At 33.2% G+C, this 134,327-nt stretch overlaps 14 protein-coding genes across 18 annotated transcripts; 8 read left to right on the top strand and 6 right to left on the bottom strand.

Annotated features, from left to right (window-relative positions):
- The first annotated feature begins 10,833 nt into the window (after positions 1-10,833).
- LOC140873172 (uncharacterized) lies at positions 10,834-15,211 on the top strand. 2 transcript variants are annotated; one of them, XM_073276179.1, is made up of 10 exons: positions 10,834-10,945; positions 11,779-11,934; positions 12,043-12,102; positions 12,193-12,310; positions 12,533-12,637; positions 12,745-12,873; positions 13,388-13,437; positions 13,533-13,630; positions 13,769-14,053; positions 14,559-15,211. In XM_073276179.1, the coding sequence occupies exons 2-10, from the start codon at positions 11,832-11,834 to the stop codon at positions 15,045-15,047; spliced, it is 1,437 nt and encodes a 478-aa protein (XP_073132280.1). In that variant the 5' UTR covers positions 10,834-10,945; positions 11,779-11,831; the 3' UTR covers positions 15,048-15,211. The 2 variants fall into 2 exon arrangements, with proteins under 2 accessions (XP_073132280.1, XP_073132279.1); XM_073276178.1 differs by having other exon boundaries at positions 12,043-12,310; positions 14,559-15,210.
- A 2,022-nt stretch (positions 15,212-17,233) lies between these two features.
- LOC140873034 (DNA topoisomerase 1-like) lies at positions 17,234-25,142 on the top strand. 2 transcript variants are annotated; one of them, XM_073276001.1, is made up of 16 exons: positions 17,234-17,479; positions 19,077-20,254; positions 20,412-20,606; positions 20,833-20,913; positions 21,364-21,423; positions 21,549-21,643; positions 21,802-21,958; positions 22,060-22,185; positions 22,398-22,478; positions 22,726-22,816; positions 22,902-23,035; positions 23,809-23,877; positions 23,959-24,048; positions 24,298-24,401; positions 24,482-24,650; positions 24,772-25,142. In XM_073276001.1, exons 2-16 carry the CDS (start codon positions 19,097-19,099, stop codon positions 24,838-24,840), a joined length of 2,679 nt encoding a protein of 892 aa, XP_073132102.1. In that variant the 5' UTR covers positions 17,234-17,479; positions 19,077-19,096; the 3' UTR covers positions 24,841-25,142. The 2 variants fall into 2 exon arrangements, with proteins under 2 accessions (XP_073132102.1, XP_073132103.1); XM_073276002.1 differs by having other exon boundaries at positions 17,234-17,496.
- Positions 25,143-26,153: 1,011 nt separating this feature from the next.
- LOC140873035 (protein unc-13 homolog) lies at positions 26,154-30,958 on the top strand. The gene is made up of 5 exons (XM_073276003.1): positions 26,154-26,767; positions 27,301-28,164; positions 28,281-28,736; positions 29,357-29,546; positions 29,628-30,958. The coding sequence occupies exons 1-5, from the start codon at positions 26,372-26,374 to the stop codon at positions 30,548-30,550; spliced, it is 2,829 nt and encodes a 942-aa protein (XP_073132104.1). The 5' UTR covers positions 26,154-26,371; the 3' UTR covers positions 30,551-30,958.
- Positions 30,959-39,690: 8,732 nt separating this feature from the next.
- On the top strand, positions 39,691-40,490 carry LOC140873354 (uncharacterized). Its single transcript, XM_073276454.1, has one exon. The coding sequence runs from the start codon at positions 39,719-39,721 to the stop codon at positions 40,337-40,339; it is 621 nt and encodes a 206-aa protein (XP_073132555.1). The 5' UTR covers positions 39,691-39,718; the 3' UTR covers positions 40,340-40,490.
- Positions 40,491-45,484: 4,994 nt separating this feature from the next.
- Positions 45,485-50,216, top strand: LOC140873268 (NADP-dependent malic enzyme). Its single transcript, XM_073276350.1, has 19 exons — positions 45,485-45,790; positions 46,530-46,650; positions 46,747-46,821; positions 47,050-47,201; positions 47,282-47,387; positions 47,522-47,587; positions 47,705-47,800; positions 47,895-47,966; positions 48,177-48,260; positions 48,337-48,435; positions 48,541-48,588; positions 48,681-48,734; positions 48,823-48,921; positions 49,006-49,095; positions 49,174-49,251; positions 49,353-49,427; positions 49,519-49,609; positions 49,721-49,849; positions 49,934-50,216. Exons 1-19 carry the CDS (start codon positions 45,639-45,641, stop codon positions 50,020-50,022), a joined length of 1,776 nt encoding a protein of 591 aa, XP_073132451.1. The 5' UTR covers positions 45,485-45,638; the 3' UTR covers positions 50,023-50,216.
- A 2,263-nt stretch (positions 50,217-52,479) lies between these two features.
- Positions 52,480-54,751, top strand: LOC140873298 (cytochrome B5-like protein). The gene is made up of 6 exons (XM_073276384.1): positions 52,480-52,686; positions 52,831-52,930; positions 53,094-53,134; positions 53,938-54,015; positions 54,157-54,248; positions 54,429-54,751. The coding sequence occupies exons 2-6, from the start codon at positions 52,852-52,854 to the stop codon at positions 54,493-54,495; spliced, it is 357 nt and encodes a 118-aa protein (XP_073132485.1). The 5' UTR covers positions 52,480-52,686; positions 52,831-52,851; the 3' UTR covers positions 54,496-54,751.
- A 1,078-nt stretch (positions 54,752-55,829) lies between these two features.
- Positions 55,830-64,308, bottom strand: LOC140873249 (uncharacterized). Its single transcript, XM_073276312.1, has 14 exons — positions 63,939-64,308; positions 62,327-62,382; positions 62,023-62,197; positions 61,584-61,685; positions 60,645-60,716; positions 60,105-60,221; positions 59,909-59,986; positions 58,931-58,993; positions 58,759-58,855; positions 58,471-58,549; positions 58,131-58,342; positions 57,513-57,658; positions 56,932-57,054; positions 55,830-56,205 (listed from the first exon to the last, which is right to left on the bottom strand). The coding sequence occupies exons 1-14, from the start codon at positions 64,023-64,025 to the stop codon at positions 56,053-56,055; spliced, it is 1,560 nt and encodes a 519-aa protein (XP_073132413.1). The 5' UTR covers positions 64,026-64,308; the 3' UTR covers positions 55,830-56,052.
- Positions 64,309-67,573: 3,265 nt separating this feature from the next.
- Positions 67,574-69,615, bottom strand: LOC140873256 (uncharacterized). Its single transcript, XM_073276321.1, has 2 exons — positions 69,496-69,615; positions 67,574-69,359 (listed from the first exon to the last, which is right to left on the bottom strand). The coding sequence occupies exon 2, from the start codon at positions 69,332-69,334 to the stop codon at positions 67,808-67,810; it is 1,527 nt and encodes a 508-aa protein (XP_073132422.1). The 5' UTR covers positions 69,335-69,359; positions 69,496-69,615; the 3' UTR covers positions 67,574-67,807.
- A 1,718-nt stretch (positions 69,616-71,333) lies between these two features.
- On the bottom strand, positions 71,334-73,242 carry LOC140873304 (uncharacterized). Of its 2 annotated transcripts, XM_073276398.1 has the most exons (4): positions 73,105-73,242; positions 71,983-72,058; positions 71,712-71,892; positions 71,334-71,603 (listed from the first exon to the last, which is right to left on the bottom strand). In XM_073276398.1, the coding sequence occupies exons 1-3, from the start codon at positions 73,158-73,160 to the stop codon at positions 71,716-71,718; spliced, it is 309 nt and encodes a 102-aa protein (XP_073132499.1). In that variant the 5' UTR covers positions 73,161-73,242; the 3' UTR covers positions 71,334-71,603; positions 71,712-71,715. The 2 variants fall into 2 exon arrangements, with proteins under 2 accessions (XP_073132499.1, XP_073132498.1); XM_073276397.1 differs by having other exon boundaries at positions 71,334-71,892.
- Positions 73,243-76,784: 3,542 nt separating this feature from the next.
- Positions 76,785-82,639, bottom strand: LOC140873103 (mitogen-activated protein kinase kinase 6). Its single transcript, XM_073276084.1, has 9 exons — positions 82,497-82,639; positions 82,348-82,432; positions 80,732-80,866; positions 80,404-80,628; positions 80,138-80,320; positions 79,802-80,025; positions 79,631-79,676; positions 79,468-79,542; positions 76,785-77,199 (listed from the first exon to the last, which is right to left on the bottom strand). The coding sequence occupies exons 1-9, from the start codon at positions 82,568-82,570 to the stop codon at positions 76,927-76,929; spliced, it is 1,320 nt and encodes a 439-aa protein (XP_073132185.1). The 5' UTR covers positions 82,571-82,639; the 3' UTR covers positions 76,785-76,926.
- A 12,498-nt stretch (positions 82,640-95,137) lies between these two features.
- On the top strand, positions 95,138-98,032 carry LOC140873196 (glucan endo-1,3-beta-glucosidase 13). The gene is made up of 4 exons (XM_073276216.1): positions 95,138-95,525; positions 96,125-97,396; positions 97,493-97,523; positions 97,627-98,032. The coding sequence occupies exons 1-4, from the start codon at positions 95,471-95,473 to the stop codon at positions 97,760-97,762; spliced, it is 1,494 nt and encodes a 497-aa protein (XP_073132317.1). The 5' UTR covers positions 95,138-95,470; the 3' UTR covers positions 97,763-98,032.
- An 8,267-nt stretch (positions 98,033-106,299) lies between these two features.
- On the bottom strand, positions 106,300-108,847 carry LOC140873063 (profilin-1). The gene is made up of 4 exons (XM_073276047.1): positions 108,641-108,847; positions 107,878-108,015; positions 106,749-106,890; positions 106,300-106,635 (listed from the first exon to the last, which is right to left on the bottom strand). The coding sequence occupies exons 1-3, from the start codon at positions 108,761-108,763 to the stop codon at positions 106,756-106,758; spliced, it is 396 nt and encodes a 131-aa protein (XP_073132148.1). The 5' UTR covers positions 108,764-108,847; the 3' UTR covers positions 106,300-106,635; positions 106,749-106,755.
- A 3,677-nt stretch (positions 108,848-112,524) lies between these two features.
- Positions 112,525-114,990, bottom strand: LOC140873025 (profilin-2). Of its 2 annotated transcripts, none has more exons than XM_073275989.1 (4): positions 114,774-114,990; positions 113,648-113,785; positions 112,894-113,035; positions 112,525-112,772 (listed from the first exon to the last, which is right to left on the bottom strand). In XM_073275989.1, exons 1-3 carry the CDS (start codon positions 114,894-114,896, stop codon positions 112,901-112,903), a joined length of 396 nt encoding a protein of 131 aa, XP_073132090.1. In that variant the 5' UTR covers positions 114,897-114,990; the 3' UTR covers positions 112,525-112,772; positions 112,894-112,900. The 2 variants fall into 2 exon arrangements, with proteins under 2 accessions (XP_073132090.1, XP_073132091.1); XM_073275990.1 differs by having other exon boundaries at positions 112,525-112,777; positions 114,774-114,987.
- Positions 114,991-125,619: 10,629 nt separating this feature from the next.
- LOC140873244 (zinc finger CCCH domain-containing protein 20-like) lies at positions 125,620-127,024 on the top strand. The gene has a single exon (XM_073276301.1). The coding sequence runs from the start codon at positions 125,620-125,622 to the stop codon at positions 126,562-126,564; it is 945 nt and encodes a 314-aa protein (XP_073132402.1). The 3' UTR covers positions 126,565-127,024.
- Positions 127,025-134,327: the final 7,303 nt, after the last annotated feature.

Raw genomic sequence — 134,327 nt, 5'->3', positions numbered from 1 at the left:
CAATCGGTATTGAAATCGCATAACTTTATATATAGACTTGCTTTGAGATCCATGTCGAATTTGTTCATCCTAGCAAACCAAGAAATAAAAAATTCATCATCTCAAATTCATTATTCTAAAGATAATTTAAAGTTGCGTTTGGATTGATTAATTTCAAAGATATTCAAATGTATTTTTTATTGTTTAATAAACCATAAACTTAAAAGACACGTACTCTCATCCGTCTCAATTATCTAGGTCACGTTTTTTTTTTTTGTCTCAAATTTATAGTCATATATCATATTCAGTAATATTTTTTTAAAACTCTTTTACCCATATATCCCTATTAACTACACCTTAAATTTGTGCAATCATTTTTTAATGCATTAAATAAAAATAAATAAAAAGTTTGTACAAAATTTGTTTTCTTAATGATTTTTCTTAATCTATATGAAAAAAATTAGAACTATATAATCAGGCCGGAGAGAATATTATATGTTTATAAATAATTTTATGTTAATTATGATGAATTTTAATTTTTAAGTTAATATCATATTTACGTCATTTGAAATCTATTATTATTATTATTTTATTACTATGAATAAATAAATAAGACTTAAATGTAAAATTTAATTTAATCTCAACAATAAAATTATAATCAAAATTTATATATTTAAAATTTATTGGTGCAACACAACCATATTGATTTGTTTTCAATGGGACCATTCATTTGAAGTACAGGCTGTTGATTCCAAGACCCAGAATCTTCGTCATACTCAAGGAGTGTTTGATAGAACTTCTACATAGTGCTTTTTAGCTTCTAACTGCATAGAAGTGCTTTGAGTGTTTGTAAATGTTAAATTCTGCTTTAGCTTCTACAACTTTTACCAAAAAGCAAGAAGCTAAAATTTGATGTTTTTTTTGCTTCTGTTTTTTTTTAAGGTATAAAATACAAGTTGACATATATACCCTTAATAAACTTATCATATTACATATGCTTTTATTATTATTTTTAAATAGTTTTTAATTTTACATTATTATTACGAGTATTTTTTTATTTTACATCATTATTACAAGCATTTTTTTATTTTACATCATTATTACAAGCATTTATTTATATATATATATATATATATATTGCATTTTCATACATTTTTGTACATATCTTGTATATTTATACAAATTTTTTCATTTTTTATATTTTTATTTTTATTAATCTTATATATTTTTTAAAGTATTCATCTTATAAAAAATAATTTTTTTTTGATACAAAATTCATAATGTAAAATAATATATAAACTCATTTTTTTTATAGTGTGAGTATCAAAAATTAAATAATCAAATAAGAGTATGATTGTCATTTAGTTAAAAAATTAAGCTCGGAAGTAATTATTCTCCAAACACTAAACTTTAGCTTGTATTAGCTTTCAACTTCTATTTCCAAACACTTCATACTTTAACTTCTCAGCAATTTCAAAATAATCTCTACTAGAATCACTTTTAAATAAGTAAAACCTCTCCAAAACACTTCCTCAATCTATGAGTCAAGAACTCCAACAAATGTGACAAGGCGAGTATGTGTGGCTACGTTAATTCTATTATCTATTGATTTATGATTATAGATATTTTTTAAAAAATTCGATACTTCTCCTCCATTTTTCGTTTTCTACATCAGTAATTTATGTTAATGAATATGTGTATACATAACCATACTCCTAGGGTCCCTTTAATTATATTAATGATATGATGTGAATAAATAATATTTTTGATCATTAAAATGTTCGAGAATGGATAATATGTTTGATATGATTGATTAAATATTCAAATTTTATTATTTTTAATAATTAATAAATACACACACAAAGAATAATGCTGTAATTTTACGATTTCATCATATATACATATATATGATTAAATATAATAAAAAAATAATAGTTTCAACATAAAAAAATATATATATATAAAAATGTTATCTTGTGAGATGAACTAGTAAAACGTATCAAATGGTCAATTCCTCCTTTTTGGCAAGACCCTCCGATATTTTTTCATTCAAAACGGATAAATGCAATTGACCCCCACAATCCGGGTGTGGGGTCCTTTTCCGCCTCTCTGATGCTGACTATAGTAACCATTCATCACCATGCAAACACGTGTGCTCTAAATATATCAACCTCTGTTCTCCAATTTACTCAACACGATTACAGGTTTCTGGGCTTGCTTAATTGTCCATCGTTTTCTTTTTTTTTTTTAATGTTTAAATAAAAAACATTTACTTTACGGATACTGCGTCTTTACTCTATCGTACAGGTGGCGGTCAAAGATGGTGAATATAGGAACCCATTTAGCTTCGAACTCAAGATTCAATTTTTGGAGGGATTTCTTGCGCCGAGTTTTGAACTTGAAATCTGAATTGACTACAAGTGGGCCACTGTAGCAGTTGTTGGGAAATGATGTTCATTTCTTTTTTTCTCCATTAGCCGGTCACTTCCCATTCTTGAATTCAATTCGGTTGATAGTGGAGAAATAAATACGAGTTAATATTTCGTGGATACGTCTTTTCCTTTTGATTTTTTGACAATAAAATATAATTTCTTGGATAAAGTTGCATTCTTTATTGGTAGTGGGCGGGGACAATTCCTAAATATATCTTGTATTTTTTTCATTTTTCGTATATCTCTTTCACTTTTCATGTTCCAAATATATCCTGATTCATTAAATAGTTTTTTGAATTTGTCCTTAAAACTAAATAATGTTCATTCTATCCTTTATTTCCCTATTTAAAATTTAAAGGCTTAATCTCATCATGCTTCCGTCAGTAAATTAAAGCAGAATACCTCTTTGACCACACTGTTGCTGGGTTATGTCCACCGGGTTTTACAGGTTGTTCCTCACAACCAAACCACGCGATCGCAACCGATGGTTCCTGGCACAGACTCCTTCAGCAGCAGCTAACACAACCCTATTTCGTTTCCTGACTTAGGACGTATAGTAAAAGCTTAATTTTTTAAATAAAATAACATGATAGAGAAGAGTTTCGGAAATTTATTCAGACAACATATTATTACATAAATCAACCTCATTTGAAGAGAAGGAGATAACTTATTTAGCTACTTATAGTAGCCTTGTTCTTGAAATACATAAAAGTAAAACTTAATACAATAGAAAGAGAAATATTACAATGTTTTATTTGTAAGAAAACTGAAAAAAATGATCGATGTCTTCAGCTTCCTTAAAATCCTGTATTTATAGCCGAAGTTCCACTCGTTTCACCGAAAAACTTCAGGGAATCTTACAACTGTCTTGAATTCTTTATGTCATTATTGATGACATCTTTTGCTAATGGGAGTCACATGCCCGATGACATCTTTTACTAGTGGAGGAGTCACATTCTTGACTTTTTCTTTTGGATTTATTCTCCTCACATGTCTTTTTTATTGTTGTCGGGACATCTTTTGCTTTTGCAGTGGGCCCCTGGAAAAACGCGGTTTTGGTGGTCCCTGTCCACCTTTGCTTGTTTCGGAAAAATCTTTTCGATCCGTTCGGGGTTTGAAGGTTTTTCCGAATTCTGGCTCCTTCTGGTTTGGACATTCTGGGCAGATATTCTCTGACCATTTCCGATATGAGTCATGTTACAAAATTTTCGGCGAGTTTCTTTACTCCCCGGCAGCTTGTTGTTCCACAAAAAGTTCCTCTTCTTTTCGAAGAGTTCTTCCGCAAAAGCCGTAGTTTTTCCTATCATTGTGTTTAACAGGAATGATCCGTTCACATAATTTTGATAAAATTTGAACGGAAACTTGACCTTATCCATCTCGGTGAGACAAACCCAAATACCTCATGCCCTTCTGGTTAAAATTTCATTTTCTCCAAAGGTGGACACCAATAGTATTTTTTCAGATATAGGATCCTTGATAAATCTTTGATTATTCATGTCAGGTTTCCTTAGCTTGATGAAATGAAAGGTGTAACGTCCCACTGTATCAAGACGGGTCTTTTCAGCGTGCTTATGTCCTCACTCACACGCACCCTGAGAAACTTCCCAGGGGGTCACCCATCCTATAATTGCCCCAAGTCAAGCACGCTTAACTTTAGAGTTCTTATGTGATGAGCTCTCGAAAAGAAGATGCACCTTCTTGATATGAGCAGTACATATGAAATCTTTTAATCCCTCCTCAACTATGTAGTCCCATACCTACACAGTCTCAGAATCCCCTCTCATTCCGGCACGGGATCGGTTCATTCATGTCTCCCTCCGCCTAGAAGCCTACCAAGAGCCGCTCATTGTCCGTGCAACCTCTTGGCACCGGCGATCACTCCCTGCCTCTTCAGCCCCGGGCGTCACAAAAGGGCTCGTGTGATTCTTTTCCTGTTGGTTCTGGAGCAGCACTAAAGAAGTATAACTCGAGCACATCTCCTCTGGACAAATGATCATTATTTGTCCATGTTTCTTGGACTGCTTCCTGAATCCATTTTGGTAGTTGTGATATTTCTTGGAAGCCTGGTGAAGTTGTATAAACCGAGGCTAGAGCCCCAAATTCATACCATAGCTTTACATCCTTAGGATTGACATTGTTTTTTAGCCAAACCCTTGGATATATTCCTGCAACATCAACCCTGCAAGTGATCGGGTTGATTTCACTTCTTGTACTTAATTTCTCCCATCTTTGTTGATAAACATGAAATGGAGAAATTACAGCTGGGTTAGTATCAATCTTAGATTTGCCCTTGTCAGTGTGGGGCCTAAGATTGATCTCTTCCTCTTTTACCCCAGAGGCGGAGGGTTGACTTGATGAGTTATCCTCATCAATTGTTGCTTTATCTAGATCATCAAAAGCTGATGATAGATTAGTGCTTGTTTCTTGAGTATTAGAATCCTCAACATATAGTTTTACAACCGGTGGCTGTATTTCTTGTTTTTAAAAAACCAGTGGTTTTTCTATGGCACGCATAATAGGCCCTTGAATAGCAGCCCATAGTTGAGTTTGAGCTTGCATACATCCTGTTATTCGATTGGATACTTTGATCCGATCAGCTTGTTGTAACCTGCCCGCCATATCGGCACTTATGACAAGCTGGTTGAACTCGGTTTGAAGCAACCCAAGGTGTTCCCTGAGATGCCTCTGCATTTTTATGATGGAATCTACGTCACTACCTTCCATATTTTGTTAAGAAATCTGCAAGAATATTTTCATGAGATTTAATAATAACAATATCAAAAATATAATTTTGACATAAAGCTTGCCATCTTAATAACCTAGCCTTCTCAGGTTTAGATTCAATCTTATTCCTTAGGAAAGCTTTTACCTGAGTGTTATCAACCTTCAAAGTGAATTTTTTAGCAAGTAAAAATAATGGCTATTTTTCGAAAGCCCTTTTAATTGCATAAAATTCATTTTCGTTGATATGTCATCTGATAGCCTCAGATTCTGAAAAAAGACCGCTACAGTATCTGCATGGTATTTCTCCATCCGGAGTGATCTTAGTAAGAACTGCTGCCCACTTCGTCACTGGCGTCTGTAAATAATACCAGATCATCTTCATCCACGGGTATAGCCATTTTTGGGAGATTCTTACATATCTCCTTTAATTGGTTCACTCATTTAGTATGTTCATCGGTCCATATAAATCTTGCATCCTTTTTTAACAAAGGACTAAACACCTTTCTATACATTGCCAGATTGTTTATGAACATCCCTGCAAAATTAACTACTCCTAGAAAACTTTGGAGTTGTTTTACATCTTTGAGTTTATCTGGAAAATTCTTTACCTTTTCCACAATATGAGGTTGTAGAATTATTCCAGTTTCATCAATCTCAATTCCAAGGAATTCAGTTTTCCTTGTTGCTATGACTGCTTTCTTTTCAGATAAAACCAGTCCTTTTTGTGTACAAATCTTAGAGAAAATCTCTAAATGTTTAATATGTTCATCTATGTTTTTTGATGCTATAAGAATATCATCAATATAAAAAAACATGAAGTTGAAATAATCTTTAAAAAGATTATCCATATTTCTTTGAAATATTTGGGGTGCATTAGCCAATCCCATAGGCATAACTTCCCAGATATAATGTCCTTGTGGTGTAGAGAAGACTGTGAATTTCTTACTGCCTTCTTCCATTCGAATCTGGTAAAATCCAGACTTACAATCAAATTTTGAGAACACTCTAGCATTTCGTACATAGCTAATTAGATGTTCTCTACTGGGTATGAAGTACCCATCAAATTCCAGGATTTTATTAATATCTTGGTAGTTAATAACTAATCTGGGTTTTCCTCTTTTTATTTCACCATGATTTCTGACCAGAAAACCTGGGCTGCTATATGGTGAAACTCCTTCTTTGATTAGACCAAGGTCCAAATGTCCTTGATAATAATTCTCATATCCATTTGATCTGTTATGTTCATTGGGATAGACTTATATCTGACGAATTCATACTCTTTGCCTTCCTTTAGAGTAAGACTGATTTTGAGTTGATTTCTATCCCACCATGCCAAAGGATGCTCGTTGTAACTTTCTTTGAGCCTCTTTTTGACATCTTCAAGGGATACTTTATTTTCTAACTCTATATCTCTGTGATTTAGAGTTACTTTGAGAAGCTCCATATCCTCTTTTTGGAGTTCTTGTTCTGTTGTTATTTTCAACATGGTTTCTCCAAACCTTCTTGGATCTTTCATTTTTGGGTGAAAAAGTTGTCCTTTATCACCACGCTGGCTGCGAAATATTATCGGTATTTGTCGATAAAAAGCAACCTTGAGTCGTTGAACGATAATTTTATGATCACAAATTGTAGTGAACATAAGTCTTTTTGACTCATTGTCTTGTGTGTACTTCTTAAACATTTGTAAGAAGTTATTTCCTAACAGGATATCAGCTCCTGTATCATGAAAATAGATTGGTGGTGTCTTTATCTTATACCGAGGTGTTTGACCTGCTCCTCCTATAAGTATCTCTGCTTGTTTTATTCCTTTGCAAAGAATTAAAATTATTCGAGAGAAATCTCGTCCAGCAATTTTTGGCAATTCTTCTTCACATTCTTCAGGGAAGACTCCTCTTTTTGCTGTACAAATTCCCGCTCCCGAGTCAATATAAGCTGCAAAATATTCAGCCTTATATTGTTCATACAACATCCCTATTGGAATGTATATGGAGAAATGACTTGTTGTCATTTTTTAAAGGGATTACTAAATGGCCCCGCCATTTTTAACAGACTGTATCGTAACTCAGTAATCCGATTAAGACTATATACCTTTAGTTTTCCTAAGGCCTCAGAAGGTAGAGTATGATTACTCATTTCTACTTCTTCAATGTGTTCTAGTAAATCATGTTCATGACTTACTAATTTCAACAATTGCTTCTTCCTCTGTTTGTAAACAGAGTTTTCGAATCTGATTAAAGGATTGTTCCTTATCCAATTCTCTTAGTTTTCCATCTCGTAGAATTCTTATTGAACCCTCCAAGTCTTTTCTTTTGCCATAAACTCTATTCCTTTTTCAAGGCGTTTCCATGGTTTATGGTCCTCCAGAAACTCTAGGCCAAGAATGAGCTGATCCACTTTTTTTCCTGGAATTCCATAGATTTGAACTTCCAATTCTTCAATATTTATTAATCCTTGGTAAGTTCCTGTTACCTGTTGCTCTAAATAGTAAATCGAGTTACAAGGAAATTGGTTCATGTGACTTGTAATTTCGAATACTATTTTGACTTTTTTTCCATCCTTCTGGAGATCTAAGTTTTCCTATTATTGAAAACTCCTTTTCTTCTGGTGGAATTTTCTGAATAAGAGATTTTTCCCACCTTCGACTTGTCATTCGGTCACCTTGAAAAGATAACCTTTGGGGTTCTATTTTTAGATCTCTGTATAGAACCGGTTTATCTTGTATTTGAATGTCTGTTTCCTGAATTAAAGGAAACTCGATTCTTTCTGGGTATATTGCTTGAGCAACTTTTCCAAAGATTTCTGAAATTTCAATAAACTCATTTCTAATAAATAATTCAGAATGGTGCGTATTAGAAAGAGCATATGAAATTTGATAAGTAATAAAATATGATCTATTACCTTCCTCCATTAATCTTTTTTCCTTGAAGTTTTGATGCAACGTCAAGGCTCGACTAAAGTCTCTGTCAGCTAAATTGTAGGCTATTCTTGGATAAATAACTCCTACAATTTTTCCTGCACATAGATTTCCTGAGATCGTACCCAGAACAACATCTTGGATATTCCCCATTCTTTTATCACATACTACGATATCTATGGGTGAATCTATTCCTTCTTTAAAAGTTGCCTTGATCATTATTTGGATTGCTCCAATATGAATCCAATACATCGTTCTTGCTACCTCACTTTTCAGCTTTTGCAATTCCTCTCTTATTTCTTCAAAAAAAATTAACTGCATCTCTATTTGATTACTTGTTAACTCCATCGGGATTGCCATTTCCCTTCTGGATACTTTGTAAATCAAATGATGTCTTCTTTGTCTTAGCCCTAGGTTGCCTAAGACCCTCTCTACTTGTCTTGCCGAAAATCCTTGGTACTTCTGTAATGTTGGATTTTCTCTCATAATCCTTTGGACCATATTATGAGATATCATGGTTTGACTAAAAAATCCAGCCAAACTCTCTTGTGTTTCGTGTCGAAACACTTATTCTTTATTTTGATTCTGATTCTGATTCTGATTCTGATTCTGATTTTGATTCTGATTCATCTTCAGATTCATCTTGGCTAAACAATATCTCTTCTTCGTATATACTTTCATCTGAGGGGATATCTTCAAATTGATATACTTGGATTAGATCTTGAAAGAATACCGCATCATCCATATCTGGTGTTGCTTCAAAGAGTTTAACTCCCTTTTTCTCGTTTTCTGGACAGTTTGTAGATACATGTCCTCTTGCTCCACATGTCCAGCAGTTGCAATCCTTGAAACTTTCACTTGCTCTCGTATGAGTTCTTCTGAAAGTTCTTCTAGATGGTGTTCTTCCCCTGCCTTGTGATGAGTTTGTTGCCGGGAATGTTCTTGTAGGTCCACTTCTTCTATCTGATCTGTAAGATCTGGTCTTTTGTTTGGACCAAAATGTTCTTGGTTTCCAAGAACTTTTCATTCTTTTACTGTAGGGATTATTTATGAATTTCTTTCTTTTAAATCCTTGTAATTTATTCCCTATAACCGTAGGGAGATCATTTTCTCTACAACATAGAGGAGTATGCTTGTTAATACCCCTTATTTTCTTGTAGTTCTTCTGTAATGCTGCCATATGACACCATTCCGCCAATTTTACTTTCAAAAAAGAGGCGCGTCTTGCCAAATTATCAAAATTACCTGGAACGTATTCTTTTATCAGCATTTCTCTCTAGGGGCTTGACATTTTTGCGAAAAATAGCTGAATGGCTACATTTTCTTCAACTCCCGAATTCCATCTGTATTTGGTGAATAACATAATATATTCATCAACTAAACAGATATCATGTAATTCGAGGCTATACAGAGCTTGAGTATATATTCTCCTTTTCTCTGTATCTTGATTAGTGAAATAGTCTACTCCTATGAATTGTGCTTTAAAAAAGGTGGCCATTCTTCCTCCAATCTCGCTAAGTGATTCTCCTGCTAAGATTGATTCCTTGGTTTCTGGCATGGTCATTTCCCAAGCTATCTTGACAGATCCCATTAGACCCATTTCCAGAAGTTTGATAAATCCTTCTTTATTGAGATCTAAAGTTCCTGCTACTATTTTCATGGCTGATGTCCAATCATCTACGAGATCTTCTCTGTTTTTGAAGTCCAAAACATCCAGGTTTAACATAACCCCATAAGGATGTATCAGGTCTAAAATGATTTTTTCATAAGGAGTTTGATGTATTGGTATATTACTCCTTCTTGATCTGGTTTCTGCTGGATGTGAATTTTCTCCAACATGGAACTCACTATGTGGTTCTTCTGTTTTAACCACATATCTCGGGGAATTCCCTATGAGTTGTTCATCCTCAGAAGAATTCATTTTTAGATCTACTACTTTAAGATTCGAAAAAGAATCCGCAATATCTTGTAGATCCTCGAGATTTAATCTTTCTAAAGTAGTCATCAGATAATGTTTTTCTCTGATACTGTCTTTATAAGATTAATCATCAATTCATCATCAGTTAAAGGTTTTTGAACCATTTTGGTTTTACCTTTCTGATGTAACAGAGATTCGGTACCAAACGAGAGTGGTAACCTTCCTCCTGTATTTTCCTTTCTAGAACCAGAAGTATGTTCTAGATTTATAATTTTAGTTTGAAAATCCTTTAGAATTACAAGAATTTCTTCTTGTTTTTTAAGGATTTCTCCAATCTGCCGAGGTATTTCATACAGCTGATTACTGTAATATTGTACCGTCTTTTGAATTTCTTTAAGATCTACGGAGAGTTTAGAGGAATCTGGTGTGATCTCTAAAAATTGAGAATTAGAAATTATATTTCTCAATCTCTTCAGACATTATAAAAGACCTAAGTCTCTTTAAGTTCTGTTGTAAATAATCTATTTTAAATAGATTCACTTGGGATTTCATATAAATGAAATCTTTCTGGTTCAAACTCTCGTTTGAATACATGGTTTGTTGAAAATCTCTTCCTCAACAAAGAAAAATATGATTTAATGAATAATATAAAGTTTGAATAAAATTACCTAGGCTCTGATACCATTTTGTTATCCCAAAGAAAATATTAATTATAATTATTAGAATAAGGGTATTATAGGCAATTTTTAGTTTGAGGTACATATTAAAAAAAACTATTTTAATCTTAATATTTGATAAATAAGAAACATAATTAGAAATAGAATAAAATGTTATTATATTTTTGGTTGTAGGTTATCCATGCTGCTCTCGTATATATATATATCTGTCATTTGATTATGGTTCTTAGCAGAGAGCCGACAGAGACCCTCCTGATTTTGTGGCTGTAATTCATTGTCAGTACAGTTTCCGAGCTTCTTCGTAAGCACTCTCGCCGAGGACCCAATTTTGCCATTTTTTTTTTCTCTGCTGAGTCAATCTGGTTTATTTGCTTGTCGTTTATAGCAATTTTATCCGACATCTTGAACATTATAGTCTGATTTTTATTGTTTTTTTGAAAGCTGATTGTTGTTATTTTTAAGTCTTCGTTGTTGGAAGAATTTTTTATGGAATCATATGGCTTTATATATATACTGTTGTTGGACATTAATAGATAACTTATGCAGTGTTCATTGTCTTGTGTGCTTTTATCAAGTTGAATCAGAATTTTTCACTGCGTTGATGCTTCATCTACAAATCTTCCTATGTTCTTGTGGGAGTATTTTATAATTTGTTAGTTTGGTTCATTACACACGGTTACAAATTTGAGCGCTTCCGATTTTGTTCATAATTTTTTCTTTTAAAATATTGTTTCTTGTGATCTTTTTCGTGTGATGAATAAAATTGATACTTGATAAGATATAGTGAGAATTAAGCTCAAAGGGGCTGTTATGTAGTGATACATCATAATGTTTCATGTTGACGCATTTATCATATTACCCTTTGAATCTTGACGAGTTGCTGCTACTTGTAAGGAATCTCATCATCCTATTTTGAGACAAAAATCTTTACTTTTCTTGAGTTTTTAACTTAATCTCTATCATCTCAACTGTTACTCCATTTTCCATTTCAATCTGGAAGATTTTACAGCTCTCCTGGATTAATTTAACATCTTATTTAGCTGTAAAATGAACCAGTCTTTATATCCATGTATTTGATGTTTCAACTTTCAAGTCTGTGTTACAGAATGTGCTAATTTGGTACTTCGATCTCAGGTTGTACATAGTCCACTCGTTCGGCCTCTCGGTGGTGCTGTGACGAGCAATATATGTCGTCTTTTGATCTTTGTTCCATTCTGACAATGGAGGACATATTTTCCCGCCTCTTAAACTTAACCTCCTATATAAACCAAACATTTATTCGATTTATTGGTGAGGTTTTGCTGTTTGCATTCTCTCCCCTTGTATTTGTAAAATAATTGTTTCCTGCTGAGTATAAGTATTTAGTAGAATAGCGTCTTTCAAACTATGTCATTGCAGAAGATGTTATGTTTAGAGACGTGAGTAGATGGTTTGAAGATTCAGAGGTCATTTTTTGTGGTCAGCATCTGATATCTGCAGTTGCCAGTGATACCAAATGTTCTTTTCTGGATCGCGCCTCGTGTTCCATAGATTGTATCTCTACCACAGGAGTTGGATGCAATGAAAGGGGCGACTCGGTGCTGGAGGATCGACCATTCATAGATTCAAGATTGCAAATTGTAAATACCAGCAGCAATTATGGGGGTGTCCGCTTCATTTTTAAAGGGTAAACTTGTTTCCTTCCGCTTTCTTTCGAGGTTTGGCAGTATATATTGTTGCAGCTACTGTTAAATTAGTGAATCATGGACAAGTAGTTAGTCAGTAATCATAAGATACAACATAGAATTAATGCCAATGGCCCAAAGCTGTACACAAGAAGATTGTTCTTTATTTTGATAAGATAAAATTTTCATGGTCATTCTTCTTAAATTACAACTTGTTTATCTAGGTTGATTCTCCCCATGTATTTTTTTGAATGCGCTTGGAGGTTAGCAGTGGAATCTTGGAGATGTTTTTGCATCTATATGAGACAAATGCAAGCTCGTGCCAAGGGGTAAAAGATTATTTGCTTGTTTTTAAAAGCATTCTTATTTCTTACATAGATAGGTGCATCATTAACGGCATAATTTTGAGTTAACTAATGTTTATTGCATCTTCTAGCATTCTATTTCGAGTACTTAAAACTTTACGTGGATCATCTGATGATATCGGGTGGTTGCAACGTACTCCTGGCATGGCTCCAGTGGAGGATGGTTCAGTTAGATTCCAGGAGCTGCTACAAGGCATTAGGTAAGTTACTGTCACTATCTATCCCTTTTGGAGGCGACCCTGGTTATTTATATATGTACATGTTGCTTTTCGTGGAGTTCGTAATCAAGCAGACCAGAGAAGACAAAAGGTAGTTGCATAAATTGGCTTTTAAGGTTATTACTTATTATTTTGCATCTGGATTCATGTGAGTGAACTCCTAGCTGACTTATTTTTTTGGAGTAATTATGTGTTCGTTTGAACCTATGGTCAGTAGAAGTAATACTCAATATATCACTAGAAAACCTAAGGCTAAAATATTTCTGGATGAATCAAAGCATTTTCTTCGAGAATTTGGAGAATGAGGGTGAAGAAACGAAGTTCGAGATGTCCCAGGATATGTAATCCTAGAAGACCGATGAAAGCACATTATCCATTGAAGAGATCTAAAAATACTTTAGCTTATTAGCTTTAACAATCAAATTACATGTTTTAGCCATTTTTTGCTATTGACTTTCTATGTTCCTTTAACGTTCTTTCCTAATATCCTTTGTAGGAGTGGGCAGCACAAACTACCAGATTCTTTTGTTTACCTGCTGATTCCAGGTTCAACAAGTTCTTTGGCTTCACATGGTGATTTTTATTTTTATTTTTTAATATAAGCAATGCATGTTTTTATCATCTTCTGTGTATTTGTTTAGGTCTCTTCAGCAATCACGGTCCTTTATATTTTGTCAGCACCAAAAGGTTTTTCTCAAAGATGGGTCTGGCTTGTCACATTGCTAAGATTCACAGCGAAGTATGGATTACTATTATTTCATCATTTCCAAAACTAACCTGTTTTAGCAATAATTTTTTACTTTGCATACCTTGTCTTACTGTTGATGAAATAGATGGCTACGTTTCTTCTAAAATTTTGATGTCTTATGATCTGAAGGCATCGGTCGAGCATAACGCGTGGGAATTAAAGCAGTATATAGAAGAGCTATACTGGGGGTCTGGTAAACGGGTGTTATTGCTTGGCCACAGCAAGGGTGGAGTCGATGCTGCAGCTGCGTTATCTATATATTATCGAGAATTGAGAAATAAAGTTGCTGGTTTGGCGCTGGTGCAGAGTCCTTATGGTGGAACGCCTATAGCATCCGATATTCTTCGTGAAGGCCAGATCGCTGACGTGGAAACCCGGAGGATCATGGAGTTCTTGATATGCAAATTGATTAAGGTAACTCATCACCCGTTTCCAATTATTGCAAGTCAAAAAGTGGTGTATCCATCAAGAAAATGTGGGGGGGAATACTGTGAAATTGGAAATCAGATTATTATTTGAATATTTTAAAAAGATTAGTTATTACACCAGCCGCAGTATAAAATCTTTTTCACCTGCTTTTACAGTATTGATAGCATCTCTTGATTTTTTATACACCTTTCGAATCTTCGGAGACTGATAGTTGACCCGCTTTTCCATAATCTTTTGCTAATCCTGTAGATTTTATATTCATCAAGAAATGGTGTGATGAACAAGGCAGGCATCGTTTTGTATAATGTTAGAAATCAAAGAAAATACCATGCAATCAGACTTGATTCTGTTATAATTATCATTTTTTACATGATATTCTGGTGATTTAGCTCCAGAAAGTTTTTGTACCACTACGTTGTTACCACTTGAGAAATCAATATATGTTTCTTGAATCAATTATATGCCTGAAGTTGACATTTTCCATGTCAAGGGTGATATTCGGGCCTTGGAGGATCTTACGTACGAAAGGCGAAAAGAATTCATCAAAAACCATAAACTTCCCAACAACATTCCTATAATCTCCCTCCATTCCGAGGCAAGCGTAGCACCAGGCGTCATTGCGACCATGTCGCACATTGCCCACGCAGAACTCCCCTGGCTTCCTCGATTTGGGACGGAGGACGCAGAAGACGCAGCCAAGGCAGCACGACGAGTACCTGTAATAGTACCCGTCTCTGCTGCAATGGCTCTTTGCGCCCTCCACCTACAACTTAGATACGGGGAGAAGAGCGACGGACTTGTGACATGTCGAGATGCTGAAGTTCCCGGTTCGGTGGTTGTAAAACCAAGTCGGAAGTTCGACCATTCTTGGATGGTGTACTCTTCGTGGACAAAGGATCCCACCGAGCCCGATTCTTGTGAAATGTGTGAAGCTCTGTTGACCATGTTGGTTGAACTTGGATCGAAGATTCAGAAATGAAGGTTAACTAACTTAATACCTGATTAGATTTGTGATTTTCAAAGTTTTCTGGGATTCTTTTGTTCATTGAAATTTGTTTGAAAAACAAGAAGCTGAAATGAATGTCTTGGTTACGAAGTCCCTGTTGTTTTATTCTTTGGCTTTATCTTAATCTGAGGATAACGTTGGATATTTTTTGAGGATTAAATCTCGCCTTAACTCAAAACCATGCATGCAAGCTATGGATAAGATGGACCAACTGGATAATTTGTCTCGTCTTAGGTGTCGGCCATTTTTTGTCATCAAGGATCCATGTGTGCGTGTGGGTGTATATATGAGTAACACTCCCGTGAGACGGTTTCATCCATGAGACGGGTCAATCCTACCCATATTTATAATAATAAGTAATACTTTTTACATAAATTGTAATACTTTTTAATGGATAACCCATACAAGAGATCCGTCTCATAAAATGACCATTGAGACCGTCTCATAGGAGTTTTTGCCTATATAATATATCCGTTTGAATTTTGGATGAAATGATGTATAATATAAAAATGATAAATTAATATGTTTGTATCAGATAATGATGTATAAATTTAATTATTTTTTTAGAATTTTACTCGTTGGACGAAACAAGCACGTATCTCAATTTTGAGTTCAATTTATTTTAGTGTAATAGCTCAATTTTAAACAAATGTTCGAAATATGATTATGCACAAGGGCGAGCTTGTTTGTTTTTTGAAATATATATATATATATATATATATAGTTTCTTTCAAGTGCCCACCTACTATGCCCACCATTATGTCCATCAATGATGTGACAATATTCTATTGGATCTGATAAAAATGTGATAAACTGTAGGTCCAATAGAATAGTGCCACATCATTGGTGCGCATGGTGGTGGACATGGTAGATGGCCATTTGAAAGAAACTCTCTATATATATATATATATATATATATCAACATCTATAAGGTTTGTTTCGAATAAAATACTTTATACATTCTATATTGTCAAATAATTTACCGTATAGCTTAAATTCAATTCTTCTATTGACTATAATAAAGGTTCGAAAAAGTACCAAGCCTGAGATGTTCGTTAGTGTTAGGTAGATTTTTTACAAAGCGCTTTTCAATTTTTTTTTAATAAACTTTCACAAAATTTTAAAATTTTGTTAATGAAAAGCTGAGAAGTGCTTCTTAGAAACTCTCTCAAACATCAGTTAAGTGGCAAGGTTAAGCTATAAATTTTAGACAAGAATTCCTATGAGACGGTCTGAATGATCATTTTTTTGATACAGATATCTTATATAGGTTATTCATTAAAAAATATTACATTTTATGTCAAATATATTACTTATTATTTCAAATATGGGTAGGGTTGACCCGTCTCACGAATGAGACCGCCTCACAAGAGTGTTACTTTAACTTTTATAAGTTTAAGTATGAGAAACCTTTTTATTATATTTAATTATATTAAATCAATATAAAAGAAAATATAAACATATATTTTTAAGAATAACATATAAATTTTAGAATTTTTGTAGCATAACCATTAAAGGACATTCATATGTTTTTAAGATTTTTTGTTTTAAAAAAAATGCATAATACAAAATATTTAAAATTTATATATAAAAAATTAACTTATAGTGAGACATTAGATTGATAGTTTTTTTTAAAAAATTTCACGTTAGTCATAGTGATACATTTTCTTCGTGCTTAATCCACATTTTTTAACCTTTTTTTTTAACATTGAAAAAAGAAGCACTCACATGAGCTGCTAAATTACTCCTAAAGATGTTGAACACAATAGAGGTATGAAAAAGACTCTATCGCTATGAATCTTTGATCTTTAAATTCGTGTTATTCGTCTGAGTCTGAAAAATTACAAGACATATTTTGATATGAATATATATATATTTTTAAAAATTGCATAAGTGCCTCTATTAATTATCATAATCTACAAATTTAATTTCTGTCGTGAACAAATAATAAAAATTTCAAGATATTTGACTAAAAAATACGTGTATGTGCATCTTATTTATTATAGTGGAGGGTATGAAAAATTAGATAGTCTGACTGACCTGAGTCTGTTGACCCGTGAACACCATGTTATCAGAAAATCCGGGTCGGATCGTACAAAAACCCGACACATAACCCGAAACAAGAAAGCAATTAAATTAAATTAAAAAAAAAACGGAAATGTGACGAGGCTGCTCTCTCCCTTAAGAATTCACCTTACGCCGCATTCATCTCCTGCTCACACCCCCTTTATCTCTTCGACGGTCACCGTCCACTCCGGCGCCGCCGACTGGAGCTGCTAAAATCATTGTATTCCGGCAATTTTTTGTTGCTGCAGTACTATCACCTCAGTTCCCCTTTTTTATCGGATAAAATCTCAATCGGTGATAAAAGAATCTGAAAGCTCGATTTTCCGTCGAGGCGCGAGGTTGTATGCGAATTCATGTAATTTTTTTTGTTTATTTGTGTATTTAAATTAATTAATCTGGTGCAGATGTAGCAGATTTTTTTTAAAATGCGTTTGTGGTTTTTCTTAATTAATTTTTTTTAAAAAAATTATACCGTGTTTGTTTTCTCAATGCCGTGGAGAAAAAATTTGGATTTTTCGATTGCAGGACTGTAATTTGTTTTGAAATTTTTTACTTTTCATTTAATTATTTACTTGGAATGGCAAGGTTTCTGTACCTGTAAATCGGCTCTATTTGAGGTCGACGATGCTAATTTTATCCCTCTGTTCTCAACATTATTCGAAGGAGGTTTTTCGAGCTTTTGATTAAAAAGCTGTAACGATGTTTACTTTTCTGTTACCTTGAAAACAGCAAAATGTCGACTTTTTGTGGTCACGATACTAGAATGGCCCTTACGGTTGACCTATGGAGGTTGATGCCGAATCAATATTAGGAGAATTGTACTTAAATAAATCTGATCAAGTGCATGGGTTTGCTGGACATGGTTTGATTTCTGTCAATTTAGGGAAGTCTAAACCCTACTTGACGTTCTTTCTTATACTCCATAATTAGCTTATCAGAATTTGGATTTGCGTTCATTATCAAGCTGAAAAGAATCAAAATTATGCCCCCCCTGCTCTTTACTTCTTGAAATTTTTGGCTATGCAATTTACATGGTATATTTGCACCTCATCTGCATGTTTGTCTGGTTCTCCTTGTGGAGTGAGCTAGATCCAGCTCCACTATCTGAATATTGGTTAATTGTTAAGTGAATTATGATTTTGAGTAAGGGTTTGCAAGAGTATGCCCGTGATTAGAATTTCGTACACTAGTTTTCTTGTACATATGAATGTTCTAAACCTGTATGAAACTTCTTCAACTTCTTCCTGTTGTTCCCAATGCTTTATGCATGTCCAATTGAGTGTTTTATTTTATTTCTTTGTGCCTATTTAGCTGTTGGTGCATGCATGCAGAATTAGTTTCCCTTCAAGTTTCATCCACCATCATTCTGACATCATGATTAGTTTTCTTCAAGATTCACCATTATTGCAACTTTTGATGATGGTTATACCTTTTTTTGCTTACAACAAACCATGTAAATAATTTTCATGGAACTCAGGAATGACGTTAATGGATTTCAATGTTAGGAACGAAAAGAAAGGCTCATCGGAGCCCCTTGTACTGAATTACCTCATCTTTAAGCTCTTTTAGATGGGGAATGTGATATTCATTGTTTTCCCTGCAACAAGCACCACTTAGACAGACATATATCTTCTGTGTGATGGCCTATAGTCAGAGAAGCTTTAAGTAATTTATGAATAGAAAAAGGAAATTTTCTTTCAATAACTCAACTTGTTTATCATTAAATTTTCTTCTACCTTAGAGATTCCAACTTTCATGTATGATTTATGGAGTTCTTCGCAAGAACGGTGGTATTTTTTGCATCAATTGGTGGATCAGGATTTATGGATAAGTTTCCAAATATCTTCGAATCGTCATTTTCTCAAACTTTTCAAGGATGTGAAAAATCTTGGTTATTTAAAGAGACAAACTGACTCTTGTTGTTTTTGGATAAAGGTATAACTTATAAGCAACAAATGGCTGTTGATGCTTTTGATGAAAAAAAAGTGTTGGATGATGTGGATGATGATGATGAGCAGCCACTGGTATTTAAAAGGTCTAGCTCTTCTTCAAAGCAAAACCAGGTGAACTCAGAAACGAAGAAGTTATCATCTCAAAAGCATGATCAACGATTGGGAAGGCCAACACCTGGTCAACAATGTCCTAATGGTGAAAGTTCCACTATGCAAAAGGGTAATCTGATTCCTCCTTCTTCCAAGGCACCAACTATTATGTCTCCTCTGGCAAGCCCAAAATCTTCTAGTTCTTCTGCCAAGGAATCATCAGTTAAGTTTTATGCAGCGAATTCTAAAAGACCTACGTCAGTAACAGAAAAGGTAAACCCTGTTAAGCAACAAGTCAAAGAAGAGAAACCATTGGCCCAAGCTGCCGATGAAACCAATGATTCAGAGGATTCTGGAGATGATAAACCACTCAGTGCTAGGTTTCCTGCTAGCTCCTCAAAGGGCAACTCTAATCATGCCAAACAGGGGCCTAATACTTTAGCTTCGGTTCAAAAGAATAGTCTCCCAAAAAAGGAAGATTCAGATGATGAGAAGCCCTTGTGTGCTAAGTTTCAAGTAAAGTCTGATGTTAGGGTATCCACTAGTAGATCTAATAACTCTGATGAGAGAAAACCCATGTTGACCAAACCTGCACAAAATGGGTCTAGGTCAACAGTTCACTCTCAAAAGAAACCTTCTCCTATTCCAAAGAAAAGATCTCTGGATTTTGTGAAAGTTGAATCTGGTTCTTCTGAAAAAAAGCCTAAGCTTTCTGATGCATCCACTGCAGTTCCTAGAGCTAAACCAAAGGTAGAGGATGATGATGATGATCATGTCCCCATATCACAGAGAATGAAAAATCAGAATTCTTCAGAAAAGAAATCATTCTCTGTTAAAAAAGTCACTAAATCTGTATCTGCATTGGAAACAAAGACAAATAAGAAATCAAAGAAGATTGTGAAAAACACAAAATATTCCATTTCGTCAAAGGTTCTTCCCAGCTCTGGTGAAGGACAAAAGTGGACTACTTTGGTCCATAATGGTGTGATTTTTCCACCTCCATACAAGCCTCATGGAGTTAAGATGCTCTACAAGGGAAAACCTGTTGTATTAACCCCAGAACAGGAAGAGGTTCCTCTCTTCTCTCTTTATCTGTGTCACAGCACATATAAATTCTGCACTGTTTCTAAATTTCTCTTTCTAATTATTTAAGCTAGCAATATCTATCTCCTGCTTTATGTTAAATTATCGAAAATAGTGTCATTTCTAATCCTTCTCCTTTTGGCAGGTTGCAACAATGTTTGCGGTGATGCTGGATACTGAATACATGAACAAGCCTAAGTTCAAAGAGAACTTTATGACAGACTGGCGGAAGATACTGGGAAAGAATCACACTATTCAGAAGTTGGAAGATTGCGATTTTACTCCTATATATGAATGGCATCAAAAAGAAAAGGAGAAGAAGAAACAGATGAGCACTGAGGTTGGCAGTGTCCTTTTTGTATGATGAGCATGAACGCCATGACAGCAGAAAAAAAAACTTTTCTTGCTATACTTGATAAATGATTTGTACTGACAAAAGTAGGTTGTTTTTACTGAGACAGAAATCATTTCTGTTGCAGAATATGGTGCTTCTGTTAACAGCCAAGTATGTAGTCTATATTTTCATAAGTGGCACACTAATGTTCAAATGTTCTTTTCCTTCTCAGGAGAAGAAAACCTTAAAAGAGGAGAAATTGAAGCAAGAGGAGAAGTATATGTGGGCAATCGTTGATGGAGTCAAAGAGAAGGTGTGATTTTGTCCTTGATCTATGTGCTGTGATTCTTTCCCCACTTAACAAGTGGGAAAAAAAAACGAATTTACTTCTATTGATTGTCTGAACTGTTGAAATATTAAAATGAAATCACAATTTATGGAAGGCAAGTGAACTTTGAGGGTGTAGCGTTTTATTGTTTTAGTTGCATCTTGCTCTCATGCTGTGTTTATATTCCTAGAGAAGACAAATATTGATATGTCTAATTATCCTCATTCCTTGTACATGATGTGCAAAATTTTATTTTTGCATTTCATCTCTTTATCAGATGATGTGGATTCTACACTTTCGTTTACACTGTTTCTGTGTTTCTGTGGTGCTTTGCCGCGCTAGCATTTTTTGCTTTATGTTACGACGATGGAAAATTTTTATGTGCATTCCTTGCATATCTATGTCTCAAGAAGCTGACAGTAACACCATTTCCAGGTTGGAAACTTCAGGGTTGAACCACCTGGATTGTTTCGAGGCCGTGGCGAGCACCCTAAGGTGTATTAACATTTTCTCAGTAACAATAGAACATTCTGAAGATTTGCACGTATGCTTTGCATCTCTATTTGAGTATTTATTGGCACACAGGTTTTTAACAGTTGAATACTGTCAATTTTCAACAGATGGGGAAGCTAAAAAAACGAATACAGCCAAGTGAGATAATCATAAATATTGGGAAGGATGCTCCAATTCCTCCGTGTCCTATCCCTGGAGAAAGGTTCTGCTTTCTTAGTTGTTGTTTTCGTTTCTTTTCTTTTTTCTACCACAAGGATGAATCTTTTCCTCTGAAAACCTTCAGAAATGACTAGTATTTTCTGGTATCAATGTTATCTGGTCTTAAATAAAAGTTAACCTTGTCAATATGCAATGTGGCAGCTGGAAAGAAATAAGGCATGATAATACAGTGACCTGGTTAGCATATTGGAATGATCCAATAAATCAGAAAGAGTTCAAATATGTGTTCCTAGCAGCTAGCAGCGCCTTGAAAGGCCAGAGTGACAAAGAGAAATATGAGAAGGCTAGGCTTTTGAAGGTAATTGAAATGTATATGGCTTATCAAAGCTTTACTTTTTACTTGTGTTCGTGTGGAAAACTAACGGACTTGTTTTCAAAATCTTATGCTTTTAAATGAAGGACCATATTCTAGGTATTCGAGCAGCTTATACCAAAGATTTTTCTAGTAAGGATCTTACCAGGAAGCAGATAGCAGTTGCAACCTATCTTATCGACAAATTAGCTCTCAGGGCAGGCAATGAGAAGGTATGAGGTGCAAAGATTTATTAATTATGCTAACTTCTAGTTTGAAAATTCTCGAGAATGTTATTTTGATCATCATTGTAATCCAGGCTTGCTGATTTGAAGAAATTATTTCTTCTTAAAGTGCAATTGTTTTGTTCTTGCGTATTGGTTTGGTTGTAGCAATTCCATATGAGTTCTATGTCAAGCTTTATATTTCCCTCGTCATCTTGTAGGATGATGATGAAGCTGATACAGTTGGTTGCTGCACATTGAAAGTAGAAAATGTAGAACCTGTGCCTCCAAATATCCTGAAGGTAAAGGGTCCCTGTTTCTCAAATAATGTCTTGGTCCTCAGTTTGTTAAGACACTTACCTTAATAAAATTCACTGGTAAAATGGCTGCGGAGCCGGAGAGTGAACACCATCTCCTTTAGATATGCATCAAGAAACGGTTTCTTTCCTTCTCCCCCTCTTTAAGCTGGATATTTAACCTGCAGCATGCTGCCATATCAGCAGGATATTTGAAGTGATAACCTCGCGCATTTTCCTGTTTTATTCACAGTTTGATTTCCTTGGTAAAGACTCTATAAGGTATCAAAATGAAGTCCTCGTTGATACTGCCGTTTTCAAAGCGATCCAACAGTTTCGAAACGGTCAGTAAACAATCTTTTGCTTTGCATGTCATGTATGTCATAGTTTGTTATAAGCTGGTCTTACCCATTAAGGTGTTGTTCTCAGGGAAAAAGGGTGGTGACGATCTTTTCGACAAGCTTGACACTAGCAAACTGAATGCTCATCTGAAGGAACTCATGCCCGGACTCACAGCCAAAGTATTTCGGACATACAATGCATCTATTACGCTTGATCAGATGGTAAGAGGCAACATAGGATTTGTGACTTGAAACTCACGTTGTTATATATGCTAAACATTGTACAATACTGCTGTTATTTACTCTTTATGTAATGAATATAACCATGAAAAAAAGTGAAGCAACTTCTGCTCCCCTCTCATGCAGCTGGCCAGCTGGCGTAGGAGTGAGTTAGGTTGAAGCGAGGACTCACGTAGGCTGTGGAAATATCCCTAAATGAAACCCGTGGCCAATTTCTCGTATTGAAACCGTTATGATTATTAAGTCGTAAAGGAAAAATAATAACTCTGCAGCATTTTGTGAGTAACTTTATTTCATGAATCATGCAAAAAGTTAATCTCAGAGATACTCTGATGTTTTGTCAAACATCCAACCGTAGTTTTTTCGAAATGAAGTTGGCTTTGTCACAAGTGAATTTTTCTCTGTAATTCCTACACTATCATAGGCTACTTAATACTAGTTTGGGGTTGATCATGTACTTTTTGATCTAATAGTATAGTTTTGTGTTGCCATTACAATGGGGATGCAACATAATGGGATCTTCTCAAATTTTTGTGTTTTATAAACTTAACATCACACACTGAAATGTGCTAAAATAATAGGACCTTGCTCACTGTTAAAATATTAGACAGTTCCCTTCAAATTTCGTGCTGCTACTTTTCTTCTGAATGGATGCGTAAGAGAAATCGTAGACTGCCACTCCTTATTCTCGTATATAGTTATACAATTTTATCTGGCTATAATGTCTAAAATCTGCCGGTGCCTTTGAATGACAGTTGAACAGGGACAAAAATGGTGGAGAGGTTGCTGAAAAAGTTGTTGTTTATCAACATGCAAACAAGGAGGTAAAGGCTGTTGAATCTGATGATGGTATGCGGTTTCTATGTTTTTTTAGAACTGTTACTATTTGGCTTGTCATCCTGTAGGTTGCAATCATTTGTAATCATCAGCGTACCGTGTCAAAGTCCCACAGTGCCCAGATGTTGCGTTTGGATGATAAAATTGAAGAACTAAAGGTAATATCCTGGGTTTATATCTCACACTGATTGGTTATGGCAGACAGTTGGATGTTGAATTTATTATAGACTATTTTGATGGGAGAGAAGGGTATCCACATGCTTTTATCGCAGTATAATTTCTGAAGCCATGTGGTCTCATGCGTTTTACTTGTCTCAATGGTGTATTGTTCTACCTTTTCTGTAATAGCGTCTTCATGTCTTGTATCTGTATAAGTATCTGCATGTATTATTTCAAACTTCTTTTAGGGTGCTATGAAAGAACTAAAGGAGGATTTGACGAGGGCAAAGAAAGGGAAGCCCCCCCTGAAGAATGCTGATGGGAAAACTAAGCGGAATATGAACCCTGAAGCGTAATTATGATTCTTTTGTATAAATTTGAAGTTATGCACATTATTGAGAAACAAGTGGCTGATGATGGAATGTCTTGCAGATTAGAGAAAAAGATATCTCAAACCGCTGCAAAAATTGAGAAAATGGAACGGGACAAGGAGACCAAAGAAGATCTGAAAACTATAGCTCTGGGCACGTCAAGGATCAACTACCTTGATCCTAGAATTACAGTTGCATGGTGTAAGCGCCAGGAAGTTCCTATTGAGAAGGTAAGTCCGCAAAAGAGAATTTAATTTTAGCTTGCTTCTTAGATGGGCGTAAACTTTTGTTGATTTTCCCCTCCTTACCCCTTGGGTTACCTTACTCTCTCAAAATAATGCTTTACTGCAGATTTTCAACAAGTCCCTTCTAGCGAAATTTGCATGGGCAATGGATGTGGATCCAGAATTCAGATTTTGAGATTTTTGAGGCTGAATACATAATGTAAACAGATGAGAAGCAGAAGCAGAAACAGAAACATGGTCATGAGCAATTTGACAAATTTATTGGTTGGTGAATGACTGACTACATGCTGACAGTTCTATTTGTTTTGCAAAAAATGCTAACTGTATTAGATAATCTCAATGATATCGTGGGGTGATTTTTCCCCCATCTTTGAGTACCTGAATGTTGTCTTCTTTTCTGTGACTCGATTTACGTTCTTTTAATGATAATATAGGTAAATGAGTTTAAGTGGCTCATATATGTAACCTCTCAATTCAGTCAGCCGAGTGCTTCAGTTCATCTTGCATGGTTACTTTTGGAAAAAATAAGGGAAAATTACATTTTTATAGATAGATATGTGTATCAGTTTAAGTTTGAGTATCTATGAGTCGAGTGCGAGTGCTTGTCAACCTATTTGCCATTTTTTGGTTAATTTTAGTCTAGTGACTGACTGCTCAACCAGAGTCTACACGCTAGACTCGTCGAACTTGAGTCGCACAGTAGCTAGTCGAGTCAGACTCGGTTAACACGACTCGGATAATGTCCAATCTTAAGGTGTGTCCGAAATGTGCTCACTTCCACGAACATTAACATTATAAATGACCTCTACTAATGAGGTGGGTGTTCAAGAGATGTAAACATTTAGATAAGACAGAATTATACAAATTTGAAACTGATAATGAAATTTATCATATTTTCAAAAGTATTATTTAATATTATAAAAACTGGAACATGATTATATATTTATGTTCAGTTATTTAAATGGAGTATAATTTATTTCCAATTTAATTTCAATGTGTACTTTTTAAAATATATATATTGTTAATTTAACCTTTTTATAAATAACAAAATCGTTAAAGGACATGTTGATTAATTTTGCTGCAATTTTATAAATTTATTACTAAAAATCATCCCGAGCAATATCCCTTTTTCAAAGTTCTGAATCAAGATGTCGTAGCCCAAAGAGGAACACTTCCAACTGTATATCAGTATATGTATATGCCTTCACCCTTTTGCCTTTTACTTTTTCTTGCCAATGACGTCCATTTCATACGTGATAAACACTCCCATGAGACGGTTTTATGAGTTAATTATGTGAGACAGATCTTCTATTTGGATTATCAATTAAAAAGTACTACTTTTTATGCCAAAAGTATTACTTATTATTATAAATATGGATATGATTAACCCGTCTCAATTATTTACTTAGGTACCCACCTTGCAAAGAATTAAACTGCATTAACTTTTCGCAATTATTAATATATATGCTTAAAAGTCAAGCCAAGAACATTACTCGCCACCTTCCCCACGCTTTCTTTATTCACAATTCCATCATTTTTTTTTGAATTTCACACTCACTCTCATGCAATCAATATCATCCTATTATTTCCATGAATGGTTCTTAAACGTACAGCTATGTGTATGTGCAAATGACCCATGATCGATGTTTGCGTTCTTATGTTGATTATTAAGCAAAGCCCACATTTTTTTCGTTCTGCATCATAGTATGGACATGAATCCATTTGGCAATCTGGGTGTTGACCTGTCCCAGTCGGAGCTCCAGGAAACTGCCTACGAGATCCTCGTCGCTGTCTGCCGGAGCTCTGGCGGAGGAAGGCCTCTTACTTATGTTTCCAACTCCGAGAGATCGCGGTCTCTGCAGAGGACATCCAGTACCGACTCGATTTCGGCGGCGAGCAAGGTGAAGAAAGCTCTAGGTCTGAAGTCGAAGAAGAAGAATTGTAAGAAGGATTTGGACGGGTCGGAGAATCTGAATCGGGCCGAGTCGGTCACCAGGAGAAGTGTGAGTAGTGTTTCGGAACTGGTGAGGATTCAGATGAGGATTACGGAGCAGACCGATTCCAGAGTCCGGCGCGGATTGCTGAGGGTTGCCGCTGGTCAGGTCTGATATTTGATAGTTTTATCTTGTAACCTTTTTCTTCAATAATTTTGCTCAAGCTTAAAAGCTAAAGCCAGATTCAAGAAATTGTTTCATGCCGGGGTCGGAAATTTAATGCATTTTTGGTCTTGAAATTTTCAAATTCTTCCCTTCGAGCAAGATAAATTCCTTTTTGATCAAATGACTAATGAGGTTTGAGCGGGGGATGTTATTATTGGCAAGAAAAGATGTTTGGCGTAAAGCTTGATGTGATCTCAAACCAAGGGAGAACTTGTGTATGTAGTAGGAAATGTCAGACTCTAAAAGTAGGCTGTTAGAAGATAACAGTAGCTCAAGAACACTTTAGATTGCACACTTGCATTCTTCTTGCAGTTGCAGAGCTCGATCATTAATCCGTTTCTGTTGTGCTTGGGTTCATAATTTGTCAGTTGAATTGTCTGTGAGATAAGATAATTTGGTACGGATAATGGCTATTATGGCTGCATATCCTTGTGTTGGTAATTTGGTATGTTTTCCTGTCTTTTATTTCTGAGCAGCTTGGAAGACGAATAGAATCGATTGTGTTGCCATTGGAGTTACTACAACAATTAAAATCCTCGGATTTTACCAGTCAACAAGAATACGAAGCATGGCAAAGGAGGAGCTTGAAAGTACTTGAAGCCGGACTCATTATGCACCCACATCTGCCTCTCGATAAATCCCAAACGGCCCCTCAACGCCTTCGGCAGATCCTACATGCAGCTAGAGAGAAACCAATCGAAACAGGAAAGCATAGTGAATCCATGCAAGTCCTCCGTAATGTAGTGGCATCTCTTTCTTGCAGAGAATTTGATGGTTCCTTGTCTGATGTATGTCACTGGGCTGATGGAATTCCACTAAATTTCCACCTATACCAGAAACTTCTTGATGCTTGCTTTGACGTGAATGATGAAGCATCTGTTGTTGAGGAAGTTGATGAGGTCTTAGAACTTGTCAAGAAAACTTGGGTTGTCCTTGGCATAAACCAAATGGTCCATAATCTTTGTTTTCTGTGGCTCTTATTTCACCGATATGTCACTAATGGTCAAATTGAGGGTGACCTCCTTTTTGCTGCCGATCGTATGATGGTGGAAGTAGGAAAGGATGCAGAGGCCACACATGATTCCTTGTATTCAAAGATTGCAAGCTCGATAATGACTCTGATTTTAGAGTGGGCAGAAAAAATGCTACTTCACTACCACAACAATTTTTATAGGGGAAATAGTGATGCAATGCAAAGTGTTTTAAGCCTTGGGGTATCGGCAGCCAAAGTACTGGAGGTAGGCTTGTCTCAAGAGTATCAAAATAGAAAACACGTTGATGTAGGATGCACAAGGGTTGATGCTTATATCAGGTCATCAGTGCGCAGTGCTTTTTCTCAGGCAAGCATGATCTGAAGTTTCTTGAGAATATACATATATAACTTTGTTGTATGATTATCAATTTTGTTCTGCTCGTAAATATGACTCAGGCTGCTGTTTGCTCCATTTGAAGACAGGAAAAGGAGAAAGTAATCTCAAGCAGGCAGTCTTCTAAGTATCAACAAAGTCCTCTTCCCGTTCTTTCCATTCTTTCGCAAAATATATGCGATTTGGCATTCAATGAGAAGGAAATATATAGCCCTGTGCTGAAACGATGGCACCCTCTCGCCACAGGTGTAGCCGTTGCTACTCTTCATTCTTGCTTCGCGGGCGAGCTTAAGAAATTTATTTCGGGTATAAGTGAACTAAATCCGGAAGCTATACAAGTACTGCTAGCTGCTGACAAACTTGAGAAAGATCTTGTGGAAATGGCAGTTTCTGATTCAGTGGACAGTGAAGATGGTGGCAAGGCAATAATTCAGGAGATGGCTCCTTATGAAGCAGAGGCTGTGATTGCTAACCTGGTGAAATCTTGGATACAGACGAGAGTTGACAGACTCAAAGAATGGGTTGACAGAAATTTGCAACAAGAGGTATGCTTCCTTCAGTCTATTGTTCTGGCTATGTAAATAAATTGCATAGCAGGAGGGTGCCAGGGTGTGTGTGTTGGGGTGTGTGTGTGGGGTGTGTGGGGTGTGTGTGGGTGTGTGTGTGAATACTGCATGTAGAATGTCCATAAATGGTGTTGATTTTTTGGAATTCCGTCAGGTAATTTATATTTCGATGCTTTTATTTAGTTCATATTTCTTCCAGATTAAAGCTAATTCCCGTAGCTATTAGACTTTTACTTCTGGGAAATCCAAATGGGTACATTAAAGCAACATTATGTGGAATGAGGTGGTTCAGAAAGCTTTGAATACTTTGCTCTAAAGATTTTCATCAATAAGGGGCAGTAAAATATGAGATATCCAGGCTTTATGCATGCGAGTTTATTGTTTGAGATATGTTAGGGTGAAACTTGAAAACTCTTTCTTTTTTTTTTTGGCTTACAGTGTTATTGATTATGTTTCTATGTGTTATGAGACTCGTTTTCCTGTTTAGGTATCAATCCAATTTGATTCTACCCACTGTGTTCCTTTTTTTCTGTTCCTGTAATTTATCCTTTATCTATTAGCTAATGCCAAATCATTTTTCTCACCGACTTCTTTTATAGAACTGGAATCCTCAAGCAAATAAAGGGCGTTTTGCACCCTCTGCTGTGGAAGTTCTACGTACAATTGATGAGACTCTGGAGGCATTCTTTTTTCTGCCAATTCCAATGCATCCAGTTTTACTTCCTGAGTTGATGAGTGGTTTGGACCGCTGTCTCCAGAGTTATGTCATAATGGCAAAATCTGGCTGTGGTAAATATTGTACTTAGAAGATTTGTGTTATTGACGTCAACTTTTTACTCGGTAAACTTCTGATTCTCAGTTACTGAACAGGATCTCGAGTAACCTTTGTTCCCACACTGCCTGTGCTAACCAGATGCAACACAGGTTCAACATTCCGTGCATTTAAGAAGAAAGACCGTTCACTTATGGGTCCGGGTAGGAAATCCCCAGTCTTTGTTAAAAATAGTGATGATTCTTTCGGTATACCTCAACTATGTCTTCGCATAAACACATTATACAACACACGAAAGGAGTTGGAAGTTATAGAGAAGAGGATGATGTCCAATCTGAGGAATGGAGGATATGTACATGATGAAAATGTAGCAAACGGCTTATTTGGTCTCTCAGTATCTTCATGCATGGAGGGAATCCAGCAGCTCTCAGAGGCAGCCGCATACAAGGTTGTCTTTTGTGACCTAGGTCACCTTCTTTGGGATTACCTGTACACAGGAGAGGTATCGTCATCCAGGATCGAACCGTTCCTTCAAGAACTGGAGAAAAATTTAGAAATAATATCTGTGATGGTTCATGATCGGGTCCGGACACGTGTTATTACTGATGTAATGAGAGCTTCCTTTGAAGGGTTCTTGTTGGTTTTGCTCGGTGGAGGGCCGTCTCGTGTATTCACCGTGCAAGATTCGTTGATAATAGAGGAGGATTTCAAGTTTCTTGCTGATCTTTTCTGGTCCAATGGAGATGGCTTGCCAAGTGAACTAATCGATAAGTTTTCTGTTACCTTTAAATGTGTTCTCCCATTGTTTCAAACTACTACCGAGAATCTTATCGAGCAATTTAGACGTACTACTACCAATAGCCATGGAGATTCAGGAAAATCAAGGCTTCCATTGCCTCCTACAACAGGTCAGTGGGGTCCGACTGAACCGAATACAATACTACGGGTGTTGTGCAATAGGAATGATAAAATGGCATCAAAGTTTCTGAAGAAAATGTACGACTTACCCAAGAAAACTTGACCAAATTTCAGAACCAATTCATGGAACTTGCGACATAAAGCTGGTATCTGTTTCTACATCAGAGGTTCTTTGATGAAACGGGGACATGATTTGCGAAGATTTGATCAGATTATTGAGTGTTACAATATAGGGCGTGCCGCGTGCGATTTTGTCTTTAAATGAAAGGTGTGCAAATGCATCAGAAGCTGACTAATAGGTAGTGTTTGACATTAAGATGACTGGGGATTCTATACGAGGCAAGGATGCCTGGAAGCTTTGATAGACAGCTAAATTATATGTGAGATTTGATAGAATTTTCCTTTGGTTGCTGCTAATTTTTTGTTGTGCTGTGTTACCAATAAATGAAATCCTTTTTCATGTTGTGGAATGTAATGTGTATGGTTTATATACAGAGGAATTCTTGCTGCATATGTAAGGTAACTAGTTTATGTATCCATACTGTCATATTTATAACAAATCCTTTTTCCCAAAATATTCATGCCAGTAACTGTATAACACCACATCCTTACCATAAAACAAACAAAACATAACAAATTATATTTTATATAGAAATATGTTACGCATAATTTTATTTAATTTTTTTTTTTAGTATATTAGCACACAATATCCTTCCCCATCCCTTTTCTTAGTCCATCCCCATTGCGACTACTTTCCTTGGTTTATTTTCAGATTGTCTAGGGAAATTTCAATTCTGTCTTATTTCATAACTTGGACACATGCATTCATTCAATCAATCAATCAATCCCACAAAATCTTTGCAACATTATATGAACTCTCTTTCTCACAACAAAAAAAGAATCCACACCAACTTTTTCTGGGCAGTTGATTTTCCCAAGCAAGAAAAGGAAAATGGATAGCCTTCTCTTCTGCCAACAAAAATCTTAGCCTTGTTCCTAATTGTACTTTCATCCACTTTTGCAAAGAGTTCACAAAGAGAAATTTCAGTTTGTTGAAAATGCTTGTTTAAGGTTAATAAAAAAAAAAAGTTTAAGCCATGTCTTGAGAATTACACCTTTTGGTCCAAATCCTTTACATAATAACACTCAAGCACCCAAGATTTCTCCGTAGAAGGGATTCGGTGTCACAATACATTTGAATTTCGTTGTCGATTATTTCTTTATATGAAATTAGTGGAACTTATCTTTTACATTTGTGGATTTCTTTTTTTAAGCTATGGATTGAAATTAGATTTCTTTTTGGACTTGCGCTAGGGAAGATTTGTTACAAATTAATCTTGAATCCGGAGACTTCGTTCCAAAGGGTACCCAATATGCTATAAGTAGTAAATTGTTGGCTTTGGGTTTGACCATGAATTAGTGTTCGTGGCACACACTTTGCGTTGTGTGCGTAACATAATATATGAATATTCAATATATTTAAATACAAAAATTCTCTTGTATATTTTAATTATACTATTCTATATTATTAAAGTTGAGCCACACATAATAACTATTTTTGGTAGGTATGACATACCAATATTTATCTCCGAAATACCCTAATTCCATAACTACCATATAATTATTTTAAATAAAATAAATAATCAAAAAATAAAAAAAACTTAACATTAAATATAAATTACTCAAATATTATTATATTTTATATAAAAGTACTTTATGCACAAATATAAAAAAATATCTTAGATAAAAAATTTAATTATGTGCACACATCGTGTGTATATGTTTACTAGTTTTAATTATATTTAAATGAATGAGACATGTACTATAACTTTTGTGGGTAATTAATGTTTTTTTGTATAAATTATAATTAATTAAAAAATGAGGGTGATAAATGCAATTTTTAAGTGACCATACCAAAATAGTTACTCTAAATACGTCTCACTTTAAAATATAGTAATATATTGTTACTATTATTTGGTTTTGGTTAATCATTTTAGTTCGATTATATATATTCATATTGGCAAATTATCTTCAAACTTCGACTCAATTTTCCAAAAGCCAAGGGGGAAAAAGGGCCAACATGAAGACCGACGACTAACAAGGAAAGTGGGCCTAGGCCAGTCCGGCACTAGTAAACGGAAAAAAATTCATTTTAATAATCATGTTGTATATTCAATAAATGAACATAAGTTGGTGTTTTTATAGTTATCTGTAGTGGTTATCAATGATATCAAAACTCTATATTAATAATTGATTATTCATGTAAAAAATATATAATTGATTATTAGTAACTTATCACGCGATAATACCTAAATTCTACACTTATTTAATTAATTTTAAATTTTTTAAGTTATTAATTATTATTAAATAATTATTTAATTATTTTTAGAATTTAATAAATCTCATTAACATTTTTCATTGAATGAAAGTACAGGTATTTTTGTTTGTATGTTAAAATGATCGAATTAGTTACTCTAAGGACATGATTGATACGTTGTAATGAAATAAGATGAAATTAAATTTGATGTATTAATTATTATAAATTATCACTATATAGTTTAACTAATCTAAATTTATTTTTTATAATAATTATTATTTTATTATAATAATAAGATATAATTATAATAATTAAATATTATTACTATTTATTATTTTCAAAATAATAAAAAATAATAATAATATTTTTATAATACATAAATAATAATATATTTTTATTAATACTTTTATAAATAATAATAAATAAATAAATCATAATACTTATTAATATTTAAAAAATATTATTATTAATATAATAATATAATAATAATATAACTATTTATATATATATATATATATATATATATATATATATTATCATATAGGTTAATATTAGTTTAATAATCTAAAAATGAAAAAGATTTATGTGTAAACATGGAAATGAGAGGTGAGAATGACCATTGTCATCCAAAATGGATGGAATGACTATTCTCATATAGTCATTCTAATGAGAATAAACCATATTCTCATTCCGAAGCCAAATCAATCATGATTGTAGAGAATGAGACGAGAATGCTCATTATATTATCATTATAGAGTATTGGTAACCATTTAAGTTATTTAAAAAACTGTTATACTAATAAAAGCTCAACATGTGATAATTAATTGCTAATTTATCATGGAGTAACACAAGAACTGCTACAAGTGATTGTTCACATTGAAAAGACTTGACAAACATTTTTAAAAAGGAAAAGAACAGAGACTTGGTAAACGGGGACTATTAGGGAAGTCCCAGGTCAATAGTATGCATATATCAATTAAATATATATCTCATTTGTATATAAAGACATGAAATAAATTTTTCAATGAAGTTAATTAGTTCGATGATTTTTCATAAATTATTTTAAGATATTAAATAGTATTTAATCAATGGTATTGTTACCCCGGTAAAATATCCCGGGTTATCACCAAACCCAAATAGTTATCAAAATTCTGGACGCAGAATGGTTTCTAGATTTGTGGGTAGAAAAAGACAGGGAGGAAGTAGAGCCCAAACGAAATAAAGAGAAGGTCCCTTGCCTTGCCAGGATTGACCTCCCTTGCCTTGCTAGGAGGAGTCTTGCCTTGTCTTGCCATGAGGAGGTCCCTTGTCTTGCTAGGAGGAGTCTTGTCTTGCCTTGCCAGGAGGAGGTCCCTTGCCTTGCTAGGAGAAGTCTTGCCTTGCCTGGCAGAGAACCCCTTCCGGAGCACCCTGCCCTTCCAGGAGCACCCTGGCCGCTAGCACCCCGTCCTCCCGGAGCACCCTGGCCTCGAGCACCCCGTCATCCAGACTAGAGGACCTTTCCCAGGCCAAATCAAAACATGGGTCCCACAGCATGGGCAACATCAAGGATTGCCAGAAAACTAATAAACAGGCATGGACATTGTCCAAAAATTACAAAAAACATCTTGTCACCTTTAATGCTGTCAGGAGACCCATTTCATTCAATCATTACTCTTCCTCAAGAGTTCCCTATAAATATCAGGTCCCTGGGTCTGGTCAAGGTATGTTGATTTATGTTCTCTGACATTCATCTACATCTTCACATTCACTGCACTCAATTTCCCACAGACGGCGCCAATAATACGATTATCATAAAATAGACAACATAATTTGACGACGACAAATAGGTTAGCGGTTGTGCCACGTCACAATTGTAAAGAACTCAGGAATATTTGTTTTCACTCACGTAATTAGAGTGCGTTTGTTTTGAGAAGTTTTTTTTTAATTAAAAAAAAGTGTTTTTTAAGTTGTTTTTAAAAGTGTTTTTTTTATAAATAAAGATGTATGATTTTTGTGTTTGGATAAACAAATGAAAAACACTTATTTAATTTAATAAATAAAAATAGAAATTAGAGAAGCACTTAAAAGCCAAATTTTTGGGCTTTTGATAGAGCCTCAATAGTTTAATTAAGTGCTTTAGAAACCCATCCAAACACAAATAAAATTACAAATGTGTTTTTTTTTATTTTAAAAAAAAAAGTACTTTTCTTAATCTAGGTTTCATTCCCAAACGGGCTCTTAAAGGTTAAGACTTGCGTGTGGAGATATATATGCATGTGTGTGTGAAAATTTTATTAATCTCAAGTTGATCGAATTCAAAATATATATTAAATAAAGAAAATGACATGAAAATAACGTTGCCTGAGTTATGAAACGGAGCACCAATAATTTAGGACTAAAATATCTAATTTAATTTCAAAGGAGAAAAAGAAAACTCAAGGAAATATGTTAATTACTTATTTCTTGAATCATTTTTTTAAATGAATTATGAAGCCGAGTAGTTAGGGGTGTTCATCGGTCGGTTCGGTTTTAATTTGTTTAATTTCGGTTTATAAAAAATGTAATCCGAAGTTAAACCGTTCTACTTCGGTTCAGTTCGATTTTTCTACTATAATGGGCCGATTTATGCGGTTCGGTTTGATCGGTTTGATCATAAATAATATATAACACAATAAAAGAAACATAAATTTCATCCACCATATAATTTAAATACTCCAAATCACAACTTAAAGTTATAGTCATATAATGAATAAACAAAAAATAACAAACAATACAAGGATAAACATCCAACCACAGTCTTATAATATTTTCAAAAAAATAAAACAAATTTTGATATGGTTTTTCTATTTTGATACAATTATTAAAATTAATAATAAAAATACATTATAAAATAAAATATGTTTTTTTTAATGATTTCTTAGTAAAAACTTTAAAAATAAAGTCTAAATGACTTACATAAACAATAATCAACTAAAAATTACATAAAGAACAATCAATTAATCAATAATAAATTACATAAACAACAACAATGAATTAAATAAACAACAATCAACAAAACATTATTCAATCACTAAATATCATCTCATAATATATAATATAAATAAAATTATTAATTTAATTCAATTTCGATTTTTTCAGTCGATTCGGTTTTGACACAATAATCCAAAACCGAACCAAATAAACTTCGGATTTAATATTTATATTCGAATTACAAAATACGGTTTTCGGTTCGATTTGATCTTTGATTTTTTCGGTTTGAATTTCCAATTTTTTCAATTTTATCCAAAATATGAACATCCTTACGAGAAGCCGACAAAGTGCACACTTTCTATGACTTCCAGACTCCAGTCTACGATCGGGCCCATCACAAATGAAATTCATTTAGAAATAACTTGTATGTTTTGAAAATATTTATTAATTTATTTATTGATTTTGTTTTAAAATATATAATTATATATATGCCTAAAAATACTATCTATGACTTAATTGTTGGGATTTTTTGTGCACATTTTGTGACGGAGGTTCCGTATTGGTATTTTCGAATAAGGGAGTGTTTTGGAGAGTTTTTGCTTATTTAAAAGTGCTTCTTGTAGAGCTTATTTAAAAGTTGATGAGAAGCAAAAACATGTAGTGTTTGAAAATAGAAGTTTAAAGGTGCAACAAACTTAAATTTGGTGTTTGGTGAATAATTGCTTCTAAACTTAATTTTTTACTTAAATGACAATCATACCCTTTTTTAATTAATAATTTAATTTTTGATTCTCACATCATAAAAAATATGTTTATACATTATTATTACATTATTTTTGTATAAAAAATATTTTATTTTTTTTATAACATTAATGCTTTACAAAATATATAATATTAATAAAAATAAAAATATAAAAATTATAATATTTGTATAAATATACAAGATATCTAAGAAAATCCAAGGAAATGCAAATATACAAGATATCTACAAAAAAAATCCAAGGAAATGCAATATTTTTTGGAAAAAAAATAATTGTAATAACAATGCAAAATTTTGAAAAAACCTAAATTAGTTAAACGACATTTTATAATTAAAAAAACTGAATAATTAAAACTAGAAGAAACCAAATTTGATTTACATTATACAAATATTTCAATCATTAGAAATTACAAACCATCTCCGTACTTTTGTTAAGTTTGTTAAGGATATAAATGACAACTTATAATTTTAAACCTTAAACAAAAAATCAGAAGCTAAAAAAAACATCAAATTTGAGCTTATTGTTTTTGGCTAAAAATTGTAGAAGCTACAGCAAAATTTAATATTCTCAAACACTCAAAATCACTTTTATATATGTAGCTAAAAGCTGAGAATCACTTTGCAAAAGCCCTACCAAACACTCCCTAAATGTAGGATCCTCAATATAATTTGGTGATTAATGAAATTTAATTAGCTCAAATCAAAGTGATATATACGAGGCTTATAATCAATTTAAAGATATGTTGTCACGACGTTAGAAAGAATTTGGAACACAACCTTGGTTCTCAGTAATTAAAGCCTGGCCCCCCTCACCAATATTTATTAAATAAGCAGAGGACCCAACCACAATAATATTGATTTATACTTTTCCTTAAATGTGCACAAGAAATTACATTTTTTAAAATATTATGAATGAATATAAATATATTCTGAATAATACAACTCTCAATTATTGCAATCGACGCATACACAAGTTATGCGTGTGTGGGGAACCTTGGCTGCTTTCTCTAAATTAATTATTAAAATGTTATATGTACAGATTACAAACTCGATTATGGATATGTTACTTTTGAAGTTACAAAATTATTTTAATGAAAAGATATTTTTTATTAGTGCAAGTGAGATAATTTTGTAATTTCAAAGATAACATATAACTATCTAACTAAATGTGTAAATGCAACATATATAACTCAAATAACTAAGAAAAATGTTATACATACACACATATTTACAAGTTATTTTTAAAATTACAAAATTATCTCAATGGAGAGATAATATTCCCATATAATTTTTTAATTACATAAATAACGTATAACCGTACGTGTAATCGTGTATGCATGTACATATATATACGTGCTGTGGATGAAGAATTACGCCAATGTATTGTCGATTTCTCGTCATAAATTATGTTCAAGGAAAAACTAGCCCCAGAGCTTCCAGAGTCAGCCTTGGCCGCCCATAAACCATCAAACATTTCTCCGTGTGGGGTACCAACCCTTAACTTATATACTTTTATATATTTATATATATATATATATATAGCATCACATTACACGCGCGCGCGCACACATTAATTAGAGACTAGTATTAAACGTCTCATTTCAAGTAAACAAATGGTTAAACCAATTAACCAAATTGAGTTGAAACAAAAAGTATTAATTCAAATCTATTCGACGTTGGAGTACTTGACTAGCTCATTGTACGTTATACGGGCTACCAACCACCTTCCCTCATCTAAAATGGCGGGCCACAATCGATCGATCATTGATGATCCACCTGATATCAAAATTTTATGTTTGGGACGAGATCTCGGGTTAAAGATCCAATTATCCATTTAATCGAAAAATAATGGCCACGGACACATGCATGCAACGTTATGGTCAGATGCCCTTAAATTAATGTCTATGTGTAATTAATTGCAACAATATTATCCTCGATTAAGAATTGATTAATTATAGATAGTTCAATGACATTTTAAATAACATGAGTATGTGTGTGTGTGTGTGGTGTGAAGTAGATATCAAGACTCAAGAGCATGAGAAATAATATAATTGTTTATGTTTTCACATTGCTTTTACAAGGTTAATTCTCCTTTAAGGTATCCTAATAAAGCTTTCATGATATTATTTTCAAACACTATAATAAATCATATCACTACCATGCATGCCAGGCGTGGGACATAATTAATTATTTTTAAGGATGCTCTTCTAGATGATTAAAATTTGCGATCGCGAGTACTACATACACATATATATATATACACACACACACACACACACACACACACACACACATATATATATATATATATAATATAATATAAAGAAATTAATGTACATTCAGGCTCATATACATATATATAGCATCACCATGTCTTTTTCTTGATTTTTCATGGTTCCAGACTTCCAGTCTTTCACCACCATTCAAAAGCTGCTATGTGTTTTAAAGATTTTTCTATTTCTAATTAGGCTACATAAACATTCGAATGAAAATATTTATATTCAGGAGAAAAATTCCAAATAGCTCTTAATTAAGTTAAGAATATTTGGATCGAGTATATCAAATGCTAATTACAAAAATACATAATGGGAGAAAATTTTAAATTTTATGGAAATAAAAAAAAAATACTCAAACAAGCACAATAGGAAACATGTGATCATATTTTTTTAAAAGAAAGACTAGAAGTTTATAAAATCCTTTTTTTTATTTTTATAAATGAACTATTTTTTGAATTATTAAAAGTGGCTATCTTTAGTCTTTACTCATTGACGGCACTTTCAACTTGCTTAAGTTGAACTACTCCTTATTATTGTGTAACCGTTGCATATAATTAATATTGAACAAAAAGACTTTTACTTTTACTTTTTAACAACTTATTAATCATTACCAAGTCACATGAGACGATCTCGCAGATTTATATTAGTGAGATCGATTCAGCTCATATATATCTATAATAAAAGTAATATTTTTGAATAAAAAATAATATTTTTTCATGAATCAGATCAAATAGGATTTCTTTTTGTCTCATAAAATTGACGTGTAATTAGATCGTGTCAGTTTTTTGAGTTTTTTTTTTATTTTTATTAATCATGATTGATTGGTTGTGGGGTTATGATTAAGTACTATATATAATGAATCTAAATAATATTAATTATTTAATTTCCCCATATATATGGACCTGGCTCTATATAAACAAACCCTACCACGACTCATTTCCTGCCATCGATCTCCCACAAAACAGTATGGAAATCGAGAAAACCCCACCAAAAATGTCCAAGAAACTTTGGAATTTAGTGAGAATAGTTGTTTACATGATGAGGAAAAGCATATCAAAGAGCAAACTCATGCTAGACGACCTCGACTCTCTCACAAAACGAGCCAAAATAGCAAGCAAGGCCATAGGCAATTACCTCGTGATCCACCACCACCAGTACCGCCGCCACTCCGCTCTCTCGTGTCGATCCGACGACGTACTCTCTTCGTTCATCTCCCCCCGCGAGTACGAGTTCAGCTGCAGCAACAGTCCCGCTTACCATTCGACACGAAAGAATCGGCACCACCGGTATGATCATCGTTTTCATCGGCAAGCCGAGGAAATCCACGTGTTGCAGCGGGCGTTCGACGTCTCGGGTCTCCGTGATCATGATGCCGATCAGTATCCGGGGCTCGGGAACAGCCCGCTGGTGGTGAGCGTGAGACAACTCCGGGTCACCGACTCGCCGTTCGCGAATGATCAAGCCGAGGAGAATCATCAAGTCGACAGAGATGCGGAGAAGTTCATAAATAGGTTTTACAAGGATCTCAGGAATCAAAGGAGGATAGCTGCATTTCATGAATCACCACCATCTTATCATATCATGTAAAAAAATAATATACATTAATAATTTTCATAATCCTCCGATCCGTCTCAATTTTTATTTATTTTAGTTTGTTTGGGTTTTTATTGAGTGATTCATACAGTAACAGAAGTACATATATACTAATTGCATGTTCTGTGTAAGCTGTAATTCTACGTGTGACCTTCATTTACATATATATAGTAAATAACATTACATGTTATATTTAATTTACGTTGGTCGTTTTCTTCAAACAAAAAATAAAAATTACGTTGGTCATTTAATTCTCTTATTAATTGACGAGACTATGATAACATTGTAGAAAAGTCGATGACATGTTATATATATATCCTTCCCTGATCGTGTATTTAATGATCTCTATCTCATCTTATGGCTCATATTAATGTGAAAGCACACAATCTTGTGTTAAATTAAAAAAAAACTTTTAATGTGCAGCTATGGGTTTGAATGTTTTTGTTATATATTATTTATTTGAATGCTTTAATTTCAAATTGGGAAGATTTTTGTTAATATTGGCTTTTGTGCTAAAGAGGGATTATTTTTTTTCAAAAATAATAATAATAATAATAATAATAATAATAATAATAATAATTTAGCAAGAGGACGTTGTTGGTGCTCATGCCACTTGACGAAGTGGTCATGATTTGCGTGCTTGCGATTGTGTTAGACAGCGAAGGATCACTTGGTTTAATGGCTTGGAGGAAACTCCAATATTCCTACTTTTGGATTATATATTTTGAGCTCAAGTTTTATTTATGTGGGTTTTTTTTATTGGAAAATTGTATTCTTGATCTTCTAATTATTTTGTCATTGAAATTTTGGTTTTCATGTTACCAAATTTTAATTTGAATTTTATAATTTTTATTTTTGAATCAAAAGATAATTATACTCTTTTCTTCATCATAATTTGATCAAAATCCGGTGGAAGTGTATCAATTAAGCCATTAACAAAAGTTCGTGACATTTAACAAATAGTTAATATACCAAATTAATTTTTAATTATATATATATATATAACAGATTGCACTGAAAACGTAGAAAACCAAAATCTCAAAGATACTAATATATATCAATTTTTTTTTGTTTGTTTAGAGTACAATTATAATCAGGAATCAGACTACAACAATATAAGAAATTGTCCGCACAACCGACGGGACTTGAACATGAACTCGAGACTTGCTTATCTCGAGCAAAAAATCATAAATAAACTACTAAATCTACCTAAATAAATTAGAAAATCTACCCGCAAGTAGCAGAAATCGAACCTCAGACCAAATGGCTCAGGGCCTCAGCCTTAGCCAATTAGCCTACTGGCTAAGGCCACATCGGCAGTTGGTCGCAATCAATTGCAATAAGTTATATGATGCAATTTTGGTCTACATTGTTCAGAATGGATCGATGAAATATCTATTATCTCTACTATATTATAATAGTTGAGAGAGTTAGAAAAACAGTTTTTTGATAACACCAACTTTTTTTCTCATTTTACCCCTCTCTTAATATTTCTTTCACATGTAGATTAACTTCCACCACGTAAATATAACTTTTCTCATGTAAAATATCATTTATTTATACTACAATTATCATGTATATATATGTTACGATCCGTTAGAATTAATTATGAAATATGAACTTGGAATATTCCGATTATTTTCGAATGATTTGGTACTTTTAAATTAATTCATTTTTTAAAAAATAAAAAAATTTGCTTATCCTAACTGCAGCTTGATTGATACTTGATAGGCTCCACTCTTTGCTAGATATATCACATATGGATCGTCGTACTTATCCAGCGACTGAAGGTTATGTAGTGGATAGCCATTATTTAAATTTGACTCGAGGCAGATAAGAACTCAATTATATCAAATTTTAAATTAATTATGCATTAAAAATGAATTACGTAAAAATTTTAATTACAGTAAAATAATCGATTAATTATTGGACTTGGCAATTGATCCGATTCGATTCAGAACCGTTTCATTTTTATTTATTTATTTTTGTATAAAATTCATTGGGTTGTTTGATTTTTGGGTATAAATTAAGTGATTCGACTCATTAGAGAAAGTGACACTTTTGTTTGCTGAGTTAAGTTGGCCATGATTTATATTTTCCTTTTAATTTGAACAGCAATTTGATGCGCATGTACGTAATTCGAAAATCAAATATTTGATCACACTCAAATCTAGCTTGAATGTAATATTACTGCTTAATCTCGTATACATCTAGCTGTGTTTACTTAGTGAGATTAATTATATATAGATAAATAATACTAAAAATATTAAACTAATTTTATAGGATGTTGAATAATGATGCATAAACAATCACATGTTTACTTTGATGGATCAATTTTGTGATTGATATTATAATTAAGTGACGAGTTACAATTTTGTCCTTTGTTTATAATATATAATCTTATTTTAGTTTTTATTTGTAAAATTGAGATTGTGATTTTTATTGAAGAATGTAAAATATTATTAATTCACATGTAAATTATTTTAATTGACCAAAATTATTGAATATAAATATTATTTATGTTTTAAAACAAAAATTAATAAATTGTGTTAAAAAAAATTTCCATGAATAAGGATAAAATCTAATGAAATGTATTAATCATATATTAAATTATAAGAATTTTTATTCATGTTTTATAATTTTTAAATGGTTCTTTCGTATATTAAAATCAAATGAAATGTATTAATATATATTAAAGTATTTGAAATTTATATCCATGTTATATAATTTTTTAAAATGAAGTTTTCATATATTATTTTTTTTGGAAGTAAATTAAGGATATTAGTGTAATTTTTTTCAATTGGAAACATAATTAGTTAAAATGATTATATATCACACCATTTATTTGTGATAAATCATCAATGTTTAAAGTTTAAATTAGATAAATATGGATGAAATTTATGAGTTAATATAGGCCCTCAAAAAGCAAGTAAACATGTGATTGCATATGATTAAAAGTAAACATAACCATATTGTGTATAAAATATTGAGATGAATATAAAGAATCCCACCTCTTAATTGATGGAGGATAAATATATTAATATTATTTCTTTTATCTTATTTTGAAACAGTGAGAGATTAGAGGCCTACAATACTACTCGAACTTGATTCGATTTAAATTATATCTATCCAAATTCGAACTCGATCGAATAATTAATTTCAAATTTGAGCTCGAGTCATGATACTCGAACTCATGCTCATAAGTCAGAAAGTCGAAAGTCTTTCATGTTATAGTGTTTCGGAAGGATTTGGGCTCGACCCAAATTACCTTTCGAATGTTAAGCCTTAAATTAATGCAGCCCAACAACATTGTTCATAAAACAATGTGTAAACTGAAGCCCGAAGGATAGATAAGTTCTTCGTTATTCTCGTGGACTCCAACTCCGCAGCATTTATATATGTCATATATTCTTCGTGGCTCCTTCGACCCTTCACACTTTTTATTTATTATTATTATTATTATTATTTTTTTTTTATTTTTTTTTTACACCTTGGCCAATTTTTTTTTTTTTTTTTTTTTATCGAAAACAAATCGGTTCCATACATTTCTTTAATATTATATATATTTTTTGAAAATAATTTTTCACTCAATAAAAAAATATATTGATTATTAAAAACCATAAATTCTCGTCGGTTTCCACTACCACCAAAAACGAGTTCCTTTGTAGTCCATCTTTTAAAAAAAAGGTTGACTCCGAAGGGGACCCCATCCCACATGAGTTAGAGGGCTCATGCGAGGTTAAATCAAAAAATGTGCACGAGTAGGCAGGGACCTGAGGGAGGGAACAACATGATCCAACCCTCAGAGCATACCCCCCATGTGGACTCCTTTGTAGTCTATCTTGGTACCTAGTACAATGGTCTAAGTTTAAGACAAGATATCACGTTCACAACTGAATTGTAATAAATCATTTTTTTAATATTGTTTTCGATATAGAATTAAAGGTAACTTTTAATAACGTAAAAGATAAAAGGATTAAATTTCTCTGCCCGTGAGTCCGTGACTATCCTTACGTATTTTTATATTTTCTAAATAATTTTTGTTTTGAGTTGGAGAATTATTACAATTAAATCTCAATTGATATTGTCACAATCTTGATATCGGATAAATTTTCCTTCTAATAATGATGTAATCGTCTTTATATGTTTCAATTTAGTTACGTGCAACGTATCGGCGTCATTTCTAATGTGCAGCAATAATATCCAATTACCTCCCTAAAGTTACGCCAATTAATCAATCAATTAAAGTAATGAATAAAGTTCACCACCACTCATCTGCCATTAACTAATAATTAAAAATAATCATAATTCATAATAAAAATAAATGATATTTAAATATTACCCACTGAGGTTGGTCTGGGGGAGGACTTCTAGGCTTCTACTACCTGGTCCTTCCTCTGGCATTGAATTTTCTTGGTCGGAAAACGTTGGATTTATTTGTCAAGTGAATTCAATTTATTTTAATGGAATTTTCTTGGTCAAGAAAGTTCAATCAATTTTTTTTAAAAAATTTTTCGTAGAGAAAAGTAAAAAAGAGAACCAATCACTCGTCGGTTTTCAGTTTTCACTTATGAACTTGATCTTTGAGTTAGGTCCCGTTTGATATTAAAAACCAGACAAAAAAAATATTTTTTTTTAGTTTATAAGGTTTTGAATGCTCGTTTAAGTGCTTTAAAAAGTATTGAAATTTAGGCCCCGTTTGGTTTCAAAAATCTGGCCAAAAAGCATTTTTTTAAGTGCTTTTTAGTTAACAAGGTGTTTGGTTGATCAAAAAAGTGCTTAAATAAGCATTTTTAAAGTCAAAATTAGAGTTTTTTTAAAAGCAAAAAATTATAACTTTTAAAATCACTTATTTTATAAAATGTCTACAAAATCCAAACGAGATTTAATTTATAATGCAAACCTGTAACTGATCCAAGCTCACACCTGTTTCAGCACGTCAATGGTGGGTGATGTGACGTCCAAGATTACATTTTTCTTGATCCCATTTATCCGTTAATTTCAGTGAATAAAGAATAATTAACAGAAAATTCTACAATGGCACAGCACTTTCTAGCTAGGCATTATCCCTTCCGGGGGGCCCTTTTCATATATAATAATTCGCCAATAATACAATATTGTTCCCCTATGTGAATACGCGTCTCAATCTCTATTGACGGATTGACTTTCTCATCAAGAACATACATGTTACATATACACATACATACATATATATATAAATGTGCATGTATATGTGTGTGATATATTGATATTACATAATATTGAGAGCTAGGCAAGTAGAAGAAGAAGAAGAATGGAGAATATTTTCAAGGAGAAGAGGGGTGGGGAGTCGGTGCTGGACTTGAGTCCAAAGGCGACGGTGGGCGGAGGAGTTGAGGATGTGTACGGTGAGGATCGCGCCACCGAGGATCAGCTCGTTACTCCATGGACATTCTCTGTTGCCAGGTACCTAGCTACCACTCCATCTTCTTCCATCAAATTCCTTTTCTTTTTTTTTTTCCCCCAGTAATGAATGAGTATTCAGGGTGATCCTAGTAAAAGGAAAGGTGGGTTCAGTATATCTTAGTGGGAAGTTGGATTTTAGAAGAATCAAAAGCTAGGTTTTTTTTTTTGTGGTTTTGAAGGAAAAGGTTGGTGTTTTTAAAGTTGATATTGCGTTTCTGTTCTCTAAATTTTTTGTTTACCTATGATCTTGGCGAAGCCGAAGTTCGATTCGGCTTATTTTTCTTGTATTATCATCTGTTTATGTTGTTTGTTGAAGTGAAATATGATTGCAGTTGCGATCTTGATCCTTTGCTTTTGAGGAAATTGGTGGTTCATAAGGGGATCGAATATGTGTGCGTGGGACAATATTGATATTGGGCTATTTGTGAATCTCTTTTTGGCTAAAATCCCCTTTAGCTGGTTCCGTAACATATTTCTGTTTCCTTCAATATCTTTTGGACGGAAAAATTTCTGTTAGGATGTTTGGTGGTTTCTATGTCATATGAACAACTGAAAAAGTCTTTTGTTAACTGTATATCTACAAAATTACTTAGCATATGTATAAGGTATATATGTTATCACCATTTCTTACGAATCGAAGATATGCATATTCATTGAAAAACCAACCGACATTACGAAATCTTGGTTTGTCAATAATGAAATGTTGAATCTTGATTGTTTGCTTGATTATGTGCAATAGCGGATATAGTTTGCTGAGAGACCCTCATCACAATAAAGGTCTCGCGTTTACGGAGAAAGAAAGAGAGGCTCATTACTTGCGAGGTCTCCTTCCTCCTGCTGTTTCAACACAAGAACTTCAGGTTTAAATTGCCTAAGTAATGTCATTTGTACTATGTGTTTCTATTGTTTTTCATATTTTAATGTTTCTTTCTTTTTTTTAACTTGTGCACTATCAGGAGAAAAAGGCTATGCATGGCATTCGTCAGTACGATGTTCCTCTGCACAAGTACGTGGCCATGATGGAACTCGAGGTACCGTTAAATCTTATGGATTATCAGTTAACGAAAGTAAACCTTCTTGTTTCGCCTGTTTACTTATTTGAACTTTGAGCATTACTGCTTTGATTCTAGTAGTAATGTCGGTCATCCACTGGAAATTCGTAAAGTAATTGTAATTTGAGCTTAAGCAGAAATCCCCAAGTGTTTGCTATTACATCAATGATTTTTGCGTCTTTAATATTCAACTTTCTTGATTTACAGGAGAGAAACGAGAGGTTGTTTTACAAACTTCTCATTAATAATGTGGAGGAACTCCTCCCAATTGTCTACACACCGACTGTGGGTGAGGCTTGCCAGAAATATGGGAGTCTGTTTAAACGCCCTCAGGGTTTATATATCAGTTTAAAAGAGAAGTATGTTCTGATTTACGCGGTCACTAAACAAATTATGCGGCCTACTTTGGGCTAGAAATTTAAGTTCATGAAATGTGTAGGGGAAAAATTCTCGATGTTCTGAGGAACTGGCCGGAGAGGTCCATTCAAGTCATTGTTGTGACTGATGGTGAAAGGATTTTGGGACTCGGGGATTTAGGCTGCCAGGTAATGTCATGGACTCGTATGTGCTAACCATGAACTTATTGTAAAGATGTATTTTTCACATTAGTATGTTGGGTATGCTAGTGATAGTGTCAGTGTGTTATATTTTTAACGGGACTCTTGGTATCATGTTACAGGGAATGGGCATACCGGTGGGGAAACTAGCTTTGTACACTGCACTTGGGGGTGTAAGACCTTCAGCTGTAAGTATTACCATCAGGAAGCAGAATTTCGAAACCATTCTCTGTGCTCTATTACATTTGCTTGTGTCAGATTTTGGAAATGGTTTTTAATTGGAAAATTTTGGCCTTTTTGAGTAGTGTCTACCAGTAACAATCGACGTGGGGACGAACAATGAAGCGCTTTTAAAGGATGAATTCTACATTGGGCTCAGGCAAAAAAGGGCAACTGGACAGGTTACTCCTACATGTCTGTTGTACTTTGGATCTTGTTACTCGGCCAACCGCATGCCAAACTCCCTCGAAAGCTAAGTTTTTTACATCTTTTCAGGAATATTACGACCTGTTGCATGAGTTCATGTGTGCCGTGAAGCAGAACTATGGTGAAAAAGTTCTTGTTCAGGTTAATAATTAATTCCTACTACTTTTGCATTATAATGCATCTGACTTAGTAACAAAAACCATATCTGGAAGCTTTACGATAGCAAGGGCAACATTTACCAATTGTTGCATTAGCAATCACACGGGCGATAATTGTTGCTCCAAACTAGTCTGCACTCTGTCACTTGGCTTCTCATGTTCTAATGTTGTTGCATCTTTCACATCATTGCAGTTTGAAGATTTTGCCAACCACAATGCGTTCGAGCTGTTGGCGAGATACGGAACTACCCATTTGGTCTTTAATGATGATATACAGGTATGTCGCAAGGCATTGGTTGATATGACTTTTAAGTTTCTTTTGAATGTTAAATTTGTGATCCTTTGTATTGCAGGGGACAGCATCTGTGGTGCTTTCGGGGCTTGTTGCATCGCTTGAGCTGCTCGGTGGAACCTTAGCTGATCACACATTCTTGTTTCTTGGTGCTGGAGAAGTAATTATCTAAACTCAACTCCAATTTTCTTGCGCCTCTAAAATCTATAATCTTCAGAGAGAAAAAATCGCCCATCGCCACTTAAGGTTGATTTTGCAATTGCAGGCTGGAACCGGGATAGCAGAGCTTATAGCTCTTGAAATGTCAAAACAGGTGAGTATGTTATCTAAACAGTGAGGTGAAAATATTACCGTGACTGCAAGAACAGGAAATTATTGAACCGTGGTGTGTTTTGTGCTACTTAGGCTAATGTTTCCGTGGAAGAAACCCGCAAAAAGATCTGGCTCGTGGACTCGAAGGTGACAACCGGATACCTGAATCTACCATTATCTCCTTCTGGTAATTCTGTCATACATTGACATAATGTGTGTGTTTGCGATCGTGTAGGGCTTGATCGTTCATTCTCGTAAGGAATCTCTTCAAAGTTTCAAGAAACCTTGGGCTCATGAGCATGAACCGGTTAAAAATCTCTTAGATGCTGTCAAGGTTGGTAAATTCATTCTTTGATGCCATTTTTTGATGCAGAACTCATTTGTGCCTGTGATAATTTCCTCCTAAACTTCACTACAGGCTATCAAGCCAACAGCCTTGATTGGAACTTCTGGTGTGGGCAAAACATTTACGAAAGAGGTGGTCGAGGCTATGGCCGCCTTCAACAAGGTATATTATTTTCTTGTTTGTTCTCTTTTCCCAAAACATAATATTCAATAATACTTGCATATGATTTTAATGCTGCAGAAACCTCTTATAATGGCCCTTTCTAATCCAACTTCACAATCAGAGTGCACTGCCGAAGAAGCTTATACATGGAGCGAGGTTTGTCGAGTTCAAAGGCTTTCATGTTCATGGCAGTAAATCTCATTGATGTGGTATCTTGGCTAAAGCTCTATCTTTTGTTCCTTGTTTTTTTTCTCAAGGGTCGCGCTATTTTCGCCAGTGGAAGCCCATTTGACCCTGTGAAATATAATGGAAAGACCTATGTACCTGGCCAGGTTTATTTTCTTTTTGTTTTCTGTTACCATGTCCAGTTTGCTTCTTATAACGAATGGTTCTCAAACTTGCTTTTCTTCTCTGTGAAATCAGGCAAACAACGCTTACATATTCCCTGGTTTCGGGTTTGGGTTGGTCATTGCTGGAGCCATTCGTGTGCACGATGATATGCTTTTGGCAGCTTGTAAGTGACAAACCGTGAACTAAAACGCTGCATTTGAAGCACGATACTTGGAAATTGTCAGCATCAATAAGAAGGAAACAAACTAATCCCGTTTTGTTTGACTCGAAACAGCGGAGGCTTTGGCTGGTCAAGTGACACAAGAACATTACGACAAGGGACTGATTTACCCTCCATTTACCAGTATAAGGAAGATTTCAGCTCACATTGCTGCAAATGTTGCTGCTAAAGCATATGACCTTGGTTCGTACCTACCCGCCTTTTTACTTTGAATTCGAGCTTTTACAAACTTTGTTTTTTTACAAGTGCTTTTTTCCCTCCTCCCAGGACTGGCAACAAGACTCCCTCGGCCTGCCGACTTGGTCAAGTATGCCGAAAGCTGCATGTACACCCCAAATTACAGGAGCTACCGGTGAAATGCTCGGTTCGCTTGAACCGCTGCCTTGTGTTGCAACTGTTGTGCATTCTAGTTTTAAGGATTGGTTGTAGTATAATAAAAGAGATGAGTTTATGTGGAGTGGGAGTTATGTATTTTGATTTTGATGTAACGTGAATGTTTTCTTTTTCAAGTACAATCTGGATTTGAAGCAATTTGGCAGAAGTTTTGTTACTATACCAAATGAGACTTTGGCAAACAGGAAAATAAGAGGAAAATATTTACCAACGATATTGTTAAAAGTTTAAACAATCATAATATTTTGCGAAAATATGAGGAAAGAAATTTGACTTTTCGAAACGATATAGTTAAAACAATCATAATATAAAAAAACTCAAAATTATAATCTAAATAATGCAAATTAATAATTTATCTTAATCTAAACTAGATAAATTTATAATAAATGTAATGCCGGTGTTTAAAATGTTGTAAAATGTAAATCTCATCTTCTACAAATTCTATTTAGATATATGTTTTTTTTTTTGAAAGACTCTTTTTAGATATATGTTAGTATAGTAGGGTGCATCTGATCATTTCTATATACTAGCATATCATAATATATAATACGTGTGTTTTTTGTAAAAATAATAATAATATTATTATAATAATGTAATTGTTTTATCTTAAAATAAAATTTATTAAGTTTTGATATCGAAATGAAATTAGAAAAAAAATAAAATATAAAGAAAAAGAAAAATACACTTCTCCTTAGTTTGACAAGGTACATAATGTTTTAAGCAAACAAAAAATCATATCATGATTCCATATAGTTACAATAAAATGTTTTTTATTATATATATTATTAATTCATACCAGCGAGAATTCACGTGAATAATTAAGTAATGCAATATCTAAAAATAAATTAATATATTTTTATATTTTTTAACTAAAAAATATAATTAAAAGTGATAGTTGTAAATTTATTAAAATATTAAAAAATTAATATTTTTCTCCGTCCATTAAAAAGTGAACATGGCATGCTATTTATAAAGATTCATGCTTTATTATCTAGAAGAGATATTATGAATTTATCAGTAGTGTGTGTGTAACGACCCACTGTATCAAGACGGGTCTTTTCAGCGTGCTTATGTCCTCACTCACACGCACCCTGGAAAACTTCCCAGGGGGTCACCCATCCTATAATTGCCCCAAGTCAAGCACGCTTAACTTTGGAGTTCTTATGTGATGAGCTTCCGAAAAGAAGATGCACCTTCTTGATATGAGCAGTACATATGAAATCTTTTAAGCCCTCCTCAATTATGTAGTCCCATACCTACACAGTCTCAGAATCCCCTCTCATTCCGGCACAAGATCGGTTCATTCATGTCTCCCTCCACCTAGAAGCCTACCAGGAGCCGCTCATTGTCCGTGCAACCTCTTGGCACCGGCGATCACTCCCTGCCTCTTCAGCCCCGGGCGTCACATGCCCACCAGCTTCCGCTTGGTTCGTCCCCGAACCATACCGTACTAAGAGAGGTCGGCTTTGATACCATTTGTAACGACCCACTGTATCAAGACGGGTCTTTTCAGCGTGCTTATGTCCTCACTCACACGCACCCTGGAAAACTTCCCAGGGGGTCACCCATCCTATAATTGCCCCAAGTCAAGCACGCTTAACTTTGGAGTTCTTATGTGATGAGCTTCCGAAAAGAAGATGCACCTTCTTGATATGAGCAGTACATATGAAATCTTTTAAACTCTCCTCAACTATGTAGTCTATAGTACCTACACAGTCTCAGAATCCCCTCTCATTTCGGCATGGGATCGGTTCATTCATGTCTCCCTCCGCCTAGAAGCATACCAGGAGCCGCTCATTGTCCGTGCAACCTCTTGGCACCGGCGATCACTCCCTGCTTCCTCAGCCCCGGGCGTCACATGCCCACCAGCTTCCGCTTGGTTCGTCCCCGAACCATACCGTACTAAGAGAGGTCGGCTTTGATACCATTTGTAACGACCCACTGTATCAAGACGGGTCTTTTCAGCGTGCTTATGTCCTCACTCACACGCACCCTGGAAAACTTCCCAGGGGGTCACCCATCCTATAATTGCCCCAAGTCAAGCACGCTTAACTTTGGAGTTCTTATGTGATGAGCTTCCGAAAAGAAGATGCACCTTCTTGATTTGAGCAGTACATATGAAATCTTTTAAGCCCTCCTCAATTATGTAGTCTCATACCTACACAGTCTCAGAATCCCCTCTCATTCCGGCACAAGATCGGTTCATTCATGTCTCCCTCCGCCTAAAAGCCTACCAGGAGCCGCTCATTGTCCGTGCAACCTCTTGGCACCGGCGATCACTCCCTGCCTCTTCAGCCCCGGGCGTCACAGTGTGTATATATATATAGGTTTATTTATTTATTTATTTATTTATTGTATTATAATTATAATTATAATTTACTGTTTAATTAAAAAACCCTATTGTCCATAAAACGGTTTAGAGCAGCCCAAAGGTAGAAGCTCCAGAGAATTAAAACTCTCTTGCTATAACATCAAAAAGCGTCGCCCGATTTCAAGATTCAACCAATAATCCACGATTCATTTCAATCCCATTCATTCTTTTCTCCTTCTGTTAAAGCTCACGCTGTTTCCGGGGTGCATGTTTTATTCAGCTAAGTGACTAATTCGCATGCGGTGAATCAACTTATGTATGTATAATGCTGCCTGATCTCTGCATTTCTGTACTCATTTTGCTGTTTGGATTATGGGTTTTTCATTTTACTTCAGTTTCTGTTTTTTCCTTTTTCTGTTTCGTTCTGATGGGTTTATTATTTTTTTTTTTTCGTGAGCAGATAAGGTGATTAAGTTGGGACATGGACGTATTGTTGGTGACATTGTTTGTGGGCTTTGTATTGGCATCGCTAATTTTAATCCCTCTGCTACGTAAATCTGGTTAGATTGTTGTGTTATTTTGTAGTGAATTACATTTTGATTTGTTGAATTTTATTATCTATACAAACGTTTTGGTCTTTTTGTGGACAATCAGCCACAGGTAGGCCTTTTGTTCTTGGCTTCTTTACGATCTGATCCATTGTAATTTTTATGTGTAATTCAGATCCAGCCAGCTCGCGGCTATCAAATTCTGCAGGTGATAATGTAAGCTAAAGTTTTCATATTGAATTTGGCTATGCGTTATTGATAACACTTGAAAGGATTAGTATGTGTTTTTGGATTATTGATTGTGTGGATGTTCCACGGTTTGAGGTTTTTTAGGCTTTTGTTAATTTTATCAAGAAGGTTAATGTTGACTCTTTCAAAGTTTCTCTTTAGTGTGAGCTCTTTGAATGAATGTTTTCATAATAGTATGCGCCGTGTGGGTTTCGTTCCTTGTAAATGCACGATATTTTTCTTTCAATTTTTAGTTTTGATCAAAAAACTTCATATGGAAAGAGTACCACGTTGTAGTTCACTACCTAGTGAAAAATATGATAATCTAGGAGTTGGCTTCTTTTTGATTGGTTCATCATTGAGTTTTTAATAATCTGTGACGACAATTCTACTTGTTTTTATTCACAATGAAAACGAGGAACTCTAATGGAACTTACAGATGGATGGGGGTATTGCAAGTTTTATGGAGGTTATAGTCGACCAGTAACTCTTGGTATTTCCTTTTGCCTCATTGATGGTTGCTGGATTGCACATTTACCAGTCAAAGATCATGTACTAAATTCACAAATCAAAGATTTTATGTTGGCCTGTTCAGTCTTGCCCCTGCCCCCAATCATTTATACAATTATGTCTAATTATTGTTTGTCACGTCATGATCAATTTTGGTGGAGCTTTTTCACATGCATGCGTCGAGAATTAAATCGTTTCGATGCTGGCTAGTGTTACTGCTGCAGTTTCCATAAAAAATATGCTTGTTTTTTTTTTCTTTATAATGACTCATTTCTAATTAGGCATCCAAAGTGTACGCCAAAGCTGAAGTTTCGTTGCATAACAAGAGGACTGATTGTTGGATCATCATAAAAGAAAAGGTTTATTTTTTTGAAGTTTTTCATCTGCTACAGCTTCTCTTGAATTGTTTTCTTTCCAAAAAGCAAGGCTGTCCCGATTGGTCTTTGTGATTAAATTTCATCAACATGAACTCTTCGCGTTCTGTTTTCTGAAAAATATAGGTTTACGATGTTACCTCTTACGTAGAAGAGCACCCCGGAGGAGACGCCATACTAACACATGCTGGTGATGATTCAACCGAAGGTTTTTATGGGTAAGTATATCTTTTTAATACGACAAACTTTTCACGTTGCTCATTTACTTGTAGTTGGAGCAAGATTTACCTGCCTTGTGTAGTTTAGATTCCTCTTTGATGCTATCTTCGATCAGTCACCTGTGGTCTTGCAAAGTTTTCGGAACAGCAATTAATCAAACCCATTCCACATCTTGACAGGCCACAACATGCTACTCGAGTCTTTGACATGATTGAGGACTTTTATGTTGGAGATCTGAAAAAGTAACTAATGTAACTGTATTTTTCGATTATGGGCATGCTGTTTGGGTACATCTAACTGGATTGTTCCATTAGATCGTACGGTTCAGGTTTAAGTTATCAATTACTGATCGCAAACGTTCGCTTGAAAACTGATTAATTATGGCATGGAAGCGTGTGGCATTGTCGCCCTAATCGCAGTGTGATCGGTGAGGGGGAGTATGTCTGATTAGCTTTTTAATCTTGCGACGCAGACATAGTAAAATGGAACAGTCATTTGAGCACATGTTATGTTTTTTTATGGAAATTACTATATGATCTTTTTTTTATGTCGTGTTTGAGGAAACTATTCTTATTTTTTAGCATACAAGGTTGTTTGTTCGTAAATTCACCCACCCACAAGTCACAACCTCAATGTCATGGATTTTGGTAGAGGAAAACAGGACGAGGAGGCGAGATTACTTATTAGATAAATTTTGGAATAATTTTAGGAAGACCATAAAACAACATTTGGCTACAAAAAAGATTTTCTTGAGAGGAGGGCAATCTCGGGAAATTCTCTGTCTTCAACCGAAGTAACATTCTCATTTATTTGGTGTGTGACTCTATACACCATATACATCAATACACCAAATGAATGACTGATCCATCCGTTAATTATACCCGATGTGTGTTACATGGGTCATTCGACTTTATAGAAGGGTGGTCGATCGACCCGTATTACACATGGTGGATCACAAAACGTATAGGGTGATCCCGTATTACACATTGTGGATCACAAAATGTATAAGGTGATCCCCCGTCTGCTCAAGAATTTAGAAAAAGTGGATGCATTTTGCTCGGGTTGCTGTACTGGAAAAAGGAGATTTTACGCCTCAACAGTTTTATTTTAGTAACTTCATTTCAAATTTTAAAGTAATGTTGCAATCTTTAAAAATAGTGATTATGAATTTTTTTTTCGTAACAAATAATACTAAATAAATAAAAATGATAAGAATCCATATCAACTTCGACTGCCATTTTCTTAAGTATGCAAATAATGGAGAGAAATTAGTTGTAGTAGTGAAAACTCAAATCAACTAGTTACATTACTTTAAAAAACTATCTGTGTATTCTTACAATACCTTAAAAAAAAAAAATTTGTGTATTCTTAAAATTAAAATATTAGCTAAATTTCATAAACCACTCTCCAAATTCTTCCACGAGAAGATTGGCATAAGAATTTCCAAATTTTAACAAAATCAAATGTGGTTGTTTATAAACTCAAGCAGACGTAAAAGAAATAGAAAAATTATGTAATTGTTACATAAAAGTAAAAAACTTGAATTATCTAACACTTGAAATTTGAAATAATCACGAAGATCTCACATGTTACAGGCATGAGATACAATTACAAGAATCGGCTCAAACAAGAGCATCCAATCAATCAATTGATTAAAATTACTCAAAAAATATTTTTGAAAAAACACTAACACTTAAATTAAGGGAATCTGATCATTCCCAGAATTCTGTTCCTGGAATTCTTGAAATCAGATAGACCAAAGAATAACTACATCTACATGTAGTTGCTAAAGCATAAATATTTCTACAAATCGTACTTCTTCGGTTGCCTCCACTGAACAAAACTTTTGGACAAAGATAGAAGAAAAGAATAATTGTTTGGAACTCCTTTTTTCCCATACAATTGCTTGCCTCCTAAATCTGTGAATTTAGGTCCCTTACCCTTGCTTCTTTCAATCTGCATAATTAAATTCATCATCAAGATTTACACGTTACACGTAAGTTTCTTTCTTTTCTTCTTGAGTTGAAGTTCTAGGTTCAATGCATGTTTCTTCGGTTTGGAGTGAATCTGTCAGTGTTCATTCTTAACTAAATGCTAAATTTAGCATCAATCTTAGTTTACACTACTGAATTAAATTATATCTCAAGCTTTTGTCATCCCCATTCTACAGTGATCTCATTTTCTCTGATTGACCTAGATGTTCTGCATCTCCTTCACAACTCAAAAGCCAAGACCATTTGTTTTGACTTCCGGGTTTCGATTGGAGAAACTCTCTACCATCCATCCCTCCATCTTGGTAACCAAAAATTCACCTTTCAATTTTCAACCTTATTCAATAATTCATATTATGCTTTATAGACAGATCTACTAATAAACATCGTCTAAGTGATAGTTATGATCATATATATCACTAGCTTTAACCACAAATATCAAGTCAAAATAAATTTCGAAAACCATTGCTTTAACCTTGTTTTTTTATAGTTAGTAACATATAGTAACAAACCCCGGTTTAAAACTCTTCCAACCGATAGGTGTATTATAACTACAAACATTGTTTGTCAGAATTACATCACCCATACCAGCATCACCAATGATTATGTAAGTTACTCCATTGATCATATTTTGCCCATATTTCAAAATACTGACTTATGGACAGATGAAACAGACTCAAATAAATATTACCTTGTTTATCTTGCCATCCCTCAAATGATACCGGATGCCAGACCAGTCGATAGACTGGGAAAAATGAGAACGGATTGCAGATAACGGATACAAAAAATTGTCAACCAGCATTGCAATAAATACCTGCTCAATCAAAAACCAATAAGTGATATCAGTGGTATCCTACTAGAATGAGCAAATAACAACTTGGGCCTTTTTTATTTTCTGTGTAACTTCTCCGCCAAAATTTGATTCAAACTGACTCTTCTAAAACGTATCGAGCATGTTTAAATCAGATACCTCAATGAAATAGTATTTATCTCATGTGTTTCACATAGTATTAAATAATGTTAACTTTTTACAATTTCATTTGAGACATTATGTATTTTGCTCTCATATGCTTTCTCCAACGGTAACTTGAGAACGTCTGTATGTTTTCCTACGAGGAAGTAACAAGACTTCTCCATCTGCCTTTATAATCTGTCTTCTTTAGTCTTTACTTTACTACAAGCTACAATCTGAGTCAATTTTCAAGACTACCAGATCTGGGTTCTGGAACACAGAAAGGAATAAATGAACCAATGAAGAAGAAAAGGACTTACAAGACACCAGTTATAGGATGCAAGTGATAGTGGAGGAGCCTCCGGGGACAACGCATTGCAAAGTAGGACCTCTATCCGGGTCAGGTTCCACATTGAAAGAAGTTCAATTATTGTACACGTAGCATGGCAGACTACTAACGACAACCCTAAAACAAAAACAATAAATATTAAGCACTTTACACCTACAAACTCAATGCTCATGACTTTCAATCACCTGCAGAGGAACCACAATTGGTCATCCTTTATAAAAGAATAAAAAGGAAAATTGTTAAATCTCAGGCTTCGGATAGGAAAGCACAAACAATATTGAAAATAAATAAGTAGAAAATAAAATGTTTTAAAACAATCAATTGTTTGAGATATCCATAAACGCAGTGTCACTAGAACATTGGATAAGGGGAATAATACCTTGACCTGTGTTTGATTGAATGGATGCATGAATATACTCATATGTATTTGACAAAAATCGGTTAATCACAAAAGTTGATAATACAAATAATTCTAAATGTACAAAATCCAGGCACATGCAAAGAGCCTACTATGCTTCTCAACAAGAACCTCTTCACTAACCCCATTAACACAATATATGACCTGAATACACAGAAGTGAAATGCTCACCACTGCACGGAAAAGCTGCTTCACCAAGAGAATACCCTTTAGAATAGAATCTCAGTGCTGCTGCCAAGTGTATTGCTGACATGATATATGGCGTCACAAATCCCCATGATAAGTAGCAGTGGGTGGAGAATAACGCTCGGTTCATAATCCAATTGACTTTTGTGGTGTATGACTCTAAAACAAATGTTTGCTTCCTCAAATAATTCCAATACCTACAAACATATAACTAAAAAAGTTTGGAAAAGCCTACCAAATCAAGGACCCGACTAATGGAGAAAATTTTCTTTCTTGAAGCTAAATGACAATTTCAACTAAACCATTCCAGCTGAATTGTACACACCTAGCAAAATTAAGATCGCTAGCAAGCGGATGGGGGAAAACAGCAACCGGTGGTGACGTGATGAGCCTCTTATGAGCCCCTGATAGCAACAACATTGGTCAATACAATACTTCTCAAACCATTCAGCACAGAAATAAAACGCTTCAGTTGACATTGTAACTCATATCCGATCTATAGTAGGACAAGAAACACAGTTTACGACATAGCTCAATTAATTAGCTATTCTGCGTACTTAGGCCAATTGTCAAACTCGTAACTTAAATAAGATGAAAAAAGAGTAATATTTACCAGCAATAGCAGCAAGAGTCATGTCATCTGAATAGCCCCCATCTCGAAGTTGTGAAACCACGCCATGATTGTCATTTCTAAAATCATCTGCATGCATCTGCAATTAAATAATTCATAATCAGGTTTTCACACATTAAAAAAAAATTGATTTTGATATGCACAAAATGCTTACCATCATGCATCCTCCCCATAGAAAGAATGTCTTCCCACCAGTGGCAAACCCCATAGAACATGGCTGGAAATAAGATGGATATTAAGTTTACAGAAGATTCTGGAAGAAGAAACAGAAACTAAAGAGATGAAAGGACAAAAAAAAAAGTAAGTAGATCAGGGGTTAGCATTCGGTCCAACCAGTTTGTAATGATGTTCCTAAGTAGTGGATTTCTTAAGCCACTAGTAATTTTAGTGACAATGTGAAGCAGCCTAGTTATTTTAATGATATCAACATAACGAATGCACTTTAAATGTTTAGTGTATGACAATGGTTAAAGATAGAAAATTGCCAGAAAATTCCATGAATCATAATACCCGGACTAAAAACCTTGACAGACTTTAAAGACTTGCTGCAGCATTGCATTGTTTTTCTTCATATAGCATGCACATGTACGGATATCTTTAGCCAATATTCATACTTAATATAAATCTTGGACCTCTTCTCCTTGAGCAATATGTTTAAGTGAACTGACTGAGGTGTCATACAACAAACAAGCAGGGAACTGACGTAGGTAAAATTGCTCTGGTAACAGAAAAACGTATTTCTGCACTTGATCAGGAATTTCATCTCTGACCAGGCATTCAAATTGCATAAAAAAACATTCTCTTAAACTCTATGCCAAATACTCAGCACAAAGAAAGTTCAGTAGATGAATTCAACTTGGTCGTCAAATGAATTAACCACATTAATAAATAAAATAATCACCAGGCTATGTAAGTCAGACCCCTAGATGCCCTTATAAAACAAATGGATTCAAAATTTTAAAAAAAAATTGTGGTACTTCGTTTCCCACTCATTTCACTCAGTCCCCAGCCTTACCCTCAACTCTATTATAAAACTCCAATAAAAACCAACCCTCAATCCTCATACAAAACAGGGCAACAACTCAGAAATGAAGATGCAAGAAAGTGGTCGTGTAAGCATTATTAAACATACCATGTGGTATTCATATATGCAGTAACTCCCTAGACTTCCAGATGGCAAATCAAGAGGGTATCCAGTTTGAATAAAAATCTGCACATATTACAGGTATATAAGACATTTAAATAAAACAGTTATAAATATCACAAATCAGGACAATGACAAAATCATATTTGATTGATATAGAAAAGGTCTCTATACATCACCATACATCAGGGTTCTTCTCCATTTCGGCAGTGAGCGCTCCAATTGACCCAGGATGCAACCTAACATCATCATCTAGAAATAACACATACTTGCTATCTTTATGCATTTTTTCTACCCCGATCTGCAAAAAGTTATATATCATACGTGAAAGGCCTTACTAGATATGTTGCTTCTGTTCCAGAAGTTAGTGAAGATATTCTGCCAAAAATAGGGTTCAGCAGATGTAATTTAGCAATTCAACTCAATTACTTATTCAGCCTACTTTGCTCTTCACTGGAGGGAAATTTCTCAGTAAAGCAATCACAATAAGCTCAATCACAAAACACGCTCCACTTCAAGTATACCATTAAATTATGGAAAGAGGTCCAAGCTACTGAGTATCATGTATTAAGTGACATAAATTTATTATATCGCGTCATCAGACAAAAAAAACAAATACATTGAGATGTTTTTTCCACTGCGACTAGTTTTGCCGCTTCTAAAGCATGGTGTAAAGTGTAATTTAAACACAAAATGAAGAGTAATACAAGAAACCATTGTATACCAACTGATTATGAATCTTCTGGCTACAAGTTCTTGATAGACCAGCTACTATGATTTTTGCGTCAACATCATCCTGCACAAGTTCACAAGCTCACTTTAGGAGATAGATTTTGTTTCAAGGGGTAAATTTTTTCAATGAATAACAATATATATTTCTGCCAAAACTTGAAACTGAATCATACATAATAAAGCAAAATGCGATGCTACTTCTACTTTGAAGAGTGGGCAGAAAACAACAGCTAAAAACCGAGTTCAAAGCATTACAAAAACAGACATAAAATATTAAATAGTACTCATTAATCAGCAATTGAATTCTTAAGTTCTTATTTATTAAAACCCAGTAGGCCATAACAAACAATAATATTTCCCATGGTACACATGCAAAGAGCAATGTTAGTCATCCTACAATTTCCTTTTTTATTGCTCTCTTTTACACACAACTGAATTATTTCTATTATTTTGAGTCTTAACTTATGTTTTTTTCTTTTCTAGATTAGGAAAATACGAATCACTGCCAGGGAAAGACATTGGAAAGGGCTTTGAGGTTTAAATTTGGTTGCATTTCTTTCACAGATAAATTTCTAGAAAAAAGAAAATGAGAGAATACATTTGAATGGGTATTCTAGATATAAATAGGTTTATCAGATATAAAAAGGTATGCTTCTGCTTTTTGGACATGAAAATTTATTTTGGGGATGTTTTAATAAATTTCCATAAACTAATCAAATTATGATTCTTGAACATGCCTCATATCCTTTGAAGAATGATTACTGCATTTCTAAGACAATAAAAAACATAAAACAATCAGAAGTTCGAGTCATTTATTATGTGATATGCATAATGCATGGGTAAGATGATCCACTCGCATGGAAAGAAGTTGACAAAATAAACGAAATGCAGCTTCAGCCTTACTAGTAAGTCAATGAGGGAAGCAACAGACCTTAAAGTCCGCCAACAATCGGGTTACGGCATGGTAAGCAGGGTCCTCTGTACTCTCGACCACAAAAAGAAATTCCAGAGGACCACCATATAAAGATGTAATCTGTGGCATTCATAAACCAAGCCAAAACAAACATCAGTATATCTCCATCTTTTAATGATTTGCTAACAAGAATTGGTTTCAACAAAGTGGAAAGGGAACAGAATATGCAGGAGTAAATGTACAGTGAAAATTGGAAAAGGTCCATTCGTCTAAGATTCTGATTTAAAAAAATCATCAACGAGCAAATACTTTAGCTATTTTGAATCCAACAAATACGGAAAACATTATGACATGAAAACAATGAAAATATGTCTAGGATAGCATAAACTTGGAACTAAATGAAGCAAACACTTGTGCAAGTTTTTGAAGAAGCACTATTAATATAAGATAAATTCACCTGAGTTCTCCAGTTATGGAGATTGTGTTCCCCAAACCCCTTTAAAGGCATCACAACTGTGACCCTTGGCAACTTGACCTGATTTGAATGCTCAAGGTCATTAATGTCGTAACAAAGAAAAGCAAAGCTATTTCCACATCTCGTGCTTTCTTTCAAACGTCTTATCTCTTTACCCCTGTGGCAAAAAATTCTCATTAATAATGTACAACTATGAGCTTCATGGAAAGAAATGAAGTAGAAGATAATCCATGCCCAGTAAGGTAGTAAACCAATAACCAGACCGTCAACTATCAAATTCTGCTACCTGACGAGGGATGCCAAAGCCCAGCCAAGAGCAAGAATTAAGCAAATAAAAAATCCCTGTCACGTAATTTCAAATTAATATGTAGGAACCAAAATGGCAAAAACAAAATAATATCATAAGATATATAAACCAAAAAAAATTGTTAGTTTTTTCCCCAATAACCCCATAAGAACCATAGAAGATTAGTCTATATCATGCAGCAGACTATAAATCCAAAACTTTCAAAAATTCACATCAACAAATTTACAGTATATACATATTACAGAATGCATCATCATGCATTAGGTGACAATTTGCTGAGACAATAAAGTTTCATTTTATGCTTCCATATTTTTCTGCTTTCTGCATATAGTGATAAAATCAAAATGACGAGGCAAATCCTCCACCTGAGCACAAGAATATGAGCACTAAAACTTATGTGTGATACCAAACCTAAAGCATACATTTTCTCAGGTTTGATGGCACACCATTTGACCAAACAAAAGCACTCGAGAATAAACGAACAGTTTCAATAAATGGAATTATAGAGAGAACACCACAACCAACCGAGACTATCAAATATCAAATACATTTACAGAAGTGTGTTGCTCAAATATCAAATACATTTACAGAAGTGTGTTGCTCAGTTACAGCACTAAAAAATTTTAGATGAACTAAGATGAAAACAAGAGACACATCGTCAATCTTCATGCCTACTGAATACAAAATATATCAGATCCATGAGTGAAAGTTCCTTGTAACAGATTTTCAAGGTGTGCGACTGTGAGTTGAATTCGTTGGGCAGTTGGGCTTGGCAGTGGCCTGGGATGAGAGTTGTATCAAAGGGTATGGCATACTCGGATACTAAGTGAAAATCAAAGTGTAGGACTCCTGTCGTGTATCATTTACAAATATTTGAGTTACACTGTTTTATTCAGCTATGAATTTTTAGAAGCCCAACAACCGTTTTGTGCTCAACAAAAGATATTAAAAGCGAGCTGGTTCTTGTCCATTTATGCAGAGAACTATTTCACAATACAAAATTGTATTTGGTGGCACAAATTAGGACGATATTGACAGGATTTTCCTGTGTGTTTTAAGAACCCTGCCCATTCAGAAAGAAACAATAAAAATAACAGTAATAAGTTAAGAGATATGTTGGCATACACAAACTTGAAGAAGCAACAATAAAAAGATTCAGTTTTAAACCAAATAATCGAACATTCAACTTGACATGGTGATCCCGTTGAAGCCAATCCTTGTCTCGATCACACATTATGTAATGCTTCAGTTGACATGAACTAGCCAGATCTAACACAGAACAACTTGACTCTCATAAAAAAAAATTGAAGTTAAATAAATGAGAGAAACATAACAACCCAATTTTATTATCAACCACGTTTCACCATTATCGGCACTTAATTCAAACTCTCAAAAACAAGTACCGTAGGGGGGTAAAAGAACTGGCCAAAAAAAATTTTTTTTTTGCTCAAATCAATCAAGAATATTTTTTTATTCAGATTCAAACCAAGAGAAAAGCAGAATCACTCGAGCCAGCGTTGTACATTGCAATAGCATACGAAAGAACACGATCAAACACCGACTATCCAAAGAATACACAAAAAAACCACACCTGGATCTGAACGAAAATCGCGAGAGGACTACAGCAGGCTTTGCTGGCAGCGAACAAAAATGCATCGAACGAATCAAGGGCAGACATTTTTACTCACAATGCTGGCACTTGAGAATACTCCAACAATCTCATTCATACAACTTTCCGCGACAAGTAAAACCTGCTGGGACGAATCGGTGCCCTTGAATTCCGGCCTATGAATATCCGTACATTACGTATACGTAACTTGTGTGCGTATTGGCTCAGATCGCCATTAACGGAAAGTACAAATGCAGACAGCGAGAGATTGAAGAGAGGAAAAAGGAGAAATTTGCGAGAGACCGTAATTTTATATTGGGATTGTGGTTGGTTCTATTCTACTCGAAAACAATTTTCCGGTCACTCTATTTTCAAATTTTACCCTATTTTTGCAAATTTTAGGGTTATTTGTATTTATACTATATATATATATATAAAGACATTTTAACTCAGCAACAAAATATATTCCAAATTCTAATTCTAAAAATTATTAAATAAAAATAGTTGAAGGAAAAATATATAATCAATAGTTAATAAATATTTTTTAAATATTGTAAACTTTTGAGCTGAGAATAGCTTAAAAGTTTTTTTTGGTACGAAAATAAATGTGAGTTTTTAATTCAAAACATAATCTAATAATCATTTAACAAAATTTCATGCCATTTTTCTTTTAATGGGACAGTGGTTTGTTATAATTCAATGTCTGAGTATGAAATATTGTTCTAAATTTAAGATATTGTTAATCATCGGTAAGACTATTAATTTTCCTTAAATGCAAGATCTTCATTTTCAAATTAAAATTTAAAAAAAAAAAAAAGAGTATTGATTTTAAAATAAAATGAATATATGGGTTGGTGGAGGGGGCTGACAGTTGGATATGATAAGTAGTTAATTATGGGTTGGGCCCACGTGTGAGGTGGCACATGCAAAGTGGCAGGGATTTTGCAATAAAAATGGGATTTTTCAGAGAAGATGCTCATTTACGATACGAATCTTCACATTAATGTCTTTTTCAATGCTCCCCCATTTTCCACTTGCCCATTTTTCATCAAATTATATGATTACGCAAGCAAACGGGATATAAAATTATATAGTGAAAATCATTATTTTAATTGCTCTTAGATCTCGTGAGTCAGATTATAGATATATATGTATGTATAATTTTACAATAGCTTAGCACTTTGTAATAACTATTTGCGGCCGTGATATAATTTTCAATTGGCTTATTGTTAAGATATCTAATATTAATTAAATAGAGTTCATGGGAGTCTCGTAAATGAAATTTGACAATCATTTTTTAGCTTTCGGGATTGAGTTATGTCAAAATCCATTATCATATTTATATTATATCAGAGCTTATATCGATTTATGATGTGTGTTAAAATGTTTCAAATCAGCTCCTCCACCTCGAGCTAGTCTTGTAATACCATTTAGTACAATATAGTTGGTTAATTTCTTAAATGATGATTGATGACAATGTTTTTTCATCAATAAAATTAATATTTTGATTATATAATGTCACTCGATATATGATTTTAAAAAAAAGTATAATGTTTTGATCTCTATTCTTCTCTAAACATCTTGAATCGAAATATTTTTAAAATGTAAATATATATATATAATATATAATATTTTATATATTATACACGTAGACTAATATATATAATTGAATTGGGGGATGAGTGAAGATGCCAATGTGAGGTGTGAGCTAATAACATTATAACAATGGCAGTAGGGTATGAAGATAGATGGACAAATTTAACGTCACCTTGGCTCACATGCTAGGCCAACATATACGACACATTATACACGATCATGTGGCGCATATACCTAAAAATTAATAACCATTTGCTTTCTGCCACATTTTTTGGACCATATATATATACCCAACGTAATTCCCTTTCTTTTCTTTTTTTTCCACCCATTTCAATCTAACAATTTGTCTAGCAAAATTAGATTTGATATTAGATCTTGAATTTTCTTCCTCTTTCCCAATTACGTCGTACATTTTTTATCCGACGAAACATAACAGAGACGATGTTTACGCCTTTGAAATGCTAACATGTTGTATGTGTCATTGGATTTCTAATCATGGATTTTTTTTTACAAAAAAGAAATAAGTAAGTATATAGATCAAATTCTTTCAAATACAACAAAACAACAATTAATTTTTTTTAAAACACATACACACAAGTTTGCCTTAGATATCATTAGAAAACAAAACAGAAAAAGGGAAACAGATAAGATAAGATAATAATAAATAAGCCAAACAAGGTGAGAGATGGGAGTCCATTTCCACGAAAATGTCACCATGGCAGTACATGGATTGCATGTTAAATAGCAAATTAATATATACAATCTGTCAAAGCCAATAAGAAAACAATTCTCTCTTTTTCATTCCAGATATAAAAAATATATGTGGCCAAACTGATTTCACCGCACCACCTTTGATGGTAATTTCGTAAATCGATCAGATGTTATTGACTCGTATATTTACTTCTAAAATTCTATTATTCAAGATGGAAATAACGGTAGAGTTAATGTTGATGGAAACAACGATTGAATTCATATTCATACTAACATAAATGTAGTATTTTAATATTAAATTCAGTACCAAAATTGTTGCTTTGGACATATAAGATATCCATAAAAATATATGAACCTCACATAACAAAATTAAAATGAAACCGTTAAATGTAATCTAAGATATTATCTCATCGGCCTGGAAAATAACTACATAAATAATGTGGAAAATCATTGAGACACAATATTATTCTACCACATGGCACATAATTTTAAATTTTCGTAAGAAGATGTTTTATGTGCTCCGAAATTTATAGACATTAGTGGACACAAAATTCTCATACTTCATAAGAGCCAAGTGCCAACCGTCGACACTTGAATCCAAGCTTGACTCGAGTGTCTGGGTTCCAAAGTTTTACAAGTTTGTGGTAACTATTTGCAGAAAATAGTTCCCTTATTACAGTCAAGCTTGACACATGCCTGGAAATTTGGCACATCGATTGGTTGGCCACGAAAGTTATCCCAAAACTTTGAGGATGGGGGGTTTAAGGTACGAGAATACTCGTTATGAAGCTAAGCGGTATGAGTATACTTGATTCAACGTGAAAGGAAAGTTTAAACAATCTAAAAGAACCATGTTACTGTTGGATATCCAACTTTCAACTTAAACAACAGTAAAAATAGCTGAATTTCGGAGCAGCGTTCAATAGTTTTTGAGCTAACTCGCGTTGTCTAATGGGTCTGTAGACCTGGAAGCTGTGGCAACTGGTATCAAACGGTTATTAGGGTGCCATTCATTTGGAAACTCCAAAATAATATGTAGTTGAGGCGATCCTGGAGCTATCAACGTGTAGAGTAGAGTTGGATGCCATGGCCCATAGGCCATAACTACATCACCAGTGATAAGGACTCGAATTCTAGAGGATGTATGGTAGGCGCTGGCTAAGGATTGTATGTAGCTGGAAATCAAAAATTTGGTCATGGTTCAAATGGCTGGATTTGAGATGCAATTTGGTGGAAAGTGGGCGATGGTGAGTTGCAACTCGGAATAACAAGAGTTGAATGATCTCACTTATTCTGCAATTCCGCTCTATATACAGAGGCACACGCACAAGTGTCTTATGCAGCAGTAGAACACTAATGACATAAATAAAACTAAAATAACATGAAAACAACTACATGACTAAAATGAATACTTGTATGTAATATCCTTCAAAGAGGCAGGTCTGCTTGCTTCTCTTGCGTTTGATAGTAACACCACATCTAATGAAAATACAATGACAAGAAGTTTGAGTCTGACCAGAATATTTTGTTCTACTAGCTTTGTTTCACTCTTTTTGTGCGTGGCCTACCCTATCACAAGTACTTCCAATCAAGTGATTCAGCATAACACCTGCAGCAACACTTACGTTCAAGCTTTCCACAGCCAAGAAAGACCGGAATTCTTGACCTGGATTTTCAATGTTGCCCGTATCTTCATCTCCTGTCATTATCAAATCTATGGGAAGATTTCCAGAAATTCTAATCAACTGAGTGCAAGATCTCTCTACCAATGGCCTCAAACCCGTGCCTTCACTGCCGAGTACGAGGATCGTTGGAGCACCAGGCACAACTTCATTCAAAGGAACGGTTTTTGAAGAAACTGAGCCACCAAGAACCCGCCAACCATTTCTAGAAGACGAAGTCAAGAACTGCATCATATTCTTGCATGACCTAAGCTCCACTAGTTCGAGTGAACCTGCACTGGCCTTGCTCACAACCCCACTTAACGGGGCCGAGTTTTTAGCACACAGCACTACCCCAGAAGCACCAAAAAAATAAGCAGATCGAATTATCGCACCCAAATTTTGAGGATCAGTAACCTCATCCAACGCCAGCCAAACAGGGCCCTTCTGGCCCTCAATAGAAATAGGTTCCAATTCCTTTATCCCGACCATTTCCAGTGGTGACGCATCTAGGACCAGGCCCTGGTGAGGCCTATTATCAACTATCATGTTCAAATCATGCTTCGACACCTCTTTTTGGCTTAATTCAAGCTTCTCGGCCATCTTTAAAACTTTCTCGAAACCTTTCTTGTCCTTCTTCTTCCTGTTATTTGTACTCAAATCCAACCCTTCTTGAACATACAGTGCATAGAATTCTCTTCGCGCAGCCGAAAGTGCAGCCAAAACAGGACCAACTCCATAGATTCCTTCTCCAACTAGTTTTGGCACCGTAGATTCCTTAGCTTCTTTCCATGTCTTCCTACCCCAATTTTCCTGATTAATCCATTTCCTAACATCTGGTCTCTCCGGTCCTGATTTTACCTCAACAAATTTGTTCACCCTGTTCCTAATTTTATCCCACCTTGGATCATCCACAACCTCAACATCCCGATCCTCATCTCCATCACCATCCTCATCCTCACTAAAGTCGTCTGCATTTCTCAACTCATTTCTCCTACCTTCAAATTTCCGGGCTTCTCTAGTTTCGGTCCTACCTTTTAAAAACTTTTCTGCCGATTCTTCCCATGACGACCGGAATCCTTTACTCACCTCACCACTCCCTACTTCTTTTCGTTCCCTCCCCCTGGATTTTGCCAACCAAGGCAGGGTCTTTTTACTCCTTTCAGCCTCCACCTCAGAATATGAGCTGTTAAAACGTCTCGCTCCCAATTGTGAACAATTCAAGACAACACTTTGCACACAAAAACTCAGTTTAGCTGACTTTTCACGACACCACAAAAACTGTTGACCCCGTTTATCACAAGACCCAATAATTGAATGATAACCAGCAAACGTGGAAACGGGCTTTCCCGTCCTGGAGGGCTGCACAGAAATCCTAAAAACTAAAGGAAATGCCTGTGGTCTTGCCATATTACAGCGGATAGAGAACGATAAGCTTTTGAGATTCGAAGAGACCAATAGTTGAACATGAAATTATCCAATTATCGAGAAGTACAATGAGAAATATTCCCAGAATCAAATAAAAAGGTAATAAATGTGTGTAATAGCATTTCCGATAAATTAATACGTACCATCTTCCTCCGGGAGTTTGAGAGGGTTTATCTGAATAGGCTAGAGAAGCATCTGTCTGGCTGGCGGGATAGCAGAACAAGCTTGAGTGGATGATAGAAACGCCGTCGTATGATCTTTGGGCCCCCACTCAATCAACCTCCAACCCAAACTTTGACGGCCCAATGATACAGAATTTATTATGTCCAGTAAAAGAAACATCATATCATATGCTTACGTTTTATTAATGAGAATTTATATAGCATATTCTCACACGCATCCGATAAGTATGTTAGTAAAAAACAAAAACAAAAAAGAATGAATTATTTTTTAAAAAAATTTAATAGAAGATACATTATAATTTTATATAATTAGTATATGATGTTCTTGTATTATATTTATCAATGGGCTATTAATAAATAAACTTTATTGTAATTTTTCTAAATATGTATATCAAGTATTTCAAATCAAATATTTCAAAAATATATATATCACATTTAATTAAAAATATACCACATTACTAACTCATTCAATCAAATTGGTGAACTCTTATTAATTAATTTACAAAAACACCATCAAATCCGTATTTTTTTAATCTACTCTCAAATATAACTCCGTTAATATCTCATAAATTATCCATTATTGATTGTCATAATGAAAATTAATTAACATAAAAATATATATATTTCAAAGAAAATTTATGTTCATTACACACGTTGCGAACAAATGAAACTGGTATATATTAAGAAATTATTTTATATTTTGTATATGCAACACGGGTGTCTTATTTCCCAGTAGACTGATAAGATAACGTGCTCAAACAATATATCAAAACCACAGATGAGTTATTAAATATTAAGTTATTACTTGTCCATCTATACTATTTTAAAAAGTACATATATTCGTTTTTTTTAAAAAAAAAAACTACATCTATGAATATGTTACAACAGTACATCAAATTATCAGTCATCCTTGACAAGGAAGGTATGAAAAATGCGAACTGATATTTGTTTGGGGGTGAGCAGGTGTGATGATATTATAAGTTCTCCTACTGGCAATCAGCATTTTGAAGGTTCATCAAAGGGAAAATTAGCAATTTGGTCCTATATGTTGGCCTGTTTTTGGTTTTGGTCCTGTATGTTGTCATGTTTTGAAAACCATACAATAACTTGGGTATATTTTTGGTTTTGGTACTATATGTTGTCATGTTTTGGAAAAGATACTATAACTTGGATATTTTTTTGGTTTTGGTCATGTATGTTTTCATGTTTTGAAAAAGATGCAATAACTTGGATATTTTTTTGAATTTTATCCTATGTTGCCAAAACTCTCGAGAGCTGTCGGGTTTTTGCTTAGTTGACATAAGATTTCGCCAACTTGGCGTCTATTCATTTTCATGTGGTATAATTTGGGTTCAATATGAGTAAAATTAACTCTAAAAAAATTAAAATATAAAAGAAAAATACGTGAATCATTTATTCCAAACAAATTTTCACACAAACAAAAATCTAATTAAAAGATCGGCCCCATTTATCTCAATAAAAAGGATTAAATGACTAAATTTTCTATCACATGACTTGCAGATGGATACACTTTCCGCCATTTACATCCAAGGTAATTTTATTAAAACAAAAACCTAACCAAAATTTATTGGATTTTATTATTTAAGAGGGGGTAGAATACGATTTGAACTCGGCCTCTTCAATTAGGTTTTTATTTGTGTGAAGATTTTTTTGAGGCAAATGATTCACATATTTTTTATAAATATTTTAGGCTTTTTTTTTGTTTTTTATAGATAATTCTGCTCATGTGAAATCCAATTTAAGCCACATAATAATCAATAAGTGTCATGGGCAAAATATTATGTTAACTAAGCAAAACATGATATTTCTTTCGAGTCATGAGTCTCATGAAAACATACAGGACCAAAACCAAAAAAATATTCTAGTTATAGTACCTTTTCCAAAAGGTGACAACATATATGACCAAAACCAAAAATATATAGTTATTGTATGTTTTCCAAAATATGACAACATACAGGACCAAAACCAAAAACAGGCCAACATACAGGACCAAAATGCTAATTTTCCCGTTCATCAAATGCCCAACCGCATCTTCAATCCTAGATATGCTTGCTCATCGGTGCGTGAGAAAGTTCAAAAAAAATATCGCATGTCAGCAACAAAACTTAAATCAGGTTTCTTTTGCTGCCTATGGGTGTTAAATTACAGGATCTCACCAAACTAGTCGCCGAGTTCTGCCCGAGTCGGAATCACAGGGACGAGATAATTCCCATATGGGGAGTCGAATATTCTAAAACTTGCCATGCTGCCGTCTTGCTGTGCTTCAGCTACAGCAAAATCCTTAGCTCGTTGAATTCTGGAATTGACAAGGCTTGTATGAGTATGAGTATCATGAACCTGTATAGTTGCCATGAATAAGACAACAAAATTACAATCAACAGAAACTCAAGCAAAAGAACAAGAATGTCGATAACAAAATGCACATACTGTTGATTTATCCATAAGCATCATGACCACGTCTTGCTTTTCCAGTGATGAGACAGCAGGTGTCAAATCAGCGGAGCTGCAATCAAATGCACGAGAAAGTTAATGAACCGACCAGAATCAAGAAACTCATGTAACAATTGATCATCTAAGCTAAGGTAATAACGCATCATGCTCGTGAAAGTACTAGTACCAACTAAAAGAGGAACTAATTCCTGCGAGCAGCTTGCCGAGAGAAATCGCTACGACAATGAACCATGAGATATGAAATCAAGAATTTTAGACAAACGGATACTTGTTCTCTATTCAAGGCTAGATAATCCTAAATAAGTTGAATAATAAAGACAAGGTGATTGATAATTATCAGCCAGAGTGGACGTGTTATGATTAAAGAAGAAAAATCATTTTTCAATCAGGACTGCAGTCTGCATCAGGATCAGGACAATTGCAAAATAGATCAACGTAAACGACGCCAAACCATTTCAACAAAGATTCGTAGTTATTAAAACCCACAAAGGCCGCACCTAGACTGATGGCTTAGCGAGACTCATAGCTTGCATTCTGATACAAGCAAAAGAGCAGCCCTTCTATGAAGGGCTCACCTCAACCATGAAGGCTGAAGTATGACCCTTAAATGTATGGTGTACTAGATCCAAAATGAACTGCAAGGAAATATAACATAGTTCATATTCTGCAGTAGACGAAGAATTCATTTATTTGTCTTTTAGTGGTTCATACATATCACAAATTCTCTTCAAATTTTCACATTTACCACTTTAGAAGCAATCCAAACACTACCTTAGAATTCATTGTGCTTTAAATAAGACATCCATCACTTTCGTGCATTTCACATTAATTAAGTTCGCATCATTGCCTAATTATCAATTGATCAGGAATTTGTACGTATCACTAAATCGTGTATCTTACGAAGCAGAAATTCAACCATTTTTCAGTAATCAAGAGAAGGAACTCGTGATTGAATCGAGTGACATCGGGTAACATCACCAATCGTTATGAAAAATCCCAAATTCCATCATTTTGCTCCAAAAATTCAGATATCTCGGGTCAATTCAATCCACACGATTACGTTTAAAGCAGCAACCTAAAGTGAGGCCGATTAATTACCTGTCGAAAGCCGCGGCATCTACTTTCTTCCTCTTTGGCGGAGGCTTGAATTTCATTGGGCAAATTTCGATTTCAGCTGTAATCGAGCCCTAACTAATTACAGTCGCTCGCGGAGGGATGAAGTCCTTACAAGTTACATGGCCCAAATATTGGGGCTTTATTTGCCAAGCCCAAAATCTCACCTCACGTATGGCTAGAAAATTATTACAACTTAGTTCAAACTTGCTTACATTTAGTTTAGTTATCAATTTTTTTTTACTGGAAAACTTATAAATTTATTGATAATAATCGTTTATAATAAGTATACTTGTCAAATTGGGTTAGGCCCGTCGGGCCAGCCCGCCCCACCATAAAAATGGGTTGGGTTGGGTTAGGCAAATCTTAGCCCGTTTGGAAGCGGGCCAAACGGGCTGAGCCCGCGCGGGCCACGGGTCGGGCTGGCCCGCCGCGGGTCGGGTGGCCCGCCAATTTTTTAATTTTTTTTTTCAAAATTGTATTTTTTTTAGTGTTTTTTATACATATTTTTTAGTTTTATTAAACTTATTTTAAATGAATTTTGATGATAATTAACTATGTAGTATTTTTTTAATTTTTTAATATTTTACTTTACTAATTAATTTTAATAATTATTAATTTTTCATAGTAATACTTTTTATTATTGATTAAACGTCTATTTGATTAAATTTTATTTTTCATTCTCTTAGCATTTCAAGTGTTTTTATAATTTTTTTAAATTAAAAAATTAACAATTATTTAAAAAAATTAATAAAAAATTAAGCGGACTGGCCCGCCTAACCGGCGGCCCAAGGCGAGTTGAGTTGGGTTGAGCATTTGGAGGCCCGCCTAAAGGCGGGTTGAGGCGGGTTGAGGGCCGGCCCACCCCTCCGACCCGTTTTGACATGTATAATTATAAGTCGTATCAACCAATAAAAAAAATTTTCATTCTTTCAAATAAACGGTGACGAGAGGAAGAATCAAAACAAGCAATATTATTGGTTATTTTATTAGCCGATATAGAAACATGGAAGAATTCCAAAACCACCGGTTTCTTCAAATTTTGTATCATATGATATCGAAGAAAAATTACATCCTAGTCCAAAAATAAATGAAAATATTAACTGAATATTGACAATTTTTAGTTAAATGATTTTATAGCATATAATTTTAAGCGTCGGTTTAAAGTAGCTTGTTTTGAAAAGATAGATCTCACGAGAGTCTAATGGATATTTAAATATGAAACTAGTCGATTTTATTTTAAATATTTCACATCCTTAGTCTAATTTAATTAAATTTTAATTGGTATTATATTTTTTAATTTATTGATTTTTAATTTTTTTTTCAAAGTTAATAAATGTGCAGAGAAAAAAGTGTGTATTATTGACCATGCGTTGCTGATTCGATTACTTGCTACGTAAGCAACACTTATGGGCGGAAAACATTCAAGTACTCACGTATGGTCATCTTCATAATCATTAGTTGTGGACAGGGGATGGACGAAATCATATCACTCGAAATAAATAATTCTACCTTGATTTACAATATATATTTATTTCATGTTTTTCGTAACAAGTTCACGCAAATATATTGTCGTGTGTACGTATGTATATATATATTATAAGTGCTCCGTCAACATATGGTCGGAATAAGTAATAACATAACTATTTATATATATGTAAATTTGTGATCCAAAAGAACAACATATTAAAACCGTGATCGAGGCTTTTGCGCGTTTCGACCCAGCAAGTTGGTGCATTGGTTTGATTCCACAGCAGCTCATGACTCATGATACTCCTGTGGAATTTACTAATATCATGAGCTTATTATTGCGCAATTGCAAATCAAGAATCTCTGGGACCATTACATAAAATATATAACCAAATATATTTTAGATACTAATGTAAATAAACCCTTAATTTAAAAAATATTAATATGTACACACATACGTACATGTATATAATATAATATGTAAATATAAGCAAAGCATTCACGAGGGTGTCAGAATCCTGGGTATCTTTTTGTTTTTAAGGACACATTGCTCCACAAAAGTAGTTTTGAGTTGTTGCTTTACAAAAAGCTCCCACTCTCCCATCACTACATTCCAATTGGAGGCCTCTTACATTGCATTCCACTTTTTTAAATTTTTTTGACCATTTTTTATTCATTTTATATATATACACACAAACATACTACTTCTTTCAAGATCCCGAGTACCAATACTGATCTTTTGATTAATGAATCGTACGATTTATTGACCCATTGATGTAATATTTGTTAATACATAAATGACATTAAAATCTGTCCTTTTTAAGGTGCAATCAGCAATGTAGACTGATACGATAGATGTGTGAGCATAATGTACGATATTGTTTTTGACAAATATAGAAGGGGATTGATTTACTTAAATTTATTAATGAGTCAAATATTTGTTTATTTGGTTTTGATATTGAAAATTGAAACAAATTGTTCCCATTTGAGGAGCTTAGCTATTTGGGTGAAATTAATTCTTCTTGTCGTTTTGAAAGGAACCAGTTATTTAATTTACCCATTGTGTTTGGTAGTACTTGATCATGTAATTGAAATTACTGGTCGTGAAATATTTTACATGTTGGATTTGGAAAGTACTTTTTATCGGTTCAAAGCCGCACATTTTTGTCTCCTAATGCGGTCGCTCACGAGGTCTCCATAGCTATGTTTTTGCCAAGGACGTATATACAGAGAAAAAGGGGTATATTTTAATATAATTTTAATTTAATGTGCTAATTCTTGTATAAAATGTAATTGTTTTAGTAGATTTCTTATTTTATTTAATTTTCTTAGTGAAAGGCAAAATAGTTTCTGACCAAGATATCGCGTATTTTGAATTAAGTTATTTACCGGTCAGCCTTCATTTGTTGTCATGAAAGTGTATGTTCCGCCAATTCAAAAAATCGAAAAAACATCAACACAATCCATCTCAATTTCGATACACTTCAATCCAACACACATAATTCAACTTTTTTTTGGTTAGTTTTAATGTTTTTTTAAACAAGGATAGATCTAAGATTAGTATCTAATTTTCGTATATTTCAACCGCTTGATATACAACATCCTTCAATATTTCTGCCAGTTTTTTTGTGAACTGCTTCGAAATCTCATATGATTTGACAAAAAATTTCAATACATTTTTATGCCATTTTTTTTTAAATTCATAATACCATAGCAAAGAAGCACACACTAAAAAAACTATAGTCAAACTATCAATAAAATTCGAACTGAACAATTGTTACCACCTAAATGATCGATTTGTCCCATAACATTTAGGATCATATCATATCATATCATATTAAAATCTATACAACACCTTCCAGAACACTAGTGTGCGAAATCAAAATTGTCTATTTGGCTATTATGCAAACAATTGCATTTCAACCCATAATTATAGAAAATCTCAAAATTCCATCTCAAAGAAGAAGAAATAACAAATTCGGGCCTCTGTCTGTCCTTCCGGTCTTCGGTGTGGCAGTAGAAGAAGATTTATTTACTAATTCCTGGTTTCACTTTCTTACTCTTTTGGACTGTGTTTTTTTTGCAGCAGCTTTTGTACAAAATGGAAACAGCCTAGATTCTAGCCTCTAATCCCTCTTTATTTATTTTTACCATCATCTCAATTTTGTTCCAACACAAATCCTCATTGATTCTTGGAAGTGGAAAAATATGGGAAGAGCGACCCGGTGGTTCAAATCCCTGTTCGGAATCAAGATTAAAGAAAAGGAATATTCCGGCGGTGACCGTAAAGACAGGAACAGATGGATCTCTGGCCGTTCCGGCAGGGAAGACGCCGTTTTATGCAACGATCCCACTACCATTCCGCCCAACATTACTCCTGCGGAGGCGGCGTGGCTGAAGTCTTTCTATTCCGACTCCGACAAGGAGCAGAGCAAGCATGCGATAGCGGTGGCCGCAGCTTCGGCTGCAGCTGCTGACGCAGCTGTGGCCGCCGCGCAGGCGGCTGTTGCTGTGGTTCGTCTCACCAACCAGGGGAGAGGGAGGGTGGTGGTTGGTGGCGGCCGAGAGAGGTCCGCCGCTGTCAAGATTCAGAAGTTTTTCCGTGGATACCTGGTACGAGTTGTTGTATAATCTTAAACCTTTTGAAATCGATATGAACAAGAAAAAGAACATGTATATATGACTTGTTTCGTATCGTGTGACATGAAACCATATATTGCGTTTGTAATGCATACAGGCCCGAAAAGCCCTTCGGGCTTTGAAGGGACTGGTGAAAATTCAAGCTTTGGTGAGAGGATATTTGGTGCGTAGACAAGCAACGGCCACATTTCATAGCATGCAAGCCCTCATAAGAGCGCAAGCCAGTGTTCGGGCCTGGAAAACAAGACGCTTCATCAACAATCACGAGACATTCGCTTCCTTTCAGGCCAGAAAATCCCTGGTGAGTTATAGTTGCGTAAAAAAAACATTAGAATGTAGTTTCACTAGTTATTTTATAAGTTGTGTTTATCTTTTGTCATGTGTTTATATTTGTAGGAAAAATCTGATGACACAAGAATTGAGCATCCAATGTCATTGCATAGCCGGAGGCTTTCTGCATCATTTGAGAATGCCTTCAACACATTCGACGAAAGCCCGAAAATCGTGGAAGTGGACACCGGTTGCCGGCCAAAATCGAGGTCCCGGAGAGGCCACCACGCCTGGATATCGGATCCCGGCGAGGACTCAACTGGAAAGGCAGTTTCTTCTCCATTTTCTAATCGAATTCCGGCACGAATACTGATACCCGATGGCCGAGATTTCCCCGACAAAGAATGGGCCATGTCCGGGGATGAATGGCATTTCTCCACTGCCCAAAGCACGCCAAGATTCTCGAGTTCCTGTGGGTGCAATGCATCCTCGACACCAGCCAAGAGTTTTTGTGCGGAGAACTATTTCAGCCCGAATTACATGGCGAATACACAATCATTCAACGCAAAACTGAGGTCCCAAAGTGCTCCAAAACAAAGGCCTGAGCCCGGCCCGAAGAGGAGGCTTTCACTTCATGAGATGATGGAATCAAGAAACAGCTTGAGTGGGGCCCGAATGCAGAGATCATGCTCACAAGCTCAACAAACCATTAATTTCAAAAATGTTGTGCTAGGAAATCTTGGTAGGTCATCTGAATTTCTTCGGGAAAACTTCGCCCACGAAAATAGTTTTCCCAAAAGAGAAAATGGTTTGTTATAATTCAACTTCGGATTTCGTTAAAGTCAATGCAAAAATCTAATCATTAATGCAATTCATATGGTTTCGATTTTTCGCCAAGGTTTTAAATGTTTTTTTTGTTTTAATTTAATGGATGATCGGTAGTTAACGCATGGGGATGACACAACGTGAGCCAATGGTAAAGATTATTTGGCCCAACGAAAATATTAATAAAAATGAAAAATTTTATCTTCTTAGCCTTAATTTCTGGGGTATTTTCTTAATGACATAGTTTAATGTATTTTGATATAAAATTTTACATTTTTAAAATTAAAATTGAAATATGATGATTCGTAATTACATTGAAAGACGTTATATGGCCCATTCCGTGGGGCCATTTTTTACTTATTTGAATCGTGGACTGGTTGGTTTGGCTCAGGCAATACAACTTTCTGTGTGTGCCAGTTAGTAGTTAGCTTCATATCCTTCAAATTTTGTCTGAGATGCCAACTTCTTCTTTGTCATTTTTTATACATGATTTACATTTTTGCATACTTCCAATGAATATTGATGGAGTGGGGGACCAATCATGTCTAATCCCTACAGAAAATTCTGAAAACAATTAAGGATATCCAACATACATGTATGACTTTGTCTGAAAAAAGAAAATGATTCATCTCATTATCTGAGGTTCCTGTGGATGTTCATTATTGTCCACATTTTTTTTGTTTGGTAAAAGCATAAATGAACAACTAAAATCTGAGTATTCTCATATTTTCTTAGTTTCTCGTTTTATACGCAACCAAGAACGAGTCCAAGTGCGACACGTTTTATGCGCAACCAAGAACGAATCCAAGTGCGACAAAAAAACAGGGAAACCATTAATCTTAAATGAAACCATATTCCAATTTCACAGGACATAAAATAAACAGCGTGTTGCTCTCCTTCGTATCAGGCACTCACTGAACAAAGCAGATATACGCTACCCGAATTTTCAAATGATGGCTTTAAGATCATTCCACTTACATATATGGTATACCAAGGTTTATCAAACAACAAGCATAAAAAAGGCTCACAATCTTAAAATGGAATCAGTAGACGGTTGTGTTGGTTTCAGTAGATACAAACATATATGCCGGTTCTTATGCTCAGAAGAGCACTATGGAACATTGATCATCTGGGAAAACTTACCGGGGGTTCCAAGCTGCCAACCAAAATGCTAAGATCAATGTCTTTATCTTCGAATTTCTTGATAAATGGATGAGTCTGTGGGAGTTTTGGTGGTTAGTTAAATTGCTCACAAAAAAAAAACGATGTGTAATAAACTGCAGATGCAAGTTGGCGATGAACTAACCAGTAGTTCTAAAGATGAAGCTCTGTCTTTAGGATCCTTTTGTATGCTGCAAACACACAGAATGCAAGTGATAAGATAATTTGAAAAAAAAAAAATTAACTCTAGGAAGAATCTCAGGAAATAGATATTCTTCTTGACCATATGAAGCTGCTTAGATGCTTAGATACTTACCAGGCTGATATAAATGAACAAAATTCAGGAGAAAATTGATCTGGCGGAGCTGCAGGCGGTGGACTTCCAACAATAGATTGCAAAAGCTCGTAGAAGCTCGGGCCACTTTGTTGATCTTCAGATTTTGTGTAAGGAAATCGTCCAATAGCACACTCAAGGATCACCAAGCCTAGGCTCCAGATATCACTCTTATTGTCATAGGTGCTTCCACTGATTCTTTCAGGCTAGAGGTCAAGAAAAAAGTTCAATCAGTTTTCTATGAAAAGAAAATATTGTAAAGAAAGGAAGATGGATAATCGTTTCTATATGATACTGAAGTTTGTCAATTTTACTCACTGCCATGTAATTGTAAGTTCCAACAAATGTATCACGTTGTCCCATAGAGGTTGCCAGCACCGCACTAACGCCAAAATCTGTAATTTTTACTTCCCCTTTGTGATTCACTAGCAGGTTTGATGGCTTAATGTCTCTGTGTATAACATGTCTCTCGTGATGCAAGTAAACAAGACCTTGCAAAACCTGAATTTATGTATGATATATTATAGGTCTAGGAAGTCGAAAATGAGTAACTTGTTAAACATGATGGTAAGATACTGACTAACCTGTTTGCAAACAACAGCAAGATAAGGTTCAAGAATTGTCTTCAATTGTCTAATTATATCAACCAAAGATCCACGATCCATATATTCGAAGACAAGAGATATAGCTCCATTATGATAGAATGAGTGATAGCAAACTACAACATGAGGACATTGTGATGCTTGGTTTATTTTGAGCTCCTGGACAATTTGTTTACGGATCTCCTCCTGTATATTCATCTGGATAACCTGCAACAACACCTTATCCCTTAAACATCACGAAATCAAACTGGTGGTACTGAAAGAACCTGATCTCGGGTGGTAGCAATTCGTGCTTTCCTTGCAATCTGACCTTCAATGCAAATAATGTTCCAACCCATTTATGACGAACAAGCTGAACTACACCGCCGCTTCCTTTGCCAATGACTTTGATGGTCTCAAGATCTTCCAGGGAGAATTGAAGATCTATCTCCTTTGTCTCTAATGGCTATGAAAAAAATCAAGGAGAATGTTGATGCACTGATTTTTATAAATAATGAAATTCCACTGATTGACAATTAAATTGTCGTTGTGAAAAGGACAATCAAATTACATTGTTTCACGAACACACTACACAATTAACCAAATTGTTGCTATGATTGGTATTAAATTCGCAGCAACTTAAGTGCTTGACTGAACATATAGTTAAGTGGAATTACTCCTGGGATGAGAGCTTCTACGACTAAACATGGTGAAACTAGTGTAGGTACTAATTCATGCAATGCAAGTGTTCAAAAATTGAAATGAAAATAAACTATTGGCACAAGCACAACCTCAATTTAAAGAAAAAAGGAAAATCCTTAACCAAAATAAACATCCATCACAGGTCAGATGAGAAAATAAGTGATCAGGAACTATTAGCTTGTCCTTTTTGGTTTTGTAAAGGGTTAACCGTGAACCGACCCAGGAGACACTAGTGGAATACCTCTTCTGGTTAACGTCTCTCTGAAGATCTTTTTAGGGTGGGCAAAGGGGGTGAAGCCACTGTTGCAGCTCTGCCCGGTAGAAAAAGTTGAACTCGAAACATTGTCTGATAAAGGAAGGCAGTAAAGGATATTCAACAAAGCAGGCCTTACTATCTTACCTAGCTCCCAAGGTGGGAACACTTAACTCATGAAGACGTTGTGCTCGGGCCTCTCTTGGGGAAGGAAGGGAACTCAAAATGGCAACTATTTCCACCTATGGATCATACCTATTTACTCTATCGATAGAAAGTATTCGCTCGGCTGGGAACTGACACTTTTCAGGAGCAGGGATAAAAAAAAGTTTCATTTTTCTTTCCCATAAATAATTGGAAGAAACATAAGAAAACACTTGAAAATTGTCGGCCAGGAAGAAACTGTTACTTGAATATGTGATCTGTGCTAAAACAAGGGTGGACAGTTAAGTGTTTTCGATCCATAGAGTAGATTGATGCTCGCTGAAGAAGTCAAAAGCAGCAGTATTTAAGTCAACTAGTCCTTCACACTCAGTCATCAATGTGAATAGGTTCTATGAGGTCTACCGTTAAAAACCAGAGCCAAATAAATCTATAACACCAATAAATTGAAGGTTCTGAATTTGTTTTTTTTCCTAAAAAAGATAGGTATTAGTCCTATGACCATATGAGCATCTTTCAAAAGCAATTCTTCAAACCAGAGCCTAATTTTCTTGAAGAAAATATCTTAACGCTCACTAGATTGTTTGTAAGTGAAACCAGTCACCAGATAGTATCTAACACAATTAATTCCGTAAAACTTTTTCTAATTCCACCACTGAGATTCCATTTTTTCCCACAAAAAGTAGACGGAGAACTATGTACATGAGAACAAGATTATATACAGACAAGGAGCCTAAATCACAAAGCACTGCAATGACACCGAATCTAGCAATATTCAGGAAATGATTAAAAAAGCAAACCTAACAAGGACATGATGCCATAAAACGTACCAGCGGTTCATTCTCATCGGAAATCAAGCGCAGCCCTTTCAGATTTAACAGCAGATTTCCATCGTGAAAGGTTCCACTCGCCGTCCTGCATTTCAATCACGAATCAGCATCAATTCAACTTAAAACTCGAAAAATTACAGAAATCTTACAGGAAACTGGAGATTGGGGAATCTTGAGCTGGAACGGAGAGCTTGAGTTCCTTGAGAGGTTTCTTGATCTTCATGATGGTTTTCCGACAGCCTTCTTCCGGTGGCGTTTTGCACCGACAGGTAGTGGATCTTAGGTCTGTGGCCAGGGGAGAAGAAATTCAAATGGAAATGGCCGCCAAAGAAACTTAATAAATCTATACCCGTCGGGTTAAACCCGCTTACAATATAATACACATTGTACAATAGGGTTGTAATCGACGACTCACAAATTTTTTGAGTTTTTATCAATTTCAAACAAACTTAATAAATCTATCCTATTTTATAAGAATATATTCATGACTTACAAATTTATTGGAGTTTTTATCGAGCCCAAAGAAACTTAATAAATCTATCCTATTTTATAAAAGAGTAGGTTTCCTGTGAGACGGTCTCACAAATGAGACGGATCAACTCTACCATATTTGCAATAAAAAATAATATTTTTGGCATAAAAAGTAATACTTTTTCATGGGTTACCCAAATAACAGACCCGTCTCACAAAAATGACCCATGAGGCTGTCTTGTGGGAGTTTTTGCCTTTATAAAAACTGTATGTCTTATAGACTAATAACTGTTTTTTAGGTGTGTCATGACACAACAAAAATTATCTCTTAATTCTAATTTTTTTTTACCGCATATCTCAAATATCAAATTGATTATATTAGCGTATTAATTTTATATTCTCTTTTTAATTATCAATTTTCAACTACTAAATAATACATTATTTTATAAAAAAAACTCATAAAATATTCATACATTATATCACACAAGTAGATGCGTGTGCTTTTGTCGCTAGTATAAATTATAAATTTAAATATTCATTAAATCTATTAAAAATTAAGTTTGATATTAAGAGAAAATTTAATATTTTTATTAAAATTTGTAATTTTATTATAATAATAAACTTTTATATATTTGGCATAAGTAAAACTGAAAATCTATGAATCAAATATCAAAATATTATTTTTTTAATCTAAGAGCTGACTCATGAACCTACTAACAATCATGTTCACGAGCTAACAAGTTTAATTCGTAAAGCTGAATTTTGGTTCATTTATCTTAACGAGCCTCATTAAACAAGTTCAAACGAGCTTTTATCGAATCAAAATTCGAACAGTTCAAGAACGACTTGATTCATTTACATCCATATTCCATATCGTACATATGCGAATATAATAATACCTAGGCAGGCTAGGCTTGTCCATAATATATACTAGTATTCCGCTGCACGCGTTGCGTGCTCGTATATTTCGTTTTTTTTTTTAAAGACAAAAAATAATAAATTGTAAATTAAAAAATAATAAAACAATAAATAATAAATTAAAAAATTAAAAAATAATAAAAATATAACGTTTTTCAAAATAAATATTCACAAAAAATATATATCTTATAAAGTAAGTGTCATATTTGTAAATAAAATAATATAAAAGGACACAAAGTGAGCTTTTAATGGCTAGAAAAGAGGAAACTGTATAAAATGACTAGTTTGCCCAATAATTTTGGTTTTATTGAAAATTAAGTTATGAGATAATGGTAATTTCAGATCAAACTTCACCAATTAATTAAAAGTTTTTTAATAAGAGAGTTTCTACTTTAATAATATAGTATATATATATATATATACAATTTTGCTATCCTGCCCACTCACCGTGCCCACCTAATGTGCCCACCATGAGGTGGCACTCAACTATTGGATGTGATGAATTGTGCGTCCAATAGTTGAGTGTCACCTCATGGTGGGCACATTAGGTGGGCACGGTGGGTGGGCAGGATAGCAAAACTCTATATATATATATATATATTTCTTTTATGGTGCCCAACATTATATGCCCACTTCATGCCCACCATGTACAAGTCAACTCATCTATTATACTGGTCAACTCATTTATTGTACATGGTGAGCATGAAGTGGGCACCATAAAAGAACTATATATATATATATATATATATATATATATATATATATATATATATATATATATATATATATAGGCTTGTATTAGTTTTTAAGTAATACAAGCCTAAATATATTCCATAAAGAAAGTACTTGAAAAGATATATTCTACAAAATAATTTTCATTTGGTTCTTATTTAATGAATATTTTAACAAGATAAAAAAAATTGTACAAGTAGTTAATAAATTAATTTCATAAGTAAATTGGCACAAAACAAGAAGAAAAAATGATATTAAATATGAAAATCTATATATCTATATATATATAATAACTGAGTTTTTGCTAAATATAGTAAAATCCCGCCAAAAACTTTTAGCTAAAACAGGAAACAAACTTTATTTAATTATATTTATATGTTTAATGCACCGAAATTCATTTTAAATATTACTTATTTAGAAATAGTTTTCATTTTAATATATATCTATATATATAATGCACAAATATAATTGATTCAAATTAACTTACTTTATAATAATTTGATTTGCCAAAAACTTACGATTAAATTGGTAGATATTAATTAATACTATAAATATAATAATAAATCAATTTTTAATTTAAAATTTGATTAATCACTTTATACAAATATAATTAATTATTTGAGTTCATATATATTTCAAAATCTCTTACAATACTATAAATAATAATGCACAAATGTATTATATAACAGTTTCTTTCATTTAGTATTTCGAATTTGCTTCATAAACAATTTTATACGGAATTAAATTCGTCTGAATACATGCTCCCAATGCCAACAAACAAACTTTTCAAAAAATTATCATATATATGTGAAATCTTCAATAAATGCTATAATAATAATAATAATAATAATAATAATACAACAAAATTTTGAAGATTTCCCAATTATATATAAAATTTTCAATAAATGATAAAATTTTTGTAATTTATAATTAAAATTTATATGGGTCAAAATTCGTCTGAATAATAATACAACAAAATTTTGAAGATTTCCCAATTATATATAAAATTTTCAATAAATGATAAAATTTTTGTAATTTATAATTAAAATTTATATGAGTCAAAATTCGTCTGAAAATTTGCTTCAAATCAAATTTTGAAACAAAGTACCACATATATGGGAAATTTTAATAAATGCTATATTTCAATAATAATACAACGAATTTAGAATATTTCTCAATTACATATAAAATGTTCCATAAATAATACAATTTAACTATTTTAAAATTAAAATTTAGAAAGTTTACAGAATTAAGGAGGTTAAGTTTGCTTAAAAAAAATACATATGATAATATTATTTGCAGAAAAAAATTGATTCGTTTTAAAATATTTACCATATTTATAAGAAATACTTATATTATTTGAGATAATCTTTAAATGGACATACCAATTTTATGTGATTACATTAAATTCTTTATCTTAGTTGAGATAACTCTTACTAATAAAAAGAATATATAAAGATATTATAAAAAATCATATATTATTTTTCTATCAGAATTTTTTAAAAATAAATATTTTTCAAAAATAATTAGCTAAAAAAGGAAAACTAAGACAACTTATTTCTGTTTATGTTCTAAATGCTACGAACGGTTCAATTATTTTCATATATTATATATATATATATATATATAATTTATAAAGATAAGTCAAATTTCATAGTTTATAACGTTTTCATTTGCTAAAATTTACACTTTAAATGTAGAAAAATAAATAATACAAATATAATAATAAATAAATTATAATTTTAAAATTTGCTCAATTAATCTATACAAATTCAATAATTTTAGTAATATGTATATATTAAATAAATGCTTTAATATATAAAATTTTAAATGATTAATATATTTCTTTAATAATATAACCAATTTAGAAGATTTAATAATTAAATATAAAATGTACCGTAAATAAAATAATCACTTGATTTATTTTAAATTTTAAACATTATAAAAAGTCTTGGTTAAATTAATGTCTTCAAATAATTAAATTAATAAAATACAAATAGATAAAATAGTGTAAACGGTGAGCATTAATTATTAATAAAGAATGTCTAGCTTTAAATATAAAACCTAATAATTAAATAAACGATTCAAAACATCTATAAATAAAATTGAATATTTAAATAATCACTTAATTAATTTTAAATTTTAAACATTTAAAAAAGTCTTGGTTAAATTAATACCTTCAAATAATTAAATTAATAAAATACAAATAGATAAAATAGTGTAAACGGTGAGCATTAATTATTAATAAAAAATGTCTAACTCTAAATATAAAACCTATTAATTAAATAAATGATTCAAAACATCTATAAATAAAACTGAATATTTAATTTAATTTAATTTAAATCTCTACATAAATACATATTTTAGTTTCAATCAAATACATGCAAATATAATACCTTCCATAATAGATTAAAAAACATATTAAAAAATCAATGCAATAATTACAACAAAATACGATCAATATTATCACCTAACAAAATTTTCAAACATATTAACTTTCTTTATACACAGTATCGACTAACAAATCAAAGCATTCATCATTATGATTCTTTAATTTAATTTAAAATTCAACAATAAAAATTCATTGTCAAAGAAAATCTTTAAAGTGTGAGATATTCCATATTAGATTTAAAAAATGCAAGTTAAAATTGATACAAATATTGTAATAATTTTTTTATCGGCCAATCAACTTAGCAATTAAAATATGAAAATAGGACTCAATCCCTAACCGTAAACAGACAGATAAATTTTATGACTTTAAATAACTTAATAATGCATAAAAAAATTTAAACACTCGACACTAAACAATGAATATAATAAAAAATGGTAAATATTTATAACACGATAGCTTAGAAATAATATTTACTAATTATGGTTGTAAACAAAGTAATAATATTGAAAAACAAACAATTATGTCAATCAATACCATAATATTTGTCTTAGTTTTCTAAATATAGAACTACCAATCAAAATTTTAAAAAATCAATCAAAATTATTTCTTATTTTAATTATTATATATTCAACACAAATACACATTTTACTTTCTATTTTTCGGACAAATAAGGCACATTCCACAAAATATTAAAAAAAACTTAAAATTGGAAAATTTCATGTAAAATTATAAGAAAATGTGACCAATTATTTCACAAAAGATTAAAAAAAACCTGAAATTTGGAAATTAAATGTAAAATTATAAGACATTGTGATCAATAAAAAAATAAGCAATATTTCTTTTCTTAATAAAGTATATCATTTAAAGATTTTTCAAATCAATCAAAATAATTCGTAACTTAAATCTAACTAAATGCCAGATTTAATTTCAATCAAATAACAGCAACTAGGTTATATTCCAAATTTAGATTAAAAAAATTTAAGTTTAAAAATTTATAATAAAATTGTAATATATTTAAATAAAAATAATTTTTTTTTAAAAAAATGAAAACATAGGTTATCCGTTATTGAGTCAATCCCATAAGTCATGATTCTCAAATATAGAGCATATATAGTTAAATCACTCCTCTCACATTATTCTTGAAAACATTTACCATCGAATCACAATTTCGAGAAATTCAAAACACAAGCTCAAATTCAAACTCACATATTTTCATAAGCAATTATCACATAATCACAAAAAAAAATTCAAGATCGGCTATAAGGTTCCCACAATGATATAGCGAATAACATTCAAACATATGAAAGGCTGCTGAATTTTGAAGAATCAAAATTACTATGGAGCGACTGACAAAATCTACGGATAGGCAACAAGAGACGGAAAACTAACAATCAAGCAAAAAATAATTAAGTATGCTTTTAATTTACTTTTTGGGATTGAATTTTTGAGTTATTCATACCGTATATTTAATGTTTGAAATACAAGTTGAAAAAATTGTCCTTACGCATCATTTTTCAATCGAACTTCTTCTGCTTATATGCATCTGAAATTGATATATAGATGGATAAACATCAACTTAAAATGATATCTAGATGTTTATCAATAAATTTCTAATAAAAAATGCATTATCTACCATAGACTTAACTTTCTTGATAAGATATAAGTAGTCCTTCTAAATTGATAACCTGCAAATAAACAAAACATTGTTGAATTAATATTATACTTGTGCAGATGATTATATTAACTAATCTAAGATTCTAAGCTAACAATCACTTTAAATCATTTTCAATATATGCATATATCGAATCCTTCTAAGAGAACATCTATAAAATAATTACCTAAAATCGTTTATAATTAAAAGCAACATCTCAAAGTGTTGATAAATCAGATGTAACATACATAACATGATGCAAATAATCAATATAAATAATTAACATATAATAAAACTGTTTTCAGCCAACATAAATTAAGATGACATTGACAACATCAAAATATCCATTAAGTGAGATCACAAATGGAATGATATTTTTTTCATGCGTTATTTTTTGTTATTTGTCTACTCAAATTATTATATTTGTTTTCTTTTTAACATCGGTATACGTGCAGCTACTTCATCGAGCTTAGTTGATATAGATTCTTCTTCTTAAATGCCTAGCAGCTCAACTAAAAATAAATCAGATATGATTGATCTAACGATTGATGATGATTTCTCTCTCTGCTGTTAATACTGGCGACAAACTGTCGTTTGTTTATCAATATAATTTTTTAATAATTACACGTGTTTTTTTTCCTAATTTTAAGATATTATATTTAAGATATAAGTATAATAATCAATTAATAACGTTTTTTTTTTTGCAGTTGAATTTGATTCAATTCAAATAATTAAGTTAACATATTGGACATTCAACATAGTCATGACAATCTCGACAAAAATATCTCAAAATCATCCATTGGTAAAATTATATTATATTGGTTTTATGTTGTTTTAGTTTAAAACAAGTTTATGTTGTTTTATTCAAATTTATAAAAGAATTTTTTTTTATTTTTCAGTTATAACATATTAAATTTTTTTATGTTACGTATTTTTCATTTTTTTTTTGTGGAATATATGTGTGTTAACAACGTCCTTTTTTATATAGATTATTGGGATATATGAAATCCAACATACAGATGTGATTTTTGTGGTGCGATATTCTGGTATGAAGAAAGGTTATGCAAGGAAAAATACAACTTCCTCCTTTAAAAAATCTCAAAATCCTAAATACTCCATGTGTTGTATGCAAGGAAAAATACAACTTTCCTCCTTAAAAAAACATCATGAAGTATTGCACGATTTTTTAAATGAAGTGGATGATAAAAGCAAACATTTTCTTTAGAATATCATATCGTATATTAGTATGTTTTATTTCACGTCGATGGGAGAGAAGATAGATTCAAGTTTAAATCAAGGTGGCTCCGCTTCAGTGTTTAAACTTCATGGTCAAAATTATCATTTAATTGGAAGCATACTTCCATGTGAAGGTGCATCTCCGAAGTTTGCGCAGTTATATATTTACGACACAGAAAATGAAATTACTAATCGAATTTCTAATGTCAGATATGCCTTAAAATATGTCTTGTTTTGTATTTATTGTATTTGTCAATTTATTAGAAAATATTCATTTATATCGAATAAACATATTTTTCGAAAAAAACAGCGACACAAATAATCTGCATCTGGAGATAGTCTCTGATTTGAAGATCATGTTAGATGAAAATAATGTTTTGGTCAAGTCTTTTCGGATGATCAAAGAAAGAATGATGGTAGAAGTAAAATCCGATATTAAATTACAGCTGATTGGGAGAATAGATAAGGATGAAAAACGATATAATCTTCCTTCTATTTCCGAGGTTGCTGCATTAATCGTGGGATATTTTAATGAGGCTTTGGGAGACACAGATATTTTAGTAGAAACACAAATTAGTCAACTAAAACATATCAATTAGTTGAATCCTGCATATATCTCTCCAGTATCCTATACTTTTTTCCCTATGGTGAGGATGGTTATCGAGAAGATATTCCATTCTCAGAATCCAAGTCAAGTGTTGGAGGTAGAAAAAAAGTGAGTATAAGAGAATTTTTGCCTATCGACTGCATGATAAGGACATCGAATTTTCAAGTATTTTGTCTTCGAGAAAACTTTTTCAACACTTTATTGTTGATGCATACACAATTGTTGAATCTGGAAGGTTGACATATGTTCGGATGCATAAAAAACAATTGAGATGTGAATTGCACAAAGGTCTTCATGATGCGCTTTTGCGTGGTGAAACAAATGCATCTACTCAAAGAAAACGTATTATCTTGCCTTCTTCTTTTACTGGGAGTGCAAGATATATAATTCAGAATTACCAAGATACCAAAGCTATATGTAAGTGGGCTGGATATCCAGATTTGTTCATTACATTTACGTGTAATCCAAAATGGCCAGAAATTATGAGATTTATCGAGGCTCGAGGATTGAGAGCCGAAGACCATCCGAATATTGTCTCCAGAATCTTTAAAATGAATTTGGATGCCTTGATTAAAGATGTTCGAAAGAATACAATGTTTGGAAATGTTAAAGCAGGTGTAACATTTTTTTAAATATAATGTTTTATATATTTCTTATCTTATGATGATAATTAATACCTTTTAGTACATACAAATAATTAATTTTTTAAATTTGTTTATATTTTACTTTTATATTCGAAATATAAATTTAATCCAATTTAATTATATTATACACAAGATATAATCCGTGCATCGCACGGGTGAAATACTAGTATATATAATAATTGAGTTTTTGTCATTTTTGGCAAAATCCCCGCCAAAATCATATTGTTAAAAACGGAAATCAAACATTCCATAATTAAATCATAAATATTCATTTAATTAAAAATTACAAAATCTTTGCATCTTTTTATATACATATATATACATTAATAATTCCATAATCTTTGCATCTTTTTATATACATATATTTTTTTATATACATGCATGTATATTTACAATATTTATTTTTCAAAATATTTTTGAAAATCATGAATTATTTAAAACAAATTCCAAAGATTCGAAAAATGTTTAATATAAATGTAAACATAAATATATATATAAACATATAAACATCATTTCGTAAATTATATATCATTTTTTAATTACGTATGAATATTTACATATATTTATATACAAATATATAATTTCGTAGTCTTTATGAATATTTTCGTAATCTTTGTGTGTGTGTATATATATATATATATATATATAATTTCGTAAATAAAAACCATACAAAATCATGAAATATTTCTCAGCCCGTAATTAATTAAATACTATAAAATCTAAAAAATAAAAAAATATATAAAACATTTTCGATCTTGATTACGAAATTAAATCACAATATTAATATACATTCCATAGTATTTGCATCTATTTATATATATATATATATATATCCAATTAAAATTAAACAACATTATTTACATTATTATCTGATTTCAGCATTCCTTTGATAATATTTGTTTTCAAAAAAATTTTAAAAATCATAAATAAACATTTAAAATAAAATCCAACCTAAGATTCAAAAAATGAAAATTTGCAGAACAAAACCGAAAAAAAAAGATTGATTTAAAAAAATCACACTTCTACAAATTATTAAATAAGTTATTTTATATTTGGCATATTTTGATTAGGCAGAAATCTTTACAAAACATTCAAATTCCAAACTTAATCACAATATTATGTAATTAAAAATTAAATAATATTTGCATTTTTAATTTCGTATAAAAAATTATACAAAATAACAACCGTAATTAAAACTATACAAAATCACTATTGACTTCTCGGCCCATTCTTAAATACAATAAAATCTTAAAAATAACAAAAATATAAACTAAGATTCGAAAATGGAATTTTTCAGAACAAAAACGGAAAAAGATGGTTTTAAAAAATCATATTTTTAAAAATTATTAAATCAATTATTTATATTTGAAATATTTTGATTAGGTTGGGATTTACAAAAAAATCAAATTCCAAACTTAATCACAATATTCATGTAATTAAAAATTACATAATATTTGCATCTATAAATCAGTAATTAAAAACTATACAAAATCACTACCGTAATTAAAACTATACAAAATCACTACTGATTTTTTGGCCCGTCTTTAAATACTACAAAATCAAAAAAATAACAAAAATATAGAACATTCCATAATATTTTCGTCTAGTTATATAATTAAACATTCCATAATTTTTCATATATATATATATATCTAATTAAATTAAAATTACAGAATATTATTTAAATTATTCTAAACATTAAAAAAAAGATTGACTTAAAAAAATCATACTTCTACAAATTATTAAATCAGTTATTTTATATTTGACATATTTTGATTAGGGAGGAATCTTTACAAAACATTCAAATTCCAAACCTAATTACAATATTATGTAATTAAAAATTAAATAATATTTTTATTTTTAATTCCGTATAAAAAACATACAAAAATATAAAAACAGTAATTAAAACTATACAAAATCACTATCTATAATTTCGTAATTTAAAGCATACAAAATCACTACCGTTATTAAAACTATACAATCACTACTAACTTCTCGGCTCATTCTTAAATACAACAAAATCTAAAAATTATCAAAAATATAGAACATTTCCAATATTGAATTGAGCACAATTATTGTATAAATATAATTATATTTTCAACTTCAATCAAAAAATCACAACATAGTTTCCACTCGATACTCACCAAATGTCACCGTTGTTCAAAGTTATTCGTGAAATAAATCTTTCAGATTGGTATTGGGCACTGAAACTATGATTAATATGTTATTTATGATCTACCTCCATATAAAAGCAATGAAGATCCTAGCTACAATGAAATGTATATTCCAAAATATCGAGGTACATAAAATATTTGCAATTTAAATTTATCATCAATCTAACTTCGATTTATTATGTTTTTTCTCGCTTCCAGGGAACACGTATATATGCAACCATAAAATATGGTGTCATTGTTGAGGCCAATACTCAAAGAAAGATGTTTTTATGCCATCAAAGACATGATCGTTGCACAAAATAAAATGAAAATCAAAACCACCTCGAGCATATACAAAATTAATCTCATCAACAAAACAAATGTATGCGAAATAAAAGATCATAATTTTTCGTCAAAGATATTTGAATTCAAGAACTTCAAATATTTGACAAGCACATAAATCATCGATGAAAATAAAATTTTTGGTATGTTTAATTTTTGAAGTTTCGTGAATTTAAATGATGTTAGCATTTTATTATTAAATATTAATGTGTTTATTGATCATTGTGTGTTTTTTATATGTGATTGTTGTAATGATTTCAAGTGACAACCCTTAAACAGAGAAATCAATGGACGTCCTACAAAGATAATTGATTTTTCCATTGAAGATTTAGTGTAAAAGTATTTATAATTTAACATTTTATTGGTCATAAAAAATTTTAATGTAGATATATTCTATGTATATTTATAATTTTTTAGGCACAACAAGTTACCATGCACTTTGCTGGAAAGTTTCGTAGATGAAATGATGACGTTTTTTAATACAATTGGTGATGAGTCGGTGATTGTGGTTCTTCAAATGTATCGTGCAAGAAGATATAAAGGTGAATTAAGTAGGTGTTTCAAATACATTTTATGTCAACAAATTGATGTTAAAAGGTGAATACGCGAAATTTTGAAATTTTTAAACAGGTAATATTACTCTTATATTACTTCATTTTGTTTAAAACTCTAATAAATTTATTTTGATAATTTACATAAAATCAATTTCTTTTCGGATTTAGGATCACCTCAAGCAGTACTCCAGAGAATTCAATCAACACAATGTCATTGCCATGTGCCCGAACTTTTATCGAGAAACTTAGAAATTCAAAGGATATTTTCAGGACTACTGAAAACGACGAGGTGTGAATGTGATTGATTTTTTTTAATAATATGAGTATTTGTAATTGAATATTTATTTGTACTGTTTACAGGTATGTAGTTTTTGGGTATCTGCAAAAATACTATTCGTGGAATCAAATGAAAATTGATGGTATTTGTCATACAAAAAATGTCCTAAGAAACTCAATGCAGTGGGTGAAAAATTTTACTGTGAAAAAGTGTGACCATTTCGATAGTCAAGAAACTACGAGGGTTGCTAAAAAAAATATATCATAATTTGCATATATTACATTGATTATTTAATGAAACTTATTTTTGAATCATTCTTTCATTAGGTTCAATATACAAGTGAGAGTTGTTGACATCACTGAAAATGTAATTTTTTTACTTTGGGATAGAGTGTGCTGAACTTTTTTGCCGTTTTAAAAAGTAATTTTTTAATCTTATTATTCTTATTACTCATTGTAAAATTAAATTTATTAACATTTTAATTGTATAGTCAATATTTTCATTGATTCAAATTTATTTATATTATACACAAGATATAGTCCGTACATCACAAGGGTGAAATACTAGTTTAACTATAAAATTGAGAAGAGAGAAAAATATGCAGGGTACTTAAAAATTGTTCAATGCTCCTGAACAAGTGACCAAAATATTGAGGTTTGTTGTTTAGTCTTAATCGATAAATTGATGTTTCCAAAACCAGACCTTTTTGAAATTATTATATCCAAATAATCACAAATTCGAAAGTCCATTTCCATTGGAGAATAGTGCGAGCATTTTTGTTTTATTTTATTTCTGGAGAGAAATAAAATAAAAGTGGGGAACAGACATGCCTCTAATGTCCAAACGAAGCTGCGGACTCGAGGCGCTTTTTCTTAATCCCATTTCATAAAGCCTTCTCAAGTCCGCTCTCTGCTGACACAGACTGCAACGACACACGCTACTGTCCTTTGCGCCATCACTCGCTCGAGCATCCAGTCTGCCCCTTTACTTTCTCAGAAATACAACCGTTGGAGAAGAAAGAGGATCTTTGCAATAGTAGCGAATGACAGAAAAAGGGGAGCTACTCAAGTGTTAAGTAGCAAAGATTCTTGAAAGGGAGAGGCATTTTCCGTGAGTTCTCTACGTATCTGAAGTGGGCTGCAGCAAATGGGGAGTGGGTTTCTGCTGGTTTTTTCTCTTTCTTTTATGCCGATGCTTTTTGGTACGTGCCTACTTCCCATTTTACACTTCGTTGTCTCGTCTATTGGTTTCGGAGCATAATGTGACTATTCTTGAAACTGAAGAGTGTTGATTCTGGTTAATGAGTTGTGAGTCGTGACTTTTTGAGAGTCGGTCCAAGAGAGCATTTTTGTTTTGGTTTTTTTAAGCTGGTGGTTTCTTTTAAAGGGGAGAAATGTGATTTTATGCTGCTTCATCTGCTTTTCTTTGTTAGAAATATGATAAACAGGCTTTGCTTACTAAGCATTCGTAGTTTTGACTTGAGCCAAACGAGTGAGGCTTGAAAAGTCTTGAGCTAAAAGGGTAATACGCCAATGTGTTTGGTTTGTGCGTGCTAAGTTCAGAATATGATCTTGCATCCATTTACTTGTATGCTTTGTTCATGTCTCTGGTTCCTGCAATGGTATATTGTAGTGAATTTGGTAAAAACCTTCTAGTGGTTTGATAGTGCCGAATCTTTCATACATTTAGGACTCTTCAACCAATGATCAAGCTGACTCAAGAGTAGTCTAGTTATGTCTATAAACCCATAGTCGTGGCATAAATATGTTTACTGCTAAGTCATGTATATTTTTGCTGTAGGCATTTGCCGAGCCGGCACTATCGGAGTATGCTATGGAAGAAATGCCGATGATCTCCCAACCCCAGACAAAGTTGTCCAACTGCTTCAACTTCACAATATCAAATTCGTGAGGATCTATGACTCCAATATTCAAATTCTCAAGGCCTTTGCCAATACAGGAATTGATCTGATGATAGGCATTCCAAACTCAGACCTCTTACCGTTTTCCCAATTCCAATCGAATGCCGATACATGGTTAAAAAACAGCATTCTGCCGTATTATCCAGCCACAAAGATAAATTACATTACCGTGGGTGCTGAAGTGACAGAAGCTCCAAACAACGTGTCTGCGATGGTAGTTCCTGCAATGCGAAATGTTTTTACGGCCCTGAGAAAAGCCGGCCTTCATAGAAAGATTAAGGTATCTAGTACACATTCACTAGGTGTCTTGTCCAGATCATTCCCACCTTCAGCAGGCGCATTTGACAGTAAGCACGCGCTTTTACTCAGACCAATGCTGGAGTTTCTTGCCGAAAATGAGTCCCCCTTCTTGGTTAACATATACCCCTATTACGCCTATAGGGACTCTGCTACTAATGTGTCTCTAGACTATGCTCTGTTTGAGTCTTCTTCAGAAGTAATCGATCCAAACACCGGGCTATTATACACGAACATGTTTGATGCCCAGATTGATGCGATTAATTTCGCTCTCATGGGTTTGAATTTTAGAACTATCAAGATTATGGTAACTGAGACTGGTTGGCCTTCGAAAGGGAACCCAAGTGAGACAGCCGCCACTGCAGACAATGCTCAAACTTACAACACTAACCTGATTCGTAATGTTATAAACGATACAGGTACTCCTGGGAGAGCAGGGCAAGAAATTGATGTGTACATATTTTCGCTGTTTAACGAGAATAGAAAGCCTGGTATGGAATCAGAGAGGAACTGGGGTCTGTTTTTTCCAGACCAAACCAGCGTCTATAATCTCGATTTTACGGGGGCAGGTGCTGTGGATACAACCACGAATGGGAATATCACCAGTTCGAATGGGACATGGTGTGTTGCATCCTCTACTGCTTCAGAAGCTGATTTACAGCACGGGATAGATTGGGCCTGTGGACCTGGAAACATAGACTGTTCTGCTATTCAACCGAGCCAACCTTGTTTCGCGCCTGATAACTTGTTATCCCATGCTTCTTATGCATTCAATAGTTATTTTCAGCAGAATGGAGCTACTGACATTGCTTGTAGTTTCGGAGGCGCAGGTTTCAGAACAAACAAGAATCCAAGTATGTCATAAAACTTCTGGTTTTGCATTTTGTCATTTCTGAAACCCCCTCCTGCCCAGGTTGGGAAAACTTACTTTTCTTATTCTGTTTTGGCAGGCTATGATAACTGCATCTACATGACATTCGGGTATGGAATTTTTACTTTAACCACACACTTTTCGTTATGATGAACTACATTTGACATTTGAGGACTTGGTTTCATAAATATATGTGGGATGGACCTTCTGCAGGGGTAATAAAACTGCTGCAGCTAATTCAACGGCTGCGTCTTCGATAAAATCTTCGTCGTCTGTACTACGCGGATGCTTCGGCATTCTGGGTTCTTTTCTGATGGCCTCGTTCGTGGTTTTTAGTGGTTTTGGCTGAGCTTGAGTAATCTCAATCGTCTCCCACTTTTTGTCCTAAACCGAGTATTAATGAATGAAAGATGACGGCCTTCACCAGATTCCCAGCCAGGATGAGCTTATATATAAGCTTCAATGTGAAGCCAGAAACCCGAGTAATGACAATTCTTTTGTTGTGCTATTAATTTGTTTTAACTGCGCAAGAAGTGCTTCTGGAATTGTACAAATCTGGGTACTCGTATTTTATGAGAATGTGGTTTTGGTGAGCAATAATCGCTCGTGTTATCGAAATGACGTTCCGATCATACGCCCGAAAAAAAACACGTTTTTAAATTTTTTTTTAAAGATTTTAACTACTAAATTGTTTCTCATATATGTTATTATCGTATCATTTTTTTTTGTTATATTTTTATCGTAACGATCTTTTACCATGTTTTATTGAAGTAATTTATAATGTAAAACACAAATAATAATAATAATTTGGATCATTGGCAGTGACTTGGGTGACCCCAGCAAAAAAAAAGTTTCCAATCCTTTGAAAGTTAGAATTAAAGACGTAAGAACATCTCCGACAAACACTTTGGTTTATGTTGCACCTCCGTGCAGGCTTCTTTATCTCCAACTTTTCAAATTTTTCACATTTGACTGCCAAGATAGTGGTTGAAATATTAGAATTGGCAATGCACCAGTAAGTAAACCCTATTCCTACGGAAAAAAATTTGTTATTCGAATCATGAAAAAAAAAACACACACACAAACACTGTTTACCCTGAATGAGAGTAACTAGGAATAAGAGCGATAAAAAAAATAACGTTCGCCATTGAGCAAAATATGAGTCCATCTTTTAGGTTATATTGAGGAAATAAACAGAGGGAGATAAAGAGGAGAATCTTCTTATCACCCGCGCTCATAAAACAAAAACATTTTTAGTATTTTGATACAATTTAGACAATCATTCAAATAGATTGAGTAAGCTATACTTTCCGGTAGCTTAAATTAAAATGAAATAAATTCTATTAATAAAATGGACTGAAATGGATCGGTGGGTTTTCAAATAATTATTATAAATTTAAAAATCATTTAAACAAATATAACAAATGTAAATTTTTTAAAATATATAATAAAAAAACAGGGTCCTAGACCCCCATTATGTGAAGAGCTGACTCCTCACCTTGTGTGAGGAGAAGTAACGAGACAAAACATTGATATTTTTTTACTTTAATACTACTTTAGAAATTTAAACATAATTAAACTAAAAAAACATACTAATATCGATAAAAATAAATAAATATATAAAATATTTTTAAATAATAGTAACAGAACACACTATGGTGCAAAACTAAATTTCATAGTTAAGTACTTACTAAAGGTCAAAAAAAAAATGTAAACAGAAAACTACAATCTAGAATAGTGCAAGCCTTAATAATCTTAAATGTAATCTTGGTCAAAATTACAAAATAAAACACGTTGTGATACAAAACTAAGGGTGTGTTTGCAATAGATTGTCCTTTTGTATAAATGATTAATTTATAGATTATAAAAAAGTTAAGAAAAATAAAAAGTTGGTAGTGTTTGGAAACAAATGTAAAAATCTAAAAATCAAAGTTGGGTAGTGTTTAATAAATAAGTGATTAGAATGATTTTAACAATGACCTTCTTATTAGAATCACTTTTGGAGAATCATAATCACCACATGACTAGTTTTTGGATTTCAATTAAGTTAAGCATAAGCTAACACATAATCTAGGTTTAAGAAACATACAAAAATGATTCTTTTAAGCCAAAAGCTAACAATTAATTTTTTTTAGTGATTGCAAACACTCCCTAAGTCTGATAGTTGAGTACTTATTAAAGTGAAGAAGAAAAATATAAGATAAAAGAGTGTAAACCTAAATATTCCCAAGTTTGATCTTGTTTAAAACTACAGAATACAACACATCGTGATACAAAGCTAGGCCTGGAAGTTGATTACTTGTTAAAGTTAAACCGGAAACTGAAAGATACATATATACAGAATAGCTAGCGATAACAAAATTGTAACCAAGAACCGAACCTACATGATAGCTTAGTCGCAGAACCCAATATTTCAGCTGGCATATTCAATAGCATCCAATATATGAACATTTTAAAATCAAAAGTGAGATGACATCAATTATATTGATGTAATGCCATATACAGAAGAGAGATTTTTGCGCTCAATAATTAGTTCAATACAATCTATTTTTTCTGCTTTGTAGTGTAGTATAAACAGAAAATGGTATCCTCCTGCCTGTTTGAAAATGAGGTCAGAAACAAAGTGAATCTTGCATGGTACTCAGCAACCAGAATTCGAAGTATCACTTCTTAACAGGAAAAAACTTAATAGATTCTGTGAAATTAAATTGAGATTGTGATTCAAATTTCATTCCAGTGACTATCAACCGGACTACCATATTAATACTGTTTTTTTATAATCTTCAAGCTAAGCTTATAAAAATATAGAATGCACGTGTTAGGGACTCAAATACAGTTATGGGCTCAAAATATTAAAGGCCAAATCCCATAACTGTATTTAAGTACCTAACAGCATGTCAGCCTAATTATAAGAAAAATGAATACTTGTGTCAAGTGCATAGACTTGAAGTTATAAACTTTATTTACGACAAAAATGAATAGCTATTTCGGACACAGAAGCACGTGATATTAGAAGGGGATATATTAATGCAGTGTTTAATAAGTACTTCTATGGAAGAGAAAGAAAAACCATCTTTTGTTGAAAGAGTATTGATCAGATTAGAAGCTTTTAGAAGGAGAACTTGATGAACAAGACAGGAAAACACGTTTTTTAAATAGGTAATTCAACATCCAAACAAATTAAACAGAGGAAAATAGTTTGGGCAGCTGGAGAAATAAATTACTCAGAACAATACTCATCATTTCATAAGTTTCAAAAAGATCACAACTTTGTGTGAATTACATTACTCAGAAAACTCCAAAATTCAAAAGAAAGTATTTTAGTATCTAGAAGATATCAATTTCCAATCAAGGGTTTGAACCTATGCACAGAATAGGAAAAGAATCTCAACTGAACACCCAACACTCACGATGAATTGGCTCAAAAAAAAAAAACACTCGGGATGAAATAAAAGCAACAATAAACATACGAACAGCAGATCTGGAAGGAAAGTGAAGCAAGAACACCGAGAACGTGTGAAAATGAAACAAAAGGAGAAAAAACCGAGAACAAGAACCAGAGAAGGAAACTAACCCAAACGAAGCTCTGAAGACCAGAAGAAGAGATTTTAAGAAATGTAAAGAAGTGAATATTTATTTATTTTTAACTCGAGAGGCAAGAAATACTTTATTTTTTAGTGATTTTCAGAAGAAGAGAGTAGGTATTACATGTATCTCATTCGATAGGAAAGAGAAGGTAGTTTTAACATAAATAACAGATAAAGATCATACATATTAATGCTTGCTTTAAGTGTATTTTAACATAAATAAAGTTATTAAGATGCAATACGAAGCTCTAGTCATCCGAATTTCAAGGTTGATTCTAGCATTGATGAACTACCCGAGAAAAAAATTACAGAGATACAGTGAATAGCATGTATACAAACAAAAGCGAAAGAAGAGAAAAAAGGGCTATCTAACAAAATGAGTTAGTAAAATATTAGCCTCCATTTGGACGTAAATTTGTAATACGTTTTTATAAAAGTATTTTTAAAAAAGTTTTCATAAAATGTTTTAATAGTTATTTTAAAAATAAATATGTGTTTGAGAACTATTTTATAAAAATGTTTTCATAGTTAAAAATATGTTTGGACAATTATGTTAGAAAACAGTTTTAAAGTTAAAAATAATTAAAAATATGTTTGGATAACTATTTTATAAAAAAAGTTTAATATTATTTTTTTGTCAATATTGAAAAAAAGAGCTTTTTTAATTTTTCTTCTCATTTTTTTATATGTTTGTGATTGATTTTATTTTTATTTTATTTTTATTTAATACACAATTAAATGTATAAAATTTAAAACATACATATTCTTATTTAAAAGCAAAATAGATTGACCAATATTTCACTAAAAAATTAAAAATCACCGATCAATTTATCCAAAAAAAATAAGAGCAAAATAATAATAATAATAATAATAATAATAATAATAATAATAATAATAATAAGTACAGTGATGCTTACAGTAACTTCAACAGAACACTACATAGAAATATCAAACAAATAGATCACAAGAATATAACTTAGAATAGTTTCTGAACAGAGATAACCACAAGAATACAACTGGATTCGTTCCTAAACACAGCGAGCCACAAACCAAACAAAGCTGAAACTTCAACAAACTACACAACATAATGCAATCTGGGACTCAAGTAAATAACAACTCCTGGCAAACAAATTCTTTTAACTGTCAACTTATCGGGATGAAATGATTTACATAGCTCGACATATTAACAATGACGAAAATCTCATTTTTCATGCCTGATCGGCGTTAGAGGTTTTGTCATTGTCATCACATCATATTTATTATGTGATTCTTTAAACATGGAACAGATACAGCAAGATGCAATTCACAGTAGGAAGCATAGAAAAAAAAAATAGAATTGAAGGGTTTGGCATCATCAAATATTTCAAAAGCAATGAACTCTGATTTTGAACAACTACATAACCTTGTTTCTTTGTTAAACTTGGATCCCAAGAATCCATATATGGCGTATATGAAGTCATTGTTTATATGGTGTAATTATATGAAGTACTAGGAAAACAGTACTATATCATCCGAAATGGACGGATCGTTTCTTGGCATTAATACACAAATTAACCACCTTCTAATGTGACAACAAGAAGAGCTAGAAATGTAAAAACAAAAAGATTGTAATCCTGCGCACACGTTAAAAAGACACCATCCAGCGGATCAAACAATTATATATATCACTCAGTGCCAAAAAATAATGACCGATATGGAAAAGGGATGAATAAAAGAGCAACCTTTATCTCGTTTAGGCTTGCCGGCTGCATCGGTGGCAGAATCAAGAAACAAGAGCAAAGACCTGGTGTTACGCATGACATCGACAGAAGTCCGAGGTTTCTTGGATTTGAACAGATTCTTCCTCTCTTTGTTCGCAATCTCTCTCCCCTTGGAAAGGGAATGAGATTCCGCCGGCATGATTTGAATTTAGAAAGAACCCATCAAGGTTAATGGATGATGATCCAGTCTCATGTGTTGTTCGGTGTCTGAGATTGAAAAAGAAAAATTAATGCAAATTGAAACTAGTTTTGGTACGTGATATATGGGGTTTGTGGTTGTTAATGTTACATTATGATTATTACATGAGATCGATAATCAAGAATGAGCGACGCCGACACCATATATGGATTATGTGATTGGGTTTTGTGCAGCTCCTAGAAACAAAGCATGAAAAGCGAAGAAAACACTGGCATGCTCAGAGAAACATAATAATGCAGCCTCATAAGTTCTGTCTATTAAGGCATTCCCATAATTCCTGGTTATTTACAAGCACAAAAAAAAATATTGTGGTATGTCTTACGATCAAGGCCAATAGATTGATTCCTTGTGATACATTAGCATGTCATTTCTATTCCATTTCCACTCCAATGAGAGAGAATTACATTAAAAATATCCAAACATCATGAAACATGTATATTATTTAGATTCGAGCTCCACGATACAACAAATAAAAGAATGAGACACCAAGTAAACACCCCAAAACCAATTCATGTGCCTCAGATACTGCTAAATTTCTTGCAAGTGAAAATGTTTTATTTCTTGCAAGTGAAAATGTTTTCAAAACATAATTTTATACTTCTGTTTAACTCTATTTTCAAATGATATTTTTCTGGAATAATATTATACCATATTCAAAAATAATCGTGCTACTATATTACAATGGGGAAATTAAGCAACTCATTAATGGCCACAAAGTAAATGCTTATGAAGTGGAAATTTAGATTAAGTCATAATCAGTGCTCTAATTTACCAAAATATTACTAGCATTTTTTCTGCATCATGCTTCAAGAATTGAGTCCTTTTGTAATGAAATTCATGATTTTCCACTGTCTCCCATATAGGCATGGGCGGAGCCAGCTTGGGCCCAGTGTGGGCTGCTGCCCACACTGGACAGCCCACACTGGGCCCAAAAAAAAGTTGTGTATATTTATATATGTGTGTGTGTTCAGGCCCAATAAATTATATATATATATATATATAAAATAGAAAATTCTAATGCAATTTATGCAAAAACTAAATTTTTGTGTGAAATTTATTGATGCTTTCATATGTCACTAACATGATATTATTTAATATATATAGTGCATATATTATGTATAAATTGTAAATTCAAATTTATATTTTTAAATGCTATTATTTTACATGTTTAGTTATTCACATTAAATCCAAAAAAAAATGATTATTTTCTCTTTTTTTTATAATTTTTTCGACCCAAATCTTAGATTAAATTTTTTACCTCATCTACAAAATTTGTAAAATGTATTTTTCTCACGAGTCACAAATATCATGTGTTTTGAATTTTGATTAACAGCCTTTACAATTCATATTTACTTGTTTAATTTCATATTTCAAATTCTTAACAAAACCCACAATTTCAGCAAATTTCAGGTCTATTTTTTTTCTTCAATGTTTGTCAATTATTAAATTGTTTTTAGATTTGTGCTCTTTTTGTAGTTAAGATTAAAAATAATTTGCTTATTTTTTTTTAATGTAAAGTGTACATTTTCTACAAATTTGCTTTTGATTTTGGATCATGTACGCAATGTTTTTCGTCATTTTTTTGACGTTTTTCCATAAAGTAAATGTGCTTCCGACCGTGTAGTTTGTGTTCGAACTAAGACATATACATTATTTATAGTTCTCGATTAACCTTTTTTTTTCTTTTGCATTATAATTCTTATGCCTATACTCAAATTCTTAGCTCCGCCCCCTGCATATAGGTCAAGAACTAAAAATAACTTAGCAGGACAACAATAATCACTTGAATTGAAACATGGTTGCATACATAAAAACAAGCTCATTTAGGCACCTTAAGGAGAATTGGTCTGTGACAAAAGATGTGAAAATCCGCGTAGGTGAACGGAACCTTGAAATAAACTCTGAGATCGGATCTCTAGCCTTGTAATTTGCAACAGATATATAAATAGAATCATGTGTTATTATTAACCACCAAAAAATATAAATTTGAGGAGAAAACGAAAACGTATCTCTCGCCTACTTCAACTAGTCATGAGTAATGCGTGAAGAAAAAGACAAGAGACGAGATTCTTCTCCCAAATCGTAGTTGCGGATTGTGCGGCGGCGGCGACGAGTTTCCATGAGGAGCGAGAGAAACACGAAGAAAAAGCGTGATAAATGTTAGGGTTGTGAGAAGGGAGATCTGAGAGTGAAATGACCCGTTTACATTGTTATCCAACCCGTGACCCGAAACACTTTCCAATTGTTTTCAAAAAATATAGTTGAAAAACATTTTTAAAAAAAAAATTCAAAAACAATTTATAAAATTTTAACCAAAGACATGTGCAAGTTGTGAAATAATCATTTGATCCACGTCTTGTAAGAAAATCAAAGTTGATTTATAATTTTGCACATCAAACCTAAAAGTTATTTCTTATAAGTTATATGACTTCCCTTCTTATGTGGATTTGGTCCTCATGGTCGATAATAAAACTGCTGCAGCTAATGCAACGGCCGCGTTTTCAATAAAATTTTCTTCGTCTCTACCATGCGGGTGCTTCGGCATTCTGCTTTCTTTTCTGATGGCCTCTTTCGTGGCTTTGGATAATCTCAATAGTCTCCCAATTTTTGTCCAAAACCGATTATTAATGAATGAATGATGATGGTTTTCGTCATATTCCCAGCCAAGATGAAGCTTATAAACTTCGATGTGAAGCTAGAAACCCGAGTAAGTAAATTCAATTCTTTTGTTATGCTATTAATTTCTTTCAACTGCTCAAGAAGTGTTTCTGGAATTGTACAAATCTGGTACTCGTATTTTATGGGGATGTGGTTTTTTGGCACAATAATTGCTTGTGTTAACGAAAAGACGTTCCCATTTAACGGCTTAAAAAGTGTCTCCAACCCGGATAGTTCGATGCTACCCATGGGGCACTACCCCCATGGGTAGCTGCCCTTTGTGCAGCATCAAATTTTCCTTGAAACCCATTAATAATTTTTCAAAAGAAGAGGGAAAAAGTTTGACCGTATGATAATTATATTTCAGATAATTAATCTGGACTAGGAAATCAACGAGTCTCATTCAAAATAGTTGGATTAAACATTTTCCAAATGAGTTGTGACTTCAAACATATTTCGAAGCACTCCATGGACCAAACCATCCTTTGGGAACTGTTTGCAATTAAAACCTGCGGTTCTCTTTGAGCAAGAAAGGCTCACTAGCCAAATATCAATGGCAAATATCCAAACTAAGCTGCCTAAAGGATACCCAATCATAGAACTTATAATTATCAAACTAGCATTCCTAAAAGGAACCGAATCGTGGAACGTGTGTAGATAAAATCACATGAATCGGAGGGGCAACCGAAGAACATCATTTGTCTTTGTAATACCTGGAGGCAACCCAGGCATAGCCATGATACATGGCGATAGAGTATAATTTACAAAATCAGGCAAAATAATCTTTACACAATTTTAATGTGCAAAGCCAAATGTCTTTATGATTGAAATCATTGGGAAAACCAGTAACAAATACACAATTTGACACATAAACATAAGAACAACTTTAGACAATAGAAATTGTAAAGATCGTGCAGCCCCCTTCACAAATAACACAAAAAAAAAAAAAAAAATGCCGAACATTCAAACTGTTTTTGTCATGTCCAAGAAGTTCTTCAAATACTCTATAAAGTTTTTGCTGCAAAACATTCCAAAACCAAAAACTCAAGAAAAAGGAAAAATGCAGATGCCAAAGATATTACATTAATAGAAGATTAAGCATGAACAAAAAACACAAAATAAAACCCATACCAAATAATTAAAGACCCTGATCAATAAGATAATCACCAATCTTCTCCACAACCATGTTGCATTGACCCGGAGTCATAGGTTCATCATAGATGCCAATGATTAAGGCCTGACCGGTCTTCTTGACTGTGATACCTCCAGCTCCCTGCAATGGATGAGGGCATTCTTTTAAGAAATGAATGCAACTAAATTTAACGTGGTGCCGAAGGCAAATCTCTTTCAAATTGTGTATGTTTAGTAACAGATCATCATTCAATTGAACCACTCTATCAAATTCTTTCCGGCACCCAAAGGGGGAGATAAGAATCCAAAAAGGGGAAATTATTTAGGCCCTGCCCCATGACATATTACAAATCTATAAAATCAAACTCGTGATAAGCAACACAAAATGGTCCAGACAACTAATTTAAGTATTCATTGCAACCTAAAATTTCAGTGTGAAATTGGTTTTTCCTTCACTTGGTAGCAATTAAAATTACCAGAGTTTAAATAACCATCAGATTTTACATACAGTTCATTATTTTCTTTCAGAAAAAAATTTTAACAGTTCATTAATTCAATAGCGTTTTGAATGATTGCGTCCACACAATGTTCTAAAAATCCCCGCCTAGGCGGTGGACAGCGGCCCACCGCCTCGATTAGTGGCTGGAGCGTCGCCCGATTAATTGGCCGCCTAGGCTGTGCCTCAGCCGCCTAGGCGCCGCCTCGGCCGCCTAGGTCGCCGGGGGAACGCCTAGGTCGCCGGGGCACCGCCTAGGCGGTTTACCCATTAATAATAATAAAAAAAAACTTTAATTTTTTTAAATAATAAAGAAAACTTAAAAAGTAGATATTTTAATTTTTTGAAAGAATTTTACACAAAAAACTGAAAAAACATAAGATATAAAAATTATTTTTCATAGTAGAACACATAAATATTCCAAAATTTTAATTTTTTTAGGTTAAAAAGAAAAACCGCCTAGGCGGCCGCCTAGGAGGCTAGGCGCTAGGCGGTGGGTCGCCGCCCGCCTAGCGCTTTTTAGAACATTGCTTCCACATCAGAAACACTACATTATGTATTCCCACCTAGCACACGACTCGGGAAATAAGGTCACAAATCACAGCAGATATGTTTTGAAAACAAATACATTACCTTCTTCCCCCGAATGACAGCTCCGGCTTCACCTTGAATAACCATGTACTTCGTTCCACCAAGATATAATCCAGTTGGAGCTAGTGTACCAGGAGTTTCAAAGTCCGTCAAGATAGCAGTAATCTCCTCAACTTTAAACTACATTCGAATTGATATAAAATATTAATAAATTTATAATCATCCAGCATCCACAAATCAGATGACTTGATCTCGAAACATTTAGAGTCTCAATGAAATATCTTACTACGCAAAAAGATCAGAAAGGAACTTCAAAATCATCAAACAGGGTCAACTATAGTCGTGGACGTGGACTGAAGCAATGCCAACACGAATTCTAAACATTACAGCTAGCCTAATCGACTAAAATGTTCCCCGAAAAGATCCAAATGCAAACGGCGGAACAAATAATTGCCCCTGAACTGAACAGTTCAAAGAATTTTAGTATTGCCACAAAATCAATAATCTAGCCCCCTCGTCGCACATAATTTCTGGATCGACTACTTCCGCACAGACTTAAAAACTTGAATCCGACAATAATCGGCAAGAACAGTTCAATCCAGAAATAGTAAGAAAAACAAAAGACCAGTCCAAGTCGGGATCGAACTCAACAACATAATAAACCAAACCCCCAACTAAATCGAAATCGAAACAATCAGCAACAAGCAAACAGATCTCCTCAGCTACGCTCACAAGGAGTAAAAATCAAAAGCAAACAAGCAAGAGTTATAGATCCGAAAGTAGACTGAACATAGAGCAGCAAAACCTGAGGGAAAGTGGTGCTTTGTGCCCAAACGCTGCCGTCGGTGCCGATAATAGCGGCGGCCGTAAGGTGGCAGCCGTCGATATCGGCCATCAAATGATCGTCTATGTACGATTGCCAAGACATGGTGCAAAAATAATTCGAAAAAACTGAGAGTTGAAAGGGAGGGATATTATTTTATTTTATTTTGTTTTATAGCGTGAAATGAACGAAATGGGAATGGTGAGGTGCTATCTGTTATATAGCGTGGTGTCCCAATTATATTCCACTCGCCATCAAAATTATTATTTATTTAAATATATATTTTTTTGAAAAAAAATTGGAAACATGCATTACAAAAATTCCTGAGTCTAAAATAAAAAGAAAAATAAGTTTAGTGACTCCATTTCATGAGTTAATTTTTTTTAATAAATTTATTATTTGACTCAATTTATAAAATATTATTATTTTTATATTAAAATATTACTTTTTATTTCAATATAAATATGAATCAAATCTGTATATTTCCGGAATATCATATTTTATCTTACATATGTTCTCTTATCGTAATTTTGGTTTGATTAGTTGAGAACATATAAATAAAGACCAATGAGGACCAAATCCACGTAAGAAGGGAAGTCATACAAGAAATAACTTTTAGGATTGATGTGCAAAATTATAAATCAACTTTGATTTTCTTACAAGACGTGGATCAAATGGTTATTTGACAACTTGCACGGTGCAACTTCCACTATAACCATTTTTTATATTAGATTAGAAAATTACTAACTTTAATATTTTACTAACTCGTTTTGTTAGACAAATTTTTAAATATTTATTTTAATTAAAATAATTGAAACTTTAATCTTGAGATTTGGGAAAATATCTATTGCTCGGGTCAGTCAATGCTTGCAGACGATACTGCATGTATTCCAACATTAATGGACTAGATCATATATGTAGATCAAATCAATTGATTTGCAAATAGATCTGGTCCATTCGATTGCCCTTCAGGTAGCCACTCGAAGGACAACATGTACCAGATCATATCGCTTTATCTATTTTATTAAAGTTGTCCAAAAAGAGAAATTTTTTTTTATTAAAGTGGAGCGCCTTCATCTTTATTTATGCAAAAAGTGAGCGATTTACTACTTTCGGGTGGAATAGGGTCGGTATCAGTCCCGTAACCCTCCTATCCAATTTTCGTCTTAAAAAATCAGGAAATTTTTTTCTCTCGATCCTGTGCCCGACCCATTTTGAGACCCGAATATTCGGGATCTTGAATATTCGGGATCCTTTCGAATAGGGAAAGAAAATCACGATTTTTTTTCACTTTCAAGATTTCATTCAAAAAAACAAATAAAACTGTGATTATTTTTTTAAAAAAATATTATTTAGAAATTTATATTTCTAATTAAAAAATAAATATTCAATTTAAAACATATAATATTAAAATATTTTTGATAATGTTTCAAAGTTTGTCATAAGAATAACAACATATTGTGAATCTGATAATTATTAATAAAATATTAGAATACAAATTACTAGATAAATTTTGTTAAATAAATTGTAAAATTGCATATCTTGTTTTACATATTTGTTCTAATTAGATAATTATAAATATGAATTAATAAAAGTATTAATTTAATTTTTAAAATTACACAAAAATAAAATATAATTTCGTGATTCTACTATTTGATACTTTCAACAATAAACAATTATGTGAATTAAGTTCACAATTAATTGTTATATGGGTGGAAACACAATAATATTTAACTCAGTATATTAATAAAATATTAATAAAATATATTATAATATTATTTCGAGACGGGTCGAGAATCTCGTTGGGATAAGGTTTTATTCCCGATCTCTCTCTCGATATTAATTGGGATGGAAAAATCCCAAAAAATACGGTCAAAAAAATTTCGAGCTAAGATTTTTTCGGAATGAGATTCGGGAAGGATCGGAAATTAGAAAATTTTTTCCACCTCAACTGTCGGCCATAACTTGGCCTCTTCAATTATATATTTTTTCCCGAGTAACGTGATGTTCTAGTTGTAGAAAATGGAAGAATAATGCTATCTCGTTCATAGAAATAGATATTACCCAACTAATATATATAGCTTACTATCTTACTATTTAATAATGTAAAGATCCTAAAATGTCTCTAATTATATTAATTAATTTTTTAAAAAAAACAATACAAGAAGGGTAAGAATGTAATATTTCATTCTCACTATCACACTTTCTCAACCCTCACTTTCTGAACATTTCTCTCACGTTCATCTCTATTATTTTAAAAAACATAAAATATTTTATGTCCTTTTATCTTTTTTCACTCAATTTTTTTTTCAATTATTGTATTTTATGTAGTTTTCACACACAACGTGTGTGTTTTTTTGTTAGTATATATATAAATATAAGATTGAAAAACCTAAAAAATATGAGTTGTGAATTCAAGATTTGGGACTGAAATAAAAAATACAAATAAATAATTTGTTAGAAAATTTCATGAAATTATAAGAGTAATAATTACTTCCTTCACCGTAAGTACATAAAAAAAATAATTGAATATTATTCCTCCTCAACACGTGAGAACTTCGAGACTATTGGGCATTGTTTGGTTCGTGTGATAGGATAAATAATAAAATGTAATAAAAATAAATAAATAATGATAATAAATAAAGTAATTGATTTGATAGATATATTATAGTTGAATTGATTTGATTTTGATTTGATTGATTAAATTTTATATAAAAATGATAAATTATTATTTTGTCCTTTTAAAAATAAATAAAATATGGATAATATTATTTATAGGGGTAATATAGTAAATTAAATTTAATGATTTGATTGATATAAGATTAATGATTTGATTGATGCAAAATAAATAGTTAATATACAGATAAATAATATGATGAAAAGAACGAGTGATTGGATAAGATAAGTTATACATAAATTATTTATATTCGCTTGATTTACAGCTGATGAAATTGGTGTGCTGATGAAATTTCAAGATAATCACGCTTGATTTACAGCTGATTCCTACTACATGCAGAAGCTTCCATATCTCCTGTTTATTGCAGGAAAAAACGATCGCATTCGCATGCGTGTACAAGATCTGGGTTAGTGGTGTCAATTCGGAGGAGTCGATTGGATTTGGTCGAGTCGACGAAAATATTCAACCCAAATTCGAACCAACTGAAAAATTGTCAACCCAAATCCAACTATTCGAATAACACGGATCAATTCGATTTTGTTTAACAAAATAATTAAATAAAAATTCAAAACACTCATTATAATAGTAATATTTTATTTTATCATAATAACAAAATCTAAGCTTATATATAATTTAAATTTGAAAATTTAGATGTAAAAAATTTAAAATATACTTGCAAAAAAATATATATATATATTACATAATAAACATTAAATGACAAAAATCTATTATAATATACAATAAAAAATTTCAAAGATACAATATATAAAAATGTAGCAAATTTTTTTAATTTTATATTTATATAAATAATAATAATAATAATAATAATAATTTTCGAGGTTAATGTCCCAACCCAATTAATTTTTTCGGATTAGCTTTCGGATCAACCCGATTCGACTCGAATCCAAAAAATCTCAATCATAACCCGATTTTTTTCAGGTCGACTCGTGTCGGATTGGGTTGAGTTTTGAGTTTTGACACTCCTACTCCGGATATTAATTCATACTTAATTAGCCTAATATTCACAGACTTTTATTAAATTTAGCCAGAAATTCAATCGAAGTCTTTTCCGCTGCCTTCGGCCAAAAGAATTCATATTGACTCGTATTGAAATACGAGGTGTATGTGGAATAATCTGAGACTACTTGGATATTAGGGTCGCTTTCTTTTGCAGCCATGAAGAAATTGATATTGCAACCCAAAATATCATCAGATTCATCACATGAGATTGTATATCAGAAAGATGCCAATAAAATTTGGAACAGTATCAAACCACTCAAAAATACATAAATTACTCGCACAAAGCCACAACTTACACCACCACAAAATGTAAAGACGTTGCTGTTGATTTCAGGCACAAATATGATATATCAGTTCCCCGACACCAAACTGCTTTCGCCATGACCAGGAAACCAGAGTATAAAAACTGCATAAAAGCTTCACTACAAAACATTCCAAAAGCAGAAAACGAGTTTCAATCACGTGAAGTAGTATATTAAAGATTGAGAGACAACATAAGATTAATGAAAAATCGGAAGGCCAAAGGGAGAATGCTCACCGAACAATTAAAGACCCTGTTCGATAAGATAATCACCAATCTTCTCAACGACCATGTTGCACTGGCCTGGAGTCATGGGTTCATCATAGATGCCAATGATCAAGGCTTGGTTGGTCTTTTTGACCGTAACACCACCAGCTCCCTGCATCATATTAACACATTCCTTCAAAAATCACATACGTTCAAGGCAACATGTCAAAAGCCACCTTAGGTTCTTGGAGATATAGTTTTCAAAACAATCTTACTCCATCTACGAGTAAAATGTACACTACCAGTGCATTTTCTCTTCTTCATGAAAAATCCCACAAGGGTAGGACAACATTATGGACATATAATCTCATCCTTCACTTAACTACAATCTAAAAAAATTGTTGACCAAGCTCGTCAGTACAACATTCGAACAAACCACGTGTCAAGTTTAAGCCTATTTTAAATGTTAAAATTAAAATTTCAATTGAAAATATAAATGAATTTCCATGGTTTGGTCTAACACAAAATAGAAAGGAATGCTTATATTAATACATTCTTTCTCAATATGTTCCTTATTTTCTTAATTCCTTTCAATATTCAATATCTCGAAAATATTTTGAACGGATATTTCTTTTGCTAAAGAATACAGCTCAAGGACTTGCATTCCCTGTGCTTTCCTAACCTCAATCCGAAATTAAAACCAGCTGCAAAACTCTTGAAAAAAAGAAAAGAAAAAGCACAGATAAGCTTGCAAACCAGTGAAGTTGAGAGGGAAAAGATTTACCTTCTTTCCTCGAATGACAGCCCCGGGTTCACCTTGGATAACCATGTACTTGGTACCCCCAAGGTATAACCCAGTGGGAGCTAATGTGCCCGGAGAATCAAAGTCGGTTGTGATACCAGTTATCTCCTCAAGCTTAAACTGTGTCAACATTAATTTCACATTAGAAAATTAATGAACCGACAATAAATAACTAGACTGACTATAACAAATTAGATAGCATGCTCATACAAAATTTGCGGCAGCTGCAAATACCAAGCATCAATCATCATCCCCTTTTCATAATGATAATCATTTTCTAATTCTAGTACACTGAATTAATTTATTGAAAAATGAAATCTTGGATGTTGATGAAACCACTACAAAAATTTGCTCTCGATGATCTAAAAGACAAGCTCTTCCACTGACAAAATCGGATTTGTATTGCAATTAACAGCGTGAAGTATACTCTGAAGGGGCTAACATGTGCTACCATGATCGAAGCTTCCCGCATTGCAGCTGATCAAATTTTCCCGTGAGCAGACCAACTGATGAGCGCTGGTTTTGGTAGTTTGTTAGGAGGCTAGTTCAAGTCAACCAGACTCCTAAGAATTTAAGGGAAGAAGAGAAGAAGAATTCAAGATTCAATCCGCCTATTTCATGCATAAAAGTTCTGCCCCAATGCCTTAGTGTTTCCTATCTTTTATACTTTGAATGCTAACAGCATTAACTCCTACACAAGTATATTCAGCCAACTAAACTATATATATACCTAGCCTTCTACTCTCTTGCTAACCGCATGACTTTTCTTTTTTCTTCAACTTGTTTTTGATTTCTCTTCTTTTAAGCCAACTCAACTCATTTTTAGGGGAGGCGAAATTTATGTGGCCATTCGAAAAACACAACTGATCAGTAAATAATATCCAAAAAACTGCAAAATTCATTCAGTATCTAGATCAAACGAATCAAGTCCAATCGAATCAGAATAACAACACAACCAAAATTAAAACAATCAGCCGCCAAAAAAACAGATCTCTGGCGTCAAGTCAAGCAGGAATCCACCGCACACCCAGATTTTCAGATCCGACATCCGAAAAAGGAAACGTGATATAAATCAGCGAGAAGAACTAAAAACAAGTTTAAAAAAAACCTGAGGAAAATTGGAGCTCTGTGCCCAGACGGTGCCGTCGAGGCCGACTATAGCGGCGGCGGTGAGGTGACAGCCGTCGATATCCGCCATCAAATGATCGTCTATGTACGATTGCCACGACATGTTGGTAGCGTTGTCCGGCGGGTTTGGCTGTATGCACTTGTAAATAAATAGAGAGAAAAAAGGAGAAAGTTGTAGTAGCGTGAGATTAACGGGAATTAGAAATTGTGGTGCTTATATGATTGGGCCTTCGCGTACCTTCGTGTAATCGTGTGCCTGCGTCAGCCTATTTTATCCCTAAACATAAAATCGATTTTAATGCTCTTTTTTTGTTGTTTCGTTGTCTCGACTATGAGTTTAAAAGAATCGAATCGAGTTCAATATTCATGAAAATTTAAGGTTTGAATTAAATATATTTGATCTTGATTTGAAAATCGAAAATTTTAAAATTTTAATTCGAGTTAATTCGAAATGAAGTTCGAGCTTAACTTATTAGTGATATTTTTTTTGAAAATAACTTATTAGTGAGCTAATGACAGAGAATTACATTCCAAAATTTAGGGGGAAAAAATTGGAGAGGAATTCAGATAGTGTTTATGAGATTTTTTAGAAAACACTTTTTTATTTTTCCTTAACAAAATTTCATAAAATTTTAAAATATTGTTAAGAAAAATTGAAAATACTTTTTAAAAGCTCGACCAAACATTAACTCAATCCAACCAAAGACACTTTAGCAAGAATAATTGGTTGGACTGATTATTTTAAGTGATCAGCAGTTATGCTGGATAATCGAATCTATGATTGGTCTCCCATTATATTATGATGGGGACAATTTCAACATTGCAAAAAACATATAGAATTTTTTGTTAGAAAAATCAAAAGAATATGTAGATTTGCCGATTTAATGGGGAAAAAATCACTAAAGGACTTCTAAAAGATATAGTTCTAATTTCAAGAAATTAACAATTTCTGAAGAGATTCAAATGCAGTTACATTTTGGTTGGGTCGATGAGAATTTAATTGATAATCCACATAAGGGCTCAAGACCCTCCCGTGGCGGACTAACTCTAGGCCCAATCAAAGCCCAAAACAATTCCATTTATTCCTTGATATATTTTGTTATCTTTTATTTTTTGAGCTGTTTATTTATCTATACTATCTATATTTCTATACTATATTATAAGGAAGGATCACTTTTTAGTAACTACTTTAGTATGATATTTGATCATCTAAAAATAAGGAGCACATCTTAATTGTTTGATTGGAAAAAAATTTGCTGCTAAAAAATATTATTTTTTAAACTTTATTATCACACGAAAAAACGAATAAAAACATTTTAAAAAAGCTATTATTTTTTTAAAAAAACTAAAACTGACATATTTTTCTACATACACGAACAACTTGTGTGCCCCTTACACTAGAATCTTTTTAAAAAACTTTCAGTTCTAAACTTCTAGATAGAGTAAGTTTCTTGTGAGATGGTCTCACCAAGTTTCATCTTTGAGACAAGTCAATATGCTTATATCTCTACTATATTATAATAGTTGAGAGATCTAGAGAAACCGTTTATATGTGTGGATACCATCTTTTGTTTTCACTTTTGTCCTTCCTTCACTTCTATATGTTATTTCATAATTACTCTTTCTATCCACCATCTCACTAAAAAACTTCCACTCACTCCACATTTTACATGAAAAAAAACTCATCTTTTATATTCACGTGAAGATGTGCATTGCACTTTTCACTAGCTTACAATAAAAAGATAATACTTTCATCCGAAAAAATAAAATTTTTTTATTGATGAATCAAATAAGATATTCGTTTAATCTAGGAGAAGTTTTTTGCATTCTTGAAATTATTCATTGTGTAAAAACAAACTCTCCAAAAATATATTTATTTTTTATTTAGGTCTTGTCGCTTAACATATATTTTTATGAACTTAGAATATAATATTTGTTTCCTAGCAGTTGCAAAAAAATTAAATGATTTTTAATCTACAATTAATTAATTAGTAGCCCAGTAAACCCGCAAACATACTGTTGCTGTACTCTAGAAGGTACGGGAGAAATATTTTTATTTTTGAAATGTAGGAGAAATATTATTTTGAGACGGCCATAACTTTATTAAATAAATACCTCCTGTATTTATATTTATTACATGTTTATTATTTAAAATACAAGAAATACTATTGAAAGATACACGTGTTCAAAAAAATGTCCGAACAAAGAAACAATATAATCTGAAATGGCTCAAAATTATTGCAGAAGAAGTCATTTTAAGTGTCAAAAATAGATGACCCGACCATATTGTACACATGTTCGTCGAGCTTTTTTCTAAAGGAATACACATATATGGACAAAGCACCGTTCATTTTTATTTTTGATTTTTGGTAAATAAACAAAATTGCCTTTTGTCTTTTTTTATTCGCTTTTTTTCCCGTCAATTTAAATTTGCTAGATTTCTAGAATCACACAAAGCATAATAATATTCTTGCATGTGGAATATTATTTGGATGCGATTGTTTACAAGTTGGAGAGGTTTTTTTTAGCCCCTTGCGCGGATCGTAATGGGAATATGAAATGATTCTCTTCTTCCAATCCCGAAAACACACGTTTTGACGAAAATTTTTGACCGTATTTAAAAGTTGTTTTAGATATTTATCGTAAGATTTGATTTCTTTTTTATTATTTTTTTAATAAAAAAAGTATTTATGTCTGCTACGGTCAAATTTATTATTGACTAATTCATTTTTATCTTTTATATAGTTTTAATTATTGTTTGATTATATGATAAGGGGAGCTGGGGAATTTTTTTATATTAGTAATTTACGGGAAAAGAATATATTTAATACCATCAAATCAAGGGAGTATTTGGTTTTTGTAAAGAAATGCTAACTTTGCCTACCGAATTGATTTTACTCTTGAGATATTATTCTAAATTGGGGTGGTTCGGTACGGTACCGTACCGAAAATTTCGATATCGAAAATTTCGATACCGATACCGTATCGAATGTATATCGAAATTTTGGTATGACATAAATTCATATCCCGATATCGTACCGAATACCAAAATTCGGTACGATATTGATATGATACCGTGTATATCAATTTTTTTAAACTGTTTTTTTAAAAAAATATCGGTATACGCAGTATCATACTGATACCGTGTATACTGACTTTTTTTCGATATACCAAAATACCGAAAATTTGAAAATTCTATACCAATACCAATAATTTCGGTACAGTATCATACCGTACCGAAATTTTCGATATATAAAATTTTTTTTCGATCCGACATAGACGGTACGACAACATTTTGGTATTTTTCCCAACCCTAATTCTAAAGATAACATCAAATTTTCGACGGTTTATAACGAAAGATAATAATGGTTATTATCAACGTTATTGATTTAAGTAATCCACACTAAAAATAACATGAAATTTTCGACAGTTTATAATGAAAGATAATAATGGTTATTATCAATCTTACTGACTAAGCAATTCACATCCAATAATTACTAATAAAAGATTAGCAGATTGATTTTAGCCTGTTGACAAAAAGCATTGGCGTTTTCCGAGCATATAAATTTTGATTGAAAAACTAATCAACATCATTATCAGGCAGCCGACCGAGGATTTATTTTAGATTTCGTATAATCCTTGTAAGTTGTAAATCACATAAATAAAATAGTACACATGACACATTCATTTGTTGATTTACATGTGATGTACTTTAACAAATAAAATATGTTCAAATGAATCAGCTCAAACACGAATGATATAATGAATACATTGGATGTTGCTAAAATATGATAACGTTATCGATAAAAATTCAAGCAGAAGATATACATTTTAAAAAATAAGACTAAATTATGACAATCTCCCGTTTCAAATTCAAAAATTAAAAAAATATAAGATGTTAGGAAGATATTTTATAGAAACCCAATTTATGAACATTATTTTTACCATTATTCTGTCTCCCGTTACATTACACATATACCTGAAATTGTATCTATCACTAAGAAAACCTGATTAATTAATTCCAATATTACAAAAAAAGCAAAGTAAATACACAATGGTAAAAATTTGAGAGGCAAAATCCAAACTACAAATCAGGGAGCGGATCCGTCGGAGAAATCAGAAGCTAGCCTGGAAGCGATGGCGGAGTGATACATGACGTCATGGAAGGACGTGGTGGCAGTGGTCATCCTCCGGAGCTGCTTCGCCTTCTCCTCCGTGAAAGCGGCGGGTTCAAACTTGACCCCCGACGGTTTGAGATCCGGTTCCGCCTCTTTCTTCGAGCCGTCGATATAGTCCGGGTCGGAAGAAAAACCGAAGATCGGGGACCACCATTTCGGCGATGTGTTCTTCCTGGTCTCGAGTCTCCGGTCATCGGCGGGGCTGAAGGAAGCCGTGACAATCACCGGCCGGAAAACTAGCATCCCGGTAGACATTTTCGATTGTGATTCAGCTGCGGCCTGTGTATTAGAGAGAAAGGGTTTGGATCTGGTTTGAGTTTGTGTAGAAACTAGAATGAGTGTTGTTTGGGTTGAAGGAGAAATGGGGGGTTTCCTTATATAACCGCAAAATAAATAAAAAAAATATGATAAAGAAGTGAAAAGGTGAGAGAAGGAAAGGCCAACACTGCCCTTCGGATTTCGTTTTCAGCCACATCAGCACCAATTATAAATATATTTTGTTTATATTATTTATTTTCTCAACGATGTTAATACGGGTGTTCATGGTTTGGTTAACCGCCCGAATCGAGCCGAAACTGAAAATTTGGTTTGAACCGAAAACCTAAATATTCGGTTTGGTTTTCGATTTTCGGATTTTTGGATTTTCGGTTTTCGGTTCGATTCGGTTTTTTTCGGTCGGTTCATCGAACCGAACCGAAAACCGATTTTTTTGCTTTTTTAATTATTTTTTAATATTGTAATTAATATTTTTATTTGTTTTTATTAATAAATAAATATAAAATAATTTAAAAATATATAAATTCGGTTAAACCGAACCGAAAAACCGAAAAAATTTTGGTTTTTAACCGAACCGAACCGTTAAATTCGGTTCGGTTTTCGGTTCGGATTTTCGGTGATTTTCGGTTCGGTTCGGACCGAATGAACACCCCTAATGATATATGCTTGCTCGTGAAGTTATATTTTAAAATATTGTATAGTTTATTTAGTTGAAATTAATAATATGATATCTTGGCTTTCAAATTTTGGTTCGACATGATTTTTTACTTCAATTTTTTTAGAATCAATATTTTTTTATGGTGTGAGAATTCACAGCTGCTATTTTTCGATACGCAATGAATAAATTTTCGAACTAACACAATATAACACGCAAATCACACTAATTAAACACTGAACAAGCTATGTACAACAAACTGATCCAATAAAGTATTAGCACCATGTATGTAACCGACATTTATGTCTGACTTTTGACAATGAATTCGCTCCATCATTGGTGGTAATAGTTTTGAAATTGGGATAATACTCGGTTTCGTGGGGCTGTTGTTACTTTTAAGGCCCATTTATTCCCGGATAAGCATAAGTTTGTATATGTCCAGTTACGAATTACGAGTGTTGTTCAAAACTCTGGACCAGGGCAAAACATTTTGTTGCACTGGACCTTGATACTTCGGCCCATTTCACAGAGATTATGAATGATTTTATGGTTGGAGAATATACATTCTAATACAATACTTTTATTTGCAAAATATTTAGTTTGATTATGGAATATTGGAATCCTATGAGATTATAAAAAAGAAATAGTTTAATAAATTAAAATTAATATAATTATTGTATGATATTTTATAATATTAAGTATTATGATATTCAATAATTATATCATAAAGGAAATATTTCATTATCCCTCGTCAATTAATTGTTTTTTAATCATTATTGAGAATCATGTTTCAGCCATAGTATTCACTTTAAATGGAGAACAATGATGATAAATCTACCTTAATCTATCATATCTAGAGTAGTTATTATGTGCTTAGAGCTATCAAATGTGTTGGCCTGTTGGGTCCACCAATTTTTTTTTAAATGGGGAGTAGATTGTTATTGGATATCAAACTCGAGACGTTGTTTTAAACTTGAGATCTTGATGTTAAATGAGTTATAAGTTGTCAAAAGATTCACTAGTTTATCATGTTGAAAAATTCCAATTCAATCCAATACGTGGTTGAAAGTTAGGCAATTCAATTTGTCAAACATTTTAAAAATCTGACTATAAATTTTTTAACAAATTGAAATATATTTTTTTTACACGAACAATTACACACAATATATATTTTAAATTCATCAATTCGTTATAAAATAACATAATTCTTTCAAAATTAATCAATCAAATTGAAACGACCCTAACTCTATAATTAATAAATAAATATGCGAAATTTTTTTTTTATATACTTACTAAATATAACATGTACATACATGCCCATACATATATGCACAAAATAAAAAGATTTAAAATAAATAAATAACTTAAATAAAATGCATTCTTTAATAAAATAAATATCTGAGTCAAATACGTAATTAAAATGCTGTCATAAGAAAATAATTAAAAACTGCATGCACTGAAAATATTTAAATAAATTATAAAAAAACTCAACCACTAAAAATAATTAAAAATATTTAACGTGCTGAAATATTCAAACATGCATCATGACTCAGATATCTATCACGGTCACGGGGATCACTGCCAGTCTGCTCATACGTCCTCGCCTCCGGTGGGTACTACGTCCTCTACGTACTCACCTGCACCATACCAGTGTAGTGAGCCTAGAAGCCCAACATGCTAACATAACAAGGATTTAAAATAATTTAAATCAATTTAATACTAATACATAACATATACATGAATGAGCATGCTTAAAATAACATCATGACATAACATAACTTAAATTAACTTAAATATCATAATCATACATAATACATAAACATTGTTGAGCAAATTATTTTCTAACATCGCATGGTTGTATCCATAGTGTAACCTTAAATCATACATCAAATACTGATCAGCGTGGAAACCAACGTGCGTGGCGGTGACGAATCACCTCTTAAATTGGCAATAAACTGCCCTTCAATAGTTCACATATGGAGACGAATCCCCCTCAAATTATCACAATACTTCAACTTCCAACATAAAATATTTTATTTGTTCAACCTTAAACATTAAATCATGCATAAAAATTATTTCATGAATGCATGTACTTAAATAAAATGTGTGTCCCTTATATATATTTAATTTAATTTCATACTAACATATAAATATTAAAAATAACTTTCATGCATAAAATAATTAAATATATATTCAGGACACATGCAAATTTCTCATGGATTGTACTGAACTGCTGGCCCTAACACTCAATCTCATTTACTTAAATCTGGCCCATTAACACAGAGACTGGCCCATTAACACTGAGACTGGCCCAATAACATACTTAAGCCCAATAAAAATTATTCTAAGCTCATTTAATTAATTAAAGCCCATTAAAACCTTCCTGACCCAATAACAACCTATTTTGGCCCAATGAGCCCTAAAGCCCAAAGATTGGCCCAATAACTTCCATGGGCCCTAAAGCCCATAAAATTAGTGGGCTCACTTAATTAAATTAATTAAGCCCAAATACTTAAATTTAACCCAAAGTAATAAAATGGAACCCAAAACATTTTATTTCAAATTAAATGGCCCAAAAACCAATTAAATCATAAAATACTTTAAAATTAAAAAGACTCGAGCCCGGCCCAACCAACCCGGACCCGGACCAACTTAACCCGGCCCACCACACTACTGACCCGACCCGGAACCAACCCTAATACCTAAACCCGTCGCCCCCCTTCCCCACGCTTCTCGGCCGCGGCAGCAGCCATTCCATGGCTGCTGCCGGCCGGCTCTGGCCGCCCCTGGCCGGAGCGCCGCCGCCCAGACGTAGCCCACGTCTGGGCGGTCCTAACCTGGCCACTAACCCAGCCCCATGCAACCCACGGACCAACACCCGAGCCCCCTTCCACGAAACCCTAGCCTGCGCCTCCAAGGGTGCCGACTAAACCTTGTGGTTTCCTGGGCTCGTTTGGCTCGAACCACTCGAGCCATTCGAGTCTAGGCAACCCTCACACGCCCTACAACCCTTCGACCAGCAGTGGTACGAACCATGGCTAGGAAAAATCATGAAAACGATCAAGATTCATAAGAACAAACGCATAAAACCATAATAACTCACGTTTTTTTTTCCTGAAAATTTTGAAGGAAAATGATGCTCACGCACACACACACGTATAAACACTGATATAGTACGTTAAAATAAAAAGAATCATGCCTTTCACCGAAATTAAAGAGATGAAGGCGCGTGGAACGATTCCGGGACGACGGGACGACGACGACAAGCTTTGGACCTTCAAAAAACGTGGCTATGGAGTCTACCTTGGCTGTTGGATCGAAGAAGAAGATGAAGGAGAGTGGGATGTCGGCTGAGAGCTTAGGAGGCGTGAGGTTTGGGTAGAATTAGGGTAAGGTTTTAAATTTAAATTTAAAAATAGGTTTTTAGGATAATAAAATATTAATAGGGATTTTTAATTATGAAATATATAACTTAAAAACTCTAACTAACAATTAAAATCTGATAATAAATTTAAAAAAAATCCCGAAATAAATAATTAAGAGAATTTTAAAAATAATTAAAAGTCACTATTTTGGCTTATTTTGAAACAAAACGGACTCCTAAAATTATATAAAATTAAATACTAAAAATATTGAGGAAATAAAACTCAAAATAATATTTTTGGGCTCTAAAAAAACTCATAAAATAATTTGGATAGAAAGTTGTCATCTCGTCCGTCCACGGTCCCGTCTACGCGATAAAAAACAATTAATTTCCAGAAATCGTGAAAATCACTAATTATGGGTTAAATGCTTAAAATAACTTAAAACATGCACAAATAATTTCACATAATTATTTAACCCATAAATCTAAAATTATAAATAAATAAAATTTCTAATTATGCATGCGAATTTACGTATTTAAAATACCGGGTGTTACACAAATATAAGTTATTCTAAATGATATAAATCACTCAATTTATCAAGTATATATAAATAATTTAATTAATTTAAATATTTCAAAAGTTATTAAACATACATGAACTATTATAAGTAATCATTATACTATGATTTTTTTAAAAAACAATTGGATGCGAATAGGATCAAAATATTAGATTTTATAAATGACATAGTTAATTAGAGGTTAGTTTTCGGTATACCGTATTTTTGTAAAAAAATTCATACCGATATCGATATCGAAATTTCAAAATTTTGATATGAAAAAAATCATACTGATATTGTATAGATACCGAAAAAATATTTGTATATCGAAAAAAATTTAGTACGATATCTTGATAATTCGATATTTTGTTACAGTATCCAACCCTAAAACTAATGAATATATACTTTTGCAATAATTTGCGATATATATATATCGAAATTAAAATCTCATTTCATATTTATGATCTTTCAGGATATACCTAAATCCTAATCGAGGTTATTCTATCCAGTGTTTTCGGAACCGGATCGGACCGGCCGGTTCGACCCCAAAAACCGGAAAACCTATCCAACCGGTCAAGAACCGGTTGAACCGGCCAAGAACCGATTTTTTGAATTTTTTTTTTGAAAATTTAAATTTTTTTATATTTAAACCTTAGATTTAATATTTTTATATATAAATACATTATTATTTGAAATTTCTACTTCATTTTAAAAAAATATTTTAATAATTATTGGTTTTTTAAAAAATAAATAATTTATTATTTAAATAATTTATAACTATAATTGATATTTTAAATATATTTACATATTTACTTAGCTTTCAAACTATGTTAAATATATATTTTATGTCTATTTATATAATTTTTGAGTTTTTAAAATTACAAAATATATTATTTATTATATTAAATTATATAAACGGTTTTCCGGTTCGATCGTCCGGTTAAAACGATCCGACCGGTTGGACCATTTTTTAAGTAAACCGATTCGATCACCGGTACGATTATGAAAACACTGGTTCTATCTTTCATTTTAAGTATTTTTTTTTATATAATGTGGTCTAATATTATTAATTTTTGAATTATCAATACATAGATACTACAATTTATAGAGAAAGCCATATGATCTAAATTAAAATAAACAAACAAATATTTTACATAGACTAAATAACCCCAGAATTTGATTCTTATTTACGTTCGAATTCTTCCAGAATAATTTATTTTTTTTTAAAAAAAATGGTGGCACATAGTTCCCGGCCCATTGGTCCCTTTCACCACCACGCACCAAGCCTTTGTACGCACGAACGAGCCACAAGGGCACAGCTGGACTGGCAAAGGCTTCGGTGAAAAAGAAGGTGACGAGTGTTCGAATCCCATAAAAAGTGTATTTGGCCTTGTTTATCACGCTTGCGAGCCTTCCTCTCTTTGGATACTTACCTGCCCAAGCATAACCATGATTTACCTCTTTTCATGCCGGAGCTTGGGACGACTTTATGTGAGCCCTTTGGGTGAGCCTCACCCTTTTTTTTGTTTTTTTTGTACGCACGAACGAGACCCTCTCCTCTGCCATTATCCCAAGGTGAGTAAACTTGGGGTTAAACAAAAACTCCGTAAAATCACCTGTCCGTCATGCAAATCCTGCAACAGTCCAATCTTAACCATGCATTGAAACACGTGTCACTATTTCACTCAACTTTCAGATTCTGAGTCTCTATTCACCTAACCATGGTTAAACACCACTTTCCACTTCAATTTATATATGTACGAAAAAACTGGAACATTACGCCAACTTCCAGAGAAATGATGATTCATGGCGGTGCAAGTGCGTACGTTCCACCGTGGGCCCCCACAGCTGCCGTCGCCGACGCTAACACCACCTTCCATGTAACCCTTCCGGCCAATGAAGGCGGCGGTTACGTCGACGAATGCTACGACTCCTTGTCGGCGCTCCAGCGTTTTCTGCCGTCGAATTTGAACGACGCTGGGTTCCCGGAGATGGAGGAGTTCCCGGTGGACGCGCACTCGTGCGATCAATTCCGAATGTTCGAGTTCAAAGTGCGCAAGTGTGCTCGTGGGAGGTCTCATGACTGGACGGAGTGCCCGTTCGCCCACCCGGGGGAGAAAGCTCGCCGCCGCGACCCGAGGAAGTTTCACTACTCAGCCTCCGCGTGCCCGGAGTTTCGGAAGGGAGGCTGCAGAAGGGGCGACGCCTGCGATTTCTCGCATGGCGTGTTCGAGTGCTGGCTACACCCTACTCGCTACCGCACGCAGCCGTGCAAAGACGGGATGAACTGCAAGCGCCGCGTCTGTTTCTTCGCTCACTGCCCCGAGCAGCTCCGCGTCCTGAACCCACTCGCCGACTCGCACGACGCCGTATCTCCGCCGGCCGAGTCGCCTCCGATGTCTCCGATGGGAATCTCGGTCAACGAGATGATGGCTTCCATGCGGCAGCTGCAGTTGAGCAGAGTGAAGTCCGTTCCTCTTTCGTGGATGGGTGGAAACTCTTCTCCCAGAAAGCACTTGACCCGACCCGGAAACTTCAGCCTCCCAACGACTCCAACCCGGGTTTTGACCCGACCTGGAATCAGGTATTTCGACGCTTGGGAGGATGCCGTTCCGGTGACGGAGATCGTGGAATCGGGCAGGGATTTGAGGGCTAAGATGTTCGAGAAACTGAGCAAGGAGAATCCCCTGGATCTGAATCCGAACCCGGATATTGGGTGGGTGTCGGATCTGCTCGAATAGATTTGATTTTGCTGTAATATAATCAGTCGATCTCCTGCCATGTACGTACATATATAGTTTTGAAGAAATGGGGGAAAAGAATCGTCATTTTGGAACCTTCTGTAAGTGTAAAAATACCGTAATTATCAGTAAATTAATGTAAATATGGATGATGATGGAGATGAAGATCTTAGGATTAAAGAGTGGAATCTCTGAACTTTTTGGGGCACAAGTTTTCTCAAGAAATCCAAGATGATGACAAATTGTTAGCATTTTCTAAAGTTTGGTACCATAATTTCTGTTTAAAGTTTTCCAATAGATTTGTATAATTTTGTTGATTTTCTTCTTCGATGTTGTGCTTGACTATGTTTTTTTTGCACCTCCAATCTTTATCTTCTACTGTTGGAAAACGTAGATGATATTACATATATGTATGGTAACACTTGAAGTAATAAATGGAATAATATGTGTCATATATATTGTAGTCGTCAACTTTGATTTTGTTACCGGGCAATATGTCCGGTGGATTTTATATATAGATCTCATTTAATTATTAGAGAATATTGTTTTCATAAAATTAATCAATGAAAATTCCATTTAACAATTTTTGTGATATTGAAAATAGTAAAATTACTCTATATGATAATAGATATCTCTATTTTTATTTTTGTAAATAGGATAAACATGTTGGTCTATATGGGGACCGGAATTATTTCTCTTGGCAAATTTTGTTAATAGGAAGAAGGCATAATGAATTTGTGGTGGTTTTATTTGTTGTTATATGAGATTTTTTATAATAAAATTTTCATTTAACCAATTATAGTTAATTTTTAAAATCATGTTTACCAATTATACTTTTGTAAATATGATTTGATTAATTTCAGCAAAATCATATAATTGAACGATTAATATCATTATTTAAGTTTTATAATTATTATATACTAGCCATTAGACATAAGTACATGTCAAGAGATCTTAAAACTTATAATTTTATTACTAATTTCATCGTATGATTTAAATAAAAAGAAGTTATTAAAACTGATCGTATATCATAGTTATAGGATCGTAATTAGCTTAACGGTATATACATTACTTAGAAAATGACATATTTCATATATACATTACTAAAATTGACATTTTGTCAAGAAGAAAACGATGGATCAATTTACAAGTTAAGTATAGTTATTATATAATTATAATTAAAAAAAATTATAATGTGAGGACAATAATATGTGCAATGTCTCATGTCTGGATAGTGAGAGACAAGGACGGGATTAGGTTAAGGATGCTGGAGATCGAATGTGTGGGGGACACCCTTTAGATTTTGCTTTTATTCAAGATAAGATTTTGTTTGACTTCATTTGGAAATATCCTTTCAGTAATTATCTATCCATTTCCCCCACCCAAACTGGGCCATCCCATAATCACCATATTAACTCATAATAAAAAAAAAAGAAAAAAATTAAGGTTTCATTTTGAACAACGATTTTAAAATATTTTTAGTATTTTATATATAAATAAATAAATAACTTAAAATACGTATTTGAATAGATTTTTTGTAAAATATTTTTGAAAAATAACGGTGTTAGAGCTTTTGACGAAATAACATCGATGGAAGAATATTTAATATTTCAAGAATCCTACGGTTATATAATCGCTTGTAATTAAAGTCGCGAGGAATATGTCTAGATCCATGTTGGATTGAGTGGCGTCCAAGTTTATTTCTAGAGTCGTAATCAATAATCTTATTTGCTCTCTATTTCATGCATCTAACTCGTATTGAATTCGAACCCATTGAAAACTATCAATTCATATGGTTTAATTATCTAGAACTATACGTAGCATAGCTTTGCCATGAAATACTACTTAGAAATGTCCATTCTCGACTCGAGAAAACTAAATTATAATATATATTTGTATTTGTAAAATTTAATGTCGTAACTTTATCAAAAACCTTAATGGGTACGTAGATTTTTTATAAGATGGTGGATTTATACATGTGAGATGTATCGCTTCAATCCATATTTATAGCAAAAAATAATATTTTTTAATTATAAAAAGTATGTTTTTGTCGGATCGAAGATCAGTGTAAAGAAATTAAGCGTGAGACTGATTTTTTGTGAATCATAATTGACGGTGACAATACAATATATTTTTAAATGGTACTGCAGCTTAAAGCTTTAAAAGATTCACCAAAACTCCTACGACATGGTTTTAAGAGTTTATAATTTTGTGAGACGGATATTTTATTCGATATTCGACCCGATAAAAAAAAATTAAACTTAATTTTAGGCCTAAAGTGTTAATTTTCATAATAAATATAACACAAGTCGACTCATCTCACGAATACATATTCTTGAGACTATTTTACATGAGAACTATCGAAAAAAATTAACAGTCGTTCTGAATACAGATTATTGAGATCGTTTCATATGAAAACTATAGAAATTCATTACTTCTTGGTATATATTATTTTCTGCAATACTTGTATCAATTTGCAGCTCATGGAAGGAACATCAGCTCTTATATCATCACATATAATAGGACCGAATTTTACATATTCCCCCGGGAAATCTATAGGCTGCAACCGATGGTGATAATTTACTCAAATTTCTGAAATATGATCTTTTGAAAGATTCCCTTGTCAAAGTCAACCACTCATCTCCCGCAAAATAAAATGCCTTTTCGATCGGGTAAACCTGTGAATTGTGATCGCATTCAATTTCGAGACTTTTTCAAGAAACAAATTATTTTTTTGAAAAAATGCATCTCAAAAATGTTTAATCAAACAATATATAATTCTAATATCATGAATTGTACATCAATCCAAACATTATATTGCAATCGCTCTCCAACCAATAATGTACATGTCAGATAATTTCATGCTATCTTTCGGGTAATTATCCGAACGATGGATCGGATGATTTCATATATATCAAATGAATTTGAATGTGAACACGGACACACAAACATTATTCGACTTCTAGTATCGAATGAACCAGTACGAATATACTTAAATAGTATTTGAGAGAATTTTTAAGAAACACTTTTTAATTTTTTTAACAAAATTTTAAAAATTTATGAATTTTTTTTAAAAATATATTGAAAGTACTTTTTAAAACCTCTGTCTAAACAATATCTTACGAACGTTTGGGTTGAGTTGAGCGGAGTGAATACTTGATTAAATTAATAGACATTACAATTAAAAGCAGAAAAAGACAATCCAAGAAATGTGCTCTTTTGTTGTCTGATTTGCCAACACATCGAGATTAACGTCCACCTAAGGATAAGTTGATTGGATTGGTCTTTCTTTCTTTTTCTTTCTGTACCATTTCTTTGCCTCACAGGCAAGTGGATTGATTGATTCAGTGGGGAGTACGTTTTCTTTCTTCCTTTCTTTATAGTTCCTGTAGTGTAAATATACTTTTCGTAATTCGAAAATCTAGAGTCAAAATTCATACATAATCACTTGTAAACACCTAGATTAATATATTTCTCAAAAAAAAAAAAAACACCTAGATTAATATATATAATAATAATTATAAATTAGTTTTTCATATATATCGGTTACGAAAATTATGAACAAGATATAACTTAGTTTGACTGGGTAGTGTACATGATTTGATATTACAGAAATGACAGGCAATATCCCTAAATTATTGCTCTTTGTTAAAGCCAAATTATTGTAATCCCCCACTTGCGTTTACCATGCCTATTAATCTATCTTTACAGAGGGTTTGGTGACGGATTCCTGCAAATTTTCTTCGTTTTTTTTTTAATGAGAATTGTTATATATAATATATTCTCCACTTGCTTCGCTCCATTGTTTTGGACTTTTGGTTATAATTACGTCAATATGCTTGTGCGAAAGTGTAGTTGAATCGGAATTGAATCAGTTATGCAATCAGACAATACAAATATCTCATGTGTTATCACATTATCAAAATAGATCATACTTATGTGATCAATACACGACCATGGGTTTTGTGGCCTTGTAAAAACGACAAGGGGTATATACCATAAAGAAACGGCTAGAGAGTTTTGAGATCGATTTGAAAGATTGTTTAATGTAGTTGAAATAAATAAATTATCCGTTCTTTGCTATCAAGTAAAGGAAACTCCATGAAATTTATAACTTTTGAAATATGCCTTTTTCTTCTTATTGTCTCAATGTTCAAGATTTAGCTAGGAGCTAATATCGTTCCGATATATGCTCCTATCACCATGCACAAACTAAATCAAATATTAAGATAAACACGAAGAATGAAATTTGTGTAAATAAATACGTATACATCCAATACATTGAAACTCATTTGTCATCTCGAAAGGTATATAGGATCGACTTTTCCTTCAGTTATTATTTGCACCAAAAATATATTTTTCGAAGTCACGGAAATAAAGTTTAAGGCCAACGAAATGGTTGTAAAGAAAGATAGGTGAGATAGATTGGTAATGAGCCGTGGTGATTGTGGTCCATTAAAGAGAGATTCAATTATTTAAGTCAAGGGCAGAAACGTTGTAATATTTACAAGAGAATACCAAGTGCTGAAATCATGGGAGATATTACGTAGTCCATATTGCTGAAATCATGGGACGATACTTGTAAGAAACCAAGCAACAAAAGTTGGAGAACCAAGTCAGGAAATCTAACTCATCATCAACAAACAGAGCAAATATCTGTAAATTTCAGTATGCAAATTCACTTTCAATCTCAAAATTTTAGTTTTTATTTCTATTTCAATCATTTTAGTTTTATTTTTTCAGCATTATTCTAGTTTATTCAGCTTTCAATGTTTATATTTCACATTTTATTTTATTGTAAAAATGTTGCTTTCAATTCTTATTAATATAATCTTGTATTCATATCATTCAAATAATTTGTTTTCGTGTTATTTAATTACATTGGTTGAATTTGGTTTATTGCATCCAAATCCAAGGAAGTTATAACGGATGACTGAATCGGGACTCACATCGTCCGATTAGAAGTAAGATTTGGACATCGTTATAATCACATTTTGGCACGATATGTGCTTGACACGTCCTCACGTAAAACTTCGAGTCAAATGGTTATAGATGATTTGGGTTCCCTTATTCCAGGATTTTGGTTTCGAATTCTAGAAAAATTTCAACCCATCAGACATTCCTAATAGTGCATCAAATCGTTGACATTTATCAATATATATGAAGTCCACTAAAAAAATAATATATAACACATGTATTGATAAAATTCAATCTTTGAATGATTATTAGGATAGTGCTACGGTAGGATCTAATTCAGATAAACTCGTATCATAAATAAATATCCGTAAAATCAACTTACAAAACATCTACAAAGATGAAAACGGTTACATGATAACAAAGGTTGTATTCCAAAATTTACATAGGCCACGTTTTAATATATTTAAATAAATATTTTTACAATATGACTTCACGCACATTGTTTTTCCTACTTATTAAAAAATAAAGAAGGAAAGAGTAAACTATTAAAAAACGCTACTATTTAGATTTTTCTTTTAGATTTTTCACCATTTTACCCCTCCAAAAAAGAAGTATACTCCTTATTTTTTAAACGAAATTCTAGAAATATTTTTTAATAAAATGTTCTTTTAAAAGCCATACAATTTGTTGTGTAAATTGGCTCTAAATGTAAGCAACATTATACGTTGATAGCCAGGCTTTTATTAAGGGGGAAAAACAACTTGAATCTTGCTTAGTGGCTAAAGTCCTTTCTTCTAAAGCAGTGAATCCTGAAGCATTCAAACAGCAGATACTCCGCATTCTACAGCCAATCAAAAAGATAGATCTCAATCCTTTGGGAAATAATAAATTTCTTCTAGAGTTCCAATCAACTTAAGATAAGAAAAGAGCTATTTCCGGGGGGCCTTGGAATCTATTTAGAGATCTCATCATCTTCCGCGAATCCACTGGTATGCAAACTACATTTGATCTGAATTTTGATGAAATATCATTCTGGATACACTGCTACAACCTTCCGATGACCCTTATGCATCGTGATTTTCTTCTGAAATTGGGATCTCAAGGGGGAGTGGTGGAGGAAATTGATACTAAGGAGAATGGATTTTCGATTGGACGATATGCTAAAATCAGAGTTCGGCTTGATGTAACCAAACCTCTGAAGAAATTAGTACGAATCTCTATGAACCCGAAAGAGGAGGATCTCTGTATTTTAATTGCATATGAACGTCTGCCGGATTTTTGCTATAATTATGGACGTATTGGTCATCCATTCCGAGAATGTGAGCAGGATCCAGAAGTACAGGGGAAGTTGTCTTATGGAAGCTGGATGCGAGCACCTATTGGAGGGGGAGGAACTAAAGCCAGAAATACTCTTCCTAGCCAGTTGAAAAAGTAGAAAACAGAGGAAATGTACTGAAAAGATATTATATTTATTTCTCTGATATTTACACTGTAGATGCCCATATTTATAATTAGCACAACTAATAAATACATGACACGTGTCTTTTTCTGTTGCAACAAATATAACAAAGATTACATCTCGAACTTTCTTCTGTTAAGGAGTGTATAATCTCCTGAAGATGATGCACCGTTGCTCCTTGGTTTATATGGGCCAATAATCCATTGTAATCATTGGGCTTCAATTAATCTTGGGCCAAATCTGTTGATTGCTTAACTTCCTCCCTCAAGCTCAGCAGTGGGTTAGAAACAACTTTGAGCATGGAACGTAGTCTGAGAAACGAAACAGCAGACAATGGTTTGGTAAGAATGTCTGCCACTTGATCAAAGGCTGGAACATGTCGAACACACAGGGTTTTGGACAACACTTTTTCACGAACAAAGTGTAGATCAAGTTCAATGTGTTTCGTGCGAGCATGAAGCACTGAATTGGCGCTTAGTGCAATGGTGCTGAGATTATCACACCATAAGACAGGAGTCGCAATCGATATGCGAAGTTCACACAATAAAGATTGAATCCAAAGAAGTTCAGATGTGGCATTAGCAAGACTACGATATTCGGCCTCAGTGCTAGATCGAGAAACAACTGCCTGCTTTTTAGAACTCCAAGAAATAGGAGTACCACCAAAAAACCAACAAAATCCAGAAGTTGATCGATGATCATCTACATCACTCCCCCAGTCAGCATCACAGTATCCAAACAAATTAGGACTAGAAGAAGGATTGAGATGTATGCCAAAGTCAAGAGTACCGACGATATATCGAAGAATGCGTTTGACAGCTTTCCAATGTGTATACAGAGGCTTTTGCATAAACTGACACACCTTGTTTACACTAAATGCTATATCTGGTCGTGTGATTGTAAGATACTGAAGAGCCCCGGCCGTACTCCGATATAAGGTAATATCCTCAAAAGGATCGCCCTCATGGGCAGACAACTTCATGCTGGAAATCATAGAAGTGGGTAAAGATTTAGCTTTATCCATCTTTGCTTTGACAAGAAGGTCTCGTGCATACTTTGTTTGATTAAGAAACATAGAGCAATCTGCATTCTGAAGGACTTCAATACCAAGAAAGAAGGACAAGTCTCCAAGATCTTTGAGGGAGAACTGATTACGTAGCCGAGTGATCAAGTCCTGAATTTGAGACTTACTGCTCCCTGTGATTAACACATCATCAACATATACAAGGACATAAATAATAGAACCGGAATCAAACCGAACAAAGAGAGATGCATCGGCCCTAGATGCAGAGAACCCCATTAGTTTGAGAGGAGTCTTGAGTTTTTCGAACCAAGCACGAGGAGCCTGTTTGAGGCCATAAATGGCCTTGTGCAATATGCAAACAAG

This window comes from Henckelia pumila, unplaced genomic scaffold, assembly GCF_033568475.1.
Source record: "Henckelia pumila isolate YLH828 unplaced genomic scaffold, ASM3356847v2 CTG_525:::fragment_3, whole genome shotgun sequence".
NCBI lineage: Eukaryota > Viridiplantae > Streptophyta > Magnoliopsida > Lamiales > Gesneriaceae > Henckelia > Henckelia pumila.
This window is presented reverse-complemented; position numbering and strand designations above follow the sequence as displayed.

Bases quoted from the DNA above. Each gene is read 5' to 3' on its own strand.
- LOC140873304 (XM_073276397.1), bottom strand. From the start codon at position 73,160: ATGAAATTCAAGCCTCCGCCAAAGAGGAAGAAAGTAGATGCCGCGGCT. The intron at 72,059-73,104 runs GTAATTAATCGG...ATTTGATTGCAG, and splicing joins GATGCCGCGGCTTTCGACAG to CTCCGCTGATTTGACACCTG. The intron at 71,893-71,982 runs GTATGTGCATTT...GCAACTATACAG, and splicing joins TGCTTATGGATAAATCAACA to GTTCATGATACTCATACTCA.
- LOC140873035 (XM_073276003.1), top strand. From the start codon at position 26,372: ATGGACATGAATCCATTTGGCAATCTGGGTGTTGACCTGTCCCAGTCG. The intron at 28,165-28,280 runs GCAAGCATGATC...ATTTGAAGACAG, and splicing joins TGCGCAGTGCTTTTTCTCAG to GAAAAGGAGAAAGTAATCTC. The intron at 29,547-29,627 runs GTAAATATTGTA...GTTACTGAACAG, and splicing joins AATGGCAAAATCTGGCTGTG to GATCTCGAGTAACCTTTGTT.
- LOC140873244 (XM_073276301.1), top strand. From the start codon at position 125,620: ATGATGATTCATGGCGGTGCAAGTGCGTACGTTCCACCGTGGGCCCCC.
- LOC140873025 (XM_073275989.1), bottom strand. From the start codon at position 114,896: ATGTCGTGGCAATCGTACATAGACGATCATTTGATGGCGGATATCGAC. The intron at 113,786-114,773 runs GTTTTTTTTAAA...ATGTTGACACAG, and splicing joins AGAGCTCCAATTTTCCTCAG to TTTAAGCTTGAGGAGATAAC. The intron at 113,036-113,647 runs GTAAATCTTTTC...AATATGATGCAG, and splicing joins CTGTCATTCGAGGAAAGAAG to GGAGCTGGTGGTGTTACGGT.
- LOC140873256 (XM_073276321.1), bottom strand. From the start codon at position 69,334: ATGGCAAGACCACAGGCATTTCCTTTAGTTTTTAGGATTTCTGTGCAG.
- LOC140873268 (XM_073276350.1), top strand. From the start codon at position 45,639: ATGGAGAATATTTTCAAGGAGAAGAGGGGTGGGGAGTCGGTGCTGGAC. The intron at 48,261-48,336 runs GTATGTCGCAAG...TTTGTATTGCAG, and splicing joins TCTTTAATGATGATATACAG to GGGACAGCATCTGTGGTGCT. The intron at 49,850-49,933 runs GTTCGTACCTAC...CCCTCCTCCCAG, and splicing joins TGCTAAAGCATATGACCTTG to GACTGGCAACAAGACTCCCT.
- LOC140873103 (XM_073276084.1), bottom strand. From the start codon at position 82,570: ATGAAGATCAAGAAACCTCTCAAGGAACTCAAGCTCTCCGTTCCAGCT. The intron at 80,629-80,731 runs GTCAGATTGCAA...GTGTTGTTGCAG, and splicing joins GAACATTATTTGCATTGAAG to GTTATCCAGATGAATATACA. The intron at 80,026-80,137 runs GTGAGTAAAATT...CTTGACCTCTAG, and splicing joins GAACTTACAATTACATGGCA to CCTGAAAGAATCAGTGGAAG.
- LOC140873298 (XM_073276384.1), top strand. From the start codon at position 52,852: ATGGACGTATTGTTGGTGACATTGTTTGTGGGCTTTGTATTGGCATCG. The intron at 53,135-53,937 runs GTAAGCTAAAGT...ATTTCTAATTAG, and splicing joins CAAATTCTGCAGGTGATAAT to GCATCCAAAGTGTACGCCAA. The intron at 54,249-54,428 runs GTAAGTATATCT...ACATCTTGACAG, and splicing joins TCAACCGAAGGTTTTTATGG to GCCACAACATGCTACTCGAG.
- LOC140873172 (XM_073276178.1), top strand. From the start codon at position 11,832: ATGTCGTCTTTTGATCTTTGTTCCATTCTGACAATGGAGGACATATTT. The intron at 13,631-13,768 runs GTATGGATTACT...TATGATCTGAAG, and splicing joins TTGCTAAGATTCACAGCGAA to GCATCGGTCGAGCATAACGC. The intron at 14,054-14,558 runs GTAACTCATCAC...TTCCATGTCAAG, and splicing joins TGATATGCAAATTGATTAAG to GGTGATATTCGGGCCTTGGA.
- LOC140873354 (XM_073276454.1), top strand. From the start codon at position 39,719: ATGGAAATCGAGAAAACCCCACCAAAAATGTCCAAGAAACTTTGGAAT.
- LOC140873196 (XM_073276216.1), top strand. From the start codon at position 95,471: ATGGGGAGTGGGTTTCTGCTGGTTTTTTCTCTTTCTTTTATGCCGATG. The intron at 95,526-96,124 runs GTACGTGCCTAC...TTTTTGCTGTAG, and splicing joins TTTTATGCCGATGCTTTTTG to GCATTTGCCGAGCCGGCACT. The intron at 97,397-97,492 runs GTATGTCATAAA...CTGTTTTGGCAG, and splicing joins CAGAACAAACAAGAATCCAA to GCTATGATAACTGCATCTAC.
- LOC140873034 (XM_073276001.1), top strand. From the start codon at position 19,097: ATGGCTGTTGATGCTTTTGATGAAAAAAAAGTGTTGGATGATGTGGAT. The intron at 20,255-20,411 runs GTTCCTCTCTTC...TCCTTTTGGCAG, and splicing joins TAACCCCAGAACAGGAAGAG to GTTGCAACAATGTTTGCGGT. The intron at 24,402-24,481 runs GTAATTATGATT...AATGTCTTGCAG, and splicing joins CGGAATATGAACCCTGAAGC to ATTAGAGAAAAAGATATCTC.
- LOC140873063 (XM_073276047.1), bottom strand. From the start codon at position 108,763: ATGTCTTGGCAATCGTACATAGACGATCATTTGATGGCCGATATCGAC. The intron at 108,016-108,640 runs GTTTTGCTGCTC...ATTCGAATGTAG, and splicing joins AAAGCACCACTTTCCCTCAG to TTTAAAGTTGAGGAGATTAC. The intron at 106,891-107,877 runs GTAATGTATTTG...CATCCATTGCAG, and splicing joins CTGTCATTCGGGGGAAGAAG to GGAGCTGGAGGTATCACAGT.
- LOC140873249 (XM_073276312.1), bottom strand. From the start codon at position 64,025: ATGTCTGCCCTTGATTCGTTCGATGCATTTTTGTTCGCTGCCAGCAAA. The intron at 59,987-60,104 runs GTATGGTGATGT...TAATATGTGCAG, and splicing joins AAATGGAGAAGAACCCTGAT to ATTTTTATTCAAACTGGATA. The intron at 58,994-59,908 runs GTATGTTTAATA...TCTTATTTCCAG, and splicing joins GCATATATGAATACCACATG to CCATGTTCTATGGGGTTTGC.